This window comes from Carassius auratus, chromosome 35 (genome assembly GCF_003368295.1).
Source record: "Carassius auratus strain Wakin chromosome 35, ASM336829v1, whole genome shotgun sequence".
NCBI lineage: Eukaryota > Metazoa > Chordata > Actinopteri > Cypriniformes > Cyprinidae > Carassius > Carassius auratus.
Window position 1 is genome coordinate 4,132,641 of NC_039277.1, and position 121,896 is coordinate 4,254,536.

Consider the following 121,896-nt stretch of genomic DNA (forward strand, 5'->3'; position numbering starts at 1 on the left):
GAAAAAAAAGCATATTGGAAAATAAATCAAGTAAATAAATTCATAAATATATATATATATAATCAGCTTAACCATCCTTAAAAACTAACTTCTTTCTTTGATTTGAGTAGCAGCCTTTATGGTACCATTTATTTATATATATAATGCTGATTTGACATATATTATTAAAAAATAGATTTCATTAAAGTGGATTAATTTTCCTCCTTTAGATAAAATAATATGTGCTTTTTTGCCTAGATCAGCCCAACTAATATGCATGCACCTATAGGAAATTTTATTTAATTATAATGGACAGTAAAACAAAGACGTCTTGAGCCAAAAGTGGGTAAAGAGACTTAAGAGAACGGCTGAACCTGGTAATAGCTCACACATCCGATGATGTCCTGAGCTCAGTGCCATGATGGTCCTAAACTGACCATATTAACAAAACCCGTGTGTGGTGTTTGAAATACTACTTCAGACACCAGTAGTACTGGCAATCAAGAACTGATTTTCGTATTTAGCAGAAACTATGAGCTTCATGATGTTTGCTGTGGTTAATGGATCTTTCATGTCTGAATTCTTCCAGCAGTTTGGACGAAACTGACGAAAAAACATCACTATATTCTGATCAAGGGTTGCACAACTGTATTTTTTATAATAAAAAATTCTCATAAAAATTTTGATTTAACATGATTTGTAAAAAAAAAAAAAAAAAAGAAAAAAGAAAAGCCCTCTAGGTTTACAATTTTAATAATAATTTTATTATTCTTTACATTTAACCTAACTGTCACACTATGTTTACGTTGCTATACTACAATTAAATCCTAATCTAATCTTTGCAAACTATATAATCGCTGGATAGGCCTAAGACTCCTAAATATATATTTTACCAATCTTTTTTGTTAAATATTATGTAGGAAACGTAATAGATTAATTTATGGCAAAAGTGCACCTTAAAAACCTACATCATAACAGGAGTTCTGACCTTTGTCAAAAAAAGTCTTCTTCGTTGCCTTTTTCTCTGTCACATTTTAGAAATCAGCAGAAATTATTTATCAACTGAAAACTTAAAATCTTAAAATTCATCCTTTAAAACCCATTTTAAAATCAAACATTGCATTACCATGAAAATTGTATATATCATGTTCAAAAAATGTTTCAGTCATGAATTTAGGTTTGGATCATGCACTTTCAAGTCTATGTTCAAAAATGTGAGTGACATTTAACAGGTTAATAAATACGTATTTAATTAATAACAATTTATATTTAATTATTAATGTTATTAATTGTTAAATAAATTATATTTAAATAATTAATAAAAATAAATAATAATTTACCATTTTAAATTTCACTGTAAAATAAAACAGAGTATTTCAGCAAAATATAATAATAATAATAATAATAATTGTTATTTTAAATTATAACTGTAAAATTACAATACTAATATTAATGGCCTGTCAGAAAACTGAATGGATGGCTTCTCTAAAGATTCTCTTTTGTTGACAACGGCCTCTCAGCACTTTACATCACAAGTTTGGGAAGATGTTCCCTGCATGTTCCGTTCCCAAATGCACGTTATGTGACTCAAACTTTGGACGAGATGCAGAGATGAGTTTTTTGTGGAGCAGCATTTATTCCACTGGTCGAAAAAAAAAAAACAGTCAAACAAAGTACATAAAGTAGTACTCACAGAAACACTTGCTCGCACAAAATGTACCTGATATCATAACCATAAATGTCTTTTCCAGGACGCCCGTGAATAATCCAGTGAGCAAAATCTTTGCCGCATCCTCCCCCTAACATCATACCTGCCAATCAAATCACAGAGCACGTGTCAATCATCATCCCTTCACCGACAGCACATAACTGCAAGTCTACTTTATCCTACTTCAGACAATCAGTCAAACTTGTATACAACCCAAAGCAACACGGCACAACATTTACCAAGCTACAAAGTACCTCTCCAGAAACAATGTGACTGATAGCTGCCAATCGGTTCATGGTGAACGATACCCTGAAGAGTTGTACCATCAGAGTGAATCAATCTTTGCCAGCTCTGAACGAACAGGAGAGGAGAGGAATAATGAACAGAAGCAGAGGAATACCAAGGAAGAATGAAGGGCAAGTGAAAGACAAATCAAAGGGGAGTGAAACAAATGGGCGACAGGATCTTGGAAGAAGCGTAGCAAGTGCCCGTGGAGATGTTGGTGGTGTCTCTAAAAGACTTCTGGCTCATTAGCTGCCTGATGACTTAATTAACATTAGCCAGAGACCTCAGTCGCTGAGTAATGACCGCCTTGATTTCCATGCCGTGTCACTGCTTTATCTCTCAGACACTCTGTGTCCCACACGCCTCGAGAAGCATTTCTAGAGCTCTCATGAGTCATGACAGAGCAGAGAGACGCTGCTAACAGATGCCATTCACAGAGAACCAGTTTTTGGGCTTAAAAACCTGAGAAGCAGAAGAATGAAAAAGGTCGAGACATGTTTTTTTTTAACCCAGTCAAGCCTGACAATTGAAATAATACTCAGGAAATCCTAATTATTCTTTTTTAAATGGAGCTCTTTTTTGAGTCTTTAGGAAAATATATATTTTTAATTAATATTTGTTAAAAAGCATATGTTTGCATTGAGTGTCTTTTCTGATATAGTGAGAATATTATGGAAGCTTGTTTCACCACTGGAAAAAAAGAAAGATAATTGCAACTTTTTTTTCTCAGAACTGCAGGTTTACATCTCACTTTTCTTTCATTCTGAGATATCCTGTCAACTGTGAGATATAAACTCAGATTTTTTCCTCCCTCATAATTCACAGTAAATATCTGGCAATTCAGGGTTTTTTATGAAGGGAAAAAAAACTGTGTGTCACGTTTGGTGATACAGGAAAACAAGGAGAGATCCAATTGCAGGAATGATGTTTTTTTGAGGGCAAATCCAAAGGGGTAAACAGTCCAGGCAGGGTCAAAACCAGAATATCCAAACAAACAAGAAAACAGAACAGAACACACGGCAAGGGCAAGACTACGGATAGTATCAAACATTAGACAAGGACTCCGTGACAAATACTCAGACAGACCAGGTATAAATACACAAAAGGTGATGAGGGAACAGGAGACAGGTGGTGAATAATCAATTAACTCAAACAAGGAGGAAGGTGACCAAATAAGGGATCAGACAGTAAATAAAGTGCCAGACACCGAGGGAAAGGAGGACACCTAGTCAAAACCCAGGGAACACAACCCAGACACTGTGACAGTACCCCCCCTCTACGGAGCGGCTCCCAGATGCTCCACGACAGACACAAAACAGAGACCAGGAGGGAGGCGGACAGGTGGAGGCTTAGGGGGAGGGACGGAGGGCCAGACTAACAGAGGGGAACAGGGACAGGAGTGAATACACAAAACAAAAAACAAACAACAACATGAAGCCCCCCCAGGGCGGAGCAGAAGACCACCACATCCTCGTGGTCGATGCCAGAGACCCCCAGGGCGAAGCGGAAGACCACCACATCCTTGTGGTCGACGTCGGAGTCCCCCAGGCCGGAGCAGACGACCACCACGTCCTTGTGGTCGATGCCGGAGTCCCCCAGGGCGGAGCAGAAGACCACCACAACCATGTGGTCTGGGCGGAAGCCTCCCAGGGCGGAGCAGAAGACCACCACGTCCTTGTGGTCGATGCCGGATTCCCCCAGGGCGGAGCAGAAGACCACCACAACCATGTGGTCAGGGCGGAAACCCTCCAGGGCGGAGCAGAAGACCACCACAGCCGTGTGGTCAGGGCAGAAGCCCCCCAGGGTGGAGCAGACCTCCGTGCGGCTGGACCAACGGGACGACGAAACTCTGGTAATCCACTGGTGTCTTTACTGGACTCCAGAAGATCGGTGCTGGCCTGACTCTGCTCGCGAAGATCTAGGTGACTGGCATTTGTTCGCGAAGACCATCGGTGACTTGCACTTGTACCTGAAGATCATGGGTGACTTGTATTTGCTCATGAAGATCAATGGTGACTTGCCTTTGTTCATGAAGATCACCGGTGACTTGACTCTGTCCTTGAAAATCACCGGTGACTTGACACAGTCCTTGAAGATCACCGGTGACCAGACACAGTCCTTGAAGATCACCGGTGACCAGCCTTGTCTCTGGAAAGTCCATGGTACCTAGCCCTGACTCTGGAGGGTCAGCGGTGACTAGCCCTGACTCTGGAAGGTCAGTGGTGACTAGCCCTGACTCTGGAAGGTCAGCGGTGACTAGCCCTGACTCTGGAAGGTCAGCGGTGACTAGCCCTGACTCTGGAAGATCAGTGGTGACTAGCTCTGACTCTGGAAGATCAGTGTTGACTAGCCCTGACTCTGAAAGATCAGCGGTGACTAGCCCTGACTCTGGAGGGTCCACGAACACCTGACTTGACTCTGGAGAGTTCACTGGAACCTGACTCGACTCTGCAGAGTTCACTGGAACCTGACTCGACTCTGGAGGGTCAACTGGAACCTGACTCGACTCTGGAGGGTCAACTGGAACCTGACTCGACTCTGGGGGGTCAACTGGAACCTGACTCGACTCTGGAGAGTTCACTGGAACCTGACTCGACTCTGGAGAGTTCACTGGAACCTGACTCGACTCTGGAGAGTTCACTGGAACCTGATTCGACTCTGGAGAGTTCACTGGAACCTGACTCGACTCTGGAGGGTCAACTGGAAACTGACTCGACTCTGGAGAGTTCACTGGAACCTGACTCGACTCTGGAGAGTTCACTGGAACCTGATTCGACTCTGGAGAGTTCACTGGAACCTGACTCGACTCTGGAGGGTCAACTGGAAACTGACTCGACTCTAGATGGTCAGCTGTGACTGTCATCCTGTGCAGCGGCGCTGGGCAAGCAGCCATCTTGGGCCATGACTCTGGACAGGGGGACCTCTTGGGTTGTGGTGCTGGGCCGGCGAGCATCTTGTGCTGTGGTGCTGGACCGGTGGCCAATTTGGGCATTGGCGCTGGGTTAGCGGCCATCTTGTACTGTGGCGCTGGGCTGACAGCCATCTTGTGCTTAGGCGCTGGGTTAGCGGCCATCTTGTGCTGTGGTACTGGGCTGGCGGCCATCTTGGGTTGTGGTGCTGGACCGGTGGCCATCTTGGGCATTGGTGCTGGGTTAGCGGCCATCTTGTGCTGTGGTGCTTGGCTGGCGACCACCTGGTGCTGTGGCACTGGCTCAGTAGCCATGACGTGAACCGTCTTGGGAATTTCTAGGATCTTTGACAGCATATCGAAATAATCGAGAAATGTCTCAGCCGACCATCTTGGGCGTTGGCGCTGAGCTGGCAGCCATCTTGCACCGTGGCACTGGACTGGTGACCACTTTGTGCTGGTGTTGTGCTGGTGTCCATATTGCCTCGTGGCGCTGGGTTGGTGGCCATATTGTGCTGTGGCGCTGGGCTGGCGGCCGTCTTGCTTCGTGGTACTGGGTTGGCGGCCATGTTGCCTCGTGGCGCTGAGCTGGCGGCCATCCTGTACTGTGGTGTGAGGCTGGCTTCCATCTTGCTTCGTGGTGCGGGGTTGATGGCCATGCACCGCAGCGGCGCTGGGTTGGCGGCCATCTTGTGCTGAGGCGCTGGACCTGCGGCCATCATGGGCAGTGGTGCTGGCTTTCTCCATCTGCCATGGTGAGACGGCAGCTCTGGACCCTCCCACATGAGCCCCGAGTCGAAGGGGGGCCATGGTGGAGAGCGATGCTGAGCTTCCTCTCGCCAACCTCCTCCTCGGCGACCTCCCCTGGTTCCGCGAAACACGACCAGCCGGGATCCCTCAAACCAATTGCTTTTCTCCCGCTCGGTGGCTGGGGAGGAAACATTCATCGACATACCGCTGGATCTTTGGTGTGACGGAGTCCTTCTGTCACGTTCGGTTATACAGGAAAACAAGGAGAGATCCAATTGCAGGTATGATGTTTATTTGAGGGCAAATCCAAAGGGGTAAACAGTCCAGGCAGGGTCAAAACCAGAATATCCAAACAAACAAGAAAACAGAACAGAACACATGGCAAGGGCAAGACTACGGATAGTATCAAACATTAGACAAGGACTCCGTGACAAATACTCAGACAGACCAGGTATAAATACACAAAAGGTGAAGAGGGAACAGGAGACAGGTGGGGAATAATCAAGGAGGAAGGTGACCAAATAAGGGAACAGACAGTAAATAAAGTGCCAGACACCATGGGAAAGGAGGACACCTAGTGGAAACCCAGGGAACACAACCCAGACACTGTGACACTGTGAGATGAAAAGTCACTTATATCAATTATATTTTTTATGTTATTAAACGGGCTTCCATATAATATGAAGTTTAATATGAGATGGAAAAACACACAGATTTTATTCACAGACCTAAACTGAGCAAAACATGCATTTTTATACAGCTACTGATATTAAGGATAAAATAGTCAAATTCTAATTTGAATTCTAATAACTCATAAACAATGTAAATTAATAAGATCTTTAGAACAGTATAACGGACTACTTACATAAAATCCATAAAAATGTCAGTTTGCACTGTATCCCTCCCATTAACATTTCTTAGTAAGATGTTAAATGCATTGCTTAGTTTTATGATCAAAGCTCTGTAGCTGTAGCAAATAATGCAAATAATGCAAAACTGTGATGATTGAGAGATGAAGAAATAAATGCTCCTCAAAAGCCGATGGATCATATTTGATACTTAAAGGAATAGTTACAATTACAGTTGAACTTTCATGATGTTTTTACTACATTTCTGGGCCTTCGAAGTTAAAGTTGCTAAGGCTGTCAATGGAGGAACAGAAACCTCTCTGATTTCATTTAAAATATCTTCAATTGTGCTCTGAGGATCAACGAAAGTTTTAAGGGATTAGAACAACACCAGGGTGAGTATTTAATGACAGAATTAAAATTTTTGGGTCAACTATCCATTTAAATTTTAACATGATTTTCCTAAAAAAAAAAAATCACTGAGTGCATGGAAAATCAAGTAAACCTTAGATTCTTCGGACCTGTAAATATTTATCTTGAAACATTACTAACAATACTTACAAATCTGTGAAGGCTTCACAGCATAAAGACACATACTGTAGAGTGGATGTTTTTACAATTAAACTACAAGGACGTTTACTTGCTTAAAAAAGTCGAATCTATCAGTCAGATGACAGAAGACATGTAGTAGATTGTGAACAACAGGTTTTTCAGCAAAGTTTTGAACATGTTTATAATTTAGAGGCATGCATGTATCATGCATGAGATGCTGCAAAAGATGCAAGAGCAAAGGCTAAACATGTTTATGTAAAGGCATGTTTACCTAGAAAAACTGGAAAAAAGGAGCACATGTTGATGCAAAAACATTTTCTCTCTGAACCTGCACATAGCGCTATTTACGTCATACAGAATTGTGTTTCTGTTGAGAACTGTTTGAAATTTTTCACATTTTCGTACTCCCCACCCAACCCTGAAACTTCCTCAAGGCACTTTTGAGATAAAGATAAAGCTTATCCAAAAATGGAAATTCTCATCATTTACTCAAAATTAATCATTCCAAACCAGACTTTCTTTCTTCTGTGGAACATAAAAGAAGATACTATGGAGAGTAGTTGAGCTACAGCTGAACTGCTGGGGCAGGAATGAGAGTTCAACACTGCACGAGTTAAAGCCACCATATGGTTAGACCTTCCCATCTATGTTTTCCTCTGAGGATACACACACCCCAGTTCTCTTTCTTCATCAAAGCAGCGACCAAACCACTAGAGGTATTTCTGCAAATGTCAGGGGAGATGAAAAGAAAAAAAAGAAGGGAAATAAAATGAAAGAGATAAGGAAGCTTCAGAGCACTATATGAAACATGCCGATCACATACATGTGTGTGTAGGTGCATGAGAGTACATGGCCCTGTTTTAAAACCTGGAGAACTGCATTGCTGTTTACTGTCTATATAGGCAGCTGCCATTGAAGACAGCGAAATGTGTCAAATTTCAAAACAAATCTGGTTTTGGTGGTCTGAAACATATCGCCAGCACAAACCATCCAGGAAAACTTCCTGCCAGCTGTTAAACATCTTGAAATGCTATTAATCAATGACGATTATGTAATAGGTGGGTGTGGCTATGTGGCTCCGCCTTCTATGACATGTAATTTTTAACAGACACAAGTAACACATTTTTGTCACATTTTTGTTGTTGTGTGTTTGTTGTGATATTGAGAGGAAAGCGCACAGCACATATTTATCTGAATGCTAAAAGTATATAATTGCACAGCTATTCTTACTTCTGTAGTGTAGAACAAAAAATCCTCCTACTGATCATGGTCTTAAAGGGGTAGTTCACACAAAAATGAAACGTCTTGTATCTTCTTCTTGCTTTATGGTGGATTGCAGACTTATAAGTGCATTACCGCCACATATCTCTCAAGTGGACCATTGACACTCCTAATTGAGATTGTAAATAGAGTGTCAATGGTCCACTTGATAGATAGGTGACAGTAATGCAATCAAGTCTGCGATCCACCATAAAGCAAGAAGAAGAAGATGCCTTATGTGCCTGCTTGAGAACGTGTACAACAGGACGTGCTCAGGAGAGTTCAAACAGTTCAGACATTGCGTGAATCAGAGGTAAAAAAAAAAAAAATACAAATAATTTCCAGTTTCTTGCAAAGACCAATTGTTTTGTGTCTTTAAACAATGTATCATCACGAGGCACAGGGTTTAATTTGGTTTTATTTGTGTATGTTTTTTTGTTTGTTTGTTTTATTGTATGTTTTAGCCGTGATTCCCATCCATTACTTACATTATAAAAGTGATATACTGCAACCGTTTGATTTAAATATCACTGTTTGTGTTCTACTGAAGAAACAAAGTCACCCAAATCTTGGATCCTCTGGAGGTAAGCAGATAAACATCACATTTTCATTTTTGGGTGAACTATCTCTTTAACAATGGAACCTCAAGAGGGAAGAGATTCAAATAATTTGCTGTAGGCAGAAACTAAACAATAAACTATTTTTAGTTATTAATTATTTGGTTAATTATGAAATAAACATCGCTCTTTTGTCACCCATCTTGAGCGCATTTTCCTTCACTGATCTTAGCACTGTCGAAACCAAATATTCATTTCCAGCCCAATATTTTCAGTTGGCAAAATTTTTGCGCATCACCAATAAAAACAATGAATTCAGACATACTGCTGTTTTTTGACTACTATACCGAACGGAAGTTGGTATATTCAGACACAGCAGGAGCCTGTGGTTTTCTCCAGAAGGGAAGCAGCTCTTAACAATCACATCACAAATCGGCCACCATCTGCCTCAGACTGACCTCTTCTACTACCACACACACACACACACACACACACACACACACACACACACACACCAACAGTATGGCCATATAATCAGCAGTCCTGAAACTCTTCAAGACAACTTCCACTTGCATATATGTCTGTCCCCATGCAATGGTGTGAAAGTAACACTGAACAGGAGAAATGAGACATGGAAAAACCTGACTGAAGACAAACATGCAGACATGATGGAAGCAGTGGGGAAGGACGACATCTCCATGGTCTTGCATACTGATGGACACACACACATAATGATATCCCAAGGAGACTCTCTGATCAACATTTTCGCCAGAAGTACCAGGCTAATACCCACTTGGAGCACTTCTCATTAGAGTTTTGAATGCACCGCTTTTCTCCAAGAGCAAAAGATGTGCAATTAATCATAGATTTCAGTGCTTCTTTCAAGACTGAATGGTTAAGCTAATGGTTCCAGCATGATATAATGGTTTGTCATCAAATGAATAGTTACCTATAAATGAAAATGATGTCATCATTTATTCACCGTCACGTCATTCCAAATCTGCATGACCTACACTACTGAGCAAAAGTTATTTAAATCATTGTTTAAAGACAAACGGAGTATAAACAGTAATACTAAGAATAGTATTACAATTTAAAAGAACTGTTTTCTATTGTAATGTATTTTAAAATGTAATTTATTCCTGTGATGGTGAATTTTGTTCAGTGTCACATGATCCTGCAGAAATCATTCTGATATACTGATTTGCTGCTCAATTAATATTAGTTTTTATTGGTACTCAATTATTAATACTCTTTCTTATTTTTATAACTCAGTATGTTTGTGGAATCTGATTTTCAGGATTCTTTGAAAAATAGAGAGATCAAAAGAACAGCATTTATTTAAATATTTTTTGTAATAACATAAATGTCTTTACTTTTTTTGAGCAATTTCATGCATCCTTGCTGAATAAAAGTATTAATTTCTAATTATTATTCATCTCCAAATATCAATTTTTATGATCTTACTTACTCCAAACTTTTAAATGTTTCACTATGCGCAAAACAACAAAACATTGATTTTAACATTAATAATAATCAGAAATGTTTTTTGATCAGTATATTAGAATGATTTCTGAATATCATGTAACACCGAAGACTGGAGGAATGATCCTGAAAATACAGCTTTGATTACAGGAATAAAATACATTTTACAAGATATTCAAAACATAAGAGAAATATTAAGTCTGGCATGCTGAGGTCAGGAATCCACGTGTCATAAAAATGCAAGCATGCATCTAATATCTGATTGTGAATCCAATAGCTATGTATTCTGATCCGTTTACATGATCACGGCCTGTTGACCGTCAGCATGTCTGAAGTCTGCAAGGTGACCTGGCCTCAAGCGGAGCACAATCAGCATTACTCCAGATCCAGACTGAGTTTCATCTGACCTTCAAAACCACGAGCCATCTGCATCCAAAAATACCACCTCAAAATGCATTCCTTTGCATTTTTAATCTTGCAATTAGACGTGATGTAATGTAATTAGGGCAAATAAAGTGCAATGAAAAATCTGGTTAAAACAGGAAGAAACTTCACAATCCAGTGAAGTCACTATTAAAGCACTGTACACCGCACACAAAGAGAGACATGAAGGGGTCAGGGATCAAGCTGCGTTGATCTCGAGTAGGTGGCGTGTACACAGAGAATGGGATTGGATTTTGCATGTGATCTCTGCAGGGTTTCAGGGTTAAATAATTAATTTGGCACTGGTCATCTGTGGAAGAGACAGGTGTGTGTGTGTACGTGTGTTCAACCTGCACTGTTGAAGCCACATCCAAGGAAAAAGCCTCTCACTTCTGGTGCTTTACCCATCGGGAGCTTGAGATCAGCATTGAAGAAATTCAAAGGGATAAAATACACTTCCATATATATATATATATACACACACACAGTATCATTCACTATATTTGGATAAAAGCATCTGCTAAATGACTAAATTAAATGTAAATGTAAAAGCACTTCAGGAAAAAAATTGCTATGAGAGTTAAAGCACAGAAAGAAATAAAATAAGGGTGAGAGGTGGGAAAATGAAGCTTATGCTGCTGCTGGTGCATGGGTCAGATCAGATCTTTCTGAGAGGCTCTTTAAAAATGTATCGCTGCTGAACGCTCACTTATAATGGTCTATTCGTAACGGTCAAAGCTTTCAGGAGTAAGATACTGTGGGATGACCCTCAAAAGCATGGAAGACGGAGAGAAATGCAAAGGTGAATGAGTGCGAGGAAAAACAAAGGCCACGAGTGCAAGATCGATTGAGAGGTGAGACAGAAAAAGAGAGATGAAGAGCAACTTGTGCTTCTATGAACGAAAGATCTGTCAAAATTATTATTATTTTATTATTTGTATAATACTGTAAAATCTTGTTTCTTAGATAAAAAACACTTAATATTAAATGAATCACAGATTTATAATGTGGTGTAATGTTTCATTAACATTTTTCTTCTTTACAAATGACATTATTAACATGAGTAAAAAAATATATATATATATTTTCACTATGTTCTTTACATAAAATATATATATTTTTAAAAATACACTTATAGAGTCATAAAATATATCTATAAAAATTCTATACTTTGTAAAAATAAATAAAAAATAAATACACAGTGATAAAAAAAAGAAAAAGAAAAAAAAATGTATCACAGTTTCCATGAAAATATCAAGCAACAATAACTGTTTCTAACATTGATAATAATAATAAGTGTTTCTTGAGCAGCAAATCAGCATATTTGAATAATTATAATGATGCTGAAAATTCGGCTTTGATCACAGGAATAAATTACATTTTAAAATTCATTTAAATATCACATTAAATTGAAATTCTTATAATATTTCACAATATTAAAAATATATACATATTAAATTTTTTTATTATATATTTCAATAATTTTACATAAATGAAGAATAAACAATATCCAGGACAGATCTCAGAGGATATCAGTAATCATATTATCCTGCAATTTTGTTGATAATATTTAATGTGAACCCACATAATGGTGTCTCAGTTAATTGAGTCATCAGTGTTTAGTGGATCAAGACCTCTGACTCACGACACAGCAGGCCAATGAGACACAGCATGAGTGTGAGCAGCAAACACACGCATACATTTATTCTGAAATCATGTGACACACCACTGCACACAGGTGGTTTTAATCAAGTAAGGGTGATTTTCAAGTGTAGTTCTTGACTAAAGTGGATGCAGTTAATGGCTAGTGGGACATCGCGGTCATGCCTAAAGGTATAATTATCATGCGTTAAATGGGATTCATGTAAAGTCCAATGATAGCAGAGCTGAATTATACATATGCTTAACATCTTGTTTTTAATAGTTGATGAATGGAGTTTTTGCTATCACTCTCCTTAAATGATTTGAGGAGCGCTCATCCACTGTCCTGAAACCTGCCTGCAAGTGACTGACAGCCACTACAGTGTGTTAGCGTCATTTCACATCTGTCATCTCTTATTACAGCCAGTAAAGGTTGACTGAATCTCTGGGGAGAGCTGGAAAGGTGACAAATCAGCCAATCAGAGTGCGGAGTAATTTGACTGGCAGTCTGGTGAGCCAATCACGTTGTGAGATGGACTGGCAGAGCACAACAAGATCAAACTCACTGTCACAAAGTATGTGTGATGAGCTGATGAAGATACCAGCAATCACTATAGAAATACCCTCAACTCTGCATCACATCTATTGTGAACAAAATATCTGTGCATATCTGTGCAAACAAATGACTCACGAGCTGTTAATACAGTCAAGGTTGATTCCTGGATGAAAGATTCTTATGAACTGGACTTTTTTAGCAATTAAATAATATACAGCGTGAAAAATGTAGTTTGATTCCTGAACTGATGACTCTTTTACATTGGTTCTTTTTTTGTGATTCAAAGGCATATAACATGACCAGTGTAGTTTGAATCCTTAAAGAATGGCTCTTATTAGTCAGTTCTTTTTAGTAAATCAAAAACATACAGCATGAAAAATGTAGTTTAATTCCAGTAAAAAACAACTCTTATGAGCAGGTTCATTTAAGTGATTCAAAACCATACAGCATAATTTTTTTTTAGTTCAAATCTAGTCCTGTAAAAATGACTCTTATGAGCCAGTTTTTTTTAAAGTGATTCAAATTCAAAGCGATTTTTCGGTGAAAAGTTTAGTTTGATTCCCAAGTGAATTACAGAATCAGAATCAGAAGTTATAACTCGCAATTCAGACATTATATCTCACTTTTCAGACATTATACTGTATCTCGCAATTCAGATGTTATATCTCACAATTCAGACATTATATCTCGCAATTCAGACATTATATCTCGCAATTCAGACATTATATCTCGCAATTCAGACATTATATCTCACTATTCAGACGTTATATCTCACAATTCAGACGTTTTACTGTATCTCGCAATTCAGATGTTGTATTTCACTATTCAGAGGTTACACTGTATCTCGCATTTCAGACGTTATATCTCACAATTCAGATGTTACATTTCACAATTCAGACTTTATATCTCGCAATTCAGCCTTTATATTTCTCAATTTTGAGTTTTTCACAATCTGGAGCTTATATCTTGCAATTTGGAGATTTGAAGTATATTCTGACGTAATAGCTCACAATTCAAAGTTTCATTTTGCAATTTAGACCTTTTAACTTGCAATTGAGACTTTATATCTCAATACAGATTTTTTTCTCAGAATTCTACATTTATATTTCGCAATTGTGAGTTTATATCTGGCAAATTCTAACTTTATATCTATTATAGTTAAGTTTTACATCTATTACATCTATATCTTCTATGGTGAAGTTTTATTCTTTACAGCATAATAAGACATTTATTAAGAACACTTATAGTGTCAGTTTTGATTGCATGTTAATTTTACGGAGCAGACTAAACCTCCTCCCACCATCTGCACAGCTCCAACTTCACTTTCTTGGCACAACAAGCATGCTTCCACCATGAAGACTTCTCAATGTGTAATTCTGTTTAAGCAAAGTCCTGTTCTTGTCACTGTCTTCTCTCACTGCCACAGGGGACTGTCAATGAACTCGAAACCGTGGGTAAGAAAGGAGCAGCAGACGGTGTGAGCAATCGGACAGCCGATGAAATGCTGATCGCAAAAAACTAGAGAATATGTGACCAGTGTGGAGCAGACTGAAGTGTAAAAATAAAACTGTAGAGGCTGCATGTGCTGAGAACCCAGCCAGGCTTCACACTGTCTCATTAAGAGTTTCAGACTGCCACCGTTTCTACAAACACATTTCTCAAAATGTTCACACTTCCCTGAGATATTGATCCGCTGTTTCATAGCATGACTGTTGCTTTCTCTAGTGACAGCGTGAGCTGACAGAAGGCTGGAGATCATTGCAAAGGCAATACAGTGCAAATGTGGTCAAACTGGAGGTGACAGGGTAAAAAAACTGATCTCCAGACATTATTACCCTGGAATATCCGCAGACAGAAGCAATCACAAACACACGGGACTGAAAAATGTCGCATTAAAATGTGCAATAATAAATGTTCCTGTGGCCCAGTGATAGAGCATTGCGTTAGCAGTGCAAAAGGTCATGGGTTAAATTCCCAGGGAACACACATACTGGTAAGAAAAAATGTGTAGCCTTAAAGCACTTTGGATAAATGTAAATGCAATAATTTTTATATTATCCAATATCGACCACTAATAATTTAAAATGATTAATATCAGCCGATGACCACTAGGGTACATTGTAAATCACTAATGAGAAAGATTGTGTAAATACTTTGATGAACCATCAGTTACACACCTAACGCACACATGAATGCACATTGAATCATCTTGAAAAGTGGAAACTAACCAGGAGCGGGGTGTGATCATGCATATGTGAACTCAAATCTGGGTTGTGGAACTCAAATCAAACACAGAAAATAAAATACACACAACTACAGCGAAAATATGGAAGGAATAACAACTTCTTTGTCTCGGATCAATTATTTGGAATCACAGTTATTACAACTTACATCATCACAGAATATGGGGTTGTGTTGTGAGCGGCACCTTGGAGACGGAGGTAGACTGATGCATCATGGTCCCTGGCGTTGAGCATCTTCTAGAAAAAAAAGACATTTTTGAATTTAAAAACAAGTTCACATCATACGTTCAAATATCAACACTTCAAAAGAAAACTAGCTCATTATGTTCATGTATGACAAGGCTTTTGTAGCAGCCATAAGGTGCTTTACTAAACAACAACATGACTCCATCTCACATGATATGAGCCACACTCAGTCACACACTACCTTTCAAACACATGGAAGAATTAAGGATTTTTAAATAGTTTTGAAAGAAGACTCTTATTTTTTTTTTTTACTAAGGTTGCATTTTTTTCATGAAAAATACAGTAAAAACTAATTAATTGCGAAATATTATTACAATTTAAAGGAACTGTTTTCTATTTGAAACAAATGCAATATATTTCTGTGTACAAATCTGAAATCATTTTGCAGTTCATTTTTATTTCCGCCACAGAATGTTGACTTTTTTTATATCTCATTATTCTGTTGTTGTTGTTTTTTCTTAGAGTTGCGAAGGAAAAAAAATTGTGACAAAACAAGAACATTTTATGAAAATTTTTATAAATAAAAAAAGTTATCTTTATATTTTTATCCCATGGCAGAAAGCTTTTTTTACTGTATTTTTTTGAACAAATAAATGCAGCCTTGGTGAGCATAAGAGGCTTCTTTAAAAAATAATAATATTAATAATAATTTGATCTTTTTGTCGATTTGTTTTTGTCCACTGTTTATTCTAATTTTCAGTTTCACAGACCCTTAAGGAGCAAAATAGTCAATCGGCTTCACTAGCACCTCATATGAATGACAAACATTTCATCTCTTCAGTTTCAGTGATGACTAGCTGTGAGGAGAAACACGGCTGTCATCAACTATGCATCAAACTACAAGCACTTTCCCTCTCTCTCTCACACACACACACACAGACACACATACACACACACACAGTGTTGCATAATCCACAGAGGGAGTGTGTTAAGTGCTCATGCCACAGCCGCTGTTGTGTTTTGCCACTGCAGTGTAAAGTGAATAGAGCAAGACGACTCCATAGGGCTTAAAACAGACCAAGAGCAAAAAAAAAAAAAAAAACAAGTGAAGGAGGGACAGACTCAACACAGCAGGAAGAAACCGCAATCTAGTGTGAAACATCTATTTATAATTTTAACACAATTCGAACTAATGCCTGTGTCACATCATTTTCTTTGGTTTCCTTGCTAACACATTGAATTTAGAACAATTCCTTGATTTCTGTCAAGCGACGTGTAGAGGAAGGGCACACTAAGATGACAGTCAATAGGGCACAACATGCAATAAGCTTAATTCATTATTATTATTATTATTATTATTTTAACAACATGCTAGCTTCTTTGGCTGCTTTCATGCCAAAACCATACCGGAGTAATTCAAACTTCAAATCCAAACAAAATAAGAAATTTAAGCTGTTCTAAAAATTCTATTCTGAACTAAAATAATGCATACAAAAGTGGTGAAACGGTTCAGTATATTTTAATCTCAACATTAAAATCAATCAGTAATGGATGCTGGACTCTATAAACACACACACACACACACACACACACACACACACACACACACACACAAAAGATATTTAACATACTACAAGGTCACTGTTATTTTCCAGAGACTCAGAATTAAATCAATTAACACCAGAACTGTTCTGACTGACTTAATCTCACAAATGTTGGTATTCAGATGAAACAACATAAAATCTGTTTAGATGATTTTCATTTATGGTAAAGAGTCTATCCAAATTAGCTTTCATTATTTCATAATTAAGAAACTAATTTCCAGAATTAATAATTTTATGAAATAATAGGTGATGGAGATTTTGAAACAGTAAGCTTTCAGAGCAGCGTTTGGTTAAAAGGCATTTCATTATCAAAGACAGCCCTCTGCTGGTGAAGTCTGCTTCATTCTGACCTGCACAAGCCGTTTCTACAGCTTTCAGTCTCTCAATGCCCAAATCATCACCCTTGACCGGGATACCCATCACTGGACAGTTCTCGATCACCTGTCATCAATAATAACTGTATCTATCTTAAACCAGACCACTGGCATACAGTAATTCACCCTGCTCCACCAGCTTTTATAGAATAATTCACTCATCACTTAAAAGGAGTAAAGGCTATGGAGACGTACAGTGGCACTGTGTCATTTTTCTTTATTTTTATTCAATCCTTAAGATTTAATTGAGCATTTTAGCATATAATGTGAGTGAGTTTATGTTACTCTAATGAGCCTATATGAGTTCAGCTTTGTCATGTGAAATATTTTGAACACAGAAAATGCAGCCTTGCTCCCCCCATTGTTCAATAAAACATTCACCTAGAAATAATGTCCCTCTTGTCTTTGCAGAACATGATGCAAAATCTATGGTGAAGCATTTTTGCAATTCTCAATTCATGCAATGTGAACACATTGAAAGTACTTGACATATTTCTGCTTTTATCTATTTTCATAAACAGAGCAACAGGTGCTAAAAATATGGCTGTTTGCTGTCTGAGCATGTGGACGAACACAGCTTGTGCTGTGGCAGACTTCCAAGCAGATGCGTGAATGAGCAAACATACATCTAAGTGGCCTTAATTTACGTTTTCAGTCAGTTTAACTGGACATTTCACACCATCAGAAAAGGATGAGTCTGCACCACTCCAAAAATGCTGTCTTGGCAGCTAGGTTTGAGACAGCCTGAAGGGTTTTCAGAGAGCTCCAGAACAATGCATGCATTTCTTACCTGTCAGGTGAATAAATCCAGCAGGAAAAAAATGATAAAACACAAGAAATGATTTCGATGTTGCAGATGTTGGGTGCTGTTTAGTCCTATTACCTTCATAGATGGGGAGATTCAAAAGTTGTTGTTTTTTAATACACATTGATCAAACATTATTCTGATACTCATATGCAGTATGTGGGTATATATATATATATATATATATATATATATATATATATATATATATATATATATATATATATATATATATATATATATATATGTGTGTTAATGCTCTACTGTTATAGGATTCTGAATTATCGGAGACTCCATTGCTTCTGAAAAATATTGAGAACATAGATGTGCATTACAGGATTATGTAATGTCTTGCAATTTCACAGACAGAAACGGAGTCACTTTTGTTTAAGACAGAATAATAACACTGTTTTCCAGAGACTGTGGACTTTGACCATTATTGGCTGACCTAACTCTATATACAAGCACAAAAAACATCCCGGAGAGCTTGGAAACTCTGTTTCAGCCACACATCTGAAACAACCAATCAGAGGAGGTTTAGAGAGTCATCCATTCAGATACTTTCAATCTGTTAAAAAAAAAATTATATTTAAGGCAAGATTATTTCTTGAAAACTCATATCAGTTTTCAGTCTCCAGAGCACTAGAACATTGGATAACACACCAACAGGTTCACAAAACAGATAATACACAGACAAAACCATCTGATTAGACATTTTAAAATGCTGTTTGTGTGCAATAATCTTTAAAATCCACTGAGTGTGTCATCTGAGAATGAACTGCTCTGATGTCAGTCTAGATCCAGTGGCATTTTGCTGTGAGGAGAACGCCTTCAGCTGATGAGGAAGGTGTTTTAGAAATGTCACTCTTACAGACGCTGAACCCTGATATACTATATATGTTCTAGTATAAGTTTTTTTTCCTCTATAACCTTTAAATGTTCATTTTTATCTTTTTTTTAGTTATTTTAGTAATTCATACTTAAACTTAAAAGTATGTGGTAGTGAAGCCCTGCCTCATCATCTACATATTTCTTAGCGCTTCTTTTATATATATATATATATATATATATATATATATATATATATATATATATATATATATATATTTATATACAATTTGAAATAATAATAATAAAAAAAATCAAATGGGCTTGGTCAATTAACTTCTCAAAACAAGGCCATTCAAGAAAAACAAAATGTGGTTGTGGTAATGTTGTACTCTAACCAGTAGATGGCGACAGAACTGCACTAGAACCAGCAGCTGGACATAAAACAGTCCATATTAACACCATATTATTATGTTCTAGTTTTAACTATGGGTTTATAATATCTGCATTTGTTATCTATCTGAGAGACAAGTGATTTCACTTATAAAATTACTGCCATAATTCTTCACATTAGGAATTTATTTCTATTGATTGATTAAACTGCATCGTGCAAAAAAGTGCTTTGAGTTAAAAACAAGTGAACAAAAGCAGGCAGACGTTTCAGCACATTGCTATCTTCAGTGCTAACTTTTCCAGTCTGCACTGGATTCAGTGTGCGGCTAGCTGCTTTTTTGTTCATTTTCTAGAAAAGACATATGCTCAAAAAAAAAAAAAAAAAAAAGGTCTGAAGATCAAATACTGTTCCTTAAATGATTGAGCATAAAATACATGTGACTCACATCCAACATTATTATTCTTATTTTATTTATTTATTTTTTCAAAAACAACCAAATTTACCAAAAAAAAAAAAAAAAACAACAACAAAATTTACCAAAACTTTAATGCATACGCTTATCATGATATTTCATATGGCCCTGCTGTTCAGTTTGGAGAGACACAGAAGGGAATAAGACAGGGGAGATAAATAAATATGAACAAATGATTATGATGGGAACAGAGAAATTCGACATGAACAGCAAAAGTGCACCAAAATAGAAAGAAACTCACCACACACACTTTTCAAAAACACACTAATCTCTGTTTGTTTGATTGCCTGAGCATGATAGTCCTTACGACAGCTGTTCATACTAACAAATAAAATCCAGTAGTAAAATTAATAATGCACTACTTCCATAAAAACTAACAAATGTCCTTTTTTATATAGATAATAGAGAAAAATGCCCTAACAGAGATAGAAAATGTCCTTAATCTGTACCAAAAGATGGACAAAAACCTTCTCCTCAAATATATAATGAAACTTTTTTCCTCTTGAATCGTAGTCAAGTATAAAAGTCATCAGATTTATTGCATCCTGTTTTCTTTACAGTTTTTGTTTTCCATTGATTTTTTTTTTTCAATTTTAGAATTTTCTAATTTTCTCGCTGTTAAACTTGCACTTAAAACAAGAAAAATGCCACAAACTTAATTCAGTACATATTGTCTGAAAACATGTCTTAATATCTTTATATTAATATCTTTTATTTTACTAAGGAAACACATGACAGGTAAAAATTGATAGCCTGAATGCACTGTAAGTCACTTTGGATAAAAGCGTCTGCTAAATGCATAAATTTAATTTAATTTAATTTTTAATTTTAAATCATATTTAAAAAAAAAAAATTGTTACTGGAAAACAAGTAAAAGCGAGTGAAAGTCTCCTCCTAAGGATTGGTCCCAGGCCTCCCTCGTCTCTTCCACAGGTCTGAGGTCTCCGTGATGAGGGACAGCTGCTCACTCGTTCATGTCTGTGGCTTTGGGGCAGTACTTCACAGCTCGTCCTTGTGGGTGGCTCTCTGCAGGCCGGCCGGTGGCTGAGAGCCCTTGAGAGTTTTATGCGAGCCCCTCCAGTCCGTCCGCACATTGTCATCATCCCACAGCGTAGAGGTCTCTGTGTCGCTCACCCACTCCGGGTCACCGGCGTAATGGCAGGGCTGCACCAGAAGGGGGTGTGTGGAATACACCTTCAGATTCCGATTGGGAAAATGGGATTTGTAGTCCTCACTATTGAAAGAAAATACCAAAATAAAACAGTCTTAGAGGCTGAACTCTGAACTTATGATTGTAGGCTTTAGAAAATAGGTAATGAATATTTTCATGTGACGTCACCAGACCCCCCCCCCCCCAAAAAAAAAAAAAAAAACTAATATAATATAATATAATATCCCCAAGTATAAGCAATGTAAATAATATACAATAAAAAAGTAATATATATATATATATATATATATATATATATATATATATATGTGTGTGTGGGGGGGGGACAAATAGATTATTTATTCCAATTAAAAATAAATAAATATTATTACATAGTATTAGAAAATCCCTAACCATAAGTGTAAGCAATAATATAATATAATATAATATAATATAATATAATATAATATAATATAATATAATATAATATAATATAATAACCAGGCAAGTTAATTAATAATATATTAATAATGTAATATTAATACTATTGTATATGTATTTATACTACAGTATTGTTCAAAATAATAGCAGTACAATGTGACTAACCAGAATAATCAAGGTTTTTAGTATATTTTTTATTGCTACGTGGCAAACAAGTTACCAGTAGGTTCAGTAGATTGTCAGAAAACAAACAAGACCCAGCATTCATGATATGCACGCTCTTAAGGCTGTGCAATTGGGCAATTAGTTGAAAGGGGTGTGTTCAAAAAAATAGCAGTGTCTACCTTTGACTGTACAAACTCAAAACTATTTTGTACAAACATTTTTTTTTTCTGGGATTTAGCAATCCTGTGAATCACTAAACTAATATTTAGTTGTATGACCACAGTTTTTTAAAACTGCTTGACATCTGTGTGGCATGGAGTCAACCAACTTGTGGCACCTCTCAGCTGTTATTCCACTCCATGATTCTTTAACAACATTCCACAATTCATTCACATTTCTTGGTTTTGCTTCAGAAACAGCATTTTTGATATCACCCCACAAGTTCTCAATTGGATTAAGGTCTGGAGATTGGGCTGGCCACTCCATAACATTAATTTTGTTGGTTTGGAACCAAGGCTTTGCCCGTTTACTAGTGTGTTTTGGGTCATTGTCTTGTTGAAACAACCATTTCAAGGGCATGTCCTCTTCAGCATAGGGCAACATGACCTCTTCAAGTATTTTAACATATGCAAACTGATCCATGATCCCTGGTATGCGATAAATAGGCCCAACACCATAGTAGGAGAAACATGCCCATATCATGATGCTTGCACCTCCATGCTTCACTGTCTTCACTGTGTACTGTGGCTTGAATTCAGAGTTTGGGGGTCGTCTCACAAACTGCCTGTGGCCCTTGGACCCAAAAAGAACAATTTTACTCTCATCAGTCCACAAAATGTTCCTCCATTTCTCTTTAGGCCAGTTGATGTGTTCTTTGGCAAATTGTAACCTCTTCTGCACATGCCTTTTTTTTAACAGAGGGACTTTGCGGGGGATTCTTGAAAATAGATTAGCTTCACACAGACGTCTTCTAACTGTCACAGTACTTACAGGTAACTCCAGACTGTCTTTGATCATCCTGGAGGTGATCATTGGCTGAGCCTTTGCCATTCTGGTTATTCTTCTATCTATTTTGATGGTTGTCTTCCGTTTTCTTCCACGTCTCTCTGGTTTTGCTCTCCATTTTAAGGCATTGGAGATCATTTTAACTGAACAGCCTATCATTTTTTGCACCTCTTTATAGGTTTTCCCCTCTCTAATCAACTTTTTAATCAAAGTACGCTGTTCTTCTGAACAATGTCTTGAACGACCCATTTTCCTCAGCTTTCAAATGCATGTTCAACAAGTGTTGGCTTCATCCTTAAATAGGGGCCACCTGATTCACACCTGTTTCTTCACAAAATTGATGACCTCAGTGATTGAATGCCACACTGCTATTTTTTTGAACACACCCCTTTCAACTAATTGCCCAATTGCACAGCCTTAAGAGCGTGCATATCATGAATGCTGGGTCTCATTTGTTTTCTGAAAATCTACTGAACCTACTGGTAACTTGTTTGCCACGTAGCAATAAAAAAATATACGAAAAACCTTGATTATTCTGGTTAGTCACATTGTACTGCTATTATTTTGAACAAAACTGTATATCCATATTTTATCCTGATGTTAAATAATTCCTTGCATTCAGTATAAGCAATATAATATTATATAATATATAAATGCATATTAAATATAAGCATACATAAATAATAAATAAATAAAAATAATTTATATATATATATATATATATATATATATATATATATATATATATATATATATAGTGTGTGTGTGTGTGTGTGTGTGTGTATCCTTAAATGATTTAATCCCATTTTATAAATATACATAAATCTATATTTGATAATATAACATAATAAGGTAATGGATAATATAATAATACTATCTAATAACATGTATCTACACTATATCCTATACACTATATCCTATACTATATGGCACAAAATTTCTATGACTCGGTATGAGCAATTGGGAAAAATAGATTTCTATTTCAATTTTAAAAAGTACTAGAGATGCTGGCTTTACAACCTTTCAAAGGAAAGAGGTCAGCACTGATCTATTTAATGTCTCTTTTGGATCAAAACGAGCTGGCGAATCATTTCAGGGCTGGTGCTGCTCGACTTTACCTTAATAAATTAATAAAATATCAGTTATTTTCAGCAGAAGCCTCTAGAGATATTTCATGTGCTGAGGGTAAACGTGTGTACTGATCCAGCTGGATGAGGGCCCTTGGCTTTGTCAGACTTGGAAGGAGAGCAAAGCGGCTAAAGTTGCTACTAATTTAGCTGGAATGCGTAACGGGGAAGACAGGGCAGGGTGTTTAAAGGGTTAGCCGTCAGCGGGGCAGCAACAACACGCTGGATTCTGCCGAGAGAGCCGCGGTTAGCTGGAAAGATTAAATAATACGGGGAGAACGCTGCTCTGATCTGTCTCTGTGGGGATGAGGAGCTTCAGGCGGGAACTGAATAAGAGTCAGAGATGGAGAGGAAACGGACGGGGTTAAAGGGAGGCATCATGCCAATCCACAGAGGAATCAAAGCTGGGTTTATTTCTTGGCTTGAGTCTCGACACTGTCCATAAAAATCAAATGACTTGTACAATTACATAGTGAAGAAACTATGCATATCTCCATACCTAAGTGCACATTTGTGGTCTGCTATTTCAGTCAGTCCTACTTTGCAAAAATGTGAAGTACTCATAATATAATGGAGTAATGCATGTCTTTATGGTGAGGATGCATTCTTTGTCAACTAAAATTAGCAACATCAGTCTTCTAACCAAACAAATCATTTTAACATTTAAAGGAATAATTCACCCAAAAATAAAAAGGTACTCACCCTAAGGCCTTCCAAGATGAGTTTGTTTCTTTCTGAACTGATTTTGAAAAATGCAGCATTGCATCACTTGCTCAGCAGTGGGTGCTCTGCAGTGAATGGGTGCCGTCAGAATGAGTGTCTAAACATCTGATAAAAACATCACAATAATCCACAAATGATCCACACCAGTCCAGTCCATCAGTTACGTTCTTGAGAAGAGAAACGCTGTGTACTTTAAGAAATAAATCCTTCAAGAAATTTTTATTTAAACCATTGTTTACAGCTAAAATACAAGTCCGCTATACCTAACATTGCTTTCTCCAGTGAAAAAGTCCATCCCTTTATAGCTATCACATCAAAACCCACCAACTAACTGTGTTTGATCTGTGCATATTTCTCTCCTGATTCAGATGAGGTGGCTTTTTAACTGGAGGAAGCATTATTATGTATAGAGGACTTGTCTTTTAGCCAGAAGCGATAGTTTGACGTTTAAAATGTCTTAATGATGCAGCTTTTCACGTCACGTGTCGTTACTTGATGGACTAGAGCGGTGTGGATTACTTGAATTTACCTCTTGTTCTGACGGCACCCATTCACTGCAGAGGATCCATTAGTGAACATTTGATGCAATGCTACATTTCTCCCCATGAAGTAACAAACCCATGTACATCTTCAATGACCTGAGGGTGATTATATTTTCATTTTTAGGTGAACTATTCCTATAAAATATGCTTCAACCCTGAAGACTTGAGCGTGCAACTCACTTTGGGTGCTTGTCATACATGATGGGGAGAAACTCATCCACAGGAAGCATCTTGGATATCGGTTCGGCGTTGAGGAGCTTCTGAGCTCCCTGAAGAGAGATGGCGTAAGAGAGCGTCCAGTAGGAGAAATCAGCGTACACCAGGTTCCTCACATTCTCCACTGGGACCTCCTCTTCAGGGTACACCTTCTTCCTGCCCAGGTATCTGCAACAGATCACCACAACAGTTAAAGTCACCTGATGAGTTTATGTGCTATAAAATCATAACCAATCTGCACAAATAAAACTGAATGCTTCCTTATAACTGCATTGTTCTGGTTCTGGTTTGTTCTAGTGACAGACAGGTGTCACTCACACGATGTCCCAGTCCAGCTCCACCTGCTCCACCTCCTCCATCAGACGCATCAGGCGACGTTTAAAGTTGACTTGGAAATGCACATCGTCCTCAAAAATCAGCGCCTTGTCTAGCTGCATGTCTACCATCTATGAATGATAGCAATGGTCAAATCATTCTGACATACTGACATATATTAATTATTTTAATAAACACCACTGTTTAGTTAAAGTTTGGGGTCAGTATGATTTTTATTAAAAAATTTTTTACAAAGAAATTAAGGATGGATTCAATTGATCAAAAGTAACAGCGACATAAAGTGACAATTATAATTTGGATGTTTCAAAAGATGCCTGTTGCAAATAAATAATCTTTTAACTTTCTACTCATTAAAGAATGGGGAACACGTACATTATTTTATCAAGGATTTCAACAAAAATATGACTCATCCAATGTTTTGATAATTGTTTTGATAATTAAAAACAAACATTGATAATAATCAGAGCTGTTTCTTAAGCATCAGATCATCATATCATAGTGATTTCTGGAGATCATGTGACACTGAAGACTGGAGGAATGATGATGAATATTCAGCTTTGATCACAGAAATAAATTACATTTTACAATACAACACAACAGAAAACAGTTATTTTAAATTGTAATCATATTTCATAATATGACTGCTTTTCTACAAATATTTGTTGTAATGCACAGTAGTACATTTCAAAATAAATAATAGTAGTAATATTAACAATAATAATAACATACATTTATATAATGTATATTTTAGCTGCATTAATAAAAGCAACCCATGATGCATTAGACACCGTATTCTAAAAAAAGAATCCATTTGTTAACTACATCATAACTACCATGATACTCCTAAAGCATTAGTCCATGCTAATTTAAACATTTAATCACATTATTAATCAAACGTCTGCTAATATAATTTAATGAACCTCAGCTAACATTACCCATCCATAAAAAGTTGTGCATTCATTAACTAACATTAACAAAGATTAATAAATACTGCAACCAATGTCTTGTTCATACGTTAGTGAATGCATTATCCAACATCATCTAATGGAACCTTATTGTAAAGGGCTACCAATAACAATATATAAAAGTGGCTTTTATTTCAATAGTTTAAGGGTCCGCTGACCTCTTTCCAGATGTTGTAGTGGCTCAGGAAGCAGCCCACCTCTCCCTTGGTCAGCGTGCGGCCGGAGAAAGGGTCGTAGTAACCAGGTAAGAGATCAACACCTAGAATCTTAATATCGCTGCTGTTCAGAGCTCTGCATGCACACACCAGTGGAAAAACAACATTATTGCTCTTATCATCATTTGCATGTATAAAGAAAGAATGAATAAAGTTTGCTCTTAAGAGTAAATGTCTGTTCTTACGCTCCATCAACAGCATCCACAACTTTAGCCTCAATCTCTAGCTCATACAGTGACCGTAACATCCTGTCCCTGCGGTCTGGACGTCTGCGCAGGTTTATCAGGTAGATCTGAGGAGAACAAACACACAGCTGAATAGTGCAGCTCAAAGCAATGGTTAAAAAACAAGAGCATGCACTCAACTTTACCTGATCAAAGCCCATGAGATCAGACTGTTTGGGAGGAACGTGGACATGGCGAGACACAAACATTGGCGGCCCGTGGACTGTGGGAGAAATCATTTTAATTAGGACAAATCCTTGATTAAGGAGCTAAAGGTTAGTGTATTCTTCAAATACAGTGAGACCACACTGAAAATCACACAAGACGCTTTTAGGGATATTTTATGCTACATGATCATACTGTAGCTGTGGTAAACAAAAAAAATCTTGTGACTTTATTTATTATAAGTGACTTATCTTGTTATTGTGACTTTATGTCTTACAATTGCAACTTGTGTCTCATAATCTGACTTTATATCTCATATGCATGACTTCAGTTTCATATAAAAAAGTTCACTTCACAATTTCATATCTTATTTTAAATACTATTTCTATCATATTTTTGTCATTTGCCAGCCTTGTGAAAAAGTATATTCACATGTATTTTATATATGTACTTATATCATGTTTATATATATATATATATATATATATATATATATATATATATATATATATATATATATATATTGTTAAAAGACAATTCTTAAGTGCAAATGTTCAGACACTTAACTCCATGTTAACTGCAAAAACTAAATAAAAATGTTTGCAAATCATGTTAAAATGTCCGGTATTTACATACATTTACAATTATACAGTTGTAATTGTTTTGTACAATTTAATACATTCAAAACATATTAAATGTACTATGAAATAAAAGCCTACAGTTCAAATTATGATAAAGTACATGACATGTGCATTATTGACATTAAAATAAATGAGTGTACAACAAAAGATTAAAAGATAATAATGTAAAATGTATTTTAAAGTAAATTAAATCAATATGACAAAATTGAAATGCGCATTTAATAAAAGTGTATTTTAAGGGATAGTTCATCCACAAATAATTATAAAAAAACATAATCAGTTTATTCAGAAAACTTCAAGACTTTGGTAAATCCTTGAAAAAAAAAGACAATATTTTTTATTAAAACCTATTTTAAAAGGATTCACTTTACAGTCCAGGTAACCAAAACTTTAAAAACCAAAAAAGGTCATAAAGTGCCATAAAACAAATATAATCACTTTAAGTGGTCTTTTATGTCATTATTATTATATAATCAGCAAGAAAAAAAATTTTAAACATACTTTTTAAATATTTGAAGTACTATAACTGTGCACTGTTCAAGTGCACTGCTTCTCACACGAGCTGTACAAGCTCATTTAAGTGCTCTTATCATTATACATTTTTCAAGTTAACGCACAAGTTTATTCTAAAAATATGATTTAATAAAAAAAATAACAAAATGAAATGTCAGTGTTACTCACTCAGAGATTCCAGGTAAAGGTGGACAAAATTGATCCGATCGTCCTCCACGGTCTGATGAGGCTTTGCAGGTACGTTCAGATACCCATAACGCTCCTTGTTGCACAGATACATCTGCACCTCTGTTTCAGAAAGTGAATCATATCAGATGAACAGTGTCAGAAACTTTACTCACTCTGACTCTCTTCAAGGCTATTTGACCGTCAATCCTAAAAAAAATGAAGTCAGTTGGACATAGGGAAGAATTTTTCCTCAATCCGTCCAATCTAAATCCAAATGTTGAACTCATCATTTTGCATAAGATAAATGAGATCTGCTGGAGTCTTCCAGAAGGGGGCAACATACCCCATATCCTGCAGGAGAAGGCAAAAACGATGATGTCGTCAAAGGGCCAGGAGTAGTCTTTGTGAGGGGGGTGAAAGGCCACTTTCTTGGTGTCCTCTTTGCGCAGGTCCAGCAGAATAGTGGAGTGGACCATCGGCACAGGGTAGCAGCCCAGCCTTTGACGCTGTTTTGTGGGGAAGTATTCAGCAGTACGACGATAGTAACCCTGAGACGAAACAGAAAACTGAACAACACAGCCAAAGGACAAAGTGTTTGAACAAACACACCCTAAACAGACCTATAATGAATATATCTATAATATAATATACAATATCTGCTCTCCCTCGTGTATAGCTTTGTGAAATGGGAATAATTTAAATCAGTTTGTTTGGACAATTAATGTATGAATCACAGATTCAAGTTTCCATGCACAAGTTGGAGTGCAACATTTTATGTTTTTGTAGCATAATATTTAGTTACATATTTAGTGAATGCTGTAATACAGATAAACATCTAGGTCAATTATTGAAATTACTGCAAAAATAAATCTTTACTGTTATACTGTATGTATAAACAACTGCTGAAATGTTTGGGTAACGTTTTACAATAAGGTTCCATTAGTTAATGTAGTAACTAACATTAACAAATGGTGAACAATATATTTATTACAGTATTTTTTTTAATGTTAGTTAATGAAAATACATTGTGTCGTTCATTGGTAGTTCATATTAATTCACAGTGCATTAACTATTGTTAACAAGCACAACTTTTGATTTTAATAATGCATTAGGAAATGTTGAAATGAACATGAACTAAGATCAATAAATGCTGTATACGTGTTGGTCATTTTTAGTTCAAGTTAACTAAAGTAGTTAACTAATGAACCTTATTGTAAAGTTTTATCGTTTTTTTAATGTTTTGTATTTATTTAATGAATAAAATCTATTTTACAATGTAATTTATTTCTGTGATGTAAAGCTGAATTTTCAGCATCATTCCTCCAGTCTTCAGTGTCACATGATCCTCAGAAATCATTCTAATATGCTGATTTACTGCTCGATAATTTAAGTATTATCAATTCTATTTATTTTATATCATTCTGTCCTTTGATAAACAGCGTTTACAAGAATAGCATTTATTTTAAGATCATGCACATGTACACACACACGCGTCCCAGCTGTAAATTCATTGCACTGTACCTGTGGAGTGATGCCACACCAGTAGTTGGAGTAGCCTGACTGTGAGTCCAGCATGGGGGCAATGACTGACTTATTCTCCAACATCAAGAGATGCAGTGTGTCTGGGTTAGTCAGGATGTTGTCTGCGTCTGAATACTGCAGATGAGAAAATAAACACAAAGAATGACATCTGATAACACAATCCTAATGATATCATTTGATAGACTTGATATTAGAAAATATAAAAAGATACTGACATGATATGAGCAAAAATTATTTGAGTGCATTCCAGCACAATTCACATTTCTGGCCCCAATAAGATCTAAATCTTTTAAAGAGTTTTGACCTGGTTGTATTTTTTTATATTCCTGTTATAGATATTTGGTTGTGTGTGATCCAAAATTGGGGTGTATAGGCTCTAACTGGGTCATACCAGAATGTAGTCAGCCCAGCGTTCCTTGGCAAAGTCCAGCGCTGCCTGTTTGAGCTTCATAACATACTCATAGCGGTCATTAGTCCAGTGCTTGGGCCCCAGCTCACCTACATAGGATCTGTGTGGATAAAACAAATCAATGCAAGATTCACTGGTAGTACCTACATTTTAAAAACTTTAAATTGTGGTTCTAACAGGATAAAGTATCTGCCGTATGTTCATGTTGTGTGATGTTCATCTCACACGGGTTTATCTAAAGGTCTCCACTCCACATAGTGATACTGTGTTTGCATGACTGTGAGCCATTCTCGCAGGACTGCTGTTGTGTTGTCAATGTTGTGGTCTGTCGCCACCCTACAGGAAACATTAAGCAGAGAGCAGGAATTAATTGGTGTCTGTAAATTGCCTCCATCTGAAAACATAAGAAACCACTCAAAAGATGGTTATGTTTTTGGCCACGCTTTATGATACGATGCACATTTCACGAGTTCACCCTTACAGCTAATCTGAAAGAGAATAGTAAGCATATTTTGGCGTGCTGTCCTGGGGGAGGGGTCCGGGCCCGAACCCAAAGAACTCCCCCTATCCCTGATTTGGGATAAAAATAGATTAGAAGTGAGGAGTTGGGGTGGAGGAGGGATGCCGAAAAACTGTTTTAGGACAGGAGGTAGGAGGCCTGCATATTTATACACCTTTTGAGATAGTTAAGATGATTAGCTAAAAAAGATGCCCCTGTGCCAAATTGGATGATTATCTGATCGTGCTCCTCCCGAACTTTGTTAATAAAACATCATACATTACAGATTTCCATAAGTATATGAGCATTTATGTGCATATATATATATATATATATATATATATATATATATATATATATATATATATATATATATATATATATATATATTCTATGAAGTCATGTGGTGCAACCGCCATTCATAAACATACAGGAAAAACAACAGGAAGTGATATCATAGAGAAAATCCTTATTACTTTGACCTTTTTATGGCAAGGCAAAGTTAGTCCAGGATGTAAAATGTCAAGTTATGCAACCCCTCTCAAAACTGAATGATATTTATGAATTTAGAATTCATGATGTTTTAAAAAATACTTTGTACCTTTTGAAAAATAATGATTATGTGCACTGATTTATATAAGGAATAAGGAAAATATGGTATTTCGTGAAAGATACATCACATTACATTTCGAGTAAATAAAACAATTAAAATAAATTAAAACAAACAAAAAAAAAAACATCAACTTGGCATATGTGTATGTTTGTTTAACTTGGGCACTCTTATTTGTCGGTGTCTTAAATACTGAGTAATACAAATTAACTACCAGCACGAACATGTAATGACTACTTTTTCATTTTATGTAGCCTTAGACTTCTCCTGTCCATTTAATACCAAAATTCACCACTTGAAGCACCTTTAAACGTTAAATCGTGCACTACGTAGAGTATTATTTACCTAGTTTATTTAGTATGCGCTATAAATAAAATAAATGCATTAAAGTGCATAAATACACAACATGCAACCCGAACAGTATTAGCTGGGGGAAGGGGATCTGCTTTTGAGGGAAAGCTGGAAGAGTCAAGGGGATGAGGTGATTGAATGCAAAAAAGATTGACATTTTGACATCTCAAATAATAATAAGATCATCAACAAGCTTAAACGGCAAAGAAGGAAGTCACCAACCAGATAGAGATGCGCTCTTTGGGATAGTTTAATCTCTCGAGAGCCCCGAGGTAGTAGGGTAAAGAATGAGCGGCGTTCCGTGCTATGATTGCTATAACGACTGTGGGCGGATGCGTCTTTGACTCTTCAGTATAGTTTCCCTCTGAAAAGTAACATTGTGCTACCGCTAAAATGGTCCAAACACTTTTAATCCAAGATAACATGACTGGAATTCGGTGGTCCTCGGCGTCGTTGCTCAAACAGTCCCATCCGCGTCAGCAGCAGAAGAGGGCTCTTCCCTAAACTTCACACTCCCCTTCAAACCTCCGTTCTCCCCGGAGGAGCCAACGTGTTCTGTTAGCTGGGTTTGAGTTACAACTTCCGTGTAAGGATTTGTTCGTAGAACTGTTACATTGTATGTTCAGTCAGTGTAACATTTGCGTTGACTGTCTGTTATTTAGAATGTTTCACCAGACCACATCAACGTTCTTTTCTGAAGCCCTACTGTTACATTTTAGAATGCTAAATGTTGCGTTAACGTTTGCTACATTGTTTCACTGTAGCCAAGATGTTTCAGGACAGTATGGTGACGTTCTTTTTCATTTTTTTCAACATACAGAGCAACATTTGTGTATGCCTGTGCATACTTTCTTTTTCTCGTTTTTGTGGCAACTAAAGAAGGGATCTGAACCACTGCCATTTTAGCGATTGTTCTGTCGAAATACATCACTGAGATTGATGAGCCTACAGTGACATTTTTGTCATGTTTAGTCCGAGTTCCCAGATCACATTACTAATTCCTTAAACCGCTTTAAGTTTACATTCTGTCTGAAAGAACAAATTGAAGAAATAACAGTTTGATAAAATGTGAAATTGATCAAACTGAAACCACATCATCAGTGTGCCAGCATAAATCTGCTATCGTACATTAAAAAACGAATACATAGCAATAACACATTATGTAACCGCTTAGATGGAAAACTTTCTAATTTGACAAAACAATCACACAAAGTACTAACTGCTTCTTTCATAAAACCTTTGAATACAGTGAACAACCACAAGAGGGACATGTTGAACTTGTTTCACAAATGTACCATCTGGCATTTTAAAGGGATAGTTCACCCAAAAATGAAAATTGTGTCATTAATTACTGATAAACTCATGTCAGTCCAAACCCGTAAGACCCCCATTCATCTTGATAACACAAAGATATATTTGATGAAATTCGTCATCATAGTCAGCAACACAACTGAAACATTCCCAGGCCCAGAAAGGTAGTAAAGACAACGTTAAGTTAATAGTCCATGTGACATCAGTTGTTCAACCGTAATGCTATGTGCGCAAAGAAAACAAAAATAACTACTTTATTCAACAATTTCTTCTCTTTCGCTTCAGGTTTTTGTTACGCATTCACGACAATAAAGGCCAGTTTATACTTCTGAGTTGGACCTACGCCGTAGGCTATGCATCAGTTTTTATTTATACACCTGTGTCATTGTCCACGTCGACATGCAGTACACATGCAAACCGCTAGAATGCAGTGTCCACGTGTGTTGCTGGTGTAACCAGCAGCATCACGGCAAAAGCAGAAGAAGAAGTGGCTCGTCAGAGAGGCATTATAGACGCTTGTTCTTTGCTTTGTTTTATTTTATATAAGAAGCTGTAACATTTAAATATATTAAAGTGCACATAAACACACACAAAACTCAAGTATATAAGGAGGGAAGGATTCTAGCAGATTAAACACAGCGCTTGCGGTCTGGGTAGAGTTGACGCGCTGTTTGATTTTTTGAGAGGTGCACGTCAGGCTACGTCATAGGTTGTGCATCTATGCATAGGCTACGACTTAGGTTCAACACAGAAGTATAAATTGGGCTTAACACGACGCATTTGTGTGTGCATTCCTCTGTTTGTAAACAAGGCTCAGTGCATCCAGGTTCTACGTCAGAATGTCGGCTCCTGCATCAGGAGCATCACATACATACACTGTAGGTGGTACTCTCGTGAATGGTAGCGGATACTGACCTGAAAGAGAAGAAGGTGTTGAATTATTTCATTATTTTGGTTTCTTTGTACATAAAAAATATTCTCGTAGCTTCATAATGTTACAGTTGAACCACTGATGTCACAGGGACTATTTAAACAATGTCTTTTCTACATTTCTGGGCCTGGGAACATTTCAGTTGCATTGTTGTCTATGCATGGACAAAGCCCTCTGAGTTCATCAAATATATCTTAATTTGTGTTCCCAAAGGTAAATGAAGGTCTTACGGGTTTTGAATGACACGAAGGTAAGTAATTTATGACAGAATTGTCATTTTTGGGTGAATTAACCCTTTAATATGACATGTCTCCATTGGTTTGACATTGGAAGAGCTATTTTTCCTAAAAGCTAAAAGGATAGATAGATAGATATCAAAACTTTTAGACCACCTACAGATGCCATGACATTAAACTTATAAATGCTTCACAGGTTTGTAAAAAAAAAAAAATAAAAAAAAATAAAACAAGGATGCTGCTGTGCTTTAACTCAACCAAAGCACTTAAAAAAACTCAATATTGATTCTGTCTTTTACTGGTTGTTTATCTACAAAGAAATGTAGAATTGATCATTGGCCATCCACACTATTGAGTTCTTGTCTTTATAAATGTTGAGATGCTCCTCACAGAGAGATCCAATGAAAGTGAGAACCTCAATGAAGAGATGGTGCTGAAGAGCAAAACCTTGGAGGGCGTAATCAGAAAAGAAAACAGCCAACAAAGAACAAAGAGATAAAGGCGCTGAGAGAGTGAACGGAATACGCCTGGCGTCCAGCGAAACTGATTTCAGAGGCTTTCAAGTGGCCCTGCTATCATTGGCCAGTCGCACTGCCCGTAACAATTAAATTAGCGCTGTGTTCAGACCGGGTCCGGAGACTTGGGTCAAAGGGAGTGTCGTTTCATGGTACCTACGCCTACCCGTCCAACCCCTGGCCCTCGGAGGGCACTTTCCCAGCACCTTCAGCACAGCCAACCCTGAGAGAGTTCACCAACATCCCAACTAACTTTTCACTGCTGGGTCAAAGGTCTGAGGAGCAGGGCAGCAGGGTGTGGCAGGGGGTCAGGGGCACACAAGACAACTAGTCTGGGCCCAAACATTTATTCAAAAGGTGGGGGCCATTAACCCCCCTGGACAACTTTGATTAAGCCACTTTATCCCATGCCCAGTGGGGGGTCTGCCATGAGCCTATGGATATACGAAGCCATGTGGCATACAAAGTGAAGGGGGGGTCCACTGGTCCTAGAATCTCCATAGACCTTTTTACTGGGTCAGTCAAAATCCCCAAAAGGGCAGCTGTGACACTATGGGAAAGCCTCGAACTTCGTCCAGCGTTGTGATAATCAATAACATGTTCCCATACAGACGTCTCACGGCTCATCAGCTCAATAAATGTCACTCACAGTCCCACGCTCAGCTCAATCGTGCAAACTTACTCAGCAGTCGCAAAGTGACAGGACAAAACTGAATGAATGTCAGTTTGTGAAATTAGTTTGAATCTTCACTGGAGCATTTTGGGAGGTTTGGTTTGTAAAAAGACATCAGCTCTGTTCCAAATAGTGTAAAAGCACTGCAATAGTCACATGCTAACTGCAACAATATTTGATTTTCTGTCTACATCTTTGCAAAACTCAGAAAGCATACCTATACATAGAATTTACTGCAGTTTCCAGCTGAAATTGATGTTAAAACATGAATAACTTATGTAATTTTTGTTTACACAAATAATGATTAAAGATTATGTCCATGGTATGTTTTTTTTTAGTTTTTTTTTAGTTTTTTTTAAAATGTCTTTATGACTTTGTGCCTTATATAATTGGAATCCAATATATTTATCTACAGCTTCACTGTTGTCATGAAAAAGTTTTATACTTTTGCAAACTCCTCCTTGAGTTTTGCTCAAATAATCTTAAGACAATGAAAACTTACGCTGCACCAGAAATCACATATACTTCCCTACTGAATAGCAGGAGAAAAACAGCATATGAAAAGTGTAGTATGTTTGCATTAACCGTATTTATACTGTAGGCAAAAAGTACCCTGAAGTCCTACTGCTCTCAGTTAGATACTGAAGTGAGAATCTGATGAACACTTTATTATTATTATTAGCTTCATGGGAGAAGAGTTGTGAATGGAGGTGAAGCGACTGGTAGGTCACATCATATATGCATTCAGACTACACACATCCAAACATTATATATCACATTGTGTATTTTTTTAGCAGAAAGTAATTATTCAAAAGAAGTAACTACTCAGAGAGCATGCAATTTCAGACGTGGCCAAAAAGTTATCAAAACCTATTTGAATGCATTGCACTTAGCATTTGCACATTACCACTCCCTTGTAATTGTTTGTAAAATTCACTTGCAATTTCTGATTGAAAACAGTTTATACATAAACTTTTTTCCAGTGTATGGTAGTATGGAATTTGGAACATACTTTCTGAAGCTCAAAAAAGTTAGTCTGACTAATAATAATGCCACCAGCGCTATTGAGAAAGTGAAGTGCATTTCAATTATTTACTACCTTTGTGGCTGGTAATGCAAAAAGATACATCTTAAGAAAAGAGAGCTAGAGGGGATGTGTTGATAGTATAGATAAATTGACTGGTAATCAGACCATTGGGCAGCTCATGTGTTCCCATTTGGACAATACTGCAGGATGACCAAAGCACTTAGACGAAATTGCCTCTATAAATCTATCTCAGTTGTAGTGATTTTGTTCCATCAGTAGAGTGGGATTCAGTGACACCTTTTAAAGCACATCCTTTGCTTACTGTACATACACTTCTGCAAAGAATTGCTTTTTCATATTTAAGTGTGTTTTTAAACTTTGTTGAATGGAGACCCACCAAACTGAGTTGTGGTATTGAGGGTGAAAGAGAGCGCTGGTTATTCACCCCCCCGACTGACAATTCCTGCCAGACCTGAGACTCGACCCTACAACCTTCGGGAAAGATGTACTTCTTGAACACAATGTGTGTAACAACGGAGCCATGGAAACACAAGGCATAGGATCCATTGCAGTAGGATTTATTACAAGTATAAACAAGAAACACGGAACAGGAGCTTACACCAGGTTCAAAGACTGACAATGAACAAGACAAACACAGGGGTTTACTCACACACACACACACACACACATCTTATTAAATGGATGTCAGTGAAGGAGAGCCTTCACTAAGCTAAATAAACAGGTTTCTAGAGGATATATATTTTTTTTATATAGTTATTTAATTAATTGACAGATTATCGGTTAATCTTTAAAATGTTTTACACAAAACAATACTTCTGGATTGATCAATATTTATAATTACACCAAAAAAAAAAGTTGCTATTTTATAAGAGAAGTCACTGACTTTTTGTGACAGTTTTCAGATTATGGCATTTCTCATTTATTCCTATGGTATCTGTAAACGGCAACTGAGTGTACAACTCTGAGTGAAATTAAAGGACATCAAGGCTGTAATGTGATTGGTTATTAAGGCACAAGGGATCCAAGATGAAAGTTAGGCTTTATCTAATAGTACGTAATTCAGACCCTCTCAGCTCCCAATGGTAAGGTCCAGTCGAGCCAGTTCACAAAACCAACTGGTTTATTCTTTTTTATATAATTGAGACATTTAGAACATATCCATGTTTGTGAATCAGTGTCTGTAATGTGTGCTGTAGGTGCAAATCTTTTAGGAATCTTATCCAAGACTAGTCAGTATTGGTAAGTCGAATCTGACATAAAGGATCCGCAAATGAAACTGTGACCACAAACACCTTTAACTTCAGTGAATTACATGGCAATAATCCACAATATTCACACAAATAACTTTTTATTTGAATGTTTCAATATGTGTGACACAAATCTCTTTATTGGAATGCTTCATTGATACAACATGGCACTGAGTTGACATCATTGATGAATCGGCTTTATGAATCGGTTCAACTGTCTGAAAAGAATCAGTTCACGGTAATGAATCTGACTTTGCATCACTAGTCCAAACAATATCAAGAAACACAGACAAAAGTAATCCAGGGGCCTGTTTCACAAAGGAGGTTAAGTGAAAACTCGGAGTATGTTAGGTTTTCTGTTTCAGAATGGGAGGTTTGTCAAACCCGAGAAAGCAGGGTAAGTCAAGCTCGTTTCTGAAAGAGAGGTAACTTATACTTACCATGATAACTTACTCTATGAACCCAACCTGGTCAGGAGCAGGTTTTCTTCGGTAAACCCAGAGTTTCTTTCGGTATTCAAAAAATGCTGTGTTTTTTTTTTCTTTTTCTTTTTTCCCCCCCAAGTAAATATATATATATATATATATATATATATATATATATATATATATATATATATATATATAACAAAATTTATATAAAACACTTAATCTTGTTTCCTGGGGGGGGGGGGGGGGTCTAAATTAACTGCATTTTACTTAAGAAAAATGATGTGCCAGTGTGATAATAAAAATAATGTTAATGCAAACGGAAAACAAGATTTTTGGAGTGTCTATTACTAAGAGCAAATCTACTGTAGCTCTTCCCTCCATCGACACATAAGGTTAAATAGGACATGGGAATAACAGCTTCAATGGTGTAAGCAGTAAGGTTTTGGGCATGGAAAACTTTGTAACGTGATTGACTGGGTTACAGTCCGGCTTTTGCCAACCTCGTTCTTCTCACTTTTCCCATCACATGTCACATTAGAATTTATTTTCAATAAAAATGAACAAAATGTGGAGTAAAGTGCCTTACGATTGTTTAATAATGATGTAGCTATTTATAATTGTAATAAATATAATAATTTACAATCTGTTATTATTACATACTGTTAATGTATAACAATACTGAGGTGCACATGGGCCTAGTATGTATCTGCCAGTATAAAGTATAACTAGCATCTAATTATTATTCACACTTAGCCTGTTGCAAAGAACTGCTACTTTTACATGGTAAATAGAATATATCACGATTTTCACTCTACATTTTACTGTACGATAGCATCTAGAGCTACTTGCACTTAGCCTACAGTAAATAGAATCTATTGCTAAGAAAGTATGTTAATTCTACTTAGTGTAAACAGCCACTGCCGTATTTTTCTTACTCTATTGGCAGATCATTTGTAAAATAAGAAAAATGCACTTAAAATATTATTATTAATATTATTATTTTCTATATATTTTTCGCCCATGAGATACCATAAAATGATTAGCTATTAGTTCATTCACCTAACTTTCTGCCAGTTTTCACATGTGATATTATAACACTGAGAAGAATTATATTTGAGTATATATTGAGTCTGAAGTATGCAGACGGCTTTTTGGCAGGAGCTGTTGCCATAGTGTATTATCGGCGCTCCATTGATACTGGCTTTTTATAGTTGTGGTGGACGCGCTCAGAGTCAGTCAATGTAGAGTTGATTAAACCAACTCATTTCAGCTGTTCTGTAACCAAAGACTCAGAGTTTCCCATCTCAGGGTAAGTCAACTCAGATTTCAAGTTTAAACTCAGAGTTGGTTGAACCTCCTTAGTGAAACAGGCCCCAGAACAAGGGACAGAATAAATTAAGACACATGAAAACAGAAACTAACGGCTCAGAAATGCAGTACGTAACACATGGAAGACATCACAATTAATCAACTAATGAACCAGACTATATATATGGTGAGCAGACAGGGTTAACAAGACACAGGTGCAAACAATGAATGCTGATGAGTCTGGGCAAAGGATCATGGGAAATATAAGTGAGAGAGGTATGGTGTGCACTCTGGTGGTTATCAAGGGCTCTCCAGCTGGTGATTGTGACAGCTCCAAATAGTGCCATATTCTCCATTGCTCTATTAATTTCTCTGTGATTTAACAGCTGGCAAATGGAATTATGGCCTAATTAAGTCCTTTCAGTTGTTGAAGCTAGTTCGCTTTAATTAACTGTCCAGCAGTGTTCATTTCAAAATAAAAGCACTTCGTTGATGGTTCCTTTGAGGTTTTATTTGCACTGCAAATTTTTGATTTCTGTGAATAGACCTTGTGTGAACTGTTAACTCTTGCAAACCGATTAAGACATAATTTTAATCATTTTGAAAAGCCAGTATCTTTATTGTTGTGGCTTCATTGAGAGTGGATGTGTGTACTTGTGGCTCTGTGAAACCTACAATGAGGAATGAATTTCCCAGTGGTCTCTTTAACCTAAGTCAACGCTGCTTCACTTACTGTCCATGTTGCCTGGCAACCAGCCAACCACAGTGAAAGAATTTGTGCTCCTTTTTTCCTCTTAGTGGAGGGGGCAACAAGAGAAAGTGAGAGAGGGAGAGTGTGTGTGTATGCAGACCCCCCTCCACAGTTTGCCAACTAAGCATGGGGTGCCGGACGTTAACAAGAAGCGTCCGGAATGCTGGAAACGAGAGGAGTACCAGGAATTAATCCTGCGCCACACTTTCTTTGCTGCAACACACTTCAGGTCATTATCTTTAATGATGTCATAAAATATTTAACACTCTAATATTTTGGCATGTACGCAATATCCCACATAGGGATTTGTGCAATATCTCCAAATTTTACAATATTGTCTCGGTGTGTTAAAAGTCAGTCTTACAACCACATCTTAAAGTTTAGCATATTTTATAATAAATATTCAAATAATAAGTAAAATATAATGCATATATAGGAATTATAATTAGATTGCATTTATTATTTAATGTTCAATATACAATATGACAAAAAGTTATATATTTTTAGATGTACATTTTTATAAATAGAAAAATGAAATAAATGCTGTTCTTTGGAAAATTATGTTACGAAAAAAAAAATGTAAATGATATTACATATTACAACTCTTTTTAACATTGATAATAATAAGAAATGTTTGTTGAGCAGCAAATCATAGTGATTTCTGAAGATCATGTGACACTGAAAACTGGAGTAACGATGCTGAAAATACAACTTTGCGTCACAGGAATAAATTACATTTCAAAATATATTCAAATAAAAGACAATTTTCACAATATTTTTACAAAAACAACTTTCAAAATTCTGAATAGTAATGTAATGAATACTGCACATAGATCTGGCTGCTTTTATGTCTATTAAAACAGCCATGTCTGTTTAAAGTCTATAGGCTTTTAATAGGTCTAATAGCTTTGAAAAGTAATATCACGTCTTATAATCAATGTCTGTAATACAAGTGTTGCAGGACTAAAGTTTAATACTGAAGGCTGGCGTTTAAAAAAAAAAAAGAGCAATAGTGAAAAGGACATTTGCTTTAGCAATGCAGTTAATGAAGTAAATGACAAACAATAGGACAACAGAAAACTAGCAACTAAATGAACTATTACTCATCTAAACAGTGAAAACATCACTCATAGTCTTTCAAATCTGGTATAATAAAAATGAAGCTTTTCACTAAAAAGAAGTACTGCGAATCTATTGAGGAATTGATGTTTCTTATGAAATCACAGATGTCATGAAGATGGTCAATGTAGAAGATATCCTGGGGCTTTTGTATGCATCGTTTTGTTTTATAATATATCCAGCCCCGGCAGATACTCTATACTATTTATAGATTGCACTTATGTGAAGAAAATCTATAATGCAGTAGTGATGGAATAAAGCCAATGGCGGGCAATGAAATATAAATGGTGATAATAATGGCACAAAGAATATTGTTTTATTGGAAACAACACTGAGCCTTTTTAGACACACATAACTTAAATGTGACAACTTCAATTTCAGTCACCTAGATAAAACACAAGCAAATACCAAATCTGAAATCTACAGCAATCATCATAATTTCCAGCACAAAATTATTGGTGGGAAAAACAAAACATTTCATCATCAGACCCAGTCACATTAGATGTGATTTACAGTTATGGTTTATTTCTGCATGATGTGGGATATGTTGGCTGAATTTATCCTTCAGTAAATGAATACAAGTGAAAAAGGCCAATAACAGTATGAAAGCAAACAAATAGTCCTTTATGGAAATATATGGCCAGATGTGATATGTAAAAACTATCAAAGTTTCTGTAGCTCATAATCCTCTATAAGCATTTTTTTTTTTTTTTTTTTTTGCACAGATGGTCGGAGGTGTACATTGATCCAGTCTATCTTGTTTAGAGTATATAGCATGCTGGAGATGCCTTTATTTGATGAGGCTGGTTTTTTAAAAATCTCCCTGGTCCATTGTTTTCCTCCTCCTCTTTTCTTCAGAGGGCCAGTTTCATTGCCTACCCCATGGATCTGGATTCTTCTCCCCCACTGCTCCATTCAGCTTCAGGGTTAAACATTTATCTGTGAATAGGGAAAGCACAGTGCCAAAACAAATCAATGTTTCCCACTGTCCTGATGTGCATGACTTGACAATATCCTGCCCAGCTGGCCCACTGGGCAACCTGAGCTTTGTGTATTTTTCTCCCTGTTAGTGGTTTGTGGAGTTTCAAATTTGTTGAGTACAACAATTGTGAAGAACAACTTTTTGAAACCATTTTAAGCCTATAGAAATCCAGAACCTAAACAGCAACAACTTGTTGCTGGTGTGTTGTTTTATGTATTTTTTATTTATTGATTGTGTTTGTTAACTAGAATTTATGTAATAAGCCTATCTGCTTTACTGTAAAAAAGTACAACAAAATACTATTTCAGTGTTTTTACTTCAAAATGTCATATTTATTTCAGTGTTACCTGCCGTTTCTTTGTAATTAATTGAAAGATTGAGCTATTTCTGTGTGAAACCCTTTTTTTCAGTGGTATTGAGTGTCATCATACCAAGTTATAAATTGTCCAGTGAACTAGGCAATAACTGGTGTAAAGGTTAAACAGCTTTTATTTTGTAGTCAAGACATATATATATATATATCATATATATCAGTATATATATATATATATACTGACTTTCAAAAATAACCCTACCATATAGCCTACCCAAAATTCGCTCATGTGAAAAGTCGTGAAAAGTCTGTCATCTAACACCGACTTTCTCTTAAAAATGCAATTCAGAGCATAAACATCTTCCATTAAACTACACAAAAGCCATAAATTAGGTCTAAACGTCAATGGGGTTCCATTAATACTCTTATTAAATGAGTATTAGTACTCTGGATGCGGTTAACCCTCTCAAGTAGGCACTCGAAGCGCCTGAGAAAAGGCGGTGGCGGGAAATACTCTTCTAGCGCCAAATGAGCAACGGATTGCACGCGGGCGAGACACCCCGCGGAACTGAAGAGGAGGTTAACTCGCTTACTTCACACAGACGGACGAAAGGATAAAACAGTTTCACTTTAGGAGGGAGGAGCAGCGCCAAGGAGGCGGGAGTTAGGCCATGATTTATTAGGAGAAAAAGGAACGGCGAGGGGATCCTTCAGATCGCGCTAGTCACGCTGACAGGATGAGCGCTCGAGCGGGAGTTAATGTTTACATGATAAGTTTGGGATATGATACCTCAATAATTCTGCTTAGTCTTGTAGGGTGAGCGGTAGAAGTAATAAGTAATATTTATGTGTTTCCCTTTCAAGTATCTGATCAGAAACACACGCTTATCTAATCCATACTAGAATAAATAAATAAGTGTTGTTGCGCTTTCTGAGGTGAAGCAGTGGAAATAGGTTTATATCTGATGTCTGTAGCCTATATCTGTTTCAAGTCAAACATATAGGCTTCAAAATGTAACATTTTTAAGAGCTTAATAATTTTAATAGACTTAATAAAAACAACTAGTGAATGGTTTATGCACAATTCCAAGGAAACACTTTAGATTGAAAGAAAGAAAGAAAGAAAGAAAGAAAGAAAGAAAGAAAGAAAGACCCAAACAAACTCTGGTAGTGAAGCAAAGTTCCATCTTTTTTGTTTTGTTTTGTTACAAAAATATGCAGTGACTCACCTATAGACATTTTATGTAAATTTTGTGCTTGGAGATATTCCTAATTCTCCATGGTAATGGAAAGCAAAATCGTTTTGCTAAACTGTATTACAATAGAAGATAATCTGTTTCTAAAATCCTATTTTTAGTAAGCTATAGATGTATTTCAGTTTACCATTCCTTGCAGCAAAATGTGTTTAAACGAATGCATTTTAATACTAATATTAAAACTAATAATAATAATAATAATAATAAATGGTCTTAATAATAATAATAATAATAATAACATATTATTATTTTCCCGTTTTTTATATGACATTTCATTTGTTTCAAAATGATCAAATGGTTATGTTTTACGTAAGTGCCTGGTCACTGCGTTGTACTAGCTTTCCTCACCCAAATAAAGGTGTCCAGAAAACAAACGTCATGCAGTGTGTGTTGACAGAATAAACAGTGTACGGATTGTGTTCACTTTTGAGGAGAAAATAGGGCTGTTGTGTCTTTAAGAGGCTGCTGGTCCCTCGCTCGCAGCTGCTGGCTTGTGTGCAATAGAAGACAGTGGAGATTCATTACTTCTACAGCACAATGGACATTTATCACCCCATGGTGTTATTCAAATTCAGTACCAAGCGAAGATCATCCCCACTCCCTCTCGCCGTCCGTCGTGGCAACACCGGTATTGTTACGGGAGCTTGAGAAAAGCCTTCATAGGAACGTGATGGTCCGTGCCATTCCATAAGAACCGTCCCATCAAGGCATTACTGAGGGCGTGAGGGATCTTCGAGCGACCCAACGCATCCCTCCTTCTCGCATTTGACCATTTTCTCCGCTTGCGTTTGTGAGGATACAGCGCTCGCGCGCACAGGACAGAAGCTTCCGCGCATTTTCATCAGCACTGCGTTGAGAGAAGAGGATTTGCGCTAACACCATCACATCACGGCCAAGAAAAGTATCGAAATGGGTCGACTGGAAATGGTTTTTGGTAGTTTTTCGGGTTTTGCCGGTATCAGAAGATGATATTCCTTCGCCTGATGTCGAGAGGTGGAACTACAAGGATGTGCGCCCATACAGGTGCAGAAATGGCGAAGAACTGCTTCTGTGTAACAAGCGGGACTTTACAAAACTGCTTCTTAGTTTATTTTATTTTATCTATTTATTTTAAGTGTTTATTTTTATGTGGCGAGCTGAGGTTTTGCATTTCTTGTGTGGTTTATTCCGGCTAGCGCACTGAACGCGCGTCAAACTTTTAACCCTCTTCTTAAAGGAAAAGCTTTCGAAAAGGAAATATTAGAGTAGAAATTTAGGATTTTCTTTACGTGGATTCAATTCAAATGAAGTCAGAAGCCATGTAGGAATATGTGACTTATTTTTATTTTTTGAAAGACCGATCGTAACTTTTTTTTTTTTTACTTAATTCGTTAATTATGAGTTAAAATGTACGCGCCAGGGCTAGAAACTAACATTCGTTTAAATTTATTTCATTACAGCAAATAACGCGATACACTTTTGCCTTTTAAAGTAAAATACGGGCATCTAAATAATGAGAAATGCGGAACGAACGTATTTTAAACAGGGTTATGACATTTTAAGTTAGGCTACATATTGTGTGAAAATCTACTCGTAGGCCCAAAAGCCATAGGCACAAAAGTGAGATTTCAGTTTGTATTTTGGTTTACGCATAGAATGTATTTCCACGGAGTTGAAAAAAATATAATTTTCAAAGGGTCCCAGAGACTGATTGTCCAAACGCAATTCTTGTCAAATATAATTGAAATCCAAGAATTGTGCCTGGACATCTGTTGCTGGAGATTCATCATCTTCGTTCTGGAGGAGATAGGCCCTGCTTTCTGCTTATAGCTACACTAAATATTCATTTTCATAAAGTTTCGCTTAAGGTAAGAAGCTCGTTATATGATACAGGGACGATAATTTGATGAGTTATTTACATTAACCTTTGAATTAACGTTACCTATAAACGCTCTAAAATAAATTAATTAAGCTGTCTAAACACTGTTGTTTGATGCATTCGCATCCTTGCTGATATTCGTCTGGGAAATTTAATTTAGCTCATTTTCGCTGAAAATAAATGTGTGTATAACTGTAACGTTTATTAGAATGTTGCTTACTAAATTTATATTTTAAACACTTTCCCAAACGAAATTCGTTGACTGTGAGGCTTCTCATGTTTTGTTCATGATAGTATTTTTGCTTCTTATTGTGTATGGTAGATGAATAAAAAGTCACGCTGATTATAAAAGCATGGTGGGAAATGCTTTGAGCATGCTTGAGTTTCTCATTCACTAAGACTGCCATCTTTTGCCCAAAGCTGCATGGTGAAGGACTTTTCAATGAAACGGCATGAACTAAAACGCCATTTACTGATTTATTTTTTCGTCTCATTTATTACGCTACTTGCATCACTGCAAAGAATGTTTTTGGTTACTATCTTTATTTAATTTTGCATTTTACTGTCTCTGTGTTTCAACACACTACAGGCCTGTATCACAGACACAGGGTCAGACAAAAAGTGTGTGTGTGTGTGTGTGTGTGTGTGTGCATGTTCTGGCATCTCTCTGATTCTCCAGGACTAACACTAAAAATGAATTGCAAGTGATGCTGATTTTTTTTAAATCATTAGGCCAAATGCAGTTTAACAGCAGGGTAGCTGACGGTAAATAGTTGTTTTGCCTTGATTTGATATTCCATTTTAGACAGTCGATTGATTGTATTGGTAACTATACATTCCTCTTGTTAATCAATAAACTGCTAATTACACCACAAAGTAGTTTCAGTGACGTTTTTGACAACGAAAAACACTAGGCCTACACAGAAAAGCACCAACGGATGGAATTTTGTTTGATGTTTGGAAGCACCGACTTGAGTTCGAATCAAACCTTTGCATCTGCACCACGTGTGGTCGAGAAATTAAAAAGCAATCATTTAAAAATAAAGATTAATTGAAAAGAAACCCGCTTTACACCATTTTTTTTAATGTACCCCTTCGTTTGACCATTAAACTTTATGTTTTGTTGATTGTGATCAACGGTAAATACAGGGCCTGCTGGGACCCACACGATCTTTGAATTAACAAGTGTCTGAAAATAAAGAGTAATATATTGACAGTAGAAATCTAATCCCAATAGAGACTGTTGGAACACGAACCTGACTAAAACAAAAAGTTTTGATAAACGCATTTAAGCAACAGGATATAATAATTTAAATAGGCCTATTTCTAACTTAATGACTAAGGCCAGCCTTAAAGGGTTTATAAAGAGTAGGCCTACCTTAAACTGAAAAAATAAATCACGTAAAGTTACGCAATTTCAAAATCTGCATAAACCAGGGTGAAAGAAGCGGCCATTTTTTTCACCTGCCGGGCTTCAAAATATTCTATATTAGATGACAGTTTGTGGCTGTAAATAAATGCTAAATTAAATTCAACATAACTGTGTTCGCTAGACGTTAAAAAATAAACGTCTTTGATATTTTTTTCTGTCACTGTTGTGTTGCTAAGCTTGTATGCTATTGCTTTGCCTGTCGATGGCGCACTTTATAACGGTCATCGACGTCCAACCGTTAACTAGCCTAATAATTCCGGTGGAAGCATGGGTTTCCAAAAATATAGCATAGGCTAGCCTATATAGCCAAGCTGAATACTAAATATAAAATGTATTAATACAACCGTTTCCTGGTGGACTAGTGGATTCAAACAAGAGATAGTAAAAATTCACTATGTTTAGCTACTTTATTTGAAGCATTCAGGCCTGAACTTAAAGCGTCAACACAAAAATGGTTTCTTTATAGGCCATAAAACGAGAAAAGTATCAAATTATAGACTGAATGAACGAGAAATCATAATTTTGAATGTCTTTGAAGAATAAACAAAAAAGCTAGCTTACATAGAGAAGTAGGCAGATAGTTTCCTTAATTTGTTCTACAAAATTACAATCTCTGCGTCGTTTATAGTTTCAAATGTCCGACAGAAAGATATTTTATGTTTATTGCTACAATATTCAACACCTGAGCGATAAACAATTTTAATGTTCGGTCTAATTGTCATTGCACGATTTGCATCATTAAAAATAAAATAATAATTTATACATTTTACATTGGAATATATAGGCTATTAAACACTTTGTAGTGTCTGTTTTTTTCCTTCTTTTGTGTGGCCTAGTCTGTATTTTTTTTTTTTTTTCTTATATTGCTCCATTTGGTAAAATCTGTGTAGCCATTTAATCACTTCGTCAAACAGGCTATTTGTAAATAGGTAATTAATTAAAGACAAGCTAAAGCATTCAAACTGTTACTTTGAGGTTGCTAACTCTTGTTGTAGGCTATATTGTTATACATTTATGAATAAAAACATACATTTTATTTAGCTAGGCCTACATAAAGTCCCATATTCGCCAGGCTTGTTTGATGTTATATTATTTTGAAGAATTAATAGTTTTATTGTTGTATATAAAAACCCTGGAACAATAAAAGGTTGGTAAATCAAGCGGTATAAATCCATTCTATTATGAGAGAAGAAGAAAAAAGGAAGAGAGCGAAATATTAAAATCTATACATAAACCTTGGTGTGCAACGTATAAACTATTATACGTGCAATCTCTTGCATCTTTATAAAGTTGGCTTCAAACTAAAGTTCTAAAAAAAATTACATTTAAACTAATTGCGCAGAATTAAATTAGGACAAAATATACATTTTACAATACTATTTTATACATTTATGCTAAAAATCAAAACAAACTCGTACACAAAAATGAGTCAATTATACTTTTAAATAACGTTTTGAAAAGTAGGCGAAAATCAAAAGTGCGGATTACCTAAATAAGCCTCATTTAATTCTCAGTAGGAAGTGTCTTTAATAAAAGAGAAATTGTCTCAAGGCCTCCCAACAGGTCACACTCCAGGAGAAGCATGTTTAGCCCTGTATCCCCCCTTTCACCCTACACACACACACACACAAACACACACTGACATCACGCATTTCTTCTTCGACAGCATTAGCATCTGTATCAGTGTTACTATTATCACACGGGTTTCCGTGGCAAATCGAGTCTTCAGCCAGGAGAGATTTGTGCTCGACCTCCCGCCATCATCTAGTTTCTTCTAATGAATACTCTATAGGTGAACCCTAGGACAAGGAAGTATACGCAAATCAATATGCAACATGAAAAATAATATGTCATCTCGCTAGAGAACTGTCATTTCTTTCTGTATGATGTGATGATGCTGAACGTGTCGTCTCAAAGCTTTAAAATAATATTTAGAGGTACATTTAGAACTACTTTGAGGTAACCTAGCAGTCTATATACGTGTGGGAATTAAAAAATCTCGATCTCAAATAAATACTTAATTTTAGCAGGTTGATATTACGACAAATATTAAACATTCATGCATATTTTATTGCAGATATACATTTATTTGAATACTAACAAAGAGAATTTGGATTTGCATTTCTGCAGCACACATAAAATCTTAAATAAAACAATATCGTGACAATATTTATGCATTCAGATCAAAAAAAAAAAAAAAAAGGACTTACATAGAAAACATACAATTGACAGCTCTAAAGGCATTGAACAGAAAATGAATGAAAATTATAACTGAGCCATTTGACATGGGGCAACCGGTCCACCACGTCTCAGGAGAATCCATCTGGACACTGGCTAGACAGAGTGACCTTCCTAATGAGCCCTTGCTCCCCATCCTAACCCCACCATGCTCCTGTAAGGTGTAGGGGACAGTGAACCGCCCCTCCACAGCCAGATTCCCAATGACATTACGTTTTATTAGACTTAAAACCAAATAAGTCTTTTCACGTGAGTGGTCAAGAAACCCACGGCTGTGATTGAAATCGGCCACTGATGCTGCTGTTGATGGATCATCTGATTTTTTAACTTTTGGAGGGTGGAGGGGCTCCTGTAATGTGTGTGGTACTGATTTAGAGTCCGTTAGCCTCCATGAAGGGTGGAGATAAAGACAACATTATCCTGGTCCTGAAGCTGGTACTCCAGTTCACCCTGCACAGGGACATGGATGTGTACACAATAGAAGAAAATAAGAATAAAATAACATTTTTGAAAAATATCTACATTTAAGGACTGATGTATACACTATATATATTTAATGTAAATTGTAAAAAACACTAGGAGTCGGAGCTTTAAATCGACACGATTTGCAGGTTTTAGCGATCACTGACAGTTAGTGAGACAATGACTATTTCCACTGATTGTGTTTCTTCAAATTACACCTTGATGCCAATACATGTTTTCCTGAAAGAGCAACACAGCACAACCTTTATGTACATTAGATGAATGAAAAGAAGCTGACACTGGACCTAAAATGAGCACGTCATTAAAACAGAGAGTGGAAGGAGTGATTGAGGAACAGTACACACACACACACACACACTCTTACCATCAGTTCCCAGTCTGCATCGTTGATCAATACGAGAATCCCAGGTCTACTGTGTGTGTAAAAAAGAAAAAGAAAATAAGAGCTCATGTAAGTGATGTGAGCTACAATGAAAACATCACAGTAAAGCAACTCTCTGATAATATAATGCAGCCTGTTTATACACAATGAAAATCACCAGTGCTGCGGTTTTCTAAGACCCTTGCATCTGCAGTTCATTAAATGAATGAGGTTCCCTCGTACCAACATACACGTGCAAGATAAAACACAATAAAGACTACACATTGAACATCCTCTCTCACAGATTACCACACTATATTTATAATTACAGGGATCAATGCAATTTAATACAACACAGCTTAATATACAATATAACACAATAACATCACTTTGGATTTAGCTTTATGGGTCCATTAATACCTGCCTACTCGGGCACTGCAAAAAATATAAAAAAAGAAAATACATTTTAAAAATCAAATGTTTTGTGTTTTATATTTTAAGTACGAGGTGCTAATGTAGGTGACGGGGTGGCCCCTCATGGCTACAGTCGACGGTACGGTTTATACGCCATTGAAGACTACAGTGTGTACCAGAGGCGTACTGCAGTTATCCACAGCTGATTTCATGCTACAGTTACGTCAGGGCAAGAATAAAGGTCATTTATGATGAAAAAACCTGCTGAAGAATGCAAAAGCATAATTTTGGGGATAAATTAATTGTATCGGAATTACAAAAGATTAAAATCCACCCTCTGTTTAGAATGAGATGAGCAAGCAAGACTGTAGGACTGTAGTAACCATACTAATTCTAAGCACATCACACACACATATAAATAAACATTTTGTATTGCTTTTCTAATGCAACGCAAGCATAAAAAAATAATTAATTTACCACTGGCCAAACACATCCGTGTCGCACCAGGAAGTGTGGTGTGATTCTGCCTCCTTGACCTCACTGCGCAGTGCTGCATTTATTACGAGTGTGTGTCTAAAGTGCGTGTGTATATTTGCCTGAGCATCATCCAGCATCGCTAACGTATTTACTGTGCATCTGTGTGTGTGTACTTACACAGTGTCACCCTGCATAAAGAGCTCTGGGCGCTCCTTCAGCATGTTCCCTCGGATCCATGTAAGCAGCTGCTTCATGTCCCCTGTAAGAATACCATAGAGGTCAAAGGTCACAGGTCAGAGTTCAGTGAGCCAGCCCCACGGTCGATGTGACGCGACAAAGCCTCGACTGCAAGGTGGAGGGGAGGTTTGAAGGAGGTATATCAAGAGTAGACTCGCTCACTGACATTATTTGGACGCACCGTTGGAAATATAGCAGTGATGTGGTTTAAATTCAGATTAGTAAACACAGAGACGCTACTGACTTGCTGTATCAACCCAACCAGTTAAACGTGACTGGAATAGGTAGGTTATAGGGATAGTGCCGAATAGCAGTATAACTATTGGGGGGGGGGGGGGGGGGTTGTGGTGATGACTGATGGATACAAACCAAGCGCTCCAATGTGAATTCAAATTAAATCTAGGATGTCTGGAGTCTGGACACCGCTTCCCCCTCCCCCCCCATTGAAAAAAGCCAACCACTGTAAGCCTATGATGATAAACAAAAATGTCTGCGTGAAAATGTTTTTCAAAATTTTGCTTAGAGTGCTGTGATGCTTCTGATTGCAATTTACTTTAGCCAAGCAAATATAATCCAATCAAAGCCACTGGTTGTTATTCCACTAAGTGAAGGGTATTCAAATTTAGCCTTCCAAGATGGGTGCTGTGTGTTCTGCGATAAAAAATGTGAAGATGGATGATAATTGTTTTACAGTTGTACATGTAAGCGATGAAGTTCCGCTGCCCAACATGGCGGACAAGTCGGTATGTCCAACATCAACATTGTATCATCAGCATCCATTTCTGGAATGTACCAATTTTCTGCTCAGAGGGGTGATGGAGACAAAGAAGGAGAAAGAGTGAGGAAGAGGGGGGAGAAAAAGGGAAAAGAGAGAGATAGAGATGTTTTCATTTGATCTGGGGAGGAGTTTGCATTTATTGTTTGCGAGTTTCTGTGGTTGACATTGATAAGGCTGGGCACGCAAAATGTGCACTTAGCGTATTTTGTATTCTTGAACATCGCTAGTTCGCCTGCATGAAAGGCCATTACACTTATTGGAAATGTGACATCAGAGAAAGAGCTTTGTAAAACCCTTTGCTAACCCTATCCAAACACATGCATGGACTCACCTGCATAACTTCATACTGCTGCTGATCCCTGTTCTGCAATATAATCCTGTGCATGTTTAATTGTTGTGCAAATAAACATCCACAACATTTAGAGCTCACCTGAACATTTGGAAAGAAATAGGATGAAAATTAAACCACAAGGCTGTAATGTTGGTTTTATATAATCCTAGGACATATTTGAAGGGGAATTACAGGATAGCCGGCAATATCTGTGTAGGTGTTCTTATGCGTGTCAGCATATATCTCGGCTGTAAATCCCATAAGGGAAGATTTTTTTTTTTAAAGGAGGTCCATTAACTGAGGCAGCTGGCAACATCTAAAGGGGGGTGAAATGCTCATTTTCACTCAATATCCTGTTAATCTTGGTACCTATAGAGTAGTACTGCATCCTTCATATCTCCAAAAAGTCTTTAGTTTTATTATATTTATAAGAGAAAAATAGTCTGTGCCGATTTTTTTCGGAAAAACACGAGCCGCTGGAGGCGTGACGTGTGGGCGGAGCTAAAGAATCACGAGCGCAAGTAGGCTTTTGCGTTGAGAGCGTTTGGAAGTTGTGACATTACCGTGAGAAAAAAAAACATCATCCAAAACAAACCATGGCTAACAGTCAGATTCAGCCGTTTATTTATGATCCAGAATCAGATCCCGAGGCTGAAACTGAACGAGAGCAGCAGCAGCAACGACTCGCTCCGAGCGGGGCTCGAACCCAGGTCTCCGGCATGGGAGGGGACGCACTAACAAGGAGGCAGAGATATTTTAAGCAGTTTTAATCACCGCCTGCGGTTCCAACACACGATCGTGACCCTTTTTCGTTAGGATTGCATCATCCTTAAGAAAAAAAACGATACGCAAATCCGTCGTCAAACTGGGCCTTGTTTGTAAAACAAGCATCTTCGAAATGCAGGGAATAAACAAAAACACTTGCACAACTCCGTTTATGCTCTGTAAAAATAAACTCCGTCCACTGGTCCCTTAATGCGTTTTTTTTTTTTTTTTTTGGTAATCTGTGCAGGGTTGTCTTGCCCTGGCAACCAAAAACATACTTCTTTTGTGAGATTTCGCGACGCTCTCGCTCTGATCAGTGAATGTCTGTGCTCTCAGTGCTCTGCTATACGGGAGCGCGCACTCTTCCGGCAGAAGTGCCCTTAGGACCCATATAAGGAAATTCTGCTCCATCTAACGTCACACAGAGCCATACTCGAAAAAAACTTTCCGAAACTTGTGACAAACCGGAAGTATTTTTGGAACAGAAATACTCCTTCAAACGTACAACTTAATTTTTGAAACTTTGTCCATGTTTAGCATGGGAATCCAACTCTTAAACAGTGTAAAAAACTCAGTATGCATTAAATAGCATTTCACCCCCCCTTTAACACTGAACACCATCTTCTCACACTCTTGAGCAGCAGGGGTGAACATATAAAGTCTCAGGTTGGAAATGGTGTCTAAAACCAGAGAATCTGTGAAGGAGGGCTGGGAAACCCTTGATAAGTTTGAGGAGACATGATGACCATGATGGCATTGTGCTACAGCTAACTGGCTATGGAAGAGTGTATAATTAGACCAGGACAAATTAGAAAGAGGACGAAACAAGAGGGCAAGTGGGTGCTGGAGCGTGGCTCTATACAATACTCTCGACTGGGCAAGGGTCCACCAGAACTGAACCTTTCAGAGATGTCAGCACCAATGCGTGCAAGTGTATGCGCTTGTAAGCGTGTGGCGTTCTTCTCAGCGAGAGGCAGAGGTCGAGCAACAGAGGCTGTTTCGGGTTAATTGGATCGCTGTCAGCCTCTTCAGCTGTGTAACGATCGTTGTACCTTGCAGCTCGGCTAGCCCACAATCCTGAACCTATAAAGAAGAGTGATGCTTGCCTCAGTGCTACCGCAATGAATATTGACTGCCACCAAAAGCAGGGGCAAAAAACAGACGTGATCACTTTCAGCCACGTCAGTCTATTGACTGAGGGAACTTCAAAAAAACGAAGAGAACGTCTACTGGTTCGCTTTCACGTACAAAGGATGGTTTATGTGAGTCAGGGGCAAAGAGTGAGGAGTCAACAAGACGCCCCACATCTCTTTCGCCCTCTTTCCTGTAGGGGTAAGGAAAGAATGGAAGACGAAAAGGACTGGATAGGTTGTAGTAAGGCAGGAGGAAAACGAAGGAACACGCGGACGGGAGGGGGAGTATGCGTCACCGCAGACAGGTGCATGCTGGGATAAAGCCTGCGTGGGAGGGTGGCGGCGTCTGTGTAGCATAGTGGCTGGCTAACTCTCTCCATTTCCTTTCTCTTTGCATGACTATCATCATTATCGTCAGTATCTGTGGGTGGGAGGGAATGAAGCCATTCATCTTGCTTGGAATATGAGGGCTGGTGTTTCTATGACGATCATGTGTGTGTGTGTCCGGCAGCGGGGCGTTCAGCACTACTCATCAATCACTTAAAAGGGTCTGGACCAGTGCACAGAAAATTTAGGAGGGATTAGTGTAGAGCATCAGTGTCAGCCTTAGCAATCTCAGCCAGCCATCCGTGACATACTCAAATCATGCCCACAAACATGCATACGGACCATGGGCTTCAAAAGCGCTCTGAGGTCATCCCCCAGGCCCCTGCGAGGTCTCAGTGGCCACATTCCCTCCCACCGGCCACTTTTGTGGACAGGTTGTCGTGGATACTCTGGTGCCCCAGAGCTTGACCCTTCTCTTGTTTGGAAAGGCCACCGAAGTACAAGCATATCCAAATTTTCCCGACCTCAGAACTGGCAAAGGGATGCAAAAATATTAAAATACTTGGCCAAAAGTTCTGTTCCTGTTCAATGCATCTCAGACCCCAAGTGACAGACTAAGGTCGCTGTACAGGCAGGAAAAGTGACTGGCTATAAATACAGAGCACCACTACTAGGCTACCAAAGAAATTTCTGAACATCTGTGCCAAAAAGATTCTCCCACTACTATACAACTATGTCATCCTTGAGTTACCAAGTTGACCTTGCAGGACTATGTCTGAAAAAAAGAAAGGTTCTATAACCCATTAACAAATCTGTGTGGAAACTGACCCACATGGTAATCTCAAAGAAAGATTATACTGTATCTGTTAACTACTGACACGGTGATTAGTCAGCTGAAGTTTTGGGAAACTCCTCCCTGCTCTCTAGATATCGCCATCCTCTACTGATCAAAAATGCCATCTACAATTCTTCCAAGCACTTCTGAGCACGTTCAAGGGGTATAAGGTCTTGCTTCCCTAATCCATCTGTTGCACTAATGACTCTCAAATGACTTGCCTTCCAATCCAGTGATGGCAGAGAACATGTTGCCCACTCTGCGTTTAAATACAGGGGGTAATACAAGTGCTCCCCCCACAACTAAACATCCCACCACTTTCACCCAAATGTCCCACCAGGAAGCTGCAGGAATGTGAGGTGTTTGGAGGAGAAAGGCATTTGTTCTGTCAGGCATCCCAAAAAATGACTGCACAAAAAAGGACTTAGTGCTTTGTAACAATTGTCACTCCCTCCTTTACTGGCCCTCTATTCTCTATACCTTTCCTCTGACCCCAGCACTAGGCATAAAAGATCCATCAACAGTATCACTGGCTGAATTTACAAGTGAAAGGGGCCCAATAATGGAGCAGTTAGGGGAAGAATAGCTGGGCGCAGGGAGGCTCACAGATGTTGGTGGTTGAGGGGGAGGTGGGATGTATGGAGAAGGGGCTCAGCTCCATTGTTGCTGAGGGAGGGGTGGATGGGAAAAAAAACAACCTTGATTTGTGATGGCAGGCCGGCACTGGTTCGCCATTGGCCCGATGTCAGGGTGAAAGCAGGACTGGCTAGAAGAAAAGGTGTCCAGGGAAGCGTGTGAACCAGGGCTCTGAGAGGTCAGGGGAGGAAAGAAGGCAAATGGGAAAAGGGCATCAGGCAGAGGGAAGGCAGAAAAAAAGAGAGAGATGTGGAGAAAGAGGCACATAATTTGGTATGATTTGTGTGACTTTGTTCTATTGAGTACCAGATAAAAAAAGAGATCCTTTAGTTCCAGCAGGGCAAAAGGCCAATAAATGAATCCTACTTCCGAATATCTACTGGGAGAGAAAGGGTGAAGATGTTTGGAGCTAATTAAGTCATCAGTGCTGGGAATGGTAAAGCACTGGCTTGGTATAGAAAAAGAGCCAAACATTTGAAGTCTCTCAGTATTTCCCAACTTATTTATTGTGGTATTAACCAAACATCTGTGCATTATAAGCTTAATAATAGAATATTTCATGATCAATGTAAAAAACAATTGTAAAAAAATGAAAAGTCTAATATAAATGTGATTTTCCCATTTTCTGAAGAGAACTCGAGTGGCATTTGTCTGTGCAAAACTGGTAGAACAGTATAGTGTTATGGTACATTGTTATGTGGTTGCTGGAATGTTTTGGGTGGTGTCTGGAGCTTAGCTTGGTGGATACTCTCCTGTTCTCAACCAGCCAAACGATTGGAGGCATGTCACTTATACAGATGGTACAGGATAGTTTGCATATGTAATGTTAAATGGACAGTTCCCTACCCAAAAATGAAATTCTGTTATCATGTAATTTCCAAACATGACTTTGTTCTTCTGTGGAACAAAAATAAAGTTATATTGATAGAGGTCTGTGTTTTGTCCATGCAATATATTGATCCCCACTGCATTCATTATATGGACAAAATCAGCTGAAGCATTCCATAAAATGAAGTCATACAAGTTCTGGAACAACATTAAAGCATATAAATGATGACTGGTCATTTTTGGGTGAAAAAATAAAAGTTTTTTTTAAAAAGTGGTTTGTTATAATTATGATCAATAGTAATATTTGCATTAGCAAGAAGAAGTATATATATATAAATATATATTAAATACTCACAGGGATCTGATTGGCCAGGGAGGGTCACATGATGATTCTTGACCCCATCAAAGAGAAGTTCAGCCCCTCCTCTAAAACAGGGAAAATATACAGTGCACATAATGATAAACGTTATTGCCTTTTTCATGTTTACCTTCAACAACAATAATGTTCAGTGAATGTTCAGATCATGTTCCATGAAAATATTTTGTACATTTCCTACCGTAAATGTCAAAACTTAATTTTTGATTAGTAAAATGCTTTGTTATGAATTCATTTGAACAACTTTAAAGGCATTTTCTCAGTATTTAGATGTTTTTGCACCCTCAGATTCCAGATTTTCAAATAGTCTTATCTCAGCTGGATATTGTCAGATCGTGACAAACCATGCACCAATGGAAAGCTTATTTATTCAGCTTTCAGATTATATATAAATCTCAATTTAGAAAAATTGACACTTAAGACTGGTTTTGTGGTCCAGGGTCACATTAGCATAGCTTAACATCCCGTCTATGACAAAACACACCCAGAAAACTCTGTTTCTTTTCTTTCTTTAATAATAAAAAAAAGTTTATTTTATGATTTTAAGCAAGATAGCACTCTTGAAGAGATCCAGGTTGCAAAGATGTCATCAACACTGTACTTTCTTCAACAAGATATGTACAAAACTTACATTGCAACTTGCATAAACACATAAAAGATGGTGTGAGGACCAACGTATTTATCACAAAGAAGACAAAATCACAATATACATTCAAGCAACATTTAAGTAATCGAGCAGAATTTAATAAACGCAACTCAGTAAGTGACAGAGATCCATCCAAGAACGAGAGAAGGTGCATGTCAGAAGAAGAAAAAAAACGATAGGGACATGAAGTCAGAGTAGGACTCATGTAGCAGGTGCAGGCCCAATAAAGAGAGCTCACATCTCCTGGAGAAAGCCCAGTTGTCCTCCAGATCGCCCGGCCTGGCCAGATGCCCTTACTCTAGCGCTACAGAGAGAAGCCAGCCTGTGTGCCAGCCTCAGAAAGGCCACTCACAAACACCACCTCTGTCCAGAGACAGTCACACAGGACTCTGTTGCGACTTGAAAGCAGTGATGATTTTGACCGAAAGCCAAATGCAAAATTTTTCTGCCATCTACGTTCTCTGTCGCTCCTTGGCTATGTTCAGAACAGCATATTACACTTATTACTTCTGTAATCTTATTACTCACTACACTTATTCATTCTGTAGTATACTTATTTTTGCAACTTTTCTGTATGCATGGAATACCCTGATGGCCAAGTACAAAGTGTCAAAACGTGCTGTATACAACAGATGGCACTATGTGGGAAACGGTACACTGTATTCCACAATACAATGTGCTCAACACATCTTTCTGACCGATTACATGACAATGTTGCTGCATGTCTGAGTTAAAACCTTTAAACACAAATGAAAAAAGCAACACAAGCAGTTTATAACTTAGCAGAATTTGCTGAATTGCACAATGAGGTGATGACAATCACATACTATTGTTGGAAGAGTATACTGTTGGATAACCTGAATTGTTGTTTCATGTTCTGGCAGTATTAAGTGTATACTTTAATGCATGCTGTTCCAGACATAGCCTATATTTCTCCTCAGAAATTCAGCAAACTGTGCTGTGATCAAGCGGTTAGCACACATGATGTGACACGTGAAGTTGTGTTGCTTAAATGATTCAAATCCAGCTGGAAAACTTCCCAAATTCAACTCGTCTTAAAAATTATGAGAAGCTTATAAGGCCATACTTGTTTAACCCCCTGTAAAGTTTATGCATGTATGTATTTTATTTTACTTTCATTTGATTCATTTCTTGTTTGGTTTTTCTGTTAAAGTAGATATTATTAATAAGCATGACTCAGTCTGTAAGGACTTACAGTTGTGCTTAAGTTAGCCTGGTTCGTTAATGATGAAATTGATGACATAATTTCCCGTCCTCTCTCTACTATATTACTAATAAAAATTATCAGTACATATTTCCTGATAAGCTGAAACGTTATTGTTATCGATTATCATAAATGACCATGGTATTATTTTGACATACAGTATACAGTGTACTGAAATACCCTCTCTTTGTTATCATTGCCCATGTTTATGAACAAACCTCATTTCTATTAATGTTAACGTTTCTCTAACCGAGTGCATGTCTACATCGATTAATATGTTCATTTTTACTTTTTAATTTCATTGTCTTTACTGCCGCTAAACCGCTGAAAAACGAGTCTTTATCAACCGCGTGCCCTTGATAAAGATTCAGTCGAGTTGTTTTGAAAGCTCTTCCTTCAGTTTCGTGTATTAATGTAATCAGTGGAATACAAGGCGAATGCGATGAATCATGAAAAAGCGATCAATACAAACCCAAACTCCAGGTGCAGACCTAAGGGCGCTGCCATGTTGCTCTAAAACCGGAAATAATCACTCAGCTTCACCGGAAATGACATCTTCCTCTGAGGACCATTTTACTGTAGAGGGCGTTTCTGTTTGTCGACTGAAACCAGCTTCGGGTTTTTCCTGTGTATTTGCTCTATTATACATTATAAATAACTAAAATATGTTTTGATTGAAAATTTACCTTCCAAGAATAATCTAAAAAAAAAATGTGTGTCTCTAAATGGAGACTTTCTATAGGCATAATGGTTTTTATAGGCTATTGTACATTATACTGTACACCAACACTACACCTAAACCCACACCTTAAAGGACACCTTCTGCATTTTCTGCATTGCATACAATTAAAGAAAAAAAAAAAAACTAATTTTCTATACCAGTTTTACAAACGAGGACGTTCTCAACGGGAGGTTTTCGTCAGGTTTAGCCGATATTTGGGTACAAATTTGTTTTCAAAATATAATTAAGTAGGTGTACACACACACACACACACACACACACACACATATATATATATATATATATATATATATATATATATATATATATATATATATATATATATATATAGTTCATGAGTTGTTTTTTTCACAATTATATACCCAATATATATATATATATATATATATATATATATATATATATATATATATATATGTGTGTGTGTATATGTATATATATATATATATATATGTGTGTGTATATGTATATATATATGTATATATATATATATATATATATATATATATATATATATATATATATATATATATATATGTGTGTGTGTGTGTGTGTGTTTGTTTATATTTTATATATTGTGATTTCATCTTTCAATATATATATATATATATATATATATATATATATATATATATATATATATATATATATATATATATATATATATAAAATTCACTAAATTCTGCTCAAAAGGCACTTTGATGGCAGGCTCCAAGGTGACAATTTTCCTGATATAGTGTAACAACGCCTGCTAGCCCAGCTATTATATTGCTGTGTATAATGATTCTTTTTAGTGTTATTTAAATGTTCCCATAATGTCTAATATTTCAGTGTGTGAGGCGCAGTGCTGTGATGTGTGCTGGTCCCCACCCCCTCGTCCTCTGTCACACTGGAGACAGGTCTGTCCTGACCAGGAGCAGATTGAATTGCAAATCTCCTGCCTTCTGTTGGCGTCCGAGGCTGAACTGGCCCTTTGCAGCCGGCCATTCATGTGTTAATATGAAGTCCGAGGGACAAGGGGGGCCCTGGGGCCACAGAGAGACACATGAGGGGACACTCCCGACTGACGTCCAAAAATAAAATGATCACAATGAATTTGGACTATCACAGTGGTATGTGCACACTGAAACTACATTATTTTTTTTACATACAGCCATGATTAACTAAACGGATGCAATGCATATACTTTTATTGGCTTCTGTTGTATTTTCTTTGAAAGCACAGTCGTTAACTTGTAACTGCAGGTTGTTAACTGCAGGTTGTACACGACTGACAGTAATATGAGTTCAGTGCTGTGTGTGTGTGTGTGTGTGTGGATGCGCATGAGCTCTAGATTTAGATGACAAAGTGTTAAAGCACCAAGACATGTAATCCAGTCGCTTTACATGTGCTTAGCTGTTCAGGGCATGACAAGTTGTTCCTGCGCTGTCACCAGCGGATCCGCCTGTAAATAAATCAGCTTCCGAAGAAAGAGAAAGAGCGAAAGATATTTGAACATACGTTATGACACCGAGCATTACGTGTGACCAAAATAAGATGGAAAAAATGAGCTTTAACGAGCTGCTTTAGCACAGTTTGAGGCATTTCAGAGCCGTAATATCAGCCCCAGAACCCTGTTGTGTTAATATTGAATTAAAAAATACATGAAACATATCAAACTCAGTATCCCCTGGTAAAGGTGATAAACATTTTTTAGTTACAAAAATAAATGATATTTTTTTGCACCAGTTTCAGTGCAAATCTCATAACAAATCTTATTAATTTTCACAAAAAAACCACACAAATTTGCTCTTAATATATTGTATAACATTTCATATTCTAGCTTTGATACTATAAATAAAATATGTATTTGTATTAATATTTAATAATAAAAAAATACAGCATTCCCAAATTACGGTGATCAACTCTTCTCAGTTACCAAAATAAATCATACATTTTAGCTCCGGTTTCAGTCTTGTGGACGTGAAATCTAATAAGAAATCTTTATAAGTTTTACTAAACCTCCAAACAAATTTGCTCTTATTATATTATATAATATCCCATATTCCAGCTTTGAAGTGCTGTTCTCTTTCAGAGCAGACTGCGTGTGTGTGCTATTGTGTGACTCCTCGTTTGAGTTCACCGACCACAAGCAGTCTTCAGTAAAAGATTTTCATCTGCATTTCTCCAATATTTTGAGCACAGTGGCGTGTGACGGGCAGCTCGGCCGTGTCTTTGTGTGCTGAGTGGGCATTGATGTCCTGGGGTCTCTGTCAGTGTGCCCGCTTTGCCAGCAGTGCCTGGTGGACCTTTCTCTGACTGACACAGCTGTGCGGGGGACATCACACACACACACACACACACACACACTGAGAGATTGCATCATGGCTTCCCTGCAGCCCCCTCCATAACCACCATCTTGTCTTGGTGAAGTCACTTTAGCCTGACGTGCACACAACTCAAAGCCAGCACGCATGCTCTGTGTCGCAGTGCATTCACAACTGCACCCTCACACTCACCCTCACACACACACACACACACACACACACAAAGGGATAAAGCAAACTGTGTCTTTCATCTTTGCACTTTGATTAACTTGAAGAATATGCAAGTTTTATGAATGAAAACTGCATTCAAAAGGTTAGGTTTAGCGAAATTATAGAAATTCACCAAGACAATCAACCTTGAGTAGTGTATAGTTAGTGATTACACTACTAAACGTGTGTCTACAGCAAACACAGTGAAGTGTTGTATTGAGAAGGGTCAAGTGCAGTGAGTTGAGAATGCTGACGTCACTGCACTACGTGTCACTGGAGCTTGACGCTGCTGCCACCTTGTGGTTATTCTCTAGAGCTACACTGTTTAAACACGGTTCAGTTTGTGATCCGAAACCAGGAACTATATAGATATAGATAACCATATCTATATATCTATATCAATATATTATTGATCCACCGGTGAGCCCACTTGTTATTACATGTTTATAACAGTAATATCAACATTCTTTAAATCTAAAGTAATCTTGACAAACTATATATAGGCCTACAGTCATGGCCAAAAGTTTTAGCAGTGACATTTTTTTTGGAAAGTGTGCTGCTTAAGCTAAATACTTCTTCCAATAATCTGCATTTTCCAGCATGATTCTGCAGCATGTCACAAAGCAAGAGTGATAAAGAAGTGGCTCGAAGATCATTACATTGAAATGTTGAATCCGTGGCCAGGCAACTCCCCGGATCTCAGTCCCATAGAGAACCTGTGGTCAGTCCTCAAAAGGCGAGTGGACAAGCAGAAGCCCACAAATTTGTCATCAGCTCCCAGAACTAATGAGGCAAGAATGGATCTCCATCAGTATATATATATATATATATATATATATATATATATATATATATATATATATTGAAAGCTTAAATACTATACTTTTCAAATTTGGTGACTGGTTTATTCACTTTACCAATATATTTAACAGAATAACTGCAATTTATTAGTATGCAGCAAGAGTACTCATCAGAGTCACAGAAGGAGCTCTGATCTTTATTTTGAAATACCTATCCTCGTGTAAAATCATAGGGAATCTCTGTTAATTTTAATGCCACTTGTTCAAACGATAACATCAACTCTATTTCTTGAGAAAAAAAGTGTTTATATATATGAATATATAAAGATGATCTGTTTGTATTTAAGACTACAAATTAAGAAACAGACGGGTTTCAACCTGAGACAAGTAATTTCACCTTAACACTGTGAAGACATTTATCTAAAGTCAGGATGTAATAGACTTTCAAGGAATAATCATGTAAATAATGCTCAGGTTCTCTTAGACTTGTCATTTCACATTCATAACACCTCAATATATCACCAGGAGTCATGGGTATGAATTTTGTGTGTTTTTTTTTTTTGACTCAAAGTCCTGGTACCTGCTGACTTGCACTTAATGAATCAACAGACCAGTGAAAATAATAGCATGCAAATTGTAGGCATCTAAATTTTTGCAGACAGAAACAAAACATGATTATGACTAACCTAATATTTAGAGCAAAAAACAACAACAAACAAAAGCACCAAAACGCAAGCTTACTGTATTTTATTTTCTGAAAAAAGTGCAAAACATATGACATACCAGTATGTACAGCACATAATAAAAGGATGCAATCACGTGACCTCGTCCACCTCGTATATCATCAACCGTTTAGGGGTAACTATTTACAAAACGAAATAGTCACACATTTACCTTTACAGTAGAGAAACCAAACACAAGTTACAGTCCTAGACCAGCAGGCCTTAATAAAAAAAAGTTCAAAAGGTTCAAAACTTGCTTCCATTTATTATTATTTTTAGCTTACTAAACAGAGCCCTCTGCTGGCTAAAAGTGAAATTGCATATGATCCACTTTTCATCCCATAATGCTCCCCTATTTGCGACAGATAGCATAATCTACTTTCAGATCTGCCTTTATTAAATTACCTGAAAAAATACCTTCAGAAAAATCCCTGGAAATGTGCATTTATAGACTGGGTGTGAAGTATAGCAGCCTGCATATGATACACAATAGATCGCGTTAGAACCAGATACCTACAACCTTTTCTGTTTATGGTACCCAGAAATAAGGGTAGAACATTTACACCGTTGATAGAGGTATATGTATGTGACTTTGGGTTTTGTTTGGCTGAATCTACCAGAATATGAAAACAGTATTATAAGTGTTTTTGAATTTAATGAAAATGTTGCTATTATTAGCTGAAATCTTTCAAACCTGTTTTGTTTTTTCGCAGGAACCTGATGAAAATGTGAATGGTACTCGTAGAAAAAGTCACTACCAGGATGTCATCTCTTTCCTTCACAGATTTGTGCAATATGAGGTATAATTCATATATGTTGGATAAATGGATGATTTATGCATCAAAATAGGCAGTTTTAGTAAAACTCCTAATCTTAAATATGATCAATATGCATTAGCATAAATACTAACACAATGATCCTCCATATATTAGTTTGTGAATTATTGCCATAACACTACTTTTCAATGTTTGAATGAAAAATCAAATGTCTTTGTTGACTTGCAATAGATGATCTGGACACGGACTTGATCTGTAAAGTTTGGTTAGATGGGTCTCTTAAATAACGTAATACAAACTGACATTCATTGTGATCCAGTCTCATTGAGAATATACCTTATGTATCTAAAAGACAGCTAAACCTCATTTCCATGGCCATACTGACTAGCATGGCCTCTGTCATGAAAGATATTAAAGCGGTCATATCATGATTTTTCTCTGTAATGATTTAGTTTTTCATGTCCATTTCCACCCTCTTTCTGATCTTGGAATTAAATAGGCTGTTATTGTGACCCTGTGCCTTTAAGACTTTATGCAAATGCCCTTCTTGGTATATGATATGAGAAACACACGAGCTGTGGGGTTGCTAATATAGATTGCGCTTCCCCATGTAACGGATTCATAAAACAATTTGAGCTGAAAATGAACTTGTTTCCAACACTGGGATCCTTTAGAAGGAAAAAACAGCACATTAAGTTTAACTAGTATCACTTTTTTACTCTAATCATTAGCTCTTCTGGTGTTAACAGGATGGATGCACACCCGATATGTGATGATGATGTGTAAAGTGGGTGGCCATATGCTAACAACCTTGAGTTTCAGATGAGTTTTTTTTTTTGCACTGATTTTTTCAATTCTGATAGTTATAATGAACTCTGTATTTGCAAATAAAGAAATTTAGTTCCTCATGATATGACCCCTTTAGACAAAAAAAAAAAAAAAACAGAATGAGAAAAAGAGAGGAAAGTAGGCTAAACAGTATGTCATCTCCAACACATTCGGACGCCAAAGCGCTCTGAGAAGCGATGCTGTCAGACCTGGAGAGAGTGTGAATGTGAGCATCTGTTAGACACTCATTAAAGATGAAGGCCCAATTCCTCACTTTCCATCACTAAAGCAATGACAATAGCGAAAAATCAAAAACTGAGAAGTGAACCTAAAAAACGAGCGTAAAAATAAAACTCTTTATCCAGCAGACATCTGTTTGAATTCATGATTTGGCAACTTACATTCAGACATCTGAAAAGTGAGTGTGTGTTCAGTCTATTCCAGCAATAAATCGAGACAGGTCACTTCTGCAAGACATCTTTGCTTTTTATCGACATGAAAGCTGATGGAAACTAAATCGTGGATTCACATCAAACAGGATTCAGACCCTTTTGGGTCAAAGTCGACTTACACTTCATCACATTCTCTCTTTTTTAAAAACGAAGTTCCCTTGATCACCACTGAAGAAGATATTTTGGCTTTAGATTTTTATTTCATTCCACTGCAGCAGTCTGCGTTCTTCAGGAGGCACCATCATGCTCGCATAAAGCTTGTCCCCGTTGTGCCTTGTTTTGCAGAGTGAGTCACTCATTGATATATTCTCCGGCTCCCCCCAAAAAAGCATGGTCTGTTCCAGGAGTAGGAGTGACAGGAAGGTCAGGGATCATACCATGTGTGGGTGCGGGGGTGCTATAATTCACTGTGTCGTACAGGAGGTTCTAGCTTGTGGGACAGAGCGGTGAGGACCTTGTCAAACTTCTCATAGCGCTCGGCCTGGTTTCCTTCAGAGCCACGACTGCCCCATAAAAGCCTCATCTGAAACTCGGTACAGAAGATTTCCAGCACCTCCTTCCGCTCCTGGAAATCTGTGAGGAGACGGAGAAAGCCTGAATGTTATATATATCTTCATGCTTTTTAGGCTAGCATTAGTAATTGTGTCTAATATTAAATGCTTGGATTTTATATCTGAGTTGTAACACAGGTTGATAGTTTACCCTGTAGTTTGCTCTCGGTGTTGGTGCGATACAGTCCTCCGTGGTGAGCGATGGTCCGTGCTGCTTCCAGGTGACTCATGACCACGTCCACTCCTGACTCCACGCTCTCCCAGGACTCCAGCGCCTCTCCGGACGCCACACCGCGCTCCAGCAGCGACAGCACCGGCACCACGTGAGGGAAAGAGGTGTTCGAGAGCACACAGGTCTCTGGAAGATTCAGAAACAAATACAGTTATAAATAAATAAACCTTAAAAAGAGTTCCAACTACTGGGGGACTTGTGATTTATATAATAGCCAGTGCCAAATTAAATAAAAGATTGAGGAGTAATATATAAAAGACAAATAATAAAATGAGTAAAATCCAAATATTCTATGTACTTTTATAAAAATCATTATATTTCTTTTTTTATTATCAATTATATTTATTTAAAAATATTATCAAAGGAAAATAATTCACAAGAACATGAATTCAAATACAGTAAAGTTAATAAATAAAACAATTAATCTTGTAAAAGACATCGACAGTAATTGTAATGAATATTATATCCATTAATATTAAGAATTAGTGGTTTACTGATATATATATATATATATATATATATATATATATATATATATATATATATATATATATATATATATATATATATATATATATATATTTTTTTTTTTTTTTTTTTTTATTATTTATTCATGGTCTTAGAGAGCAGGGTGTATAAACCAAATATCATAAATAAATAAAAAAATATATACAGTACATTATCTAACACAATTTAATTTAAAAAACATGCAGAATTGCTGCAATTATACTGATTTAATTTTATTAAAAAAATATAACTAAAAATCTGTAAAAAAAGAAAAGGATTTATGCTTTATCAACCTTTTGATTCTGTAATCCTATTGTAGTAGTTTGAGTGCACTGGGAATCATATTTTCTCATTTTACATACAGAAGACAATAACATACGACATGAATATGAAATAATGGCAAACTGGATATAACTCAGCATAGTGTGTGCACACAGGTGTTGGCTGGGTTCTTATCTCTATCAAAATAAAAGTCCCACTGCCGTCAAATAAATAGCTGCTTCTGAGACTATACCGATTATCGGCAAATACCGATAATTCAAAAATGCCAAAATTGGCATTTGGATATATGTATCGGTTAAACCACTATTAAGAACAACACTATATTGTCCATGTGATTCTTTACAAGTTGCCTAGGAGTTGCTAATGCCACTAATATTAAAGGTTCTGTAGTGTAGAATATTAACAGTATTTCGTCATTAAAGAGGATTCTTGTTCTACCTTTCCCATCATTCATGGCCTTCAGGAATGGCTTAAGTTTCTTCTCATAGAGGATGGCGCCTTCTGTGTGTCTCTGTCGCAGTGTTATCCACGTCTGCTCCAGCCGTGAGATCTACACCAAACATCACAGAAGATATAGAAATATAGAACTGTATATCTGGAAAATGATCAGCGTTAGTTACAGACGACAGATAATACATCTAAATAATACTGTTCTGATATACAAAATTATGCATTACTGTTGTTTTTAAACTTGCTATTGAGCATTGGCACGTGTGGTTTGAGAGGTCAGGTGTGTTCTTGTCACCTGCGGCAGCTCCAGCGCTCTCATGACCGCAGCGAAGCCGAACATGTTGCCCATGTTGCTCTTGAGTTCAGCAGCCAGCTGGATGGTTTTATGCAGGAGGGCGGCTCTCTCCTCGGTGCTGCCCGTACAACCCAACAAATCCACCGCCATCATTATAGACATGGTGTAAAACCTGTCGAACAAGACACAGCTGATCACTCAAATATATTCAATACTGCTAGCTGTATCTCTGTAACACGCATGATGGCTTGTTTGATACATGTATGTTTTTGGATTTAAATGAGCACTGCTGTGTTCATTTTCAACTTATGTAAAAAACAGTAATATTGCAAAATATTATTTACATAATACCACTGTTTCATATTTTTATTTATTTTAGCATGTCATTTATTCCTGTGATGTAAAGCTGTATTTTCAGCATCATTCCTCCAGTCTTCAGTGTCACATGATCCTTCAGAAATCAGTCTAATAAGATGATTTACTGCTCAAGAAACATTGAATATTATTATTATCAATGTTGAAAACATCTGAGCTGCTTAATATGTTTGCGGTAAATGTGTTTGGACAATTATAAATGTCTTTACTGACACTGTTGATATATTTATTGCATCCTTGCTTTAAAGCTGCAGTAGATAACTTTTGTAAAAAATATATTATTTACATATTTGTTAAACCTGTCATTATGTCCAGACAGTAGAATATGAGACAGATAATCTGTGAAAAAAATCAAGCTCCTCTGGCTCCTCCCAGTGGTCCTATTGCCATTTGCAGTTAAAGACGACTCCCGGTAAGAAATCAACCAATCAGAGCTGCGGTCCGTAACTTTATTTGTGTTCAAAATGTAGAAAAATGTATATAATAAGCGAGTACACCATGAATCCATTTTCCAAACCGTGTTTTTAGCTTGTCCTGAATCACTAGGGTGCACCCATAATAATTGTTTATATTCGGACTATTTTAGATTGCTTCGGGGATACCGCGGCGGAGTAACCCAGTACCTTTGTGATTCTTCATAGACATAAACAGAGAGAAGTAGTTCCGGCTACGATGTTCTTCAGCAAGACGCAAGCAGTTCTGTTTATTAACCGCTAGAGCGTCAAAAGTTCCCTACCACAGCTTTAATTAAAGTATTCATTTCATATTTCCTATTTCAAAGAAAAAACATATTACTGACCCCAAACTTGCATAACAAAATCAGTATTCAATTATATATAATATACAAATTTGCATATATTTTATATTCATTATATATTCAATTTTATATATATATATATATATATGCTTAACAAAAAAATTAGTTATCATCTGTATTTTATTCTATTGTTTTTATTTTTATTGTATGGTTTTCTTCTGAATTGTTTCCATTATCTGTAATTCTGTGAATGCGCTGAAAGGGATAGTTGTGCTGGTTGGAACAGAGTTGACTGGACTTCACTGGCTGTTGATGTCTGTGTTACTCCCTTCACTTGAGAACGGCTGTGTCCTGATTATGATATGTGTGTATGAGTGTAAGTGTCTCCTCACCTCTCCAGCAGATCCAGTCTCAGCTGGTGTCCATGTGGAAGAGTCAGCAGCTCCAGCCCCGAGCTCACTCCCATCATCCTCTGCATCTCCTTGGTAACGCCCAGTATCCTAGCAACCTGCAGATGGCCACACAGATACAAGAGCATTATATTCAGCCCCGCCCCTTTATTTCCATCCCAACATAGTCACAGTCAGAACAGAAGACAGTTAATTACCCTTGAACTCATCACATGATGGAGAGAGTTTATTAACCCTGAAGGTGTAAATGTTAATGGAAGACAACACTGATGAAAGTCTGATATCAGTCAGCTTCACATGTGCCTTACGTGATGTCGTATCTGTCCGTCTGCCGTGGGCTTTACTGGGCAGTTTTACTGTTTGTGTACTTCTTTGGGAGTGTTTGGGAATGTAATTGTGTATGGGATCTGGTAATGTTGTCCCGGGTCATCTAAGAATAATTGATTCAATAATAAACAATAATTTGCAATATCAGTCAGGTATCGAAAAGCATATTATTTACTCGCCCTGAAGTTGTCCCAAACCTTTATTGCTTGTGTTGAACACAAAAAAAGATATTGTGAAGTATATTGGTAACAAAACAGTTGATGGTAGCCATTGACTTACACACTTACTAAGTGAATGGCTACTGTCAACATTTTTTAAAATATCTTCTGAGTGAGTAAATGAGTTTTCATTTTTGGGTGAACTATCCATTTTAAGGGGGCTAGACATTATATAGCAGAGATATATGGGCTTTAAGTTGAGTCTGGCCCAAAACAAAGACCACGTGACCGGACTTCAAGAAACTGATATGTACAGTTTTCACCGACTTATTTGATTTTGTAATAAATATAAAATATAATTTTCTATAATTAACAATAAGGCAGTATTTATTATTATTAGAATTATTATACATTTTCATTTATTACAAATATGCATTCACCTAAAACCTATCCAACTAAAAGTATCTATATTAAAAACTGAACCTGGGCTATATGGTTAAAGATCTGTTTGTTTTTGACCCAAAGCAACTGAAAAATGTATCTAGAAAATGTATTAAAAAATTAAGAAACCGTTAATTAATAAAAAATTATAAATAATATTTTTACTCAATTATACAAATTTTCATTTACTTAAAAAATACATTAACATTAAATAAAAATAAAAACGTGTCTCACGTCAAATCATCTGTACAGTAGGTGTATTGTATAAAATTTAAATATAAATTTAGGAACTCTAAAAATTCCTGTAATGACCCAAACTTGCATCATTATGAAGCAACATTTTGGTCAATTCACTCTTACGTAACCCTGGAAAAGGTTAGATAATTATGATAAGGGTTTAAATGTGTATTTTGAGCTCTTTTTAAAATGATTATTATAATTTTCTTTTTCAATATTTCTGAACAGGATTTTTGCCTGATGTGTCACTTGTTCCCATTATTATGATTGGTTTCAGATGGAGTTGAACTGCAGTTTGTGGATGGATTGTTTTATTATGAACACTTAACAATAACCTTTGCTTTGTATAGAATTCCTAATAAGCAGTGAAGCAACACAGAAAAATGTCAATAGCTAAAACATTTGTTATATAGTGTAGTATATATATTATATAGTATTTTTTTTACCATGCAGTCTGCCTTGGTGATGTGCTTGGCGGCTGTTTTGGGATCCACCTCCGCCAGCAGCTCCTTCACCCTCTTCAACACACTCATCTCCAGAGGTTTATTCTCGGCTGGCAGAAGAGTGGACTGGTATTTTCCAGGTTTGAAGGAGGAGCTGGTCTCCACCAGGGGGAGCGTGAAGCCCTCCATCCCATCTGGAGCTCCAGAGCCCGGGCTTTGGCCATCCTCCACCCTCAGCCTCTCGACGTAGCTCTTGCAGGGAGGAATGGGGGCTTGACCGGGTCTCAGCTCACAGTAGCTGCCGTCCTGCTCTGAACTTTCTGACGGGTAACTGTGGGCAGGCATGGAGTGGGAGCTGGGGGGCAAGTCTGAGCAGGTAAGGTTGTTATTGGAGGAGGATGGTGAAAGATGTGGATCACTGGAGCGCCGCATCACCGGAGAAGGCGGGATCGCGGTGAGGACACGCCCACCTGAGCCATGTCTGTAGCGGGAGACTGGAGAAACAAACAAAATAACAGACTTTTACATGCCTCTCTGAAACGCTTGGTTTTGATTGGTCAGTAGCAACATTCAGAGTTCCAATTATTCCCAGATAATGAGTGTCGTCAATAAAAATGACCGCTCAACAAGGTATTGGATTGGAGGCTTGCTCTTCTTTCATGTCTATCGTAGGGGATGTGTTTTTTTAAAAAAAGGAAGTTCTTTCAAACTGAGCTCAGTGATTTTAGAATTCTGTGCCATGCGTGAGACGCTGCAAAAGTGGGATGCAAAGACATTTTTGCAGTCCACTGTCCATGTTTTTCTATGTAAACGTGCTAAATGGACATGTTTGACCATTTTTCTTTTGCAGCGGCACGGCATAGCTACTATAAAAGCAACTTGTCCATAGACCTTGGATTTTTCCATTTTGTCTCGCATTTGCGGTTAAAAACACAATGTCTGTGAAATGCAAGGTTAAGAGACATGTTTTTCAAAAGTTAAACATTTCAATAGTTCTGTCTGAATGGCCCTCAATAGTAGGCCTATGGTTATATTGTTGTAGTGTTGATCTCATTGTGCAGAAGGATTATTTTTGCTCACTAGATGGGGCTCTTCACACAGAATGCGTTTTTCTATTACTGCTACTTGTCCATGTAATCGTGCTAGATCGATGTGTTTGACCATTGTTTTTGCGTCTTGCATCTTGCATCCTGCCAAGGACACAACGTTCTTAAACCATGGCATTTGTTTCCCATTTCACTGCTTGCAACTCTTGTTTTTGTTTTTGTTTTTTCAAAGCAAAAATTTGTTCTGTGTGAATGGATCACTATAATATAATAAATAGGTAAGATTTTAAAATTTCTTCTCAAATCAATATTTCATGTCCCTGCTATTATGTTAGTGCTGATCATCTGTGTAATATGTGTAATAAGTACCTTAAATGTTTGAACTTGTCTGGTCATCTTGGCTTAAAGCTTGCCAAGAACGTATTTCTTCACAGAAGTTAATAACATATTTCAAATCAAATCAGTAATTCACTTCATGTTGAGGTCCTGATCACCCTGTCTAGGATTATTTCGCGGTAACAACCACCCGGATGTACATTATCCTTTACTATTAGGGTGGGCTAACAGAATCAGTGGGTTTAAATATTCAGATAGATGCATGAGAATGTGTGTGTGGACTCACTGGAGCTGTAGGCAGGGGACAGCGGGCAGCGGTACTCTTGGATCTGATCCATGCTCATGGCGCAGTTCCTCATCGCATCCTTATGATGCACTGTAGAGGGGCTGGAGAAGACAAACATGCTATTAAATCCTTCATTATATATATCAAAACACATTTTACATGTCAAAACAATCAAGCATGGTGCACAACTTATAAGCCACAGCTACAAGATTTCTGAAAAACACATTCAGTGCTGCTAGAGATGACATGCACAGAAGCAGGTGAAGGGTTTCCATGTGGCCAAATCTGTGTGGAAAACAGGAGTGAGTGGGAGGGGGTCTGTGCCAGCTGTGAACACACACACACACACACACACACACACACACACCAGCTGCTGCCCTCCGCTGGTTTCACCTCCGGCTCGACTGTCTGAGGCTCATCTGGCTCTGTAGACTGGGCCGCACTGCTAATACAAGACATCCTACATGAGCACATCACCCCTGCATCTCTGACCTGTTAATATGCCCGATCTCAGACCTGAGATACCTGAACATTTTTAAGATTAAGATATATGTTTACAAAAAAAAAAAAAAAAAATTGAGACTCTAAACAAATTTAATGCCTGGTGATCATTAAAAACTAAAATGAATATGGTCACAGAACATGTTATTTTGAGACCTCTGGTTGGCAATTAAAAAACAAAAATGACTACTGATACAAAATAAATAAATAAATCATAACAAAACAAAATGTTATTTTGAGACTGATCCAGTTTAGCTCCTGGTGGTCACTAAAAAACATGAATATGGTCACAAAACAAAACAAGGCACTATGATTTAGCTGCTTTATTATTTGAGAAGAAGATGCTGATGATGCTGATGATGAAGGTCTACCTGTGAGGAATGATCTTCTCTGTCGTCAGTCCATCCGTCATAGTAACGCTTCTTCTCTTGATGTGCGCCCCCCTCGGGGTCGAAGGTGAATGTGCAGATCCTGGTCTCCCACCGGCCAAAGCAAACGTGGCCTCCAGGTACCTCAGAGGCAGCGTGCGGTTGACCGGACACAGCAGCTGAGCTCCGGTGCGTGGGCACACGGGTCGTCCCGTGCTAGCGTGGTGCCTGACCAGCGTGGGGACAGAGTCGAAGCTCTCATGCTCCAGCATGTACTGGATTTTGGTTTGCCCGCTTTTGACCAGGACTTTACTGATCCGAGAGTGGATGACTTCCTGCTGCCAGCGACACGTGAGGACATAGTCGCCCGCGGTCGACAGGGAGTCCCGTACGAGGAAGTCGCCGCTACGCAGAACCAACGTTTCTGAGGCCTGTGTTCACACAAATAAAAGAAAAGGCATTATTAAAGGAAACGTTGCGAGCTGGACTCAAACCCACATTTCCCACATAAGCACCACAGCTCAACATGCTACTTTTTAGACACTTTCCCCCCAGAACATTCCAGTGGAAATGTGTTTTTTTTTAAATAAACACATTTTTAAATGAAAATAAATAAATTAAAATTATCTTTCTGTGGTAATCAAAACTTTTTTTTTAGATCACTGTTAGCAACTGAATCTATAGAATAACTTGCATACTTTACACAAGTTTTGATGAAATGCCACAGATATGATACTTTATGTACTACATGCCTCTGTTCCAGCAGATGGCACAACAGTACATTTGGTGAGGTCAGGAGTGCAGCATGGGGGCGTATCGCCATGGCGACTAGCTATAGTTTTTAATAGAGGTGGCTGGAGTTTCTCTTTACTCCAGCTTGAGCAGGAATACATTATGCTAATGCCCAGATGGCTGCTCTCATAGTAGAGACAGCGTGGGCTGTAGTTTGACGGCTCTATGGTGCAAAAAAGGGCACAAACAGACTCTCTCACAAACACATGCTGACAGAAAAACCCAAACATGCCCAAAGCAACAAATATACAGTACACATCAAAACATTATGTATAGAATGCACATGGAAAAATACTGTAAAACTGCTAACGAAGGTTTTAATTCAAGAACTTCTCCAGTTACATGCACACTTGTTTGGACATCGTAGTGTGGACTTCCCTTTGACATCCATTGTTCTCAGTGTTGAGATGTGCAATCTTTTTGAAGTTAAAATACTTTCATCCATTACCACTTAATATGCAGAGACAACTGGAAGTCATTTGTAGGCGGAGTGTTTCCTGAGGAGTGAAACACTGGCACTTTCAAAACATTTCTCTATTTGTTTGAGAGAACAGTTTGAGATTTTGGGAAGTTATAGCCATAGATGGCAGAAAATTACTGAAAAACTAAATTCGAATTTGCAAATAAATATTATAAAAATTCAAATTATTTTCGAATTTAAAATGCATCATTTCAGTTAGGGTGAAGAAAAGCTTTTGGCTTCTCTTCTGAGGCAACAAGAGGGCGCATTGGGCATAATATTACTAATGCACGTTTATTCAAAGCATAAGAAAATATGACTGTGAAAAAAGTGCATAAAGTAATGTTTACAAACTAATTATAATTAAGTATCTTGAAGAACAACAGCGTCATTTGTGCATGCATAGTTTAATACAGAGAGGTGAAAGCCAATCACACAAAAAATCCCCTTAAGCTATACATTTGGAACTGTGAGAGATGAGACATAAACTCAAAAAAAAAAGAAAAATTCTGACTTTTTTCCCCACAGAATTGTGAGATATAAACTTACAACTTTAAAGAATTGCGGGATATAAACTTGCAGTTGTGAGAAATAAAATGGGAACCGCAATTCTGACTTTTTTCTTGAGATATAACCTCTCAATTTTAACATTTTGAAGTACAATTTAGATGAAAAAAAAAGACTCAATTTTCTTACTGTTGCAAGTTTATATCTCACAATTCTGAATTTATAACATGTAATTGCGACTTTATATCATGCAATTCTGAGAAAAAAGCTCGGAATTATGAGAAAAGTTGCAAATACCTTTTTTTTTCTTTTTCTTTTTTTCTTCAACGGCAGAAACAAGCTTCTATATTTTTTGTACACTGTTTTATTATTGTGGTATAATCAGTTTGGCACAAATCCAACTCCAAATCCAAAATTAACTTCCGAAATTACATGTCGTTTTACATGACATTTTCTTTTCGTCTAAGTACTAGAATAGGCTGCAAAGTGGACCAGACCCTATTCCGTTTAGTCAAAATTCTGGCTGTGTGAGACTGTACCACAAACACACCTCTCGTGGAATGTGGCCATGGTACCAGCCGTGGCTCCTCATGTCACTGCTACTGAGTTTGAGCTCCTCCTCCAGCTCCTTCCTGAGTTTCTCCGGGGGTGACTCCAGGAGGTACTTCTCCTTGGAGAACTGCAAAAAAACACATAAAAACCAACAGATAAGTCACACCGCTTTACTTCATGAACACACAAATATATGATACAGTAAACTATTGATCACCCTGAGAAAAAAAAACAAAACATTCTTGAACAACAATGGCCAGGTTTATTGCCTCACTCATCAAACTGACGTATCAATCCATACGAGATATGAAAAAGTAATTTGAGTCACACAGAGCTTCACTGCACATATTCTTCTGTATAATTTATGTAACATCTAACCATGTTGCTTAAATCAAAGCATACAAATACACAATGCAGGAAGAGGCTTGCTCGTCTCACTCAAAGAACAGCGTTGTTTAGACAAAGGCACTCTGTGTCCAGTAGAAATAATGCATAATCTATGAGTGTGACAGCTCAAGGCGAAGGTCTCGACCCTCTGTGACACAGGAAAACTAATCCAAACACCGGCGGCATTGTAATGAAGTCAATAAAAAGACAACGGACAAAGCTTAGGGCACTAACAGGGCTCAAAGTCGGTGAAAATGGGAGATGTGGGATCAATTTTACAATCCTGGGTCACTCTAATGGTCTCTTCCTCTCTCTGTCTGTGGTAAACGGATTAGACATCTGCTTTTGCTTTCACTCTTTGACTGATTTTTACACATGGGAACAGGAAAAGATGCTAGATTTCCACTGTCATTTAACTGGTTGTGTGTGTGTGTGTGCGTGTGTGTGTAAAGTGTAGAAAGATAGTGAGGCAAGGTCAAGTGTAGGGAGTTATTGCTTTTGTCTCGGCCTCCAGGGGCTGAATCCACCACCTGGGCTTCACCAGACCTCTCCGTAATTTCATATAGACGTCTGTAATTGTCTTTTGCTGCTTGAAGATGGCCACAAGGTACAATATTCTGGTGTCATATATTCTGGATTTGGGACCATAGAGAAAACCCAGTGTGTGAGCGATAACAGTGCTAGGCTGATATGAGTACTTCATATTGACTTATGAGAGGTGCCTCTCACAAGAGACAGATGACCCTTTTCCAGTTTTTGGAAATTCTCTCTTCCAACTTTATTAGTGTTTATTCAAGGAGTGAGTTTCACCTATACTGTGCTTCCGAGAGAACAGATGAGAAAAAATTAAGTGAGCTGAGAAAAGCAGCAAGGCAAGACAAAATATAAAAAGAAGAGGTGAATCAGGATGAGAAGAGGAGATGAGAAGAGACATGATGAGAAATGACAGGACAAATAATTTGAAGTGAGACAAAATACGGCAAGAAATGTGGAAAAAATCTAGATGAATTGAGACAAGAAAAGCTAAGATGAGACAAGACGACGTGAAGTGAGATGAGACGAGAGCGAGACAAAACAAGATGCAAAGACATGAATTGAGACAAAAAAGCTAAGATGAGACAAGACGACGTGAAGTGAGATGAGACGAGAGCGAGACAAAACGAGATGCAAAGATGTGAATTGAGACAAAAAAGCTAAGATGAGACAAGACAACGTGAAGTGAGATGAGACGAGAGCAAGACTGAGACAAGAAAAGCTAAGATGAGATGATGTGAAGTGAGATGAGACGAGAGCGAGAGTGAGACAAGAAAAGCTAAGATGAGACGACGTAAAGTGAGATGAGACGAGAGCGAGACAAAACGACATGCAAAGATGTGAATTGAGACAAAAAAGCTAAGATGAGACAAGACGACGTGAAGTGAGATGAGACGAGAGCGAGACTGAGACAAGAAAAGCTAAGATGAACGACGTGAAGTGAGATGAGACGAGAATGAGACAAAACGAGATGCAAAGATGTGAATTGAGACAAAAAAGCTAAGATGAGACAAGACCACGTGAAGTGAGATGAGACGAGAGCGAGACTGAGACAAGAAAAGCTAAGATGAGACAACGTGAAGTGAGATGAGACGAGAATGAGACAAAACGAGATGCAAAGATGTGAACTGAGACAAGAAAAGCTAAGATGAGACAAGACGACGTGAAGTGAGATGAGACGAGAATGAGACAAAATGAGATGCAAAGATGTGAACTGAGACAAGAAAAGGAGAGAAGAGACAAGATGAGAAGAGACGTGACAAGAAAAGACAGGAGATAAAGAAGTGAGGTGAGAAAAGTGGAAAGAAAAAAGACAAAGTGAGATGAGATGAGACAAAAGCAAGAGCACCAGAAGATCTGATAAAGGAAACAAGAGTTCAGAATAAGCCTTGGCAAGCATGCATTGGCATGCATTGTTTCTGCAGAGTTTCACTCATTAAAGTGCCTGAAGAGAGATTGAATGGGATCAAGCTGCGTTCTGCTTTCGATCACTGATGTCTGAAGACTCCAGAGAGACACCTGGGCTGTTTCAAGTCCCCTTGCCCCACTTAGAGCTGCTCCTGGAGGGCTAAAATGTCTTTCTCACTGCCCTCTTTCTTCCACAGAGAAACCACTTCTGGCAGTCTAATGAGGCGCATGCTGGGGGAAATGACCTGACCTGACCACATGCACAAACACACACACACACAAATGCACAGTGCAACCGCTACAGATGCACAAGGACAGAACGGATTTCAAGGTACAGAGGAGATAAAAGGAGAGATGGAAAGGGGGTGATAGGACCTATGCTGCACATACACCCCCAGCACTGAAGCTCTGGTTGTCATGGAAACTTCCTATTGTGTGAGTCGGCCTGGTGCCTTCATATGTCTCATGCACCACACACACACACACACACACACACACACCTCAAGCATTTTACAAAGCAAGAGGCCAATGCATTGTGAAAAACAATTATACTTCCTGGAACATGACAGGGCACAGGCAGCAAAGAGACAGCACTGACACTAAACTTTTTGGGATATAAAATCTACATCTCTCAGTGAGTTTAGTCTAGTCTAATTGTTATGCAGTGGGAGACCTGAATGTCAATCCAATCAGATATGCTTTCCCACGTTTTCCAGAGGACAAATAAACCAGAAAGCATCAGAAAGCACAGACATAACCTTCAACAAAAGTCACCAAAAAGTAGAATTCAGTCCCCAACCAGTTCCCTCTGGACCCCAAATCATTTCTCACAGATTAATATTGTCATAAATATATTTTGTGTTCTCAAGTTTAAGAGAAAGGGATTTCTGTTGGAAATAAAGTAGATACAGAAGCATTTACCCATTATAAATGACTACTTGAGGTAACAATTGCACATATCCACATTTCACCATGTTTACTAGACTAAGCAGCAGTTTGGAGACCACTTTGTCTATTTAGGATTTATTATTTTACATTTATACAAAGTACTATTGCTGCCAACTTGGATATGAACAATAATGCACACTGCTCATTTAATTTAATAGGCATTTAAGCCATATTTGCCAAGAAGGTTATGTAGAGACTGTCCCTCCCAAAACTTTAATTGAATATCTCTGAGCAAACTGTACTTGTGTCCTTCATAACTGTGCTTTTGTCAAATTAAAAATGGCATCTACTATGGAAGGTCTTGAGAAACAAAATACTTGTATTAAATAATTCCATTTGTACTACTATGAATACTCATGCTTGGAAATTTTAGACAAGGTTGACATGATAGCATCATGAGTTTTCAAACATTGTCTGCTAGTTTTTTTTTTTTTTTTTTTGCATCGTGTGGGACACATTTTCCTGAAAATCCCTACATAAATTCATGCACAAACACCAACCCATTCAGAGGTGTTTATCTTCAAACCCCCATGGCATGTCATGAATAACATCCAGCAAGATGCATCACCCAATTACACTCAATACCCCCATTCTCTTCTTCAGCGAATCACGGCGCTCCATTTAACCAAGACACCCACCCATCTAATCCACCAGATCTGAGTGAGTGCAGCTGCTCCTCTGGGTGAAAGGAAAGACATAGACACAAAAAACCATTAGGCTGACACCAACCACAGATATGGCAGATAAAGCTTCACAGGTCAGCGCCTGTCAGTGAGTCTGCTCTCTGGGGTAGAGCTAATCCAGTCGGCCCTTCTGAGCACTGACCCAATGCAGTGAGAGATCACAAGACAGTTTGTTGTGATCTGAATGACTTGCAACTCTGGTAGAATATGATCCTTAATTGTTTAGTGTATGATGGCCAGTTTTCCCTCTGTGACTGTTTACAAAGTAGGTATGATATCTAGCGTTTTACAGTCTATTCAGAGTAGAGTAGTGTATTCCAGCTTTAACATGCCCACAAAGATTCCCCTTAAAGGTTTATGCTTAATGCACAGTTTGCAGCAAATAATTGTGCATCATTTTGGTTCTATGCAATTCATGGTCGTATACATTTTTATTGTTTTATTTATAAGACATTTTGTGTTGGGTGAGTATTTGATGTTCAATATCAACTCCAGTACAACGACTAGTGTAGAGTAAGCCTCTGAGGGTATATCTGGGTAACCGCAAAATGTTAATAAGACATTTTGAATTACACACTTTTTTAACTTTGAAGTGTTAATGTTTGAGGTTTAAGCTCTGTCCTTCTACATAGACACTGACAAATACACCCAGTCTTGTGACCTTTCCCTCCGGTTGACCCAGGGATCCCGATTTTAAGATGTTGTCCATCTGCTGCCCATGCGGTGTTGCTGTACCTTTATCCCACCTTAAGCCATCTTAATGCCCCTATCATGCCCTTATCTCCCAGAAAACCATCTTTGCATTATCCCTTCATCTATCCCTGCTGTCTTACACCACCCAAATCTTCCCTAAATCCCTATATCTGTCATCACTGGCCTACATCCCAACATATTAGATCTTTAAACGAGTTCTGTTTCTTGGATTGTCTCTGTTTCAAACACACACCCAAACACACTCTCTGCGGCTGAACACACACATATGTGGGTCAGATGAGGTACTACAGCTCATATGACTCTATTAACAACAATACTAAGATGATGATGTGCACACCTAAGACATGTAAATTGATAACCTTGTTTATATGAACACACAGATCCACATAATTGAAATACTTTTGATCTCAGATCAGCTCAGAACGGTAAGATGACCTTAATTACAATACAAGAGGCTAAAAGTTCACATGACATTGATTTCTTGAAGGAACAGGTCATTCAAGGATGAAATATTTTTCTTTTACATGACGCTATATTCAACTGAAAACAGGATTCTTTTGTTTAGAAGTGCATTGGCCGTTGGTTTACATGACAACAGTGTTTTGGGGACCTGAAAATGCAACTTTCTAAACAGATTTCAAAGTTTTGAAAACTGTACCATAATCATCTCCGTGTAAACTACAAAACTTTGCGCATGCGTATTACATGTTCAATCTATATGTGCACAGCCATTAAAGTGACATCTCCAACTACTGGTCTGGCATGAATACTACAGTATTTTTTTTGTCATTTTTGTGAAAACCTTTTCTGTTTTTAGTGCATTGTTGTGGTATAAACGTATATCTTTACTCAATCATTCACTCACAACACAGAACACAAAAGAAGACATTAAGAGCATTTTCAATCGGCTTTTGTCCACAAATTGAAAATTGTCAGTCGTTTATGGAAAAATTATTTTTCCAAGTCTTCTGAAGCCAAAGTTTTATTGAAAACTTCCCATCTGCCACAGCTCTCAAATTCATACCAAATTCGACTTGCAGTTGCAGATTGAATGCCAGTAGTAATAAACAAGCAGTAGGCCCATGGACTGCCTTTTAGGTAACTTAATGGTTCTTTTTGTCCTTTTTAGAGCATGACAGTACAAATCATCATCATCATCTATTTTCCCTGCATGGTCGCTCTTGGTCACTGTATAAAACCTTTGAATATAAAGGGTGCATGCAAGTACCTTAAATGTGCTCATTTTTGTATCTAAATTGTACATAGCCTATATTATTGGCTTTTGAGGTTCCAGCCCAGTGACAGGTTTTGTGCCTTTTTAGGATAGTATACTGACAAGAACAATCTGCATGTTCAGGAAGACAATTGGGACTATATATTTTGAACGGCAATAGGATGAGCAGATGATGGCAGAATTGTCTGTAACTATTCATTATGTCAAACCTGTAGGTTCAATCAAACTAAACTTCCACTAAATTGAATGGAAGAATACAGTACATAACCTTGTATCCAAAGACTCTCAGTAAAGCTTAAAGAAAAGTTACTGTAAATAAACATAGCATGAAGTTAAGACGGTTCTTATCTCCATATTTCGAGTGTCTGACTCACTGTCCCCGAGCGTCGTGAGGAACTATAGCACAGGGTTAGTGCTCAGACTCAATTATTAATTCAGTATGTATGGAATAATGCACAGATTGTGAATTAATTCATAAGCTCAGTGTGATATCAGACCCCATAAAATGTATTTTATATATAAATTTTTTCTGATATAGGATAGTTTTGTTGTGTGTTTAGCCATAATTATTTCTCGTATACAAATCTATGCATTAGGGTTTTTCAAATTGCGTTCAAGCCTGGGTTACAATCTTTTTAAACCTCGGGCTGAGAGACCACAGCACGTTTGAACTGGAATAAACCAGATACCGTATTATTTGCTTAAAACGGCCAGACTAATACGATGACATTATCACAGATGAACAAGCAATTATTAAAACAATGTTGTGTCAGTTTGTCATGAGCTCCTGAATATGCAAATAAGAATGTTAACTCGAGGTTTACAAATGTTCAAAGTGACATATTAACCGCTTGTATAGTTTCAGCAGATTTCCAGCTTGGCATCAGGCCTAGATTTCTCTATTCGTTCGTTCGTGTCGTTCTGTCTTTTCACTGCACTTGTTTCTCCCTCTTGTGCTTTGCAGACAAATTTAGGAGCAATGACTCTTGATTGTGAAGTCTCTATTCTTGAAGCCAACTGCACAGCTTCCATCGGCTTCACCAAAGCGTCTGCAAACAACGTCAACATGAAAGAAAAAATGACTGTGGCAGTACCACTGATTGTATTTACATGGGACTCCAAGGTACCTTTTCTAAGCCATTACTGTGGAACATGAATCTGAAAATGTTATTGCTCGAAAGTTTCGAAAACTTTGGAGACTTAATTGGGTCTTCAGTTATGTTTCATTGAATTATCAACTTTGTTTTTCCTAATATTCCATAAGATAAAAAACACAAGTGAGAAAACTGTTGACATATAGAAAGAATATATACAAATAAAAATAAAAAAGCCCAGCCCAGGTGAAAGAAGTAAAGCAAAAGTAACTAAATGTCTTATTTTCCATAACTGAGTAATGCAATTAGTTACTTTTTTTTTTTTTGTAATGAAATATTGTAATTTATAACTTTTAAAAGTAACTTTCCCCAGCACTGGTTGTACCATGGGACGTTTTGTTACTACTCTATAGGGATGCACATACACCCGCAGTCCACTTTAAAGAAAACTAGCAGCAGAAGTTTGAAGAGCACAGCATGACCTCAGCTCACAGCAGAGCAGGAATTAGGTCATCTCAAAGCCGCCCTGCATTTCCTGTTATTGGCAACCCTCTTCACCCATTAAAAAAGAAGCAGCGCTTTTTAGCATTTTGACACAGCCAGTCCCACGTCAAAACACAGACACACACACTGGCTTCTGTCAAACCTGATCAGTCAGCTGCATGCCACGGTGGGCATTTTGCTTTGGCACTAGAGGATCGTGTGTGTGTGAATGGGCCATTTTTTCATGTGCCAAGACTGTGACCTCAACACTAGGAGAGCAAACACCTGGATGTGCTGTTGTCATGGAAATGCTGCTTGATCCCCTCTGATGGGACGTCTCAAGGGCAGTGAGATGTGTCTTGGGGGGAAAGAGGGGGAAATTCAGGGTGGGTGCATATGGACGACACCCCATCAGCCAGCTGTTCTGTCTGCAACATTAGGCCGGTGATCTGCTGTTGTGGCGTGTGGGGAATTCTGGGTGTGCTGACATACATTCCAGTTCAAGCATTTCTCTAAAGACTGAGTGCTTCCTGCGATCCATCAGGCCTCAGGCTCTGAATGATTTCCTATGCATAGGTAATGATCGTTCCAGATGAGATTCATAATTAAGCATCAATTATGAATTAGCTTCCACACTTATAGTTCAGCTGAAGAAATCTGGGAGTTTTTATTGGATAACGGCATGTGACTCCACATGAGCCTCCTCATATATTTGGCTTTTATTTTTTTATTCTTACACTTTAGCAGTCAATATAATAATAATAATAATAATAATAATAATAATAATAATAATAATAAAACCTTCACTTTAGTTCCCAAATAGCCTTTAGAAAAAATCATAAAAAATTAAACAGTATTTAAATATTTTTATTTATTTAATTTTTATCGAAAAGGTAAAGAGAAATGCAATAAATAAATAAATTTATTACATGTAAATAATAAAAAGTTTTATTATAAAATAATAATAATAATAATAATAATTACTATTATTATTGTTGTAAAAAAATGGAAATACGAAAATTGCTAATTGTAATAATATCAAAAGCATATACATTAAATGTGTGTTCCATTGCATTTACTTATGTTTATTTTGTGGGCTCTGAAATACATCTTGTAAAACCAGTTGTTTCTCTCACGGATCCCCTAGAACCCTAGAATCTAGTTAAAAAACAACAAACTCCAAATAATAGAATGATGTAAAAAGCAAAATAATGATGAAACCACTAAAGAGAAGGATAAACTGCCTGAAATCACAAATCTCCACTGGTATATTTCGCCCTAGTTAAAAATTCTCATGCATAAGACTGCGTGTATTTATTTAAATGTTTTTTTGAGTGTGTGTGTGTGCTACTATTGTGTGCCTCTGCCGGTTCTTAATGCAGCTCTGTGACACATGGGCCTGTTATGTTGACAGGCGCAGGAGAAACATCCTGATTACCCTCTTCCCTCCAGGCTCACGTACGAGAGAGAGAGACAGAGGACTGGCAGCAAGAGAAAACTGGCCATATGGGGTCTACGGGTGGTTTGGTCCCTATGTGTTTGGGGAGCAGCTCAAAGCAAGTGTGTTTCAGATGGGTTTGGGCATATGGTGTCATAGAGGGGGGCAAGTACCACAGGAAAACACACATGACTTATCTTTCATCGTGGGTTTGGAAGGAACATATCTCTGCAGATAAATGCCTCGACATTCACGGCATCCGTATTAGCCAGATAGCACATCAGCTACAAAAAGCTGAAATCATAGAAACAGCGGGAGCCTCATTCAAGATTTTAACTCCCACAAAGTAAAAACACAATGTTTGGAAAATACATAATGATTGTGGTGGTTAACTTCAACACTTGAACAGTTACAAAAATGAACCAAGGTTTTATTATAGTAACAGTGCAGTAACCACAGTCTTTTAGCATATTGACTTCCATTTGTAAAGCCACAGTTTTACTACAAATGCCATGGTTAAACTATGGTTAGTGTAGCAAAACCACACTGGTTATCATTGTTCAACTATAGTAATTATGTTTTGTTTGTTTTTTTTTGGGGGGGGGGTTATTTGTAGTAAAAACATGATTAATTTTCATAAGGGAATGCTTTAACAAACATAACAAATGTAATGTTTTTACCCAATATACGTGTACTCTGTATTATGATTATTCTAACATCACATTGCTAGCTTAGCAACATTTGCTAACCCAAACTTTACTGAAATCAGTTGTCAAGCCACTTTTGAGCAAAATCTGTTCATCTTTGCTGCATTCCTGTCAAAAAAAATGCCTTAAATCTAAAAATTAATGACTTCCAGTGGTAAATATCAATAAGAAACTCTTTTTCTAAACACTAATGGTAATGGACTCATTAGACCCGCTCCAAACACAGTGCAGGCAGTGACGCAATATTATAGCAACACTGACAGCCACCTTACCTGACCGCACGATTGTTAATATTCATGAACTGTCACAATGAGCCATTGCCATCCAGAGACACCCCTGCTTCCTGTTTCTCTGAGAGAGCAACCAATTAAGAGCCGATTTACAGGCTGTGAGGGGTCACAGGGTCAAGGCACTGATGGATTGGGGGATCTTAGGACACGCCAATATAACCCCATCAAAAACTGTTATGAATCCAACATCTCTGTCTGTAAAAGGTAGCAGCTTTTGTGCGTGTGTGAGCAGATCCGTGTATTAGTCTAGTGTAAAAGAGTAAGGCCAAGGGCTGTTTATGTTCAAATAAACCGCACATCCAACAACGCCGCACTGGGCACTGCCCCAAATGAGAAAACTGCAGCAGGGGGAATTGGCAAAGGAATATAAAGACACATCCGATTGATTAATCAATAAATGTCAGTCATAGATTAATTATCCAGCCTGGAAGACGTACCAACTGAAAGTATGAGGAAACCAAGTTCAATAAAAGACTTCAAACATCAGTTATATAATAAAAGTAAAAAGTCTTTGAACATGGACCTACTCATCTGACTGTCAACAGATTTAAAATGAATCCAACCTGCTAAACTCAACCAGTTCATCCGTTTCTGGACTCCTGGACATGAATGGATCGCTGTGTTGCCTTAAAGTGAAAGGTCAATACAAGTGAATTTATGAGTGTAACCTTACAGGCATCTTCCATTGCATCCTCGATCCATCTCTCAGACCTTCAGAGAGAAAGATAGAGGGGGGAAAAGATGACAGGAAGTGGAGGAGAAAAGCTCTTTAGGAAGCACATGTCACGCAGTGTTTGTGCTTTGAGAAAATGTTAACGGATCATTGTCTGATGGAGCCACAATGCTATTGATGTGTGTGTGTGTGTAACTATGGTTATGTTCACACAGCAATCAAATATTTGTGCTTTCTTATTCTGTGTGCAGGTTCTGAGGTTGCTCAAAAAGTATCCAAATGAGTTACTGAGTTAAATGTCAAGTACTGCAGAAAGGTATTAAAATCTGAAAAGTTATCCTATGCTGCTTTAATACTTAAATTTGCAAATTAAATGCATTCACTGCACTCTCCCAGCTAGTAAGGTGTCAAGACCTATATATGTTCAAAAATGACAAAAATCTTGACAAAGAATTGTTACAACGATGAAGGCAGCTTGCTGAAACATCTGTTGATGATTTTTATCTCCTGGTTTAACAATTAATATAATCAATACATATTACATATTATCAAAAGATGTTGATCCAGGAACATGTCTTACTTGGCAAAATCAGGGTGACCTAGGAATACACACACACACACACACACACACACAGTGGCAAGAAGATCTGCCTCGTAATGCCGGCTGGCAGGTCACAGAGAGATATCACTGTCAGGCACACATGCACACACAAACACACACCTGCCCTTCTGTCATCCACCCCTGATAGCAGCCAGAATGCCTTTGAGGTCATTTCAACATCACATCTGGTGTTTGCACTGAATGAAAAGGATATCGCGGCTTGCTTCCTTGCATTTCTGCACCTTTCTCTCTATCTCACCTCAGTAAGACACGTTCTCTGTATATTTCATTACATTGTTGAGCCTGCAGCAGTCAGCCCTTGAGCGGTGCTACCATTGGCTGGAGATGATGTCATCTCTTCCGGAGAGCTCCGCAGCGGTGCATGCCATTGGCTGGCAGCGCAGACGGCGGCGGGGTGCTGAGATCTCACTTTCATTCATGTACAGCTGGGGAGGGGCACGCATTGGCGGGCGGCCCGTGACCTCTCAGATAGGGTCGCACTGTAGCGGTACACAGTTAAACTCTCCTGGCACAATGATACTTCAGATATCCACTCGAATTAAGTGCTAATGGGAGTTTATAATATGATGGACAAAAGTGTAGAGAGCAGGGCTTTGTTCATACACACACGCAAATGTCTGCGCCAGCAGGTTTAACAGTATTCACACATTCATTACACACACATTTACACACAGCCACATGATGACTGGAGCAGCCTATTCAGTGTGTCTCTGGTGGGGGTTGGCATACGGGGTGGGGTTGTCCTGGAGCGTGAGGCTGTCACCATGGCGACACTGCAGATGATGCACTTCTGGAGTGAGGGGAGCGGAGATGAAGAGTGCTGGGGAACTCCCATACACACAGATAAACACACACCAGACTGCTTGTGTGCGTGTTTGTTGCCGCTTAGCTAATCTCCCACTGGACGTACACTATTCCTTCTGAGCATGTGCTGAACCATATCACACACACTAGGTATTAGCCAGCAATATCCCACTGCGATGTCAATGTCCATTTCTCTCTTCTCTCGCTCTCAGTCTCCACCCTGAACATGATGTCATTGTTTTTCTGTAGCTGCTGCAAAGGCGTATGAACAAGCCTCCTAAGACTTTCAAGGAGAAATCCACTCTTCTGGATGCTCATCATTTCCCAGTTCTCTTTTTGCTACACCTTCTTTTCTAATAGCCATCCTTGATCAATGCGCCAATGACTACGAGTAGAGTCCCCTGCCTTGCACACAACTAGCAAAACTGGGTTAAGTCAATTTAACATACAATGCAAAACTGGAGATTATATGCTCTAGATGAGTCTATAACAAATCCAATTCAGACAACACAGCAGTCTAAAGAAGCTTAAAAGATTGCTATGCCATTTTGCCACAATTTCAATTTTGTTATCATCACACTTTGCCAAGGTATGGCTGAAATGCAATTGAATTCATTTACTGCAATTAACGGTCTAATCTTTCCTTCTCATCATTTTGTCATTTAGGGTCATTTGGTTTCTGTGTGATGGGTGGTATCTCTTTAATCTCAGACAATAAAAATGCATTTTTGAGCTTGTTCTAATGTATTGTGAAAGTGAAAAAAGAAAAAAGAAAAGAAAGAAAGTGAAGTGACATTCAGCCAAGTATGGTGACCCATACTCAGAATTTGTGCTCTGCATTTAACCCATCCGAAATGCACACACACAGAGCAGTGAACACACACACACTGTGAGCACACACCCGGAGCAGTGGGCAGCCATTTATGCTGCGGCGCCCGGGGAGCAGTTGGGGGTTCGATGCCTTGCTCAAGGGCACCTAAGTCGTGGTATTGAAGGTGGAGAGAGAGCTGTTCATGCACTACCCCCACCCACAATTCCGTCCGGCCCGAGACTAGAACTCACAACCCTTCGATTGGGAGTCCAAACCTCTAACCATTAGGCCACGACTTCCCCTTATCAAGCATTATCAAGCATTGCATAATTCTCTGCTGTCGATGGTAATTCACTATAGTGGCTTTTCTAAAGTGACGGGTGCTATGGTAATGCAGAATGATGCATAAAGAAAACACATGGTAACAGCTTGAACAAAGCTCAAACAAGAGAAAGCATAAGCCTGGTCTCATGCATGTCTGACCCAAATTTCTATAATTTTGAAACACGGCAACAACGACATGAATGGATATAACATCACCTCATAAAAAACTATAAAGACTAAGGAATATTGGACTACAAAGACACAATGCCAAGTCATGTAATGGTCATATTTTCAACACTAGATAAGGCCATGTAGAGAACACTGTTTAGGAATAACCAGGATTAAAAAGACTGTTCAAAAGGACAAGCTGTGTCTTGAACCCCCTTCACCGATCATCCTACATGCGTGACTGATTCTACCTATCAAGATTAATGTCTGCAGCCCCACTGATGGCCTTGAAGTGGCCCCCTCTCTTGTGACCAAAACACAAAAGTAATGACAAGGCCCCCTCCTTGTTTAAAAGAGAAGCTAGAGCATGGGTCTTCAGCCCTGCTCCTGGAGAGCTACCATCCTGCAGATTTCATCATCAACCCCAATCAAATACACCTGAACCAGCTAATCAATTGATAATTACAGACAGTTGTGTTGGAGCAGGGTTGGAACTGACTTCTGCATGACTGTAGCTCTCTAGAAGCAGGGTTGGACATCACTTACATGCAACCTTTTTTGTCAGTGAGCTAGAAAAAGGGCCTGCTGCTGCCCATTGACCCCTGAGGTCAAGCTGTGATAAAGGTCAAGTGGACATATAAAACAGACCTGACTCTAGCCTACACCACTTCCCAGCCCCTTTTGCTTTGGTCCACACCCACCTGCTCAACACGTCCTCTGAAGGACTGAAACTTTAGGACATCTCTGCCGTGATATCGGCTTATCTTTCACTTCAGAGGAAATTAATTCCTGCTGGTGTTGACAATCCTCTGTCACTGAAGCATCGGATAGTGGACGCCTAAGACAGAAACACTTACTGTTCAGAGCTAACAACCAATCGCACTGACCTATTGGGTTTACAACGTGATTGTATTGGATATTGAAGCAGTGGAGAGGATGAGTTGAGGGAGGGATGAAAGACAGACCTGGTGAAATCAGCTCTCTATGATCTCACCGTTCTCGTAAATGGACAGAAGCATAAAAGACTTCTGACGGCCAGCCGTGAAAAAAAAGCCCTCTGATCTATGTTCAGATAATTGAAAAACAGCTTATTAATTCCACTTCCATTCCACTAACGCTTACATATGAAATACATCTAAAATAGCACACAACCAGCCCATAGTTTCTTAGATGTAGTGCACTGGCAGGGTGAAGGCAAATCAAATACTCAGCCACATTATTGTTTAATCATACTCCAAAATAAAATAGAACATTGTTTTTGCTTAAGCAATCTATTATCAAATTTCACCTCAAATAATTAGTTTCCTCACTCTAGCCCTGTAGTACCCCAATACTGCAAATTTTGTATCCCTAATAAAACACACCAAAATCAACCTGAAATCGGCTAAGAAAGTCACACAAAATCTGTTGTTGTTAGAGATGCTCCAAGAAAAAAGTTGGGAGCCATTGCTTTAAACATATATACCACTAATCTATGACATTTCAGGATGACCAAAAAGCTAGTTTACAAAGCTAGTCCTAATAAATGAGGTTCATGAGTTTTGTGATGAACTTGTTGGGCAAAGGTGTCTGAACCTGATTCTGGAGGGCCATGTTCCTTCAGAGTTTAACACCAACCCCAATTAAACACACATGAACCAGATAATTAAGGTTTTTGAAGGAGTCTTTGGGATTAATAGAATCAGAATGAGCTTTATTGCCAGGTATGTTTACACATACAAGGAATTTGTTTTCGTGACAGAAGCTCCGCAGTACAACAGAATGACAGAGACAGAACATAAAACACATAATAATAGAACCTTCCAGGCAGGTGTGTTAGAGCAGGGATGTAGGAAGTTGGTCTGCCCATGGTGTTTGTTGGGGCAGTACGTGAATGACGGTATGGAATTTTCTAAATCAAACAGACAGCTTTAGAATTTTTTTAATGTTTTTTAAGCATTCGTTGGAGCAGTGTGATACACACATACATCCAACTTTTGCACAGATGGTCTATGTCTAATTTAGCATTTTTGACAACTTCAGCATCTTCATTTGCGTGATAACCAAAGCAGAACAAACATCATTAGTCTGAGAAGTATACACAATATGAATGGATACTAATCCAGTCTATAAAGGACTTCTAGTTCAGCCACATTCATCATCATCAAGGGATGAGAAAAAAAAAATCGGTACAGAAGCAGTTTGGGGGGAGGTATACAAAAAAATCATGGCACTCCAAATCTGCATGGTGTTCATTAGGAAAGAAAACAGCCCAGTGTAATTAGGTTATCCTCACATTCAATAACAGACAGATTTACTCTTGAACTTTTCTGTTTAACAGCTGCTAAGCCGCAGCCCTGGGGAAGAGACAGAGGCACCAGAGAAGATTTGGAGAGGGTAGAAAGGAAAACACATGAAAAAGAGAAGTACAAAAGAGGGGAGCGGGAGTCATACCCCTAAATATTTGAATATTAATTTAAAAAACATTTTTTTTTTTTTTTAATAATGACTGGAAGGGAAAGAGGTTATGGGGGAAATCTATGCAACTGAATCACACACCAGCATAGAACAACAACCCACCAAACCAGACAATAACACCAGTCTTAATGTGTCTGCAATCTGTGTAAATTGTAATGGGGTATTAGTTGCAGACCCTCAGTGTGAATGTGGTTCAATAATCCCCTCTGGTTAAAACTAGCATGACCACATATGCAAGTGGGGTCATAGACGAAAGGACCATCAAGCTGCCAGCCAGCAGAGAATGGGGGGATTAAGATGAAACAATTAAATGCAACTGCAAGAGGCAGATGGAGGATTTGGGGTTGATGTTGTCCCTGATAAACATGCAGTAGCCTAGCCCAATTAAAATCAAGATGGCAACCATCTTTACTGCTAATGAGACAGAAGAATCAGCTCAAAAAGCAATACAACATCAGAAAATGCAGGGAAACATCTGAGATCAATGGGAGAATGGATCCAAACTAGATTTTAGGACTAGCTACCTATGCCACTATCTTTTAAATTCCATAAAGCAAAAGTCTGTTTAAATCAAAGGTACACACAAGGTTCAAGGCACAAAGAAATTCACCAGTCTGTTTTTCTGCATGTGAATATTAAGTCAGAATGACTATTATGAATCTGCAGCTGGGACCCAGTCATCTACTCCTGGTGCGGCTCTGAGCTCAGGTGGCCAATGGGACGAACACATGCATCATTACAGGCAGTCTATGGACCTCTATGGCCCCTACATGGATTTGAGTAGTTTCATTTTGTTCTTTGCAAATGCCATTTTGTCATAAGTATGAGGTGTGCTTATACGGTTTATACGGCCTATAAGTCTCTCTCTAAGATTATGCTGTATATATATATAGTAGCCAAATGCACAATGCTGAGAACTGTAAACATACTGTAATTTCCCCTCAGACATGCACAAAATTGATTGTTTCTCCAATTAAACAAACATTGGTTTACTGCATATAGATTAAATATTGGTATAGAGTACCCTAAATGTATCTGTTGGGTACTGTTTATTACTTATGGTAAATGTATTGTAAAAAAACATTTTTTATAGGGATACTTTATTTTTACCATCTACACCTGCAACTCTGCATTATAGAGAGAAACAGGGTCACTCTGGCAAATAGGGGACAACAAAACACTAGAATTTCATTACATTGAACACCCCTGTTTTCCTTTTAAAATACCAGAAAAGAAAACAAACAGAGAGGAAGGTAAAAGTATATTAGATGAGTATTGTGCTTTTTTCTATAGTTCTTAGTGCACCACTCAAACTCAGAGCCGAAATCAAACTGTTCTTATCCAGTCCAAGTTGGCTAAAATAGAGGACAATTAGACAACACCCATTCCCCTTTTCCAGCATCCCCACTCAAATCATGTGTTGTTCTGAGATCATGTATCAGACCTCACCAGAGTAACGCAGGGTTTTTTGTATTCTGAGCCTTGCATGAAACAAAATATCTTCAGTTTCAGATATAAAAAGAATGACCTCCAGAACTACTTTGATGCATTCTCCTGTTTCCTAAGCCCATTACAATCCACTACATAACCGCAGGGTGACAACAGAGCCCTGCCTGCTCATCCAACTGTGCATCATCAGCACTAGTGTTACAGCTGAGCCAAAGTGAACTGAGCCCTGTCGGCACACATACCCACATAAATGCACACGCACACTTGTGCAGTGATATCATAGCAGAGGCTGGTGGAATGACACAGTTGTTGGGGTTGCACAATTGCACTGGGTCAAACACATAGCCCTGAGGGGCACCCTTCACCCTGCAAGCAGATGCCCTGGACGGAACCACAGCAATATATATGCTTACATACAACACACACACTGAGAATGTGACATGCATCTTCCTCCACTTCTCACACACGAACTCCTGAAGGCACATTTAGAGATGATGTAATGCAGATCCACACCTTTTCTCACGCACCAAACAGTGTATACATGCACATACTCTGCAGCTGCACGCTAACACACAATCATTCAGGGGCTGGCCACCCTCTCACCTGCACCTGCATGAAGGAGCCCCTGTAGAAGCAGCAGGCAGCGGCTGACAGGGCACTCCACAGGCTGCATCTCTCCGTCATGGCTCCTTTCCTCCTGTCTTCAGCTCTTCCACCCCTGGAGTCCACTAGAAGCCCCGGGTCATGCCCCTATCCCCTTGTGTTCACCCGTGCACAAGCCACTGCTGCAACTGATCAGTTCTATCACTGTTCCACCGGAGCCAGTGACATCCCAGATATGCACCAGCTTCCTCTCTCTCTCTTTATGTCTCGTTCTCTCTCTCTCCCTCTCTGACTTTCAATATCTCTCTCCTGCTCAGTTCCACTGCCTCTTACTCTCACTCTAGCGCTTGCTATGCTTCACAGCGCTGGCAGGGATTACCTCATCGCTCTTGGATGAAAGCAATGGGTGGGGGGAGGGATCGGAGGGGGAGAGGGAGGGATGTAGAAAGAGAGAGATGCTTGCAGGCACCAAAACTCCACCCACCCCCTCCTCCAGGGCTCCAAACAATGCTGGGGGGAGAGAGACAGAGAGCGAGAGGTATGTGGCGCATGCATTCAGCACCCACTCAAAAGAATCTTTCTCTTTTATTTGGGTTTGAAAGACCGCAAAAGAAAAGTGTGTGTGGGGGGGGGGGGGGGCAGTCAGGGAAAAAGTCTATAGACACCCACACCACATGCACATACACACTCCCACACCCATCAAGTCGCACATGCAGGGAAATTAGTTAAATCAAGGAACAGATGACTATTGGTGTATGAGAATTTTTTAACAAAGTGGATGTTGGGCAAGCAGGAGCTATTTAGTGTGAGTTGTGCTTGGAAATAAAATGATGTTTTCTAGGAATGTGGTAAAAACCCGCTAATGAGCCTCAGTCCTCGAGTATTCCCTATCGGATACTACCCACACACGCACACATACTTACTCCAGATAAAATGAGGCCGACTCTGGCACAGCAGTCTAGGGTGGGGCGTTTGCTCCCTGGGGACTATAGTGACATCAAAATAGACGCCTCACTATGGCAACCAATACAAAGCTTTGACAGCAGCATCCTTAAATGGAACAGTCCACCCCCCAAAAAGAAAATTCTCTCATTTACTAAAAATTTAAATTTGACTAAAATTTAAGTTGTTATTCATAGAAAATTGTGCCATCCACCATGGATCTCAAATTTAGCTCTCATTTGTGCTTCTCCATATTCAAACTTGATGCATCAAGACATGGCATGGCAGGCTGCCTCATAACTAAAAACTTGATGCATCAATAGCTAAAGAGGAGGAGGAAGAATATCAGTGAATAATGACTTAAATGTCAGTCTGTTCATCACAGGAAATTGTATGGCTTCAGAAGATGTGAAACACTCTACGCAAGTCGAATGGACTACAATTTTGTTGTTTCTCTGGGCAGTCTGAGCATTCTTTAAAACTTCTCCTTTTGTGTTCCATGGAAAAAAGGTAAATCAGAAAAGTTTGGATGTAAGGGTGATTAAATGTTTATTTTTGGGTGAGATATCCCTTTAAATCAGGGTTGTTCATCCTGCTCATTACTGCATCACCTAGGGAAGCCACACAATGAAAAAACAAAAGATATAATTAGACGAGACCCATTCTGCAAAGAGATCTGACTGATGCTATTGTGCATTTGCAGATAATCCGGTAAGAACATGTTCATTTCATGTTGAACGCTCATCAGCCTGAGACAATGGGAGGATGATGGGAGGATGAATGTCAAGTTGATGCTATTAAAGAGTAGAAGATAGCATGTGGAGTAGTCTAGTGTGTGGGTTAATGTCATGTGTTATGGTGTGTGTGTTTGCCTCATGAGATCATTGAATGAGAAAAGGATTTAATGGTATTACCACACATACGATGAGGAGTCTCAGAAAGCACACACATGGTGACAAACAAATGGTGACCACAGACAGAGATGAAATTACTGCTCAAATGGACTTTTTGTTGGTTGGTTTTGCCATGGCTTTTGTGGTACTATCAAAGCATTGCTGTATTTATTTGAGTGTCTGACCAGACCAACCCAGCAATAATGGCTCAACCAATGGTGTGGGGAGGGAATATCTGTTTGCTCCACCAATGGCAGATGGAGGGATGTGTTTGAAAACTTCCAGTTCTATCCTATTGAAACCATGACTTTGCCATTGCTGGTGCTAGTGTTTAAGTTGCAGGAACACATCACTTCTGAAACTCTGAAGGAGAAACAAATCTGAAAAGCAGTTTTAGCTAAATTGAATCTCATGGCTAAGAGATAAACCACTGGGACATTAAAGAGATCTTGATTTCCTACTTCTTTCCTGCTTCTCTGTTCTAGTTCTCTACTTTCTGTGTTTTCAGTCTCATGCTGTTGTGTGTATCTATGCTGGTTGTGTCTTTTCCTTCACAACTCCTCCTCAATCTTTCATTCAGTCTCTCTCTCAGTTAAATATTAATTACACAGTGAGTGTCCTGCAGGCAGGGTGCAGCGGTTTAATGGAGAGGAGCTCGACTCTGTGAGGGAACTGACAATGAGGAGGTGGATGGGGTTCATCTCTACATGTGCCTACAGGCCCCAAAACACCCTTACCTCCCCCTTCCAATTAACATTAATGTGCTTAGCCCCATTCGAATTCTGGGTATTTTGGCATGTGGTATGGCTTTTGCCCAAGTCGTGCTGCTTTCGCTAATAAAGCAGTTCGGTCATTTGGTTTGATTTGGTTTGATTGCAGTAATAGAAGACCATGAGAAACATGTTAGCAAGTGAGGCCTGAAAAACAGTAAGGAGGGGGAAAAGAGGGGTATCACAACCCCTATCTTTCACCAGATGGGTCTACATCAATTCATGGCCTGCATTTCTTCACTAGCTGTTCTCTGTCCCTGATCTCTGTCTTTTTATGCATCACTATTACTATTACAACTTCTAAAACCCCTAAATATGAGAGCATAAATCATGTGGCATGTGGAGGAAAACTGAGCTATTACACTTACATTTTTGTTTGCCTGGTGCGCAAAAAAGAAACCATGCGAAACCACCCATAGAATTACACTGAATGAAATATTGCTCCTACTGGTAATACTTTTAGATATACTATATAAAAACACTGTGGTACAAAATAAGTACTGTAGGACTGCCAGGGCAGATCAGCTTTGGTATATTTCACTAAAATTTTCAGTTATACAATTACTGAAAGAAAACTGCTAAGTGGTGTTAGCGGCTAGCAGAAAGGTTAACAGTTCAATCCTAAGGTGCCGGGAAAGGTGTGAGATCTAGGACCAGCCGAGATAATGACATGACAACCCAGCAGAAAATAAACATCAGTTTCAACAGCTGAATGGAAGAAGGCAATTACGAACACCTCGAGAGATCACACGTGCCTGGGCCTCTGGGAACATTCTGCTCTACAGTGAAGACCTATCGTTCATCTCTGTTTCCAGTTGGAAGAGCAGTTTTTTTGCCATTACAGTGAACATTCAGAGCAGAGATTCATTTTTAACTCAGACACCATTAAAGTTTCATATTGTGGCGGAGAAGAGAGGGAAAGATGGCATCCAAGAAGTGGAGGGAAAGGAGGCTGTGTATCCCGTCGAACTACTGCAATAATCTACAGCACCTAGTCAAATGCGAACATGGACAGGGTGTTTGACATGCATCAAAAACTTTAATACCTATGAATAAAACTTCAAAATATAGTACAATAAACAACTATGGTACTGTTTTGGCACTTTATATCAAATGTAAAATCTATGTGGGAATCAAAACCTGGTTCTACACAGTGACTCATGAAAAAGAACAAAGGGAATTTCATTTTCATAGGGGGCGCACTTTTTTATGGTCTGACAAACAGACATTCACAAAAACCATATCAAACCATATTCTATTTTAAAGTTCTATTTTAAAACAGATCAACAATGAATGAGACATTATATTCCTAAAACAATTTAGACAAATGAACTACACAAAAACCCATTATGCCTAAACATTTCACAAGTGAGTCAAAAAAGGCTCAATTCCAACAACACAATAATAATAAAATCAATACATGCCATATGTAGCCTATTAAGTGAAATCCGTTTACGACTTTTTCTTGCAACTGCAATTTTACATTTCACAGTACTGAATTTTTTCTTAGAATTGTGTGATATATTCTTGCAAAATGTGAGTTATAAGGTCAAAATTGCAAGATATAAACTCGGAATTGCAAGAAATAAAGGCAGAACTGCGAGTTATAAAGACAGAATTGGAGGATATAAATTCACAATTGCAAGATAAAAAGGTAAGAACTGTGAGATTAGGCTTTTTTCTCAGAATTGAGTTTGTCTTTATAACTCACAATTGCAAGTTTATATCACGCAGTTCTGACTTTTTTCTTGCAATCGCGAGTTTATCTCGTAATTCAAACTTTTTTAAGATATCAATTCAAATGCTGAGGGGAAAAAAGACTTGCTAATAAAGAAGAAAAAATAATTGCAAGATAATACTTTTTTGTTTAAATCTTTCAGTTCTGAGAAGAAAAAAAAATAGAATTGCAAGATAAAAAGTCGCAATTATCCTTTAAAAATTTTAATCATTATTTATTCATTATTCATTTTTATTCATAGAAATCTGATGGTTTTTGAGTGAAATTTCTTGAGAACTTTATTTTTCAATTGTCAGAATCAGAATCAGAAAGAGCTTTATTGGCAGGTGTGTTTACTGAAAGCACTTAATTTTTGTAATCCGATTACTTACTCTAGATTACATGTAATCAGTTACTTACTACCCAGCATGACATAAAGTAATATGTTGAATAATATGCAACAACTTGCAGAGGTCAACATCTTACAAATGTTTCTTTCTTAAAGTAATAAAATAACTATTAAATGGCTCCATTAAGAGGAATCAATAATGGTTTAATTCCTCACTATTCCCATCCATAAGAAGAGAGAAAAAAAGCCAATGGATTAGTGTGCCAGAGTAAGAAGGTGCAGGTGTCATTGACAAAGAGGAGGTTTCTCTATCTCTGGACACATATGTTATGCAGTGTGTGTAAATGAGAATGCTGTTTTGAAGGCATAAGGGTCATGTGGGTCTGGCCACACCTAACCTTTCCTTTCAGAGCTTCAGGAATTAAAGAGCAGTTTACAGCGCCACCTAGAGGCAGCAGAGTCCCCTACACTGCAATTAAAGGCAGAATCCAATATCTTAATGACTGCAAATAAGGGCAGGGATAGGAAGAACATTAATTTGCACTAAATCAGCACATAGCAAAAGAACTCATTAGATTCATTTCTTATTACATCTCAAAATGGTGCTTTTAGTTAATGAATACAGGAATTGTGCCTAATTAAGCATGAAATAGCCATATTCAGCAAGTTGTCAGGGATTGAGCCTGAAGTATAGCCTAAATCAAAGAACAGACAGATTGAAGTAATACACAAATGTATCAACACAATTCCTTCCAGGTGGAGAGATGTAGATTGTTTAAATGACTTCTTGTTATAAGAGAAAGAAAAAGGCCTTACTTGTACATATTCTCCCTGGTTGTCTGTGGTGTCCAGCTGTCTGTGAAAAGAAGAACATTGTTTAATAGCACATAATATTCATATTTTGTATTATGCAATATATAATAAACAGAAAGTCATTCAATCATTCATAATTGCCAAACAAACCCTAATAATCATACCAAAGCAAGGCTGAGTGTAAATGAACCCACTTCATGCACAGCTACTTACAATGCAACCTAAATGAATAAATTGACATGCAAATGAAGTTGTCACGGTTCTGATTGGTTGTGTTTTGGTTTCTCTGTTTTTGCCAGTGTTGCCTCGTTTGTTCCTATGGTTTTTCATTTGTTAGTTAGTTCTACAAACCTGTTCTGTTTCTCACTGAATCCATTCTCTCCTGTATTTAAGTCCTCTGTTTCCCTAAGTTCATGGTCTGCTATTATTTGGATTTATGTTGCTAAACATTTGTGACTGTTTGTTTATGGACTTGTGGCTATTCTTCTGGATTTATGGTTATAAACTCTTTCTTTATCATGTGCTTGATTATCTCAGCCAACACCTAAGGAGTTGTAAATAATACAGTTTAGTTTCCATATTCAAAAACATTATACTACAGAATGCAGTCGTTGACCAATCAGAATCAAGTACTCCAGAGAAATGCATAATAATACATATTTAAGCATATACAAATTTGAAAGCCACTTTAACGTTAAACAGAATCAGTGAAATATGAAGTCAAATGGATTGCATCTTATTAGTTTTTTTTTTTTTTTACGCAACAGGATGCCTTATAAAACTCAGAGAGGAACTTGACCTTTTTTAACAACCAAAGGAAGTGAGAAGTGTGTTCACGTTCCTCCTACTGCACGCCACATCAATGAGGAGAAGCAATGAACAGAACAATGAGGATCACATGATGTTCAACCAAAAAAACAGGAAGTGCAGAGACAAGGATTTGAGCACAGTAATATGAATATCATTATGATTTCAAGACTTTATACTTTATACTTGGGGTGCAATTAAAGCAGGACTATTCCTTTTTAATTAAAAGGAAATATATTACTTTTAAAAGCCATTAAACAGCCAATAATACACATTACGAGTATATACATATACAGTATATATATATATATATATATATATATAAACATACATCAGATGTATGATTGATTTATTTTGTTTTTAATTTAGACTGTACTTCATAGACAACAGTAACTTTTTTGCAAATAGTTATCAGTTATGTTCAAAAGCTTTAATAACTGATTTTTAAAGTGAAAGAGTTTCAACTGAAGAAGATTTCAAATCTTAATGTATTGCACAGCACCAAAAAGTACTTTGTCAAAATCCATGCACTCTCAGAATAAAAGTACAAAAGGTGTCACTGGAGCAGTACCTCTTCAAAAGATACAATTTTGTAATTTATTTACCCCGAAAGGGTGCATATTGGTGCCTTAAAGGTATATTAGAATCTCAAAGGTACATATTAGAACTATCTGAAAGGGTAAAGCACCAGTGACAGCTTTTATAAGCATGGAAAGAGTTTATAACAAGATTATTTGATAAATGAGCAACAATAAATTCACTGTCAGATCAAGCCAAGCATGGGAAAAAGGTTTTGGAAAAGAAGAAGTGTGTCAAAGACACTGAGAAGGTAGTGTGTGAATGCCCTCAGCACTTCACTCTGAGTCATTCAAGGTGAAACAGAGTGTGTTAAACACAAGTTTCTTTTCTGAAACACTGGTGTGAGAGCAGAATAGATATACAAACAGGAAATGAAGCAAAGGTCCTTCACATATGCTCAACAAAACTGCTGTTATTTCCTGCAGTGTTACTGGAGTGTGTAGAATGATTTTGAAAACATGCGAATGAACATACCAAGCCAGAATATCTCCCAAAATATGAATAAGACCCCAAGACGCTTATATGTTCCCTGAAAAGGAATCCCTCAAAGAAAAAAAAAAAAAAAACTATCCATAACATTTTAAAACGATTTTAAAATCGTTAAAATCACTTAAAAAGATTTTTCAGTGGGCCTTCAGGTGCACCAAGTCAGGTCTTGAATTGTACAATGACATCTTGTGGTGTGGAAGCAGAATCACGCAGCAGCGATAGAAGAAACAGAAGAAAAGACCACAGGCCACAATCAATTTATTATTTATTATTATCATCAAATTTTTTATGTTATCCATTGTTATTAATAAAATATATTCTAACTTCATTATTAATAATACATCAATATTATTGTATTTATATTAATTTAATGATGATTACTTACAAATAATTTATTATGCAACTGAAAGTGACAAAAAAACATATTTAATTCAGCTCGTCATGTGATATAAAAGTTGCAATATATTTAATTAATTTAATAATAACATATTAATATTATTCAATTTAAAATGTTATCAATTCATTATATTATCAATATATTTTATATTAATATTTTTATTAGTAGTAGTAGTATCATTTTAATATTATTGGATTTATAATAATTAATAATATAATAATTTTATCCTTTTTATAATATGTTTTTATTCAAATGAATGTTCATTTGGAGTATAAGTAGGAAAATTCATGTGATGGTGATTCTGCCCTTAACAACTCAAAGTATGCATTGGTCAGCAATCTAGATGTTCACTACTGTATACTCCCACAGAAGAGTGTATGGTGTAACTTGATTTTGGTCTTTAGAAAAATGGTAAATACACAGTAAGGTGAAGCTGAAGCAGTGTCCTCTTCTTGACAATGCATACAAAAGCAGGAAGACTTTTAACACTCTTTCCTGAAGACATGTTTCAGCTGTGCAGACTGACCCCACATCATTGTCCTTCTTCAGCTGTATTTACAAATGACAGGGAAGATATCATCCTTGCAAACAACAAACCAGGTGTTGCTTATAATGAGCTCTGACTGAATACAGTCTTATTATGAGACAATGGTTATGTAGAATATGCAGTTTCCCTGTCCTAAAACACTGTCCAAGACAAGATACCATAATAATATTTATTTTTTTGGCATGCTATATCTCAAAGTAAAGTATCATAATTTGATACCATAACTAAACCGAACTAATATATTGAATTCATAGTATACAGTGTAGATATAAAGACCATTGCACTTTTTTTTTTAAGTTCACTATTTACTGAATATTGCTATTATAATTCAAGCTAAAAAATAAGAAGCAATTTAGCCACCACTGTCAACAAAGTAAAGTAAAATCAAATAAATTGATATATATTGATATATGTAAATTTTTACAATAAAAATAACATTTTAGAGGAAACTATGCGACACAAACAAAATACCAACAAAGATAAACTCACCTTAGATCCCTGGCATCTATAAAATCAAACAATACTTCCAAATGAATAGACAACAATAAAAAATGTTTTCCTAAAAAAGGCCCAATAAGGTGTTTCCTAAAATTGTTCATTCAGTTTTCCAGTCTAAGTCTTACGGTCCACCGAGTCCCTTTGGGAAGCTGAGAGGAACGAACAGCAACTTCTCTTTGAATGCCTGTTCACCCAGTTGCTCTCTGCCGCCCACTAATGTGCAGAGGTGGGTAGAGTACCCAAAAACTTTACTCAAGTAAAAGTAAAAGTAATTCTAGAAATATTTACTCAAGTAAAAGTAAAAGTACTAGTCTTGAATAGTTACTTGAGTAAGAGTAAAAGAGTATCGGATAAAAAATCTACTCAAGTAGTTAGTTACTAGTTACTTTGGGTCATATATACGGAGCCTTTTTTTATATAGATATATAGACAAAAAATGTATGTAATGTATGTGTGTGTGTATAAATGTATATATTTCATCAGCCTTTAATCCAATTTATGTAATTTATTATAAAACCCTGTCTGTTTATTTAAGTAACAAATATAGGTGTCATGCCATAACATATTTTTAATACAACTGACTTTATTTTAAATGTGAATTTAACATTGAAAGTTAATGTGATATAAATATTGCTACTAATCTTTCATTGTTCAGAAAGAGAGCAAATAACATTTACATTATTAAACATAATTTTCACTGACAGTCTAGATTTCATTCACTCTCAGAAACTACCATTAAAATCACTGAAACTGTTAACACTGTGAAATCAATATCTTAATTATAGATTCGTACACACATCTGCACTTTGTTGTTTCTGACGAGAGAATTTGGCAGAAAGAGGTATTCAGTCAGTAAGCGAGTGAAGGAAGCACCGGCATTTCAGCGATGACTCATCGGAACGCCTCTGATTGGCCATTGCATTCAAAAGCTCAACAGAACCGTGTGTGATTGGTTATAATGCGCAGCGCTGTAAAAACGCGTCTGTCTCTGGCTCAGCGCCAGCAAGCGATCACAGATCTGAATTTAGCAGCTGATGATATGACTTGCTGAACGTACTCGCACTGGTGTGATTGTATTACAATTAATAAAATCTTAATCGGCTATTCTTTGTCTTTTGGAAGCTGCATTCAACCTGTTATAAGCCACACACGTACAACAAACTAATATCACAGTGGTATCGTGTACTGTAATTGAATGTAGCCCAAGTTATTACCTGTTAAACAGTAGACAGCACACGCGTTCATCTAATAAGGATCTCCATCGCAAGCAAATAATAGCCTTTGCAGATTAGCTTTCAATTCAGTGCAGTTCCATAGCCCCGTTTTCAACGCTGCTAATATTCTTAAACGTTACAACTCTGAGTGAACCGCTTCAGAACTCAGCGCGTGCAGCATGGAACTGAACGACTCAATCAAACTGATTCATGAACCAATTCACTCGCTTGCCAATTGGTTTGATCAAGCCTTTGAACAGAGTTGACTCAAAAGAATGAACCATTCGCGAATGGGCATCGCTCATTGCCCAAAGAAAAGTAGACGGCGCGTTTGGAATAAACTGAAGCATTTATTGCATTAAGATAAAGTAACGAGAGGGGCGTCGCCCACAGTAACGAAGTAAAAGTACAGATTTTTCCCAAAAAATGTACTCAAGTAAGAGTATAAAGTACCCATCTTTAAATATACTCCGAAAAGTATTAGTTACCCCGAAAAATTACTCAAGTAAATGTAACGAAGTAAATGTAACTCGTTACTACCCACCTCTGCTAATGTGACTATTCTGAATTGATGAGGGTCACTGCTGAAACGCTGTTTGACCTCACTGAACAAACATTCACAGATGTGTGACCTCCTTACCAGCCATTTGCATGCCATCAAGCCAGAAATATGGCTGAACTGAGCAGTGGAGCAAGCCTCATGTAAAAAGAGAATATCCAACACCATCATTACCTAAAAACTTTCACATATCCAATCCCAAACATACGTCAATAAACTCCTTTTTTTGTTATTACCGTACAGGAGTCTAGTGCCCCTGAGATAAACTGTATAATAATGCATGTGTAAATGCACAGAGCAGGTCTCAATCTCATGAGAACTTCTCAAGCATGACTTCAGTCCTGGTGTAGTACATGTACAGGGATCATCTTTAATTGTATCATAAAGCCACACTGTCACGGTATGTGGTCAGACACGAGGATTGGTCTCATCTGACGTTAAAGTGCAGCTATCTGATTTATCAGCAGTTTCTGTAGTGCACTAATGTCTCAATTTGCTTCATTATTAATATACAGATATACAGTACAGTCCAACAGCACTGGGGCTTTTCATTGTTTGTTTCACTTCACTTGGGATATTTTTCAGTTACTGTGGGTTGCATCCGTATGCCAGTAGGTGGCGATAAGTGATAGTCTTCATGAGCATGTCGAGTCATTCATTCAGTTGATTTGTTCGTAAACTCTAAATGATTCAGGAACAAACACTAGTCTACAGGTATGTTGCTCGCTGGTCCATTCAGCTTTGGATTTGTTTGGAACGAATGGTGTTGCAAAAATACAGAAACTAACTGCAGTATTTTGTTTAAACTGTTAGTTGTTCAATATTCACTTCCTGTATATTGAACTTTTGTGTAAAAATCACATTCGCATATCATGCTGTTTGTCGGAACAATAGCATTCATGTTACATTGCTGTCCTCTGAAACATTTAGTCACAAATCCATTTCTTAAAAACACTTTCCCTACTGAAAATAGAAACCATGACAGAAATTCTAATGGTTTCCACTACAAATACCATTATACAAACTATTATACAACTATTAACCATTAAAACCATTAAAAACCATTAAAAACTGTTTTCCTGTAGTGTATTTCGAGACATATTCCATTAGGATTTAGTGGTTTTAACAAGCCACCAATAAAAGGTGACAAATTACCGTATTTTTCGGACTATAAGTCGCACCTGGGTATAAGTCGCATCAGTCCAAAAATACGTCATGATGAGGAAAAAAACATAAATATATAGAACCAAGAGAAAACATTACCGTCTCCAGCCGCGAGAGGGCGCTATATGTTTTCAGTCTAGACTACAGGAGCATTGAGCAGCATAGAGCGCCCTCTGGCGGCTGGAGACGGTAATGTTTTCTCTTGGTTCATGTCAAATGAATTTTGATAAATAAGTCGCACCTGACTATAAGTCGCAGGACCAGCCAAACTATAAAAAAAAGTGTGACTTATAGTCCGGAAAATACGGTACCAGCAGATACAGTACCTTTACCGTTTCCATTAAAACCAATACAATTCCCATTATAACCTGTAAAACCATTACAGATTCTGTGACTATTGTTATTTTTTTTTTCAGCATGACACACATTCAATATACATAATAATATACAATTAAAATGAATTGTGAAAGGTATTTCATCTTTAATGTTAATGGTACTGTATTTATTAAATGTATCTACTGTACTCAATGGGTAAAAACAAACGATGAAGATCAGATTCAAGAATCAAGGAACGTAGAGTAGCTGATTCTTACCTGTTCGGCTCTTTTTCTTCCTGACTGTCTTGTTTGCAGTCTGATCCTCTTTTGGCATCTTCCAATGCTGCTTGCTTTTGCTCCATCTGACTGCCGTGTTTCGGAGGTAACTGAATCAGGTTATCGTCCATCTGCAGCTCCTCAGCATCCAGCTTCATGGAGGTGTCTCCTTCTTTATGTCTCTTCTTGGGCAGCACTGGCTGGATGTCTGGCACACTTAGATCTGGTGAAGTTTCCGGACATGCATTTGCCGGATCAACATGTAGCTTGGAGTCATCTACTGGCTTCTCTTCATCTTCCCGCTTTGTTGAGTGTCCATCCACAGTCGGTGGAGGTGGAAGTTCACGGTTCTGAATGGGATTATCTCTGGTTCCTGCAGCTGGCTTGTCCTCTGCGATGGGACTCTCCAGGGCCTCCAGACCCTTCCCGGAGAGGACGCTGAGAAGTGGGGAATCAACTACATGGTCCTGTGCAGGTCTCATGCTTTGACTCCGATTGAGGCTGCACTTGTCCTTGGACCTGCTCTTCTTCAAGCTTTTGTCCTTCTTCGGGTTTCGTGGCATGGTGCCCATGTGCGTGTACATCTCACTGGAGCTGGCATAGCTCGGGCTCCGTGGATGCATGCCCATATCGTCGGTGGACACCTCTCTGACATCGTCCTTCTGGTTTTCTGATTTTCGCCGGAGGCTGGTGAGACTACCAAACCACTTGAAGTCTGAGAAACGAGAAAACAGGTTAAACTCTGCACGGTTTTCAGTCTTAACCTCTCATTGGTAAAACAATAAATAATATTAGCTTAGGGTGCACATAGGGCTTGCTGTACACTTTAGGGTCCCAATCATACCAAGACTTCCTTCAATGTGAGAAAGAAACATGTAGCCTGTCCTCTTCTGTGGGAAGAATGCATTGGTCTCTTTAGCCCCTAAAACAACCATTTGAACATTTCAGCTTCTCATAAATTTCATTCAAGTTCCCCAAAAAGGCTGGTCGTCCACATAAGACAACTGCAGAAGAAGACAGGATAATGCAGAGACTCTCAGTGGGAATCGGTTCAACACTGCAGGTGGAATTGCTTTCCAGTTCAGCAACGAACACGGTAAGGATCTGTCTCGGCACATTTAAGAGAAGTCCGATTAAAAATGCACTCTGCAGTGACAAAGCCTCTCATCAGCAGAAAAATTCAAAAGACTTGACTTAACCTTGAAGAGCGTGTTGTGTGGAGACAGGAGAACTGGTCCAAAGTTCACTAGCGATGAGAGCAACTATAATTTATTTGGGTCAAACTGAGGAAAAACTGAAGCCCAAGTGGTTAGACATGTTAAAGGAACAGTGTTATACTTACAGCTTATATTCCTTCAAATTTTGAGTGATTAAGATGAACAATATTTCAGAATTTTTGGGGGGATGCGATTAATCGATTTGACAGCTCTAGTTTTCATTGTGACAACTAACCTCATTAAGTAAGGCAAAGAGTACAATAAATATGTGATGAATAATCTATATTTTGATTGGGAATAGATTGGCATATGTGGGTAATTTAAATATTTTTTAATTAATTGTTATGTTTTATACTTTAAAGACCCTTTGTTGTTCTGGAATGATAGACATAATAACTTACCAGTGAATATATATTACTGATTTGAGATCTTTTTCTTTTGTGGTTTTCACTTTTCCTGCCGATGTGTGTTTTTAATGACTGTGCTTTTACAAGTATTTTCTCATTGTATCACACAATATTAAAATACATCTCTCAGATGCAGTTTATCCATATATCCCATATACTCCGACCTTATAATACTCCAACGGATCTAATATAAATGACTTTTATTTGAATCATGAGTTTGTTTTCGATGTTCATTTCGGCTAATATTGATCTAGTCTAAAGTACATTCATTCGCTTTGTGCAGTTGAATCCCCAAATGTCATTACAGTATTCCCATATCCCATCACTGTCCTCAGAATGATCCCGGCTTTGGTTTTACCTCAAGGCATGTGAAACAAAACGACAAAAAGCCTCTTAAAAACGCATCAGTGTCTATGCACCACTGCCTTCAAATACACCAACCTTCATAAAAGAGGAACATTAGCCTTTAAGGCCATTATAAAAATCAATAATTTCAACAAACTGCTCCTTTTTAACTCAGTGATAGCTTCGACAAGGACACTGGGGCATTATTTAATGCATTTTGATCTTTATTAGTCTTGCTTAACCGACCAGAGACTTTAACCACAATAAGAAACCTCACGGCAGTACGAAGGAGCCGCTCAGTCAAATATACTCACTTAGTTTGCGTTTAATCATGGTTTCTCTCTCCTGTGTCCGACAGGATGCAGACGGTCTTTTCCGGGACGGGGAGCCACAAGTCTTCACTTCTTGCTCTTGTAGGTGTGTTTGTCTGTGTCTGTGTGTGTGTGTGTGTGTAGTGTGCACTTCCGCTGCACAAGGCTGATGCTGTGTAAGTAGCAGCAGCAGCAAAAGGACTTCCTGTGGTTGCTGGGCGGATACATGTGATCTGTACTTACCAGTAATGCCATATTTACTCAATAGCACTGGATGTTGACATTCGGGAGAGCTTCGTGGGTCACTCTGTCAAAGGTGACATTGTATCTCAGTTTCTGCATTCAGTCTCAATCTAAGACTGAATGAAATGACGTCTAACAAAATGTGCATCACCTTATACTATGATATTTAATACTTTATATCTTTCAACTTTTATTCACATTACCTTATTATAAAAACAGTTTTTTTGTAGCTTGTATATGCCACTTCTGAAATTTAGTACAAAGGTACAACAAAGTAAATTTCACATTCGAAAAATATTTTTAATCTTAGCATATAAATATTTTTTGCTTCATCACAGCATGACTTTATTTATTCATTTTATTTATTATTTGTTTTCTGGCCTTGAGTTGAGTTGAATGCACACCAAATGATGAGCAAAATTAGGCAAAAATAAACAGTTTGTAATTAAGTAATGAAACAATACATAATATAAGGGACATTTCTTCCTTTGTCATAACTTTATTTATTTATTTAATTAATATATTTATTGACCTTGAGTTTATTGTGCACCAAATTATGAGCAAAATTATGCAAATCTAAGCAGTAATTAAGTTATGAAGCCATTCATAATGTCAGTGACATTGCATCTTCATTGTGTCTTATTTATTAATCTGAGTTGAGATTAATGTGTCAAAATTATGAGCATAATTAGGCAAAAATAAACTGTAATTAGGATATGGAACAATATATACATTTCTTCTTCATTGCATTATAACTTGATTTATATATTTATTTAAATGCCATATTTCAATGATTTTTTATTTTTATTTTTAAAATACATAAATGTATGATGTCTATGGAGTGAGCTGTGGCTAAAAACCTACAGTGTTCGGAGGACTGATCTTCATCTTCACATGTACAATAGCAGACCAGATACATTTGCAGAAGAAGCAACAGTATTGGTTATAAATGTGTTGCATCCCACTTCCTTTCTTGCGATCTGCTTCGAGCTTACTTCCTGCATGAATGTGAGCAGTGCACGAGGGTCTGTTTGTGATACCGAGAGCGAAAGTGAGAAGTGTAAAAGGGTGTTGCTAGTTTCTATTGTGTCTGCATTTTATACTGTAACATATAAAAGCTAAGTTGCCCTGAAATCTCAGTTTTAAAGATATAGTCACACAGATCACATTACTATTGATGATACCTTTCATATCTATTTTCTCATACCACAAGTGTCTTGAATTTGGTTTGAACTATAAGGACATAATCTACTAAATGTTGCATCTGATATGAGACACTGATGCTGTGCTTGATTTCAACATGTGCAGTTTTTTTGTCCAAATGCATGGTGTTAATTGTTAAATGTTAGACGTACACATCAAATATCTCAATCTTCAAATTTGCATACTATACTTCACAACATGCAAGATTATAGTGTCTCAATTTATTGTTTTGTAAAATGGTATATCAGAGGTGCCTGGACATGAGCATTGTTAACTAAAACTATTAAAAACATGTTTGTTAATTGATCAAATATTGTGGAAAAACTTACTCTAAATTAAAATTTTAAAATGTCGCATTGTCATCCAACTAAAATAGGTTTAAGTACTAATTTGTAACTGAAAAAAAAAAAACTATTTACAAATATTTTTGTTTAAAATGACAAAAGCACAAAATACTAAACATTTAATTAAAGTAAAATAAATATAATATATATATAAAAACGATAAAAGTACTAAAAAACTGCTGGAGGTATACTCTTTATATACTGTTATGTACTGTTTAAGTTGTATTTTTTTTGTTTTAATGATTTATAATTGTAAGATAATTTAGCTACATGCTAAAACCCAATTTTTTTTATTTTAGCATAGTTTAGACTTAGTTTCTAGTATTCAAACTGGGGCACAGCTGTGACTGACACTATGCAGTAATGCAGTGACCTATCTGACCACTAGAGGACAGCAGCGGTCCAAGTACACTCACCTACCACACTCACGTGCTCCACAGATGCTAATTAGCAATATATTAGCAGCCTATTAGCCTTGAGTTGGTTTAATGTGCACCAAATTAGGAGCAAAATTAGGCACAAATCAATTGGCTAGAATGAAGTCATTGAACATTACTGCACGTCTTGTAAATGACAAGCCTGTAAATAACTTCATGACTGGAGGCTTTCGAGAAATAAATGACAGTTTGTCAAGTGGAGCACGGCTAAAGTTGCAGAGACAGAGCTATATGAGATCTGTATTGGTTTTAAATCGAATTTCATTAGTAGATATTTTACAACATAACATATTCCTAGACTATGCTCCTATAATGATTTTGTAATGGGCAGCTGGTAATATCTGACATCTCTTCGGATTTTTTGGTCAAATATGTGTACAAAAACATAAATACAGGCTAAGTGTAAATAAGGAATGTTGGGGGTTGAGCAACTGAGGGTTTTTATAATAACAAAAAATCTTTTGATTCCATAAAGAACCTTTAACTCCCATAAAAACGTCCCGAAGCAGAATAATTTAAGCTTTGATTTAAAGCAGAATCTCCTACATCAGACGTACTCTCAAGCGGAATATCTAAACTTAGTTCCACTTATGCAGAAAAAGGGATAAAAGGGAAAATTACGGAAACTAGAGGGCTAGAGTGACACGAAGAGTGCTGTTCACATCAACATCTTTGACATAACCCAGCATATATTTCTGTGTTAAATGTGCAGGTCTGATTCACAGGAGATGACAGATGGTAATGGAAAGCACTTCAGAGATGATGCTGCACATGGATATTTAAAGCTACACATGTACCCCAAAAATGTTCTCTTAATGTCTGCGAAAATAAATCAATAAAAAATAAATAAGTGTATTAAAACATAAAACCAGGAGTTTCAGAAAAAACATTTTAATAACTTAATTGGGACATTAGCAGATTTGCTTCCTGAGTCTGATCTCACAGCCAGATTCATATTATTTAAAGGGACTAAAAAGCACTTTTCGGGAACTTATAAATGACATCAGCTCTTTAAGGGCTGAGGTTAAGCATCATATTCTTAAATCGAACACTCAGTAGTGTGCACTTTTGCTGTGTTTACAGATAGTCCTGCTCGTCTCTCTCCCTCGCTATTCCTATCAACAGATAAAACAGAAGCTATGAAGATAAGGAGGAAAAACAAGTATGATGAATCTAATTTGAAAAATTGTGCGTTCTCTGATAAAGGGATTTGAAGAACCATTCGCTCCCTGAGGCTCAGCTCAAGACTGAACTCACACATTGTGTTTTTATGACTCAGTCGAGGAGGCAAGAGTCCAGTGCTGTTTCTTTTGTGTGACTGACTGTCACTTTACAGATGCTTTTCATCGGCTATTGAATCCAAAAGGTTAAAGCTTTCGATGTTTCTGTTAGAAATGCATAGACAAGATGTTAATTAAGCAATATCACACAAGAAAAAGTGTGAACTGAATATCATCAAGTATGTAATCACATATTGTTTATTTTGTTTTTTTAGTGTTTATCTGCTTAGTTTAAGGGAATAGTTCAACCAAAAAATTTCCTGAAAATGTGCTCACCATTAGGCTATTCAAGATGTAGATGAGTTTATTTCTTCATTGGAAAAGATTTGGAGAAATGTAGCATTACATCACTTTCTCGCCATTGGATATTCTGCAGTGAATGGGTGCTGTCAGAATGTCAGAACATCACAAAAATCCACAAATAATCCATTCAATCAGACTATCAGTTAACATCTTGTGAAACGCAAAACTGTGTGTTTGTAAGAAACAAATCCACCATTAAAACATTTTTAAGTTCAAACCGTTGCTTCTGGCTAAAATATCCTTAATCCATAACATTGCTTTCTCCAGTGAAAAAGTAATCTTAACTGAATCAGGAGAGAAATATGCACAGCTCAATCACCATTTACAAGCAAAAAAACTGTTCTAAACAAATATGTTTGTGGATTGTGATGTGAGAGGACAACAGGGGAATGGACTTTTCACTGGAGGAAGCGTTATTATGAATTATGGACTCATATTTTAGCCAGAAGAAAAGGTTATAAATTAAAAACGTCTTGATGGATTTGTTTCTTATACAAACATGCAGCTTTTTGCATCACAAGACAATAACTGATGGACTGGAGTGATGTTTTTATCAGCTGTTTGGACTCTCATTCTGACGGCACCCATTCACTGCAGACCATGCGTTGGTGAGCAAGTGATGTAATCTCTAAATTTGTTCGATTAGATTAACTCCGTCGGGTGAGTCTTGGATTAATGCAGGGTGCCAGTCAGATCATTTAACAATGAGAGGGTTTTAAATTACAGTTTTTGTAGTTGTTGTTTTTATTTTTGTACAAGCGTTCCTTTTAATACTTCTCAAACATCAGTAATGTCTCCTTTATTCCTTATTCATGGATAGTGAGGTGTCTGCTCATGGATTATTTCTTGTTCTTACATCATTTGGACCTAGACTAACCCTACATTCAGGATATTAATATGTCATGCACAACTAGCGCTGGATAAAGAGGCTGGGGCGAGGTGAAAGTGATCGCTGCTCACATTTAAGTTAGAGATGAGATGATTTATTTTAAATTATTATGTGTCCTCGACATCTCTTAAACTTCACCAAAATGAAAGTTTAATATAAACACACAATTGTAAGAATGAATTATGCCTGTATATTAATAATGTTAATGGTATGCACATTTTTTTTATCTTTACATTTGAAAGGGTTCTTGCTGAACTTTCAGGAAATTATGTTTTATCACAAGATCACAAGAAAATAATAGATTTATAGGCCTCAAGTTTATGAGCTAATGTCAAAATGTATGAAATGAATGATTGATTATAGGCCAGCATCTTTTAAAGGAGAACTTCGGGTAGATGTTTTGTGCTTGCAGATGGCAAAAAGATGTCAAAAATGCAAGCGAAAAAATAAATACAAAAATACAAAGTGTAACGAAGGAGAGTTACATTTGTTACCTCAACTAAATATGTTGTCTTGACTTCAGGGCAGTTGTCCAAAAAAACATCCCAGTCGGACCAAAATCACTTCTAAGGAGATTTAGGCCAAAATACCTTTCAAAATAATGAATGTTTCTGACCGGTACAGAAATAAACAGGATAAATTCATTTCAAGACATCATCTACTTTAGACACTGTAGTGCATTCTCATTGTCTTAATTAATTTCTGCAAATTTCACATTTCTCATTTGAAAATCTTGATTCCTTAATTATATTCTTGACAAATGCAAAATGTATTCACAATAGCCATTGCATTAAAACAAAATGCAGTGAATTATGCATATTAACAAGCAACTAATTTTCAAAATCCTACTGTATAGTATGTAGATGTTGTTACTCTGTACTTATTTGTGTGATTTTGCTCTAACAAAGACAACTTAAAGGAATAGTAAAAAAAGGAAAATGCTATAAACTGACCAAGATTTATCCAAGACGTAGATAAAGAAAAGAACATGCTGTTATGAATTATGAACCAAAGTTTGGCGGGAAGCAACGGTTAAAGTATAAGTTAAAATGCCTTATGATGGATTTTTTTCTTGCAAACATGCAGCTTTTCAAATGACATTATCAGCTGTTTGGACTCTTATTCTGATGGCACCCATTCACTGCAGAGGATCCACTGGTGAGTTTTTTTTTTTTGTTTTTTTTTGTGAACTATTCTGTTAAGAGTTGTAATTGTAATTTACATTCAAATCCAAAATTAGTATGGTATATGGTAAAAAAATGTAAAAAATGAAATAAAATCAGTTTGTTCCGACTAACAGTACATACATTTAAATTATAGTAAGTTACACTTTTATTTATTTATTTATTTTTTGGTTGTAGTTAGCTTCAACCCTTTAAAAATATCTGAATTTTCTGCACTTTCAGTATTATACACTATGTAATTGTTTTGGGTTTTTTAACTGAGTCATAGATCAGATGTAAATTGCGGGAACAAAACAACAACTTATGTTGGTGTGACTCATGCTTGCTTTTTGTGCTTGGCAACATGAATAATTTTTATTCTATCAAACTTTATTCTGATGTAAAAAGCTGAAACACAAAAGGTTCCTGTGTTTTTTATCCCACAAGATCTACACCCAGAATGCACACTTTCACACATAAACACACTGTACGAAATATCTGAGTTTCCAAATACACATAATTATATCACACTTCATGCTAATTATTGTGACATTAGAAATTACCTTTATGCCTCACAAAGGTCTCTTCCCCCATGTCTTTGCTTCCCACCTACACGCTCATCCAGAGAGCGAGACTCATTCCTGTGTGTGTGTGCATGCAGCACATAAGGTCGGATGATTCATTTGAGAGACATTTAAACTAATGTTAGAGCCATGGGTCTCTCCGCACAAACACACACACACACTGACTACTAATTCAGGAAACACAGATCTTAGATTAGTTTAGTCGCTGGTTAATTCCCATTTCTCATCAGCCCCCTGATCAAAACGCTAACCTTTTAGCTAAAGGCTTCAGTCGTAAACCACTAGGCGATGAACACTCTAGTGAGGGGCACTCGATGAAAATGAGCTCTGATTGCAGAGCAGAGACAATTACATGATATCTAGGACAAGCTTTATTGACTGTCAGATTACTCACTCTACCTACAACAGCTCTGCAGAAAACGTGTGTGTGTGTGTGAGCGCATAGCATTTACAACAGAATACCTTTACTATCTGTGCAGTATACAGTGTGTATAAGGTGTGTTTTAATTTGTATTAAGTTTAAGTAACTTAACTGTCACTTTTTTATTTTATTTTTTAAAACAATATGCCTACAGTACCTAGTATTTTAATAATAATTAATAATATGTCGGACTTCAGCAGATGTTTGCTGAATTCGGAAACTACATGTAGCATACTATTACTCCTGCCATAGAATGAAATGATAAAATTATTAGAGCATTATGCTAATATGCATTTCTGAATTCAGCAATTCTCAAGTCTCTTCAAAATCCCGCCCTCTACAGACACATCAGCACATCCAAACCATCAAAAATGACTGACAACGCCTCAAAGTCTTTTGATTGGCTAGCAGTGGCTCCTCAGTCAGATTCATCTTTGCTGTCTACAGAGCTTAGTCACAGACCGCCTAAAACGGTCTATTTTATTGATATCTGATTAATAATACAGAGTTTTCATGCATAACATTCCATAAAAAATGCACATACACTGTAATGTGACAATGAAATACTGTGTAGTTTCTGGAACAATTATAATTTCATAAAGAAATAGCCTATTTGTTTTAATGTGCAACATACTAGTAACATACTTTCACATAATGTTTTTAGTATACATACTGTATATTATGTGCATACTGTACCTTTCTGCAATATCACAGTGCTTACCACATGATGGAGCTCTTTCTGTTTGCTATACCATTGCCACTGCATCAACTTTGATTAATATTGCTTTTTGCACATTAACACAGCTGTCCAATTACAAAAACTAATAATTTTGGCCAACATGACAACTATTGCTCATACTTGATGGGTTATTCAGTTCATATCTCAAATCATATGAGGTGTGCTGTTACTTTTATAGACGATTTTTACCTGCTTGATGAAAAAAAAAAAAAAGCCTTTGGCTGATATTAGAGAAAGATCCTGAGTCTACCATGTTTGGTAAAAATAAAAAACACAACATGTGATTATTTTTTTTGCCTTGTAAAAGATGCTCTCTGTGTTGACAGAGTCGTGTCTTTGTCCCTGGAGTGTCATGAGCAGGAACACATGGAAGAGCAAATGATTTCTCAGGAGAGGACACAGTAACTCAAGGGTCAAAAGCCACACGAGTAAGAAAGATTGGGTTTGGTGCCAGATGTAAGACAAACTGACATTTACGATGCTTGCAAGGCTGCACTGTATTGATATTTCTCAAACATCCTCATTGGGGATTTAACTATTTAGGTTTTACATTTCTGCAACTGATATAGCTTAAGCTGCTGACTGACTCTTGTACTATGCATCTATTTAGAAATGTTAATGCTAAATTGTATATGATATTGATTGAATGATATACAGTTCACCCAAAAATGCAAATTCTGAAAAAAAAAAACGACTTAGTTTTTTATTTTTCCCATACCAGCAATTATTTAATCACCACATTCATTAAAGTATCTTCTTTTATGTTCAATAGAAAAATGGTGACAAAATGTAAATTTTTGTGTGAGCTATTCCCTAAAATGTCTGACTAACAATGATGTTATTGTAATATTTGCATACTGGTGACTATAACAATAACTAGCATCCACACCAATGCACAATATAGTTCTGTTTTATAAGCACGCACTGCAGTTTTGTCAGTCACTTTAAATTCTCAAGAGCTGTCAGTGTTTTTATTGCTTATCAGGTGGGAATTCATAAAAAAAAAAAATATGATTCCAATGATATTGTCCTCTGTGCCTTTTATATAATAAACAGAATAAAATGTAGTTTATGCTTAAAAAAGAAAATCATTTGCCTATGAAGTAAAAATAATAATAATGATTCAAAATATATTATGTGTAAACAAGAGAACATGTTACATTATATTTATGTTTTTGCCATATTCATAGATTAAGCTGGAACGTGACATAATACTAAGAAAAAAAAAACTTCTCAGTGTATTTTCTGCACGAAATGCCATTTTCATTATTTTACATTGTACATATCTATCAACGCAGCCATTTACAGGTCTATGCCATGAATATTTCACTATTTAAATTAGCCAATCAACTGTCTGTATTGATTGAAATTAATCAGCTGATTCTTTAAATAAAGAAGTGCTGCAGCAGATCCTTCTCCCATTATCGCTCTATTTTGTCCTCATCTGCATGCAGGCACTGGTGTGTAACTGCCTCTCCGCTGTGTCCTGTAATTTACGATGCCTGCTGACATTTCAGAGCTCATGTTCCTTTTTGTGGTGCCAGTTGTTGTGATTGTGCATGATGAGGCTGTGGAAAGCAGCTGCAGCTGTGTTATTTCTCTTTCGCTCTGCTGCCTCTGCCTTCCCTAGGTGATGCTACCTGTCAGCCAAGCAACGGGGACGAAGGATTTATGCAGTGTGAATTTGGTATGTGTGTGTGTGGAGGCGGTGAGATGGGGCCAGGGTGTGTTGTTAATCATTTGCCCATTAGGATCCACTGGGGGATTTGTAGATCAAGCCCCTAAAAAGAGAAAGGTAGTATATTTACTGGGGCTCGTTGTGCAGCTCCGCCTCTGGGACTAGGGGGTCTCACAGTGGAGGTGCATCAGGGAGCACATGCTGATTTTAGCTGCAGATGTATGGCTGGATCTCTGAGAGCTAAAAAGTCCTGCTGTGGAGGGTGTAATGTTTCTAGGCTAGGTAAGAGTTGTTAAACATTTGTCGAATGAGATCCACTTTGGGGTTTCAAGATTGAGCTTTTTGAAAGGGGTAGGAACTCTTAGCCTCTGTGATCAGGGGGTCTCATAATGGTGGAACTCATGCTGATCTCAGCATTGATGGCAAGACCTCTGAGGAATGGAAAGTCCTATTGTGGAGGAGGCAACATTAGTTTTTAGGCTAGGAGAGTGTTGTTAAACATTAGCCAAATGGGGGATGTGTCGAGTGGGGTGGGGCCGAGAGCCGTGGAAACGGAGCGAGGCTGTTTGAGTGATTGGTTAAATGAGCGACACCTGCTCCACTCACCGGTCTCGAGTCACACGGAGGAGATCAGAAGGATACAAAAGAGGAACGACGACAGAGAAGAGAGGACCAGGCCTGGGTTTTATTTTGTGTTTGGTTTTTGTTGTGCGCGACAGTCGTCCATGAGGGGCTGTCATGCTGTTTTGTGTTTATTTTTTTAATTAAACTTTTCTTTTAATGTTCGCCTGTTCCCGCCTCCTTCTTCCCGTGATTATGAAGTTTGTACTCTGTTATAGAGGATTTGTAGGTTAAACTTCTCCCAAGGGGACAAAGTATATTTACAGTGTGCTCCACCTCTGGCACCAGGGAGCCTCATGGTGGAGCAACATCAGGGAGCTTATGTTGATCTCACCTTTTTGTAACGTGTCCTTTATTTTGGATGGATGGCGAGACCTCTGAAAGCTGACCTGAGGCAATGTTTCTAGGAGAGGTTTGATTTTTTACATTTGCCCAATAAGGGGGATTTGTACGTTGATTTTTTTTAAAAGGGAAGAAGTATATTTACAGGGAGCTCTGCCTCTGAGACCAGAGGGTCCCTACAGCAGAGCTGCATAAGGAAGTTTATGCTGATCTCAGCTTTTTGTTAAGTGATCTTAGTTTGGATTGATGGCAGGACCTCTGAGAGTGGGGAAGTCCTGCTGTGGAGGAGGTAATGTTTGTTTCTAGACTAGGAGATTGTTGTTAAACATTTGCCCAATTGGGGATTTGTAGGTCGAGCCTTTTGAAAGGGGGTGGAAGTATATTTACAGGGAGCTCCACCTCTGGAACCAGAGGGTCTCAAAGTGGAACTGCATCAGGAAGCACATGTTGATCTCAGCTTTTTGTTAAGTTTTCTTAGTTTTGGATAGATGGCAGGACCTTTGAGAGCTGGTGTGGAGAGAGATGGCCATATAACAGTGAAACAGATGGTCTGAGTTTTATAAAGCACCACGCAGCAGGGTGGTGCTAAAGTTTTTGAGGACTCTGCCTGCAGGAGTTTTGGCTTCACATTTTACCTTTGAGTGTCAGATGGAGGCTTTATTCTTGGCGAGCGTCGACATACGACTTCAAGGAAAATCTCCATCTCCAAATGCCTCCAGTGCCAGAAGACTGTAGACACAGATGCAGTGTGCCACATTCCAAATGGATTCCTCTTTCTATCTCCTCTTGTCTTAAACACTTTCATCTCGTCCAAGTTTAATCCCTGCTAAAAAGGCCAGCATGGCCGGTCAACAGCATATGTTGTTTTGGAATGCCGGTGTTCCCACCAGGTTACTTTAGCCCTGATTCTAATTGCACAGCATTGCCTCTGGCAAGAACTGTCATTAGAAAGAAAAAAAAACTTTTGGCTTAGTTGCACTATAGGAGCCAATTTTATTAGAATTTATATAGCAGTTAGTGTGAAGTCTGTTAAACTGAAGTATATATATTAAATCCATCATTAAACTTATAAAATGAATTACTGATATAGGTAACTAAAATAATTAGCCTACAAATTTAAATAAATGTTAGAATTCTCAAAATTAAAAGCTGAATGTTCTTCAGGGATCCTACTCTTTTCAACCAATTAATATGACTTTTCCAGTCATTCATAATTTACTGGACAAGGATTTTTATAATGATTTTTACTGACGATTTCTAGCCAATATAATATCAGACAGCTTGGCATAACTACTTTATTCTTTACAAAATTGTCCACTGCCATTTTAATATGTAATTAATTCACATAAATGTTTCTATAAATCAATAGAAAAATATTTCTATTTGTAGTTGTTTTAGCTTATTTCAGTACTTGTTTTGTCTTATTTCAGGTCATCTTGAGGCGCCTTTGTAAACTTGCTGAGGTCTCCTTGTGATCCACTTACAGTCTGTACAGGTAAAGTTGTTAAAGCATGTATGAGCCATGATGCTCCCCCAGCAAGACCAGCACTAACCAGCAGAATGCTGCACAGAAAATCAAGCTGGTTTTTAAGTAGCATAATCTTTCTCAGCATTCTCTGTGTGTCACTATTCTCAAGATCTCTCACCATTTCCTGCTCTCTGTCTTCTTTTATACCCATCAAACATTCATCTGTCTCTTTCTTTTCTCACACCTCAGGATAAAGATGAAGTGCATCCCCTTCACAGCGAATTGTGAAATGTGTTGACTGGACAAATAAGGTCAGTTGTTTTGGCGCCCATCCTCCCAAACACATAATCACCTCTCCAGACTCAGTGCAGTGGAGTTGGGGTGTAATGTATATCATATATCACGATCACATGAGCCCTGCATACTGTCACAATGCACCCTGCTGGGCCTCTTATTGGCTGATAGGTTGTAGAGGTGACACCCTGCCCTTCCCCTCCCAAGCCCTTGCCCCCACCTCCACGGGGGAAGTGATGCGTCACCATCTGACCTTGAGTGCCTTTGGCTGCAACCGATTGGCTTGTGCTGGTGCGGATGAGCAAAGTCATCAAACATTAATGTGCAAATCTAATAAATGCGCTGAGGTTCAGAGGGCCGGCGTGAAGCTTGATCGCAAAACTGCCCCCTCTCTCTCTCTAAATCAATCTGTCAATCAATGTGTCTGCATTATTCAACCATCTCTCCACCACTTGGGAAAATTACATCATGGTGGCAAATTGTCTCCTATAAAAGACCAGAGAGATATCATGTGAAGAATTGATCAATAAGGCCACGTATGCTTTTCGATTCTGCATTATGTGTCAACATGGCTACAAAATATTTGTGTTTTTTTATGGCTTATCGATGCTTTATGAAGAAAATGTTTGTTTAAGGCCTGTTCAAATTGACATTTCACAACATCCAATGTAAACTGAAGGCATACTGATCGTTTTCAAACTATCGTTGACTTGAATTTTGCTTTCTTGCATTTATTTTGCTGATGATCAGTATGGTTTGCTATCAGGTTAAAGTGAATATAGGAAGGTATCTCTACTGGAAAGTCCAGCTTGAATTTTCATGATGGATTATAGTGGTTAGCGCTGGTATAGCTGTAAAGTCCTGCTGTGAAGGGTACAGCGTTATTTAATAGACAAGGAGAGAGAAAGGAAGTATACAGTATTTACTGGGG

General features: G+C 37.6%; 3 protein-coding genes across 7 annotated transcripts; all 3 read right to left on the reverse strand.

Moving 5' to 3' along the window:
• Positions 1-20,378: 20,378 nt before the first annotated feature.
• On the reverse strand, positions 20,379-32,578 carry cercam (cerebral endothelial cell adhesion molecule). Its single transcript, XM_026219372.1, has 12 exons — positions 32,088-32,578; positions 30,631-30,741; positions 30,388-30,505; positions 29,976-30,110; positions 28,798-29,002; positions 28,455-28,574; positions 27,114-27,190; positions 26,929-27,035; positions 26,687-26,819; positions 25,546-25,673; positions 25,192-25,395; positions 20,379-21,092 (listed from the first exon to the last, which is right to left on the reverse strand). Exons 1-12 carry the CDS (start codon positions 32,288-32,290, stop codon positions 20,858-20,860), a joined length of 1,776 nt encoding a protein of 591 aa, XP_026075157.1. The 5' UTR covers positions 32,291-32,578; the 3' UTR covers positions 20,379-20,857.
• Positions 32,579-49,881: 17,303 nt separating this feature from the next.
• Positions 49,882-59,919, reverse strand: urm1 (ubiquitin related modifier 1). The gene is made up of 5 exons (XM_026219373.1): positions 59,839-59,919; positions 57,475-57,545; positions 51,427-51,508; positions 50,362-50,410; positions 49,882-49,964 (listed from the first exon to the last, which is right to left on the reverse strand). The coding sequence occupies exons 1-5, from the start codon at positions 59,871-59,873 to the stop codon at positions 49,896-49,898; spliced, it is 306 nt and encodes a 101-aa protein (XP_026075158.1). The 5' UTR covers positions 59,874-59,919; the 3' UTR covers positions 49,882-49,895.
• A 4,237-nt stretch (positions 59,920-64,156) lies between these two features.
• Positions 64,157-109,105, reverse strand: sh2d3ca (SH2 domain containing 3Ca). 5 transcript variants are annotated; one of them, XM_026219374.1, is made up of 13 exons: positions 108,960-109,105; positions 106,677-107,391; positions 99,833-99,872; positions 76,514-76,642; positions 74,208-74,635; positions 73,703-73,780; positions 73,336-73,436; positions 71,671-72,161; positions 70,044-70,159; positions 68,520-68,691; positions 68,213-68,324; positions 66,905-67,111; positions 64,157-66,775 (listed from the first exon to the last, which is right to left on the reverse strand). In XM_026219374.1, the coding sequence occupies exons 1-13, from the start codon at positions 108,976-108,978 to the stop codon at positions 66,600-66,602; spliced, it is 2,784 nt and encodes a 927-aa protein (XP_026075159.1). In that variant the 5' UTR covers positions 108,979-109,105; the 3' UTR covers positions 64,157-66,599. The 5 variants fall into 5 exon arrangements, with proteins under 5 accessions (XP_026075159.1, XP_026075160.1, XP_026075161.1 ...); XM_026219375.1 differs by lacking the exon at positions 73,703-73,780 and having other exon boundaries at positions 108,960-109,104; XM_026219376.1 differs by lacking the exons at positions 99,833-99,872; positions 106,677-107,391; positions 108,960-109,105 and adding an exon at positions 94,346-94,737.
• Between the last annotated feature and the right edge of the window lie 12,791 nt (positions 109,106-121,896).

Coding starts and splice junctions, on each gene's coding strand:
- urm1 (XM_026219373.1), bottom strand. CDS start 59,873: ATGGCAGCGCCCTTAGGTCTGCACCTGGAGTTTGG. Junction 57,546..59,838: donor GGTCTGCACCTGGAGTTTGG/GTTTGTATTGAT, acceptor TCCCTGTTTTAG/AGGAGGGGCTGAACTTCTCT. Junction 49,965..50,361: donor ATGCAGACTGGGAACTGATG/GTAAGAGTGTGT, acceptor GTCCCTGTGCAG/GGTGAACTGGAGTACCAGCT.
- sh2d3ca (XM_026219374.1), bottom strand. Junction 72,162..73,335: donor GTCCCCTGCCTACAGCTCCA/GTGAGTCCACAC, acceptor TTGTTTCTCCAG/TCTCCCGCTACAGACATGGC. Junction 68,325..68,519: donor GAGCGCTGGAGCTGCCGCAG/GTGACAAGAACA, acceptor TGTTTGGTGTAG/ATCTCACGGCTGGAGCAGAC.
- cercam (XM_026219372.1), bottom strand. CDS start 32,290: ATGTTATCTTGGATTAAAAGTGTTTGGACCATTTTAGCGGTAGCACAA. Junction 29,003..29,975: donor GGTGTGGCATCACTCCACAG/GTACAGTGCAAT, acceptor GTTTCGTCTCAG/GGTTACTATCGTCGTACTGC. Junction 26,820..26,928: donor GTGGATGCTGTTGATGGAGC/GTAAGAACAGAC, acceptor GTGTGCATGCAG/AGCTCTGAACAGCAGCGATA.